This window comes from Melozone crissalis, unplaced genomic scaffold (genome assembly GCF_028551555.1).
Source record: "Melozone crissalis strain CALT ecotype California unplaced genomic scaffold, PUWL_Pcris_2 ptg000018l_1, whole genome shotgun sequence".
Lineage (NCBI taxonomy): Eukaryota > Metazoa > Chordata > Aves > Passeriformes > Passerellidae > Melozone > Melozone crissalis.
In genome coordinates this window covers 27,850,859-27,995,037 of record NW_026535796.1, presented here as the reverse complement: position 1 = coordinate 27,995,037, position 144,179 = coordinate 27,850,859, and the positions used below count along the sequence as shown (strand labels likewise).

At 37.7% G+C, this 144,179-nt stretch overlaps 1 protein-coding gene across 6 annotated transcripts; it reads left to right on the top strand.

Moving 5' to 3' along the window:
* The first annotated feature begins 34,368 nt into the window (after positions 1-34,368).
* Positions 34,369-131,953, top strand: STXBP6 (syntaxin binding protein 6). 6 transcript variants are annotated; one of them, XM_054275971.1, is made up of 8 exons: positions 34,369-34,497; positions 52,366-52,438; positions 66,461-66,559; positions 70,714-70,899; positions 106,721-106,851; positions 108,656-108,821; positions 127,433-127,590; positions 128,752-131,953. In XM_054275971.1, exons 4-8 carry the CDS (start codon positions 70,746-70,748, stop codon positions 128,773-128,775), a joined length of 633 nt encoding a protein of 210 aa, XP_054131946.1. In that variant the 5' UTR covers positions 34,369-34,497; positions 52,366-52,438; positions 66,461-66,559; positions 70,714-70,745; the 3' UTR covers positions 128,776-131,953. The 6 variants fall into 6 exon arrangements, with proteins under 6 accessions (XP_054131946.1, XP_054131947.1, XP_054131945.1 ...); XM_054275972.1 differs by lacking the exon at positions 52,366-52,438 and adding an exon at positions 40,934-41,010; XM_054275970.1 differs by lacking the exon at positions 52,366-52,438.
* The last annotated feature ends 12,226 nt before the right edge of the window (positions 131,954-144,179 follow it).

The following is a 144,179-nucleotide window of genomic DNA, read 5'->3' as shown; positions in this document are numbered from 1 at the left end:
CTCAATTATCCACTTGCAAAGACATATCTGCTGTTCGAAGTAGGGTTTTGGCAAGAAATTAATAGGCATTTATATATTTTAGCAACAAAAAAAGATGAGACAGCGTTAAAGCTACTCTCGCCGGCAAGAATCATGTTACAAGGTATTTCAGTGCAGTCTAAAAGACTGGAAAAGCAGCGAGAAGCTGCGGTACCCTCAGAGAAGGGGGCGGAGCAGCAGAGCTCCGGGAAAAAAATTACTCTGGCTTTGAAAGGCCAGGGGGAAAGGGCTCTCGAAAAAAGAGAGCGGGAAAAAATATTAAAACCCCCGATCAAAAAATGCAACAAACCCCAAGGGCGTCCTGAAACTCCAGAGAGTGTGGAGGAGTCAGGAGCAGAAGGGGGGGAGCAGGAAGATAAGGGATCAGGGGGGGGGCCTGTTCGCGGTGAAAGCGGCGACGCGGCGGCGGCGGCAGACGCGAGCAGCGCGGGTGAGGATGAGGAGACGCGCGCGGAGGGCGAAACTCGCAAAAACCGGGGTGTAGACTCACACGCGAATGCAGAAGGCGAGCTGAGAGAAAATTTGCAGCCTCAGAGGGCCGCCGTGGCGGGACGCAGGAGGCGCGCGGTTGTGACGTCAGAGCCGGTGCGACGGTCAGCTCGAATCGCGGGTAGAGCCGGGGTGCCGGCGGGAGAGGCGAACACAACGTCAGAGGAGGAGGGGTTAGATTCTGGGACAGACCGAGGGGCTGGGACCTCAGAGGTGAGACAGGGGAGAGACGATGATGACGTCACCTTGGGGGACACCGGAAGTAGCTCAGAGAGTACGCACGCGCAGAGAGTAAGACGCGGGCGAGCCCGAGCCCGGTCCCCTGTGACGTCGCGGGTGAGGAGGGGCCGTGCTAGGGATTCTACGTCCCAAGGCTCCACTCCGTCTCCAGATCTGGCGCCTTTGGTCCAGAGCCTCGGTGTCCCAGTTCCTTCCCTTCATGGGAGACGCCGAGCAGGAAGAGGAAGTGGGGCAGTCGAGATTGCACCGTCATCCGAGCCAGGGAGGCCGGTGACAGCGCCACCTAGTGGCAGGAGAGCAGAAGTGCACGACATGCCGGGTCGGCTCGGCGGAGCCACAGCGCCATCTCGTGGCGAGACTGCAACAATGCAGCAATTTTTTCCAACAATATATAAAAAGAAAAGCACCTCGAAGAAGACAATGTTAACACAACAAAAGGATTATCCATCTGATCCACCGATCGTGAGACATTTTCTAAACAACACACAGGCAAAGCTAAAGGGAGATCCTTTGGTTTTGGTCAGAAACCCAGAAACAGGTCAAATAGAGGGTCCTTTCAAACTAATCTCTTGGGGAAAGAGTTTCGCTTGTATCTCCACAGATCGAAGTCTGAAGTGAGTGTCAGTGCGGCATGTGAAGCCATTCCGAACGCGAGAACACGAGAATGCTGATCCGAGAAACAAAGAGACGAGTACTCAGACAGAAGTCGAGACTCGGGCTGCGAAAAACGACCCAGAAGAGAAATGAAAAGAAACTAAAGACTTTAGGGAGTTTTCACATAAAAGCAAAAAAAGGTCTTTTGGTGCAAACAGAAGGGGGAGATGTGGGATCTCAGTCTCTCAGAACTGGGGTGCAGGGTGAACAAGACCCCCCCTGGGGGGCTCGAGAGTCCTGGAATGCTGCCAGAAATGTCTGGTGGCTAGACTTTGATCCCACATGGGAGATGACATCAGTATGAGGATGGGAGGATTTCACTGGGGTGAATGGTGAAGGGACAAGTTAATTGGAGTCTGAGATACAGGGTTTAAGATCCCTGTACAGGGGGGTCTAGAGAGGCAAGATGGAGGGATTGGGGCGTGCCCTTCTCCTTCTTCTTCTTCCTCTAAGCCTCCATCTTCTGTGGTGATGTTGGCACTCCGGGATTAGACCTTACTAGGGGAACACTGGTTAATATGGGTAGAGGGTATTGGAGAAAAATGATAAATATTGTATACGTAACTCCAGGTATAAAGATAGGTGACCGCCCCAGGGGCTTTCAGTGTGTGCCCATAGCTGACTGCTGAGCAGAACTCTGTCAGGCCAAGAGAAAATCTTTTAGATAAGCAATTAATAAACACCGAGACCGAGAACAAATCTGAAGCTTCCTCTCGTCCTTTCGAACCCGGGGGCCCAAGGCCATCTTTGAGCTTTTTCCCAGACCATCTAAACAGCCCAGAAAACCTAGACATACCTATTGAAATCCATCCTTGAATAGATCTATTCTTTCCATCCTTGTTAAAATGCAAAAGCTGTTTGGACATAGTGCTGGGAAATCTGCCATAGGTGACAGTGCTTGAGCAAGGTGGGATTAGGACCAAATGACACCCAGACATCCCTTCCAACATCAGCCTTTCTGCAATTCTATGGAATTAGGCTCAAATGCATTTATTTGTTTACTCAGTAGCTCATCTAGTATCCCAAATCAATAATGTGGTCCATTTTCTGTGGAAGTGATATTTAATGTTTAATTTTAATTTTTGGAGGGAGAACATTTCCAACATTTATTTCAGACTGAAATTGATGAGGACAGATGAAATAAACAATTATTGTGATCATCCAGTTCTCCTCATTGATCATAAACAGTTCTGACAAGTATCTTAGTCTTCAAGGTATTTTCTAGATTACTAAAGCTAGATAATAGGAATTGTAACCTGATTTAATGCTCTTTGGGGCAGAAAGTCTCCCATGTTAAACAATCAGGTGAGTACTAGATATCCTTTGTCAAAGAACGTGGCAGGAGCAATGAGACAGTGTGAGAAATAGAGATGTTTATACTTACACTGCAAACTTCTACAGCTGGGTGAGATCCATATCACTCCTCTCTTTCTACACCTAAATCTTGCAGTCAAATTCCAAAAATGTCTGCCTACTTTCTGATACCTGGTTTCAGCAATGCTTAAGATATGACTCTGAATTTGCCACAGAATGAACTGGGATAATGACATAACAAAGTTTGGAATTCCCAGGAAACACGTGCTTTGGAACTGATGGGCGTCTGATGAACTCGATGGGTGTCACATGAACTCGTAGGAGAAAGGCTTCCCTGAAATGTTTTGGGTGTCTTAGGCACCTGGACCTCTGAGTACACGTGTGAGATTGTAGTCTACATCATGGAACTGCCTTTTTGACAAGGGCTTTCTCCTGCATGGGGTGTTCTCCTGCAAGGAATGTGTGCTAATGTACTTACATGCAATTCTACAGGTGAAGGTACAGGTGTTAACATGTTTGAAATGGGCCTTACTGTCTCTGCTAAGTTCAAGCAGCACGTTGGTTACAAAGCCGGGACAGCTTAGCTCCTGAAACTGTCAAGGCTCTGCACAAGATTGAGTTTCTGAACTTTGAGGTACAATGACAGGTTCAAGGGGGGAATAAGAGGGGAACATGTGGTAGGCAGTTCAGGAAGGCTGTAGCTTCCCAATCCCTCAGCAATGGGGAAAGGAAGAGGGCAACGTGTGGCCAGGAGTTTGGGATAAAAGGAGGCTGCGCCCTCTAAAACATCGAGAGAAAACCCCATGGGCCTGTGTTCCAGTGGACTTCTCCCTTTATTCAAATAAAGTTGTGGGACTCCTCTGTCTCCTAAATGGACATTAGCTTTTCATAACATGATTTTAGGGGAGGGTATCTGGTTTCCCTTTGTGAAGTCAGATTTTCAGCTGCAGCCTCTCAGCTCCAGGTGATATCACCAGTATCCCAACAGCCCTTTAGTTTACACATCCAAATCTCATCTAAAACACTTGACCAGAGTCAAACTTCTCCTCTATATTCCTTTAGGCAAAGGATGATCTAGTTCCATTAAGTATTAAAAGCATCTCAGCAGGATACTGCGAATTTCAACCTTTATGTTTCTAAGTTTTTTTAAGACAAGACAACAAAGTTTTAATATACTTTTCAGGTTTAACAAAACTTGCTTGGTTGTGAATTTGTATGGATTATTGTAGTTTGATTTAATTTTCAATAAAATGGACTGAAATAAATAACATAAAATCTTCTCAGAATTCCAGATAATAATTCAGAATATCACTTATGTCACATTCCATGCAAAAGAGTGTCTCAGAAAATGTCAGAAACATGCCATATGTTTTCTGTTCCAATTAACAGAAAATACCTCACAATCCTGCAGTCACCAAAGTGAGATTTGTTGCAATTCAAAGGCAGACATGATCGTTCATACCAGTTAATATTGTTGTGCTAGTGTTATAGGGTAGAATATGGCTCCATCTTTCTAAACATGAAAGTATGTGAAAACACTTTTAAGACCTGAGATGTAAATTGATGCTTATGTAGACCATTAATTCAATATGGCACTTAGGGACTTGGTTTAGTGGTGATCATGGTGGTGCCAGGCTTATGGCTGGACTCAATGATCTTATAGGTCTTCTTCAACTTATGTCATTCTATAACTTTGTTGCTATTTTTAAATGTGACTAAGAGAATATATGTCCTTAAATAATTCATACACAAATTTTCCTGGTCCTGGACAGGGCAGGTTAATTTTTGCAGTACTTGGGAGAGGGCATGGCCAGGAGATGGAGGTTATTTTATACCACCTCACATCATTGCCAGGGGTGGGAGGAAGAGAGCCCCTTCCAGGGAGAAGGAATTCCTTCCAGTCAAGAAAACATAGAGGAGGGAGTTGTTGGCGTTGTTTATTGTAGGGGGATTATTTCCTGAACCCTTCCTTTCTGCACCTTCTCTCATTAGTACTGCGGCTGTTAACCTTTGTTTTCTTGTCTCCCTGTGGTTTTCAGCAAATTGTCCTTATCTCAGCCTGTAATCTTTGTCCTTTTTGTGCCTCCAGTTCTCCTGTCCAGCCCAAGGGCTGGAGGAACAGGGGAGTGAGAGGTGCCTGTGTTTAGTGGAAGTGTTAAATTGGGCAATATCATTCCTAAACCACCACACAAGTCCTACTGAATATTATCAGGGCTTGGGCTGGTGCTGCAGCGTGCCTGTGAGTTGCAAACTTACTACATTTGACACTAAAAACCCTTGTGATTTCAAAAGAGTTTTAATAAATGGCAACACATTGTCAAGCACACAGGAACATGCCGAGAATCAAACATTATGAAACCTTTCATCCTGCAAATGTTCTTAAACGTCAGTTTCACTTTCAATTTTCAGACATATGGACTCAGCGCCTGTTTCTTCTCCACAATTAATGTTTCTGTAAGACAGGAATCTTACACTTTCTGAGACTTTCTGAATCTTATACTTTCATGTCCTGTGAGTACAACACGAAGGGAAGATAAAAAGAACAGAAGAGGGTAATATTTATCAACACCTGAGTTTTCTTCAAGTTAGTAGGCATATCATGTTTGTTCATACACTTATACGGTATCAGTACTATCTTAACATTAACATGCTTCAAGAGAAATCTTGCCTGTTTTCCATCTTCAAAAGTCCCACTCACTGAATATAAGCCAAGGTTGACTCAAAATCTGGTGATTCTTTGCTTCCAGAGTGTTCAGATGGTACAAATTCTATATTCTGTGTTTTATACTTTTGAGAAAGAATATTCTGTTCTAAAGGTAAATTAACAATTTGTGATTCAAAAAAAATTTGCAGTAGAAGGACCTGTATCTTCACATATTTTTGTTATTTAGAAGATCTGTGAAACATTTCTCCTTAAAGTCAACCTTGCATACTGAAAGTGTTTAATTATCAAATTTATCTTCCTCGATGTGCCATTTTCCCCAGTAAAATTCCATAGTTAAAACTTTGACCTCCTTAGACTTTTTGATAATTGCTAGATGCAATTTCAAATAATTGACAACGTCACTTTGTTAGTTTAACACAAAGATTCAATACCACTCTTCCCAAATATCCTGTCAAGTAAAAATTAAGGAAAAGTAAACCTACAGAGTGGGAGAGACAGTGGGGAAAATGTGAGGGAATTGTGATTTTGCTGGTGTCTGGAGTTATATTTTGGTATAAGAAGTGAAGAAATGTTCTGAGGGACAGATGGATATAATAGGCATTAAGTTTTTACCTTTCTGTGAGTCTTTGTCAGCTCTGAGGTGAGGTAATATTCTCTTTGACTCTGAAGTATTTTGCAGTAAAAAACTAAAAAATGGGAAATTTATCCTCAAGATCTGTAGACAAGAGCAAGCATGATGGCAGCCTGAGTGTTTAAACAGCTAAACATTTAAATGTCATTTTAGGCAACTTCTGAGCACTGGCTTTTTGCTGTTTTTCCTTAGAAACACCACAGAGAAGCCACAGTCCTGTTTTGCTGGCAGTGCATGAAAACCTACCCAAGTGCCAGGCCCCACAACAGAAATCTGCTGCGCTCAGAGTGGTCCCTGTGCTTCTCCAATCTGCAGTCACCCATGTTCAAGGACCAGACCCTTATCTGATCAAATCAACTTAATGCTTCCACAGTAAATGCTTTATGTTCATTGATATCAGAAGGAAAGACTTCTGTGGATAAAGAAAAATAGAAAGTAGTGCGAGAAAAGTACAGAATTTGAGGAATTGCAAATGTGGTTAAAGATTTCATTGCTGTGGAACTTCTTATGGATTTGCAAGGCATTCTTGAATATAACATATTGGAAAAATGAGAGAGGAAATCAGTTGGAGGCACAAAACATAACTTTGTATTATTCTTTGTCAGAAAAATACAGATCTGATCTCTTTCTGAAGATCTTACATTGAGAAGCTGCATTGCTAGCAAAGGCCCCACTCTCAGTAGCAGTAGTTTTAAAGCAGCAATTCAGACAATAGATTTTCTTTCCATTCCTTGTACATTACCTTAAGTAGAGATTTATCTAAAAGCCATTTTTGGACACTGTCCCAGAGCACAGACTTCCTTTTTCTTTATTGGTACTACTAAAAAAGTAGAACCAATAGCTTCACTACACAGCCCATATATTAAATACATTCAGCATTCCCCAAATTTTAATGGCGATAAGTGAAACTAATGACCACAAATGGATTAGCTTGACATGATTGCAAAAGTTAATTTTAGAGGTTGAAAACATTAATGTCTTATTTCAATGAGCTTTTAAAAGCATGGAACATAATGACTTTCCTCTGCATTACTTTTAGGGTGTTGCTGAATATTAAATATAATTTTATTGGATAATAATATGTCTCTGCTATCAAGAAAAGTGACTCAGACTGGAAATGTTTCTACTTAACATAATAAATTTTCTATAATAGTAGTTTCTTCAAAAGTCGTCACCAAAGAAGTGGTGTTTCTCACACTAGACTACTTCTAGTACATAACTGAACCAAACTTGCAGGAAATAAAGCATAATTTTCTTGTAAGTCAATAAACAGGATTAACTGGTGCAGATTAAATTATTTCTTTCAGAGATCCACTGTGCAGGAAAAAGAAATAAATTACTTTTTAAATTACTCCTATTTCCTCAAGCTGTTTCCTGCTGAGTTACCAGACCTACAGTCACACCTCACATCAGGGAACACCCAATTTGGCTGTAGCTGCTATATCTGCTTTTACAGACAAGAATGCACCAATATTTTAGATATTAAAATTAAACTGCTGCAGTTGGGCCACAAAGAAAGATGCTTGTTTACTAATGCAGTTCATATAGAATTCTGTATTCAGTCTCTCTTTTTCATAAGACCTATGAACCAATAGTATTAGTTAAATCAGGATAGTTAGTTAAATTAGTTAAATTACCATTGGAATAAATATTTTAGGAGAAATCAAAGAACTGTTTTGAACTTTGATGGAACCTTTATCATCCTAATGAGTTCTATTACTTGAAGCTGCTGCTGGCCAGCTGTGACACCAGATTCTCATGCAGCAGTTTCTTCTCATGTGTGAGAGCTTGTGATTAGAATTTGGGTGTAGTTATGTATGTAAAAATGTGATCAACAGCTCATATCATATCCATGTCTACTAATTCCTCCCCTGTCCATGCTCAGTGTGTACCTGTAAAGGTGACAGGGGAATGTGGCTGTCCCTAGATCCCACAGTCTGCCACTGCTAGACAATTCAGACAATTCAATGTCTCATTGCTAACTATGAGGCTTGGAGGAGGGTTGATCATGCAGCATACATCTAACATGCTGGAGAAAAGGTTTCCTTGATTGCTTTTGTCGGTATGTTCCTTGCCTTATTTAAATTATGCAAATAAACAGGAATTCTGTTAAGGAACAAGGTAGATCTTTCACTTTCTTCTTACAGGTTTGTAGTCTATCTTCAGTTCAATTTTCACACAAAAGCTTTTAATAACAGCTATTAATTCTTACATGTTCTTTTGGAAATAAATGTCAAAACATTTTTTATCCCATCATGTAGTGGAGCACAGAGTGACATGAAGTGATTTGGCCAGTGTCATACAACAGGTATGCCCAGCCCTAAGTTTTGCAACATGCTTTCGTATGCCTAGTACAGAAAAAAGAGAATTCTGCCTACTTTGATTCCTAGAAAAAATGCATTTTCTCTAGAAATATAAACATAATTTTTCTTCTCTTCTAGTTCTGAAAAGCAAATTGATTCTTCCCATATTGGTCATAGATACCTGCAGCAAATAAATTCTTTTTAAAAACTAAGTACCCAGATTTTAATAGTTAATTTCAAATATAATCTCATGCAAAGTTGTTTGCATGCAGCAATTACAGTTCCAAACTATCTGATCAAGCAACAAATAAACATTTTCCTCTTATAGCTCAGATCAGCTTTAGTATTCCATGCCCAGAAAAAAATTCTTTCTCAAGAATTGTCTATGCTCAGAAACCAAAACGGAATATAATTTTCTTTGACTCAGCTTCCCCTTCAAGCAGTTTCTGCACAGCACTGAACATACGTCTGTAAATTAAAACATTTTTTTGTGCATGGAGGACAACTGCATCAAAAATTATGTGCAATAATACCATGAAAAAATTATCACCATAATATACATATGCATAAATCCAAGTTTTCCATTGTACATGTCTACAAAAGAAATTCTGTGTAGAAATGTACCCTGATGCAAATTTTAGGATAAAAATATTTGAATCTTTATTTTTAGTTCTAACTGGAGTTTATTAATCAACATATTTAGCATGTCAATAAATACTCTAGGGAAAATTTTAATGTAGTTGTGCAGCAACCTGGAGACTTATTTCTAATGTTCTGATGCATTTTTTCAAAGGTTTTGTAAGTAGCTGTGATGAGTCAGATGGTGTCCACAAGCAGAACTGTTAGAAAAGTTGCAAACTATGTTCAACTGGTTTTCACATGGTGAGTTAACTTTGGCTAAAGGCCAGACTCCAACTTGGCTGCTCATTCCCTCCTCCTACTCAGCAGGATGAGGAGAAAATAGGATAAGAAAGATTGTAACGAGATAAAGACAGGGACATCAGTTACCAATAACTGACTTGAGGAAAATTAATTTAATTTACTGCCCATAGAATATTTCAAATAATGAGAAACAAAGAGAATTATTACAACATACTGCTTCTCCCCACTTGCCTACATTCAACTTCACACCTTCACTCTGCATATGAGCTCTGGAAAATTTATAGCAACTCAGTTAAAAGAAAGAATCCTTCTTCTATAATGCTAATAACTTACCTTGTTTCTTACACACCTTCTAGAAACTTAGTCTCTAACACATGACCTTGGTATAATCACAAATTCTTAGGATAAGTTTATGTGGAAGGGACGTACAAGGAACATCAAGTCCAGTTGCTGGCCCTGCACAGAAAAGCCTGAAAAATCACATCATGAGCCTGAAAACATTGTCCAAACACTTCTTGAACCTCATTTCTCTCTGTGATAGGTTATGCTAAAAGATAATCAGTATTCTCATCTAAGGAATGCATCCATTTTTTTCCCCCATTCCAGGGTGATGCTTTCCCAGATTTGATCAAACTTTAAAGAGTTTCTTAAATTAATGTGAACTTTGAAATTCAAGTGCATAACTGTTACTAGAGTAAATAGACACCATTTGTAGCACTGTAAATAGAGTTTCCAAGAAAGCAGAACTATTGAGCCACAGACAGATGGTATCTGAAATTCTGTATTCATTTTCCTGGTTCCCAGGAATTTTTTTTTTCTCCTGGCTATAATAACAGCTATATGTTAATAAAATGGCAGTTTTGTGATTTCCCTAGACACCAACATTACCGAGCAGATTTTGGATTTTTTTAAGTCTCTATCACTTAGCATCTGTGCTATCTTGGAGCCCCAGGTTTCATGGTATAACATGTAAGGATCTTGTCCTCATTAATTCAGGGAAAAACTTTGGAGTACAAACAATAAAAGGCAAGTTTAAAAAAAAATAAACAAAGATATAACCCCATGTGGGACCCAAATGGATTTGTAAGACAATTCAGCAGCTTTAGAAAGCTTTAGGGACTGGCAATGCTAGATGCAAGCTTCCACAGTACAGCTATTTTGTCTTTTTTTTAATTTTCATTTGTTTTTCATTGTTAATTATCATTGTGTGGAATTCATATATTATTTTTCATTGTCAAAATTTTCATTGTTTTTCATTTGTGGGAGAAACTATTATTTCATCTGATTTAAGACATATTACATAGAAAAGCACTTCTGAAACTTGAATAACTCTTCAAGACTCTAAAATAATAACTCTCTGAAATAATGATGCTGACCGAGCAGAAAGTGAGAAGGTTGAAGGCTTAAAAAGAGGAGTAAGAGATTTATATCTGGAACAGTTATACTTTGAGGGGTTTCAGCAGGTAATGTCAGACAGAAAAGAAATATTTTTTTTCCAAAAAAGACAGTAAAACCCCTAGAATTCCAAAAAATTGGTTGTTATCTCAAAATGGGGCAAATTTTCCATCATATATTTTCTCTGATGCAAACTATGCATCATATATTTTCATTGTTTATTAAAACACATGCTATATATGCAGTTTCAATATATCAATAATGTTTAGTCAGTTTGGGGACTTATAGAATTCATAAGTGTTTTTACCAAAATATTGCTGAAAATGTATATAAGAATAGAGTCAAAGCACTAATTAAATTTTACATCAGATTTACTGAAGGGTCAGCTAGGTTGTTCAATAAACATCTTCAGCACATGTAAGCTGGCACAGATACTGGGAAGAGCATTCCTTGCCACCACTAAAAACATGCTCCTGTTCTCATTCCTCCCATCCTTACACCAGCACAAATGTCTGGGTGTGCTCGTACAGTGTGCAGCAAGAGAGCTGCACAGATAAAAATGGAAAGAAGGAGAAGAGGCAAAGGAATCATTTTCTGTCAGATCAGATCCTGCATCCAGTTCACTACTTTGACGCATGAACAGATTTTGGACACATCTGAGCCTTGAGAGCAGGGAGCATACAGGTAAGGAGTGAGAAGGATTTCTCTGGTGGAAGTGGTGACCTGTAATTGCTGAAATGGCTGCTGAGAAATTTCCTTGTGAGAAGTGCCAGAATCAGATTGTGGTATAAGCTTATTGTGCTGGTTCAAATATTTTTTTAAATGACAGTTAGAGATTTTTTTAGCAGCATTTATTTGTTGCAGGATTATATTGGCAAGTAAATCAGACAAATATGCAGTAAAGATCAGAATGAATAACCTACAACAATCTTACTTTTCTCTTACAGTTAGATTTCTTTTCTGCTATATTACAGGATTCTTTCTTATACTTTAGCCTGGATTCCATGATTTTCATCTATTCAATGATACTCCCTTCTTAGGATCTACACCTGGTCATACAGAGAAAGGAGTGAGGTGTTATCTTAGGCCATTTACACTGAGATGTGGGTTAGTCTAGATTCATTATAATTCATTCTGCTATATGAGGAATGCTCTTTGCTGTGGGGCTTACTGGAGCTGAAGTACTTCTTGAAGTCTATTTTTTACTGCTGGTAGAATGCCTGAGACTTTTTAGGTGAATTTAAAACAGGATTCCAAATAAAAACTTGGCTTCAGTTTCCTATTCTTAAGAAGTCACAGAGGATACAATTCTGATTTTTATAGAGGCTGTGTTTTGAGATGTAAAGCCATTTTCCAAATACTTGAAAATACAAGATGCTTCTAAACTGTTGGAGCCTCACTTCAATATCTTTCAGGCTTAGGCTAAAAACAGAATTACCTTCTCTCTGAAGCACAAGGCCTCCTCATATAAAATACTGTCCATGCATATATTTAGAGGTAAAAATGCATTGTAGCCCTTTAAGAAGGGCGGTGAACTTCTCCCTGTACAGCTTGTTCTCTCATAATGTATGAAGTTGGGAAAAAGAATGGTATCTGCTCCTTTTGGCACTAAAGCACCATGTTTTTATACTGTCACATTTCAAGTCTACCATGGCTACAACTGAGTATGCTCAGTATGTAAGTCTGCAAGTGAGTGGGTGAGGAGTGGCTTTGTGTCCTGTGCTGTAACATCAACACAAGGACAGCTGCAGGAGTTCTGGAGATTAACTATCCACTGGTCTTAGAGACAGCTGTGTCAGCTGCAATATAAATTTTACTGGTTTGAAGCTTGAATATATAGAGAATAAAAGTACTGGGTAATAGATGTGCTAAAGCAGAGCAGGAGTAGTTTTCAAGGTACTAAACAGAAAATTTGGTGCTTGCAATTAAAACAAAAGCAAACAACAGACATAGTATATACAGTTTGCAAATGCAATTTCCAATCTATCATAGGAAGTTCATTTCATACTGTGGAAAATTAAAGACCTAATAATTTTCCATTAATCACACCTTAATATAAAGAAATAATGATAGCTTCATGAAATTTTACTGTGTTCATGTATATTTTTTTTGTGGTTCATGTATATTTTAGTTCTTCCAGGGTTGATAAATGCTTGTATTTTTTATGAGCAAAGGGTAACTGCTGGAATTGGTACTGACACTGATACCAGAACAACTAACCTGTTCATCCAGATGTTTGTTTCCAGTGTGGGAAGGAACCATTCACCTCATTCTTCTGACTACTGTCATTTGGCCATTTCTCACACCAAATCAGCCTTTAGTTGAAAGGCACCTCCCTCAGCATTTGTCCCAGCCCCCTCCTCAGAGCAGGTCTCATTTCACCAGGTTTCTCCAGGCTAGGTGCAGCCCTGAGCACCTTGCAGGCTGGGGAGCCTGCAGCATCTGGGGCCACCCTGATCCTCTTGGTAAAAAGGTTTCTTTCTACCTAAACGGAGTTTTTCCTGTCCCAGATGTTTCTGCTGCCCCCAGCAGAGCCCATTCCAGCCCACAGCCAGAGAGCAGGAGGCAGCCCTGGGAGCACCAGCCTGCCTGACAGCTGTGCCCATCCTGCCTGTGGTGACCAGGTAAAGAGGGGTTGAATGCACAGAGAGGAGACGAAATTGGATGTATGGCCCTTTGCTAGATCAGCTTTCTCTCCCAAAATAACAAAACCTGAGGGCCTTGAAATTTTATATCAAGGCTTGCATTTATTTTTGGTGAGAATAATGAAAACTTGTTCCCCTGGCATTCAGAGAACAGTAAGTGAAATTACAGCATTCCTTGAACAGACTAAACTTTTTTGTGCATAAAAAAAAAGATGGGGTCAAAATGGAAGAATTGTGCATATTTGCAGAATTCTAGCTGTCTATCAAAGGCTTTTGCTAAACACTGGTAACTTTGGACTGATCTACAGTGATAGATGAGCTGTAACTTGACAAAATAAGGCTTGACTTTTTTAATCAGTAAAAAATATGAGTTATAAGAAAAAAATCTCAAAATATGAGCTTTATATTACACTAGATGAAGGGCATTTCTGTGTATATGTGAGAGGTAGATTAGTTATAAAACTATTTTTAAAATTGTGCTGACTCCATTTAAATTTATAATGCCTCTTGGAATTAAACTATAAATATTTATGAATTATGTTATTAATTTCTGTAACAAGTCAGATTTTATTTGAATATTTTTGAAGCAAAACTATTTCCTTGGGTAATGGAATCCAAATGATTAAATAAAAATGTTCATTTATAATAAATATCTAACATGAGAATTTGCAAATAGTTGTTTCCTTTGGTTTTTATCTTCTCTTAATACCTATCATAATAAGCTGTGAGCTGAAAAAGGTCATTTGTACTATGACAAAGCTGTTCAAGTGGTGAATTAAGCCCTTAAATTATATGGAATACTAGAATAATTTTTTATCTGAACAAATCAAGTTTAATCCCCCCAAGAGGGCTGACTTTCTAGACATTAAATAAAACCAAAGGAAATATCTTTAGAACTTGAATGTCTTTTAATCTACTGTACCGAATCTAATGGCAAATAATTTCCTAAAATGTCCTTTTTATGAACTATTTTTGTCTGTTTAATAGGCTAAATGCTATGGAAGAAATCTGCAGAGAACTATTACCAAGCACCAGAAATTTACAATTGATTCATTTCTAAACTACAGCTTAACAGCTATTAGAAGTTACCTAATACTACATGAATCCTTGTTCAGAGAAGATATTGAATTACACATAATTGAAAGCTGTTTATATCCATGATAAAGGGAGTTTGATATGATATTAGAGGACAAAATGCCAATTGTTTCAGAGTCATTCTAGTTCACATACCTGTGATGCATACATTAGGTATTAGTGACAAAGTTAAAAATATAAAGCAGCAGGTTTAGGCAGTAGCCAAATTTTCCAAAATTTCTTTTTGAGGCCTCTTAGCTTCTGTATGCAAAGAAGATCAAGAAAATAGGCTTAAAAATGAAAATCTATGGAAAACATTTTGAGGGTGTGGGAGTGTTAAAAAAAAATAGCTGAATATACAAATGTACTTTTCCCCAGGAATAAAAGAGGGAAATTAACATAAATATATAATGAAATAATCTTCTTCTGCTGCTGGAAAAACAAAACATGTTGATGTTGTTTTTTTCTGTTTACCTGGTGGGTTTTTTTGTGTTTTATTTTTTTGGGGTTTTTTTGGTGTTTTGGGTTTTTTTTAATGTATCCATTTTCCTAGGAAAAAAAGCTTTTTTCCTATATGAAGTAATTTTAATAGTAATATTTCTCAACATGAAATGGCAAAAGCTTCCTTTTATAGACAAATATTGGTAAATCATGAGAAATGAAATGACATTCCTGACATTCCTTTCTTTCTTTTTTTTTTTTTTTTTTTTTTTTTTTAAACAAAACCACCCAATACGTGTGGCTCATCCCGTGTGGTTCAGAAGGTGGCACTGTTCTCCCTATTGAGTTTAAATGCTTGTGTGGCATATTGGAACAGGGAACAGCTGTCATTTAATGAAGTAATATGAATTCCTTCCCCGTCCATTAGCACATATGTCAAGCAAATGGAAAAATATAATGTATTTTAATACTCTTCTTATTATTCACTGATATAAGTCAAGTAATATCCTTTAACAATTCCAATTATGTTTCTTACCTGCCTCTCTGTGCATTTAGTATGTAAATAATTCTTGTTCCCACAATGGAACTACAGACTGCAGAATTTCATTCTGAATATCTTTTCTTAATTGTTTTTCTCATTGTCAAATATTTGTTATATGGTCTATTTTGTTCATTCTGCCCACAAGTATACGCCAAACACAGTAAAGAGAGCAGGCCCTGAATACCTCTTAACTCACCCAAGTGAATTGTTTTGTTTTCTCTTATAAAGAAAAGAATATTTACAGTTTTCAGAAAGGGAAAATAATCCACTTTCTAGCTGTATTACATTAACTGAAAAACTGTAAAGTAACAGATGTCAGTGCAGATTGGATTTATTTTTCCAATATGCTTTCAAATGAATGAATGTGAAACTGTTTAATACTTGTTGTATCTCAGAAAGTTGGTTATATTTACATGATTTGAATGTCTGTTTTTTTTAATGTTAGAACTGCAGTCACGTATGTGGGAGGTAACTGGCACTTTCCCAAAAAAGGCTAGCTGTATGAGCTTGTCATTTAGGATGACAGACATCCTTTCTTTCCTATTTATTTTGTGGTTTCATAAATCAGATCTTTTGTTGCTGTTGTTGTTGTTGTAGGAGTTTTTTCATAGTTAGGTACTGAATGTGTATTTCTACTCACAGGAGAACACAATAATCAGATTGAGTCTAACAGTGCTCTATGGGCAATGAAAAAGGCTATCCTTCTCCAGGGAGAAAGACATTATAGTCTCCTACAGTGGTGTTTCTTGTATTGTTGTTGAAGCTGCACAGAGATGTTTTCTTCTTGATGTAGATAAAGAAATAAATTCATTCATGGTTCATTACTTGTTGGCATCGTGAAAATGTGATAAAATGGGATACAACAATAAACCAATCTGCAGATCATATGGTCAGGAAAACAAATAATGTTATTGTCCTGTTACTCTAATCTACACCCTTGGATGCTGTGGAGTCACATGTACTTCCATTAATGACAGAGATTTTTTTCCACTTCTGTGCCATGGTATCAATACAGTTATGGAAGAATGAGCTGAGCTGGTCTCCAGCTTTCCTTCTACATCATCCACACTGTCAGCTTAGCTCTCTGTCTGCAGAGTCCTCATTAAAAGGGGAGTGGAAGGAATGAACAGATTGCTTTTTTCAGATTCCAGATGGAGTTTGTAAATCTGACAGGTGAAGAAGAGAAATAAGTTGGAAAGAAAAATTTTTGTGCTTGTGAAATTACAAAAATCTGTCTAGAAATTATTGAGAAAATGAATATTGGACAAATTTGGGTTGTGAATTATACTCTTCCTGAGTATAACAGTATCTGAGGGGTTAATCATTCAAAAATGCTTGAAATTGCAAATATGTCAGATGAATACCAGCTGAGATCCTTGTCCATGAACAGATTACTTTGTGTAAAAACTTGTGCTATTAGATGTTTCTAAAAATTTTACACAACTTAATATGCTGAATTCTTTTGTGACCTTGTAAGCACGAGGCTGTAATTTTCCAGATATGTGTATTAAACTACACTGCACAGGTGTCTCACCAGGTAGCTCTCTAGCTTCAGGTCACTCCTTATTTGCTTGCTTGCTTCATATCTGACTGTGCTGCTTATTTGAAATGAACCAGACTTAAATAAATACAGCAGTTAGTTTATATGGAATCATACTTGCTATACTTCCATACATCCATTTATATGGAATCATTTTGCACATTTGAAAATATTGCAGGCAATGGAAGTCAGCTTGAAAGCTTAAAAGCTAAGGTTTATACTACAAGCCAATAAATTTCTATGTTTTCCCAAGAGGTAAGGAAAGAGAAGGGGGAAAACCTATTAACATGTGATAATGAAATATATAACACTGCAATACAAATTTTCTTTATCAGTGTGAATAAGTATGTGGCTATATCTGACTGGTCTCTGCAAATCCAAGCTAAGCAGCTATGCAATACTACTGGCAGCAGCAGATTGAGATGAGATATAAACTATTAAATATAAATATAAACATATTATCCATATTCCAGATTACAGAGTGTCATGGTATAGCCTTTAGCTGGCTTGTAAGCCCCTCCAGAGTACAGAGAGGTGAAACAAATGCTAGGTCAAATAAATAACTACATGTCACTGGGTTGAGCACTCCAGTATTTTAGAGTATTTAAAGACTAACACTATAACTAACTCACAGAAAGTCTTTCATATTAATTATGATCCAGACATGGATCATAATTTTATAGAAAGAAAATTAAATATGTTCAGAATATGATGATAAGAATTAAGCTACTTAATTCTGCACAATAATATATGCTTTTATAGAATTACTTAAAGATATTAAGAAAGAAAACTTACTTTCTGCTAGCCTCTCACTTTGGTATTACACCATTAATTTTAAATTTAAAAAATAAATCTAATTTTATTTTTGAATTTTAAATTATTTTCCGAGGTTTTGTACACCATTATTCTTGAAATAATTTATTAGTTTTGCATTTTCTTATTGTGAGTGTTCTTATTTTATGTTTCTCTTGACTTTATTTCAATTTTCATGCAAGAGCTGAAAATTGAAATAAAAAATATTGCATAGGGTCAGTGCAAATGCTTTTCTAATCCTTGCAGTGGCTGAGAGTGCATGCAGAAGAGCACAAGAACCAGGGTATTTATATTATCCTTTCTCTTTTGGATTCTGGAAGATCAGTAAAATTGGAGTCTTAAAAGAAACATTTTATGTTTATCAGCTATAAGTGGAACTATCTTCCTAAAGTTATCTTTCTCTATTATCTGTTAATACAGGAAAAAAATTGTGTTTATTTTTCATTTACTGTGCTCTACCCTCCAGCCTTTATAGTAGAGACTGAATCAAGATGACTGTACTTTCTCCTGAAAGAGCAGCCCCAGAAGCTGTGAGTCCATCAAATGATGTCAAAGCACCTAGAAAAAACTGATATGTAAAAAGCTACTTCTATAGCCTGAAATGGGTTATTGGCAGGGCTTCAAAATCTGGATATAAATTTCTTCTGACCACAGAAGGCCTGCATATGGGTCAGAGCAGAGCAAGTGCTCTCAAGGAATATGAGATTCATGATTTTGCTCTCAGTGGATTGTAAACTGCTAAAGGCTGCATGCCTGCAGTCTGCATTCAGAGAACTCTGGCTCCTTTGTATTCACCGAGGGATATCAGACTCCTAGATGTCCTCTGGGGAAAATATAAAAATATATATATGCTGGGAAAATAAAGGTCTTGTCTCTGCCTCAGGAAAGTGTTACACTGATGCTTTTATAAACTGTGGAAGTATATTTGTGACCTGCTATGCTGTCTTGTGCACTAAAAATTCTGCAGGCTTTTCTTGCAAGATGTTATTTTTCCTTTAGTTTGATTTAGAAAGGAAAACTACCTTTTAGGCTAGTATTTCACACCTCTACTGTCAGCAAAGTATGCAGAACAAAAGGATTATTTAGTCATTGAGTCAGATAATTCTAATTTCTCTTCCCATTTTTTATCTTTTTGCCTTAATCTAAGCTATTTAGGAAACAGACATATTATCTATTCTCACAAAGGCTCTGGTAGAGATCTATTAGCAACATACTTCTGAATTCTTCAGATTAATATATGACTGAAATGCAAAGTGCCCTTACTGACTATAGAAAAAGCAGCTTGTATTGCCAGAATACAGCTTTTTTCATTGACTTAAGATAGAATTAAATTCTGCTGCATTTGTGTCCAGGGTGTGTATTAGTTAGGTAGTAAGAACTACCAGAGTCTCATTTATTTTGTTTCTGACCAAAAAGACATGCATTCTAAAAATATACTTGAAATATTACTTGGGCAGCCTCTAACAGTGCTTGGCTTTGAATTAGTCACCAAGTATTGAGAGATAATTATAGCACTTAGAGTGAGTGTGAGGAATTGTGGTTCTAGTTGCTGAAGCAGAGATAATTGCTGTGAACAGACTCTCCACCCATGCCATTCTATAAACACTCCTAGAGTGTTTGGGAGAGGGGTGAAGAGATTGCTGAATGTCCACGAGTCCGTAGCCTGGAGCATGAAGAGGAAATTTGTTTCAGTAAAATCAGTGGTAATTTTTTCTTCCATAGCTGTGTCTTACTCTACCAAACTATCTGAGGCTCAGATGTGTTTATCAGTCCATCTCTGCAGTGTTAGTAGCATCCATCTGACAACAATACCTGCTTTCTGCAGAAATATCCCCAAAGGATCATGACTTCCTCATGACCCTCTCTTCTCTTTCTACGTCAGTCCCAGATGTCCTTGCAAGCACCAGAAAAGCCACACAGGAACTGAATAAAACCAGTCCTCTCCTTGCTGATGCAAACCCCCTCGTTTCTGGTATCTAGCAACTCACTGGCATGCGCAGGTCTTTTTTTTTCCTCAGGACATGAATGCCCTCCATCGCATTTACATGGGAATATTCAGTATGTAATAAGTTTTTAGGTGGTACCCACAGATGCCTTGATTACCACCATACCTTTTTTCTCCAACTTTCACTAAAACTGGAACTGTACACAATAGCAATCTGCTCTATGTAGACTGCAGATAAAAATACATCCAAGGACTCTAAGGTTTGATGAAGATGTTGCCTAGGCTGGTGCCAGAACATGTTCTAGAAAACTTGCTGTTGTTTCTCTGTCCTCTTGTCAATCCCACAAGCCTTTTCATGTTTTTCTCAAGATCTCTCTTCTCTTTTTCCCACTTTCAGACTGGCCAAAACACAACTCTGAATTTGGCAGCAATTCCCTAAGGAAAGAATTCATCCAGATTTTTCTCCAAATGCAGTAGAGCATGTGAGGATATTCTGAAAGAATATGGAGAGGGATTTCACATGGAAGGAACTATGAAAAAACACATACCAACTGAAAAATTCCCAAGTAGTAAGTCATGCATGTGATGACTCAGCTGGCCTAGGGAGGTGAAGCACTCAAAGCATCTCTGTTTCAGGTACAGACACTTGAACACTTATGTCAGATGTCCTTTCCACAACGGCAAGAGAGCAAGGAGCTTGTGAAGAGCTCACTATCCATTCTCACTAGGACAAACACAACAAAATAGTAGATTTTCTGAGACCAAGAATAGAAAATGAAGGCCCTTCCTTTCCTCTTTTCCTATACTTACATTTCCACCTACCCAAAGGAATATCTAACATAACCATGCTCGCTCTTCCAGAAACCTGAATCTACAATGTGGAGTTCAGCTACCTGAAAGCCCAGCATCTAAACTTCCTTCTGGAAATAAAAATAAACCCCCATAGTCCCCTATCATCATCTAAGAACATATAAGAAACATTTTCAGAGTATGACCACATACTGAAATAACTTTTGTGTCAGACACAGTAGCCTATGAAGATGTTTTAAAAATACAGCTCTGATTCAAAGTGCTCTTCATTATCTGAGTATGGACTTTTAACTTTTTGTTTTATGATTTTATCACATCATGTAAAAGATTCTATTGTTAGACTTGTTTCACCATGAAAACCGAGTCTGAGTTTGTGTCCCATCCTCCATTTGATCAAGCATGTGCATGTTCTTTATTACAGACTCAATGTGTTTTTAAGGCAATTGCATCTTATTTGCAGATCTCTACATTTTGGAAAAAAAAAAGCCTAGTGCTCTTGTGTGTACATTAAATGAACCATATTTTAAATATCTGAGAAAGAGTTTTCATATATGATGTGATACCAGGAAGTTGGTTTTTTCAGCCCAGTCAGCAAAATTAGGTTCTAATGGAATTAATTATCCCCCACATGAGAAGCAAGTGCTTGCAATGTGGCATCTTAAGAAGCAAAAGCAAAAATTTATATATGATTTTTGCATGTTTTTAAATTAAAAATCACATTACATAATAATATTTATTGCCTATATACAATTTTTATCCTAGACAAGTTGTTGTAATGCAAAATGTCAATTCCTAGCTGTTAAAAACATGAATTCTTCTTTGTATTTTAAGTTGCTTCCCCTTGAAATGACATTGCAAAAAATATATTTTTGGGAGTAGTTTTCAGTGTTTTTCAATATTATGTGCTTCTTCTGTGGGATTTTTACCTAAAAATAACTACCTACCTTGATATCTGCACGCTCTTCACTCTGTCTATTTTAAACATTTTTTGCACACTACAAAGTGGCAGTATATTTTTAAGGAAATACACTTATGGTCCTTTGTTACTATATTCTGTTTCCAAAGATCTGTAAATCAAAATTACATAAAACTCAATAAGGTAGTTTGATTTTTTTTTTCTTATTTCTTCTAGCAATTATCCAAAAGTATTGACATCAGTATCTGTATATTTATGTAAAGTACTTCAATAATTTTGACTTTAGGGAACAAGCTCATTCTAATATTTAATAGCTAAATTCAAAACAGACTCTTTGTTCAGCTCGCTTTGAATTTTCAACAATTAGTTGATCAGTTGTGATTTTTGAAAAATCTAATTACAGTCTCAGAGCTGTAGGACATCTTGGATTTTTTAACAAATCCTTATGTATTGAAAATCTCTTTACTCATCATGAAGTCTGAATAAATATTAAATAAAAATTTTATTTTATTATAGAGTCATAGAAAAAATTACTGAGTCACCTTAACTAACATCTTGAAAATAGAAAGTGAAATAAATATTGACTGATTTTAATGTCACATTGCTTTGGACTGTCAGGATGACTAGCTCTTTAGAAGAATTCCTTCATGAGAGCTTGGGGCATCTATAAAAAAGACCAGAACACCTGGGTTAGACCATTTATAATCTGAGTAAATTGTTAGGTTTTGAGTTAGTGATTCTTTTTCTTCTTCTGGGTGCTGATTAGTGAAGAACTGAGAATTAAAAAGAACAGACATGACAGGTAGCATCATGTTCGTAACCCAGATACAACTGGGGTGAGAAAGCACAGAGATGATCCCTTCTGTACCTGTCACTCACCAAGATGATGGGCGAGAGCTTTTGAATTGGTAAATGCCACCTCCCGAATTACCTTGTCAGATGATAGTCAGCAGTAGCCTTTCTGATGGCCAGAAATGTCCCTGTCTACCTCCTCAGCTGCAGGGGGAGCTCAGCACAGATTTATGTGCATGGGCATCGACTCTCTCATCTGGAAGCTGCCCCTTCACTGATGGCCACACTACAGCGCTCAGTCGGTTTTGTGCCCAGGCTCCAGACACTGCTTGGTGCTGGTGTCTGGGTGTTTCTGAGAGACATCTGGCAGTCGGATGCATCAGCTGCACTGCCAGCTCTGTTCCCTGCCTACCACTCTGCACTTTTTGGAGAGCTGGGAGATGCTCTGTGGCTGCACAGCTCCATTCCCAAAGCCCAGCTGCTCTCAGGTTGCAGACCAGAACGGTTTCTAAAGGGTATGCTGGAAATCACGGGGCTGAAAGGCAATGCTGTCCTGACAGTGATGTTTCTTTATCAGGGGCTATTTTTGCAGGACAGAGCTAAGAAACAGGAGAGCCTAGGAACCAGCTGCCAAAAGCCTCCTCAGTGTGCCATGCAGATAAGCAGAGGAAAAACACCAGGCAGTCTGGAATGGCTCCCACATGCCCACAGAGCGTGCAGATGTAAATGCCATAGTATGAGCTTTTCTGCACTCCTACCTGCTCCTATTCAAATCTGCACTACCAAGTGAGCTGAGGCCATAGGGATCCCTCTTAAATCAACATGAATGTATGGCCCTAGGTACTCACAGAATCCTTTCTCTCCTAAAAGTTTTTCCCTAGTTTAATTTCATTTTTTTCTTACGTTAAACACTCCTTCTGGCTAAAGTTCCCTGATTCAGAGTTCTCAGTATTAACACCTGAGAAAAAAAATCACAGATCAGTATTTTGAAACCAAGTGTGTTCTGAAAACTGTCAAGGGATCCATGATGTTTTCAATTTATTTAGTTTAAACTTCATTAACCTCAAAAAGGACACAGAGCAGTTCTTTGTATATCATTCTCTGTATTGCTGCAGTGTACCCGGTTATCTCGGGGAGAAGGCTTTACCATTTTTAATACTTGTATCTGCACTGTTGCACAGAAGAATATTAAACACATGCAAACCAAAGATTGCAGCTGAAAAGAAAAAATGTCTTGTGAATTTGGTTTACTGACTGTAAGCAGTAGAGGAGTGTTGGGGGTTTTAAAATCCTATACATATATATATATATATGTATATATATTTGTATGAAAAACAACAGCTGAAAAAAAAGTGTTTTTCCAGTCATAGAAAGATGTTTTACTGGTACACGAGCAAAGTATTTGCTTTCATCAGAGCAAAATGGAGAAAATAAGTTTGAGAAGATTACAAGATCAAACAAGAAGTAACTCCATGGAAATTAGGGAGCTACAAGAACAGAGCAAAGTCAAAGTGCACATTTCAGAGTAGGGCCAGCACATCCTGATTATCAACATTGATATGCAATGGAAAAACACAAGTTAGCTGCAGTAACATTCGCATTCACAGAACACTAAAAAAAAGGATTTGGATATTAACAAGAGTGTATAATTTCACAGTTTTCTCTTCCTCAACTGCCCTTTTTATTTTAAGTATTTTTAGCCTGACTACTTTCTTCACTTCCCTTTAGAAGGAATCAAGCCTCAGGAGGCAGAAGTTGCACAACATGGATATTCCATTTATTTTTCTTTCACCTTAAAAAACCAAGTTTACTTTTAGATACAAAAGCAAAAGTATACAAGAGACATCCACACTTTTTTCACTTTTTTCACTTAGGATGGGTGCAATGAAAGCTCATTTTAGAGCAGCTTATTTAAACACTAAAATGCTCATAAAAGAAAGAATTTATCCTAATTGTTTGCCAGAGATATGCAAGTTAAAAATAGTATGGCAGTGAAGCAAAACACATGATGACACTGTGCCAGATGACAACTAAATGGCCTAACAATGGAAAGAACATTAATTCTATATACAGTAAGTTTTTTCTCAAATGCTCTTATTTTCTACACAGATTTTCTCTTCTCAGTTATCCTGTATGATAGCATGACTCAAAAGCAGAATAGGTAACAAAATGAAGTGTCAAATACAAATTAGAGATATGATACTAGACCTTGGTGTTCGGGGAGGTGGGAGGGATTATTTTGTAGGAACCAAATTCTAGATTTTATCCATTGCATATCTTCATCGTTATTTCTGTTAAGTAACAACAGAACTTGTTGACAAATTATCAAATGAAAGGCCATTCTAATATTTTGTATATAATTAGTTGAAATGCCTCACAGGAAATACTTCTGGTAACAGTACTCAATGTGCTTTGAGAACTGAATTTATTCAAGAGTTTGTTTGGTTTTCATATTATGTTATCTCTTTCTTTTATCGACAGAGGATGTTTTATTATTTTTTTTTCTTCTCTTAGTTTGCAGAAAGTTAAAGTTAGGGAAGAGATATAATTTAGAATCCATTAAAAAATAGGTCATTATTAGAAATGTTAAACACAAAGCCTAATCAAGACAAAGTTTAAAGTGCAAAGAGGTTCTTCCTACCTTATGCTAAGAAATGTTTACATCAATAATTAAATGAAAGGAAATTCGTCTATTGTTACTATTATACAGAGACTGAAAGCTTTTCAGAACAAACCACACTTTAAAATTACCTGAATATCTAGAAGAGCAAACTTCAATTACTTGGAGAGTTTATGATCCTTCTTGGGAAGTTACCATTACTGGCCATAAATGGGTGTGCAATTTAAATAATTTTCTAACACTAAGGCAAAGTATTCTTATTTAAATCCTCAAGACTATAAATTTTTAAAGTACCTATCCATTACATGTGCTCAAATCCCTCAAATGCAGTATTGTCAATACAGCAACCTCTCCCCAAATTGATTATGTCTGTATATTGGCTACAGATATTGAATCAACATTTTTAGTATTTAAAGAAACCTCATGGTGTTATCAGTTGTATTATTTGGTAAGTGATTTAGGGTCAAACCACAGCATTGATCAGACTCCATCTTTGAAAGAAATAAACAGACTGAACATCTATTGCCTTACCTTTCTGTGCGTGCATATGTGTGTGTCTGCACACATGCATAGCTGTTTATTTTGACAAACATGGTTTAATTTGTCCCCAGAGGAAATGGTGCCATTAATCAGCTAATTACGAGTGCAAAACTATCCATTGGGCATTTAATTATTTGTCAGAGTACACAAAGCCATTTCACCTGACTGATTATTTAATGGTTAAAGAGGTTGAGTACTATGTTATGTACGGGCTGAAAACTGATTATCTTAAACACAAAGTGAAACTCAAAAATTATTAAGTATTCACACTTCCTGCTTTCTTTTTTTTTCTACGCAGTGGAACCTTTTTATAGTTGGAGATAGAGCTGACTGAACTGCAAGGCTCCTGGCTCTGCAGCAAGGATTGTGCAATCCCTATTTCTCCTCCAGGGTTGGGGGGACACAGAGAGGATGCACTGGCCTTGCACTGCTTACGCCTCCCTGCGAGCGGCTTTTTCATCTCTGCTGCAGAAAGTCTCAGGGCACTTGTACTTAATCCTCAAGAACTGTGGTTATTTCAGAATGTGACAATCTTAAATAGCATCACCACAGAAATATATGCATACGTAGGATATAGATACATATTTAAATATTAAAAAAGTTTATTAAATAACTTCTTAAGACCTCTGATTTTACTCTTTCTGCCTCTGAATACAAGATTTAATTTACTGTTGATAATTGGGCAATGCATCTTACAGCTTTCAGATTGTAAGTGGGTTTCTACATAATAATCCTTACTATTCTAAAAATCATTCTCTGACATTCTCCTACTTTCATAAATCCTTATCCAAGCAGCATGTCCACACAAATTATTTCTAACCTAGTTTCAGTATGACCTCTGGAATTGGCAAATAGTGAACATCTTTTACTGTTAAATGCCTTAACAGGGCCTGTGGCTGATTTTACAGCAAGAATCAAATCTATCCCTGATTTTAACACTATTTCATACATTAAGTCTGTGACAATTTTGAAACTATTTTCAATTTAATATGTCCTCACAAGAGGCAGACATAAGGTCAGTTGTAGAAAAACAAAGATAAAACCCCATGAAATCTTGTTTAATGTTACAATCTGTATTGGAAAAAAAATTGTCAACACAATTCAAAGAGCAATGATGCAAAATTATTTTTGGAACTATTTTTTGTATCTGCCTTCTTGTGTTTTATTCAGGCTGGTTGCAGGAAGTAAACTCATTAGAACAACAAATCTGAGGTCTGGAGAATAAAGCCTGGCAAGATCTCAAAGCTTCTCAAAGATTTATGTTCTTCCACTTTTTGACTGATGCTGAATCTACTGCTCTGCAGATACTGATTTTCTGATTTTTTTTATGGTTTAATTTGGTGATTCTTAAAAAAAATAAAATAGAAGGAGAAATATTGGTGAGTAAAAATTTTTACAGTTCAGTGTGTAATCCAAAAGCATGCCTTCCCATTGTGTTCTGCTTATGATGAGCATTTATAAGCAAAGGTTTCACTTTTTTTTTTACAAGTAAGTGAGACCTTTCAATTTTTCTTATGACTTACTCCTGCTTTGAAGATTCAGAAATACACAGTTTGGAAATCCTTGAAGGATTTTACATGGGATGTTACAAGAATTATAAGAAACTTTCTCAGTCTCTGAGAAAGACATCTGCCCACCATGGTGACAGAGCACAGCTTTGCAGAATGTACTGCAGTCCACGTTCATCTCCTCATGTCCCACTCAGGGCTGTGTCAGGACAAAACCTTCTCAGGCAGGTTTTGAATGTCTGTGCTGGCCTCAAAATAATCCAGATCCAGAATGTCTGTGCTGGTTCCTACAAAATAATCAAGATCCTATTCCCAGTTCCTCAGGTGGACACTTGAATCTAACTCAGTCATGGAGTGACTGGAAAATATTATTGGGTTGAGACCTTCAGAGGTAATTTTGCCCAAATTCAAAGCAGGGCTCACTTGAAGGACAGATTTGCCCACTCTAGTGATGGCTATTCCACTGCTCCCCTGAGCAACCTCTCCCTTGGTTCTGAGAGGGTATCATCACTCTCATGCCCCAGAATTTAGTTACAGATGTATCTATGGACAATACTGTAGTTGAGGCAAAATTATTATAGTTACATCAGTAAATCTCATTACAGAAAACAAGCCCCCCTTAACTAGAAAGTTACAGAACAAAATGTACTGTTTCAAACCTAGCAGCAGCCTTGAAATCATGGCCACACTTTTAAAATGTACTTTTAACTTTACATTTCTTATTCTTGTGTATTATTTTATGCATTTAAAATGTTTATTCAAGTCTAAGATGCAGTGTTTTGCATATCTGCCCTTTACTTGGAAAGGTAAAATATACTTTATAAACTATTATGCATGCCATTTGTCAAAAATTGGAGTAACTCAGTTTATTGGTTTAGAATGGTGAATTTAACCTGTCATTACCTGTGGATTTTCACTAAAAACACTCTTTTCACCTTCTACATATCTACAACTGCTCTGGAGCATATGTAATCCACATCTTCATCCATGGCTCCACCTATATTAGAAAATCTGTTAATCTCACAACTAGAAAGTACAGGGTACTCTTCTTATTCTGAGTTGTAATCAGACATGAGATATGAGATGCTTGCTTTTTAGGTACAATGTATTATTAAATATGGATTCCTTTGTATTGACAATTTTCTGTAAATATTTGTGTTTATAGCTTTGACTGTCTCATAGAATTACACTTTAAATGGAATGCAAGACTCTGCCTAAATTATTTTCCTTTAATTAAAATTCAGAGAGTTTGTATATATCTATGTATGTATGTATTAGGTATGAGTCCAGGCAATTGCACACACAAGCAAAAGCATTCAGATAGCTTTCAAAGCCAACTGAAAGTCAAGGTGTTTCGACCTTAATTTTGTCACTTGCATATGCAAAAATAAAAGTCAGATTAAGGAGGCTTTGAAAACTGCATCTTCATAAACAATTGGGAAACCAACAATATGATATTGATAAAAAGATTACAGTTTCCAGAAATCTATTTTCAATGCCTTCTCTAGCATATAGTGGCACATATCTTCAGTTATCTACATATATGGTCATTAAAATTACCTCTCATTATCATCAAGCTATTTCAAATATACTATTTAAAAAAAAAACCTATCTGAAGGAAATATATTTCATGTCCATTTTATATTTCAAATATAAACCATATAATGGTTTACACATTAAACAAAATTAGGGTTCATAATCACTGAAATAACACAAAGTAATGGTTTTCTAGAAGAACAAAACTTTCCCAAAGCAATCACATTTTTCTCTTTTTTTTATTCACAGCTGCAAGCTGAATAGAAAAATAAACTTGTTTCTTTCATTTGCATTATCTAGTCTTGGACATAATTTAGCAAAGAATACTACGGAGCTGATAAAACATTACACAAGTGCTTTGTACAGGCATCACAGTAAATTATGCAGTGCTATTTGCTTTTTCTCCCCTTTACCATGAAGGGTATTTTTTCAAATAATTGCTGTTAACTTTCTATGAACTCTTGACTCCAAAGCAAATAGCAAAATGTAAAAATTTTTAAATTAACTGTCATGAAAGCATATTTCTAACCTTTCTAAGGTCCTTGGCTGTCATACTCAGACCCATGATATTTAACACCACTGTCCACATGGCTATGATACTAACCATTAAGTGATGATAAATAGTAAGGCATGCTGTGCAAATGATATATAATTTTATGTTGCATTCCCCATACCCTATTACAAATCACAGCAGAATTTCTGTGGTTAGGTCATATACTGTGCTAGGCCAGGCTGCACATGATGTCACTCCCCTGATAATCATAAACATTATGCACAGATTTTATCTACTGGTCAAAAGAAACCTGTAATTAGTGACTAAGCCAACCAGATCTAATAAAATGACAGGGTCTTTCCAGTCCTAGAAGCATGGAAAAATCAAATCTCTTAAAAGCTTCCACTGCTGCCTAACACATTGTATGTCTTTTCAGAAAGGTGCATGTTCTAAAAAAATTTAGGAAAATATCACAAACATTTCCAAGATGTCTGAGGCTCACTTGTGCCCCTTCACCCTGCTCTGCCCTGCTGTGCCTGCAAGTCTTCTGAGCCACCACTGGTCAATGAAGGCAATTACTCACCTCATTTTCACGTAGTTATTTTTAAACAGGTCCAAGCATGTTCTGACAACACAATCCAGTACCTTCATTGCAGGAACTGGGACAATTTTAATGTATCCCAGTAATTAGTGATTTGGATTGTCCACATATAGATACACACATATCTACCTATGTCTCTGCAAATCTCGATGTTATCTTAATTAATTTGAATTAAAGGTTATTTATTTTGGACAGTGCTCCTACTTAATGAAACATTTTCATTTTCAATTGGCAGGCTTAGACACCTGAGTTTGCAGTTAGAGATATTGCTTTTAGTGTAAACAGGAAATTAATAAACATCAGAAGATATCAGTGAATAAAGAGTGAACAGAAAAATGGTGAAATATTTATTTCTCTTGCCTCATTTTGTTTGTCTTAAAGAAAATAAAACCATCTTTTGACTGTGGAACAACATTCTCCATATGCTGTTCTTTTATTGACATATTGGAGTAGTGAAACTTCCTGCTCTTGTTTTATGGTGCCATAAGATGAGAGGCCCACAATGAACCTCCTTTGCTTTACATGTCCCACAGATCCTGCTGTGGAACATCCCATATCCTGACATGCTTTTTTGCTCAGCCTGTCTTGCTTCCTATGCTCAATCCTTGTGGCTGCTCTTTCAGCTGCACAGAAGGAATACTTTCAGGAAGGTGTTTGAGGGGAGATATGTTTTTATTGTATGGGAAAGGCACAGTCCTGAAGATAAGAGAGAAGGAATGCCTCCTTTGCTACCTGCCAATGCATTCTGCTGCTGAAAGAAGTGCAGAATTCCTGAATGCTCCTTCCATTGGTAAGAAAGGGCTAGAAGCAATTCGTCAAATGACCCTACTACCACCAAAAAGTCTCTATCTATTAATATAAACATCCATTTTGCATTGCATAGATACATAATGGTTTTTTTTTGCAAACAGAAGTAAATCATATTAATTCTCTGGATTGGCTTGTATCAAATTTCTTTTTGTTTAGCAAAACTTGCTCATACTGAGGACTTCTACAAGAAAATACGACTCAGCAAGGATTATGGGAAGTATCGCTTTATGTTAAATTTTATTTGTGTCTTTCACTAAAATACAGAAGCAAATCTGTCCACTTCCTTTTCTACATATGGAGGCATTCTTTCATCATTGGAAGAAACAACACAACCTATTTATTTTGAAGCAAAAACAAAAACAGTGGTGGTCCTTCAGATGGCACAGTGGGGATGTGCTGCAGTTCTGCATTGGTCACAGAGGAGTAGCTTCTGCTTTTATCCACGCTGCACGTTTACCCTCCTGCCACCAGCTCTTCAAAGGGCCCCTCTTGACTCAGAGCCTGGCTGCTCTCCCACTAGGCAACAGGAACACTGCCTGCCCTAAATACTGCCCCTGCCACCACCCAGCCCCCGACTGTCTCTACTTCTAGCCCCAGACTTGGTGGATTTGCCATGAGGGGTTTCATGATCTGAGGACTAGAACTAGCTGGGGGGGCAGTGTATGCAGGTGACTCAGAACCCAGTGCTGGCTCCTACCTGAGAATTCCAAAGTCCAGGACACAGCTCCCCTCTCTATATAGTTCATCAGGAAATTGTATCACACACTTTCCTATGATCCATTTTCTCTGTCTTGCCACTGTAAAGCACTTAAATTGCTTAATGACTTTGGCTATGCACTAAGCATGAGGCCCAGCACTTGTCATTAGCAGCCTTGTACATTCAGTTTATGCTACATATCTTTAAATAATGCATTTAAAATTTATTTCCTATATAAGACTTCAGGTGTCCTGCACTGTTAGTGCTGTGAGGAATTGTAGATATCCTACATGTTAGTCCTTTATCAAGCTGCTTGTCAGTGACATTCTGGTAGTTCAATTGCATAACTGAAACAGTCAGACTTCTGCTCTCTAGGCCCACAAATCACTTCTTTGGCCTTAATTCTGAGGTCATGTTTCTCAGAAACAGTTCATTATCTAAATGAAATTTTAAGTATCTTGCACACAAACCATTTCAATAGCCTTATGTGTTCCGGCAGCAAAGGCTAAGGTTTGCTTTTGAATACTCAGATGAGTCTTACACACAGATAACCACCAATATCTCTATTTCATCTCTATTGCAGTGGAACTTATGAAGAGGGAACATTTCTGAATCTGGATCTCTCTCCTGATCCCACAGGATTACAGGACATACAGGCAAGCTCTGACTTTGTTTCTCAGATCTCACTCCTACAAATAGTATTCTTCTTAGAGATGTGCTTTGGACAATAATTTAAAATTATTTAAAACACTATCACCACCTCAGTTTAAGCTCTGTCTCCTGGCCAGATTGCTGCAAGGAATGTTTATGTTAGAGGTGAGGTTTGTTTGTACTGAGATAACAGACTATGGATTGGGGTAGGAGAGACACAAACATGTCCTGTTCTACTATCAAGATGGTAAACTCTGTGAAGAACTCTGGATTACTGCAGTGGGATTAACCTTTCAAATTCATTCATCTAACTGGACCCCTTAGGCACTTAAATAATTTTACGTGGTTGACTGACACATTTTTTTTGTGTTGCTTACGGCTGCTTCCATGTGGAAACCCACTTGCTTTCCTTGCTTTCCATGTGGAAACTCACTTGCAACCCACCTGTTTGGCATGAAGGTTGAAAGCTGCTGGACAGTTTTTGTATGCTAAATCTGTCTAACTAATAAATTTATCCAGCCATAGGAGGAGAACAATGGCTGAGCCCAAGCATGCCACGCAGCCTGACAAGCCCAAGGACACTGAAGAAGACATTTTACAAGCATATATGTCACTGGAAATGACAGGCTATATGCTTAAATATAAACTCAAGGCCAGCAATACAATTTACATCAATACATTTCTAGCAACATCAATCCAGTAATCCAAATTAAATACTATCAGTTCAAAAGATAATGGAAGCAAAAATTAGACAAATTTGAAAAGTCTGAGTAGCTGCAAGAATAAAAGCTGGAACTTTAATTTCTACTCTTACCTAAAACACATTGCCTGCAAGAATCAACAAGAGGAAAAAAAAAATAACAGAAAACAAAAGAAGAGGAAAAAAATCAAAAACAAAACCAAAAAAACCCAACTAAACAAAAAAATTCCCAAACCCCGAAGCTTGCCAAAATACACTTAAAAGAGAAGAAAAAAGGGGTGAAAGGCTGAAGGGCTGAAAAGTGTCATTATTAGTGTTCATGAAGACATATTCAGCTTTTCTCTTGGTTTCTGTCATCAGGCAATACCCATTGTAACTTCAGCATTCCTAGTCTGTATGGCTGCACAAAAATTAGAAAATAACATTTTAAATGACCCAGTATTTGGATAGTAGACAAAGATGAATCACTTATCTGGACGTTCCCAAGTTTATCTTTCTAGAAAAGGTCATGCTGAACTCTTTGAAGGCCTCAATGCTCAGATTCATCAGAAAAAGAATACCAAACCCTGTTTCCAACTTTGCCTTTCCTAACTGTGACCTGTCCTCCCTGTTTTCCGTTCATGGCTATCCATCTGGCCTGAAATTCACAGATGCTGGAGACACTGAAATCTACTGGCAATCATACTCACGGAAAAAAAAGGGATCTATCTTTTGAAAAATTGGTTTTAATACAGAGGGGAACCTGAAGGCCACTGGAGGTTGAACTTCTAATAAATAAAATAGGAAGACATTTGCAGGAGGCTGTTGCCTACAAAAGTAGATTGACCTATTTCCATTATATCCATGCAAAATTTATTGGAATTAATATGAGTCACTGAATGGATTTCACGGCATTTCCAGGAGAGATCTAAAGGAACATCAACACAAGTGAGTGTAATGGTCTGAAAAACTGAGGCTGTAGGGAACTGCCACTATGTAGCACCAACAACCGTTAGATTAAATGACAGGATCAAAACACACACACCCCCTGAGGAAAGAGTCCGCTTATATTTCTATTCACTAACAGAAGTTGTACCAACTACAATTCACATTGACAATCATAGAAGAACTCAGCGTTAAACGCTCTAAAATAAAGTACAAAAAAAAAAATTTCAATGTTGTGAATGTTTATTTTCTAACTAACTGGCTCATTATTTCCAAGCATTACATTCCCAGCATTGCCACAGTGGACACACAGCAATGCGCGTGGCCCAGGATCTGGACACGTCACTGACACCCAATGTAGAAATACAATAGCAGAATTTGTTTCCAGCCTTATCCTCCGAGTGTGGAGGAACAGCCCGCTGCGATTCGTGTGACGCTTTAGCGGGAGACAATGCCTTCCAGGAACGTGGCTGGGGGCCTGGCAGCGATCGCACACCTGACCGCTCCCGGGATCCCCGCGGGCCGCTGGGAAGAGCCGAGCCCGACTCCCGCCCCGCGGGCTCTCAGTGCCAAGGTGAGAACGCGTGTCTGTTCCCAGCACGTTTAGCGCTGCGAAACTCGTCAGAGAGCTGAAAGGGCGCTTTACACGTTCATTTTGGAGGTTTGCCCGTCTAAACTCTCAATTCCGGCGCCAGGCTCCTCCGCCTGCCCCAGCGGCTCCTGCGGGACTCCGGCCGCGGCGGAACCCAGCCCGCGGGAGCCCTCCCTGCCGCGGCGGGCGCACGCCTGTCCTGCGGAGCGCTCTCGCGGAGCGGCGCTGCCGCCAGCCCGGCCCCACGGCGGCTCCACGGCGGCCCCGCGGGCGCGGAGGCGGCGCGCAGCCCCCGAGCAGCAGCGTTTGGGGTTCCCTCCCTTCAGCGCTCCCAAACTCCGCTCCAACACGCTTATTTCCTCCTGCCTCCCAAGCCAGCTTCCTGCCCGCGCAGCCACCGCTTCTCCCCGGCATCCCGCCCGCCCCGCCGCGCCACGCCGCCGGTTCGCGGGCGGCCCGGGACGGTGGCGGCGGGGGCGGTGGGCGGCCGGCGGGCGGCCCCGATTGGCGCAGCCGGCGCACGTGGGGCCGCCCTCACGCCTCGGCGCTGGCAGCGCGGCCGCCGCCGCGGGGCACGGCAGGGCAGGGCGGGGGAGCGCACCGGGCTCCGCTCCGCGCGGGTCTCCGCGCACCGCACACGGCGCTGCGGCGGGGAGGGGAGAGAAGAGAGAGGAGTCAAGCCGAGCCTGCGGAAAGGTGGGTGTGGAGGGGGGCAGGCGCCGCGCTGCGGGTCGCGGTGGCCGTGGGGTGGGCGATGTGCCCGTCGGCTCCCTCGGTGGCGCGCCGCGCTCACCCCGTTGGGGCTGCCGGCTGCGCGGCGCCCGCGGGCGGAGCTCTCGGAGGGAGCGGGCCGGCGAGTTAGTGATCAACTCCGCGGCGGCGTCCCCCGCCCCGGCACGGCGCCGGGACCGCCTGGGCGCGCCGGGGGTGCCGGGCCGAGGCAGCCGGGCGTGCACCCGGGGCGAGGCGGCCGTTCCGGGGGCGGCCGGGGCCGCGGGGCTCCGCCGAGCGCGGCTGGGGCGAGACGGGCGGCGTGTCCGGCGGCGCAGCCCTTCAGCCCTCACCGTCGGAGGCTGCGGGAGCGGGGGGGCCCGGCCCTGCAGCCCCGGTACGGGAGGCTGTGCTCCGACACCGGCCCCGAAGTCTGCCTGGAGCCGCTGCTGCATCCCGGCAGTGGTCGGTCCCTGTCGACCGTCCTCGGGAGGCTCTGCGGGTGATGGAAGAGAAGCACAGAACCGGCCGGTAAATGTTAAGCTGATGCACTGCTCCCCTTCCAACACGATGTTTCAAGAGCAGCCTTGTCAGTCCAGTGGACCGACCACCACCACCTTCCCCGCTTTCTGTTTGAGCCAGCTTTGCTAATGGAAAAAAGTAAAATTTACAGTAGCTGTAGTCATTACCCACTTGTGATGGATAATCCACAGCTGATGAAATCTGAAGTTCAAGGAAATATTTACCATTATTTAGAGAAATGTGTTATTCTTTTTTCATCATATTTTGCCCCCTGTCAAACAGAGGAGCTTATGTTTAAGGAATTGCATCACTTTGCAAATCCCTCTATCTTTCTCTAAATATAAGCTGTCTTAGGATGTCTTCAACTTGGCTGTTTTCCTTTTGTGAGTCAGAGCTAGTGTTACTGCTTTTCATTGCTTGAACGGGCTCCACAGACCCATGACACCTCTCTTCAGACTTTTAAGAGTTGTTGCTCATGTGATGGGGATCATCTGGCGACTCTGCTTAACGTTACTGAGGCAGACAGGACCTTTTCCAGCCTAAAATACTGGAAGATGATGATAAGGTATCTTGATTTTCTTTTGATTATGACATCTAATCAGTGCTGCAGTGACTAACCGTAGGGGAGGTCTGTAACGTGTCATCTCTTGTAAGGGAGGAGTAAGCAGAGGGCAGGGAAGTTGTATCTTGCTGGTGATGCATTGTGTTAGCAACCCAGAGGTTTCTTTTTTGCATCTGTAGTTTCCAAGCACACTTTACCTCTGATTTTTTCTGTAATTCTAGTAAGTTATTTTAATGAGGCCCTAAGAACTCAAAACATAATGAACACAGAATACTTGTGGTAGTTTGAGTGCAAGTAATCAAAATGGGGTGTTGGGCTTTGTTTTATTTTTTTCCCCATGCTCTGTGAATAGGAAATTACAGCTTCTTGCCCTTAGGAAGAATGTCCCCCATGGGGCTGATCTTGCTCTGCTTGGTAAATACTTGAAAAAGCCACTTTCAGTGAAATGTTTAAGGCCTTTCTGCTTGAGGAAATGCAGTTACATTGTAGTCATGCTGCCTTAATTTCCCATCTATTACTCTTGATTTTTGTCAGGACTATGCCTTAATAGTTGCATGGCACCTTTAAAAATACGCTGAGGTAAAACAGTGAAAATAAAATGTACTATAACATTTTGACTGTAGAGTGAAAGCACTATTTTGGAAGTTAGCCCAATCACCATTTTGTGATAGCTTCCTCAGGTGAAGAAATTTCCAGGTGGAAATAAAAGGCTGTGAAGAATTGTGCAATGGAAAGTAAGGGGTATCTTTCCCTTGAGTAAGAGGCTTTTCTTGGTGACTGAGATTTCTGTTAACTTGCACATGTTGATTTCTCATCTCTATTTCATTTATTCTCAGGTTTCTGAGTGTCTCCTAGACATGGTCTGGATAGGAACATGTAAAGTCAGGGAAGTGTGATGATACCATGGTGTTATGAGCTATAGAAAGGTCAAAGAGAAGTACTTTATGTTTTTTTTTCCTTTGAGATTTGTGTTCAGATCACCTCAGTCCTGTGTGGATGTGGGATGTTTGGACAGTGAAAATAATATAATCCATTTATAAAGTCCTCAGTCTGAAGGTGTTTTTTTTTTTTTTTGTCCTAGTTGAATGTTCTTTGTTTGTACTATTTGAGGCTTATTTTACTAGAAGTTCACTTCTTAAGTAAGATGAATTCATCAATAGGTACTTCTTGTGTTTGTAATGTTGTTACTAGATTAAAGCATACATTTTTGAAAATTTAAAAAAAAATTTTAAAAATGCAGCTTATAAGACTATATGGGATATCTTCTGTTTTATAATGAATAAAATTCTATGAAATGCCAGCTCTGCAAAATAGTAGCTCTTAGTTTCCTTTGGGGAGAAGCATGCTGTCTAAGTAATAGTGCATTTGTTCTTTCTTCTTTCATTGTAACTTAATGTCTATTTCCAGTGTCCAGCTGGTAAGCTAACATTGCCAAGGCTGTACAACAGTGTTTTAATCGCAGGTGTTCGGATATTATGGTGGTAAGACAAACCTGTCTTCTGGTTTTAACCAAGCAGGAATGCCATAGCTAACATGTGTGCAGAGAAAAATCAAGTCCTTCAGGGGAACACTTAATTTTCCTAGTCCTGGGTTGGTGATCTGGTGATGCTGGGGATTTGAAAAATGGATGAAATAAAAAGCTTTGACATTAATTTATATTGTATCCAGACATGCCAGTGAATTCATTGGTACACTTTTGCATATGACTGCAGCAGTTAGTGCTGCTTTAACTGTATAGAAGCATGTTTAAATTTAGGCTTTTGGTTTGCTTCTTTCTTGTTCTGAGTCAGGAAATGCAAACTAGGATGTATCTAGTATTTTCTCAGTTCTAATAAACATTGTGTGTTTGTTTACAGTTTCTTGTTGTGTAGCATTCTTTGGTTATACAGATCTTGAATCTTATCCCCAACAAATTTCTTAAGCTTGGAGAAAAGGAGAGGAAAATAGTAATAGTAATTCAAAACAAGAACTATGTTAACAAGAGAAGGGACTATTGGTTTTCCTGCCTAAATGATGTCATAGAACATTTAGGCTGTAGTGTGCAGGGAGAAAGTGGTTTTAGGGAAGTGGGAGGAAGGACATTGCCTCTTACTACTTTTTTTTCCTCCTCTGGGTAACCTGCTATCACAGAAAGGAATGATGATTTTTCAAAAGCAAATGCATTTCTGAAGCTGTATATAGCAGAAATAGACTCATGAAATATATTCACTGGGTAACTGTGGGCCAAAAAGATATCAGACCATTTAACAAAATCATTGAATTCAAACTCTTTCAAAATTGCCAGTATCCTCTTCCATCTTGAAAAATCTTTTCCCAGTAGTCCATTTTCTTTTGCAGTATACATTTGTTGGAGGCCCAGTTGGCTGTTGGCATGTTGTTCATTGTGGTGCTCTAGAGCTCATAGTTGAACGTTAAGCTGCCTTTTTTTCCATATTAAGCTTAGGCAGACATCCTCTTCACCTGAGGTTTTTGACACAGACAGTACTGTGGGGCTTCTTTGTCATAAGTATAAAAGATTCCTTTGTAAATGGGATTGCATGACTGTGAGTTAGCTTGATACATTACATATTCCTACTTTCCCTTTCATCATTTTTCTTTGCAGATAGTTTTGGGAAAGGATTCCTGCTGTGCTGAAGCGCTGCAGGTCTGGGAGCAGTTTGGACTGTAATGTTCCTGTGTTCTTTACAAGACAGCACTTGTATTGGATTTCTGATGCTTGGAGGACCCAGGTTTCTCTATGTGTGTGTTGTCAGTTTCAGACTTTTATATGTAGATAACAGTGCTAATCTACTGTCAACAGCCCCAAGGGAAAAAAAGCAGACACTTCTGTAGCATTTTGATTTCCTCAGTGAAACAGGAGCATTGTGGGAGTTCAAGGTTGCTCAGTGGTGCACAATTCTTACCAGTGGCTGTGAATCCAAGTTACTGAAGGTTTTTATGATCATGAACTGTGGATTAAAGTCCAGCACTAAAAGCTGAACTTGGGGGTTTTTTGCCCTTTTAACTTGGTTCTAGTCTTGCTGTAGACATGAGAATGGTGCCAGCTTCAAGAATCTTTTTTTTTTTTTTTGTTTTTCTGCCTTTACTGTCTTGTGTGGTTTTAAACTTCAGACACTTTCACTTCATTATCTCTTCCTAGAGATTGCACGTGTTTTTTATATATGTGAAGTTTCTAAGTAGTATGAGACACTCTGTGTAATTACAGACAGATCTGTTAATAATAGGGCAAGCCCCCAGATTATGTGTATCTGTATGAAACACTTAGGATGGAGAGACTTTGGAAAACAGGTTTCTGGGTAGGTTGAGTTTTTCTTGTCTGTGCATAAAACAGTGCAATTAAATGTATAACAGTAATAAGTAAACTTGTTTTGGAGTAGATTTCAATATAAGAAATTAACATACTCCTACTTAAGCCATGGTTAAATTATTAAGATTCTGCTGCTGTGGAAACAATTCCTTTTTCTTGATGCATCACCATGAGATAAAACTGGAACTGTAACTTCTGTAGAATTCGGTGCTTGCCTGCAATTCATCTGCAAAAAAGAAATACTTATAATTTCTTCTTGCCAACTGTGCTGGCCAACAAGTTTTTTATTTACACATTTTGGTTTTGGGTCTCCTTTTCACAGGCCATTCTATGCTATGTTTGCAGGCTGTTTTAGAAAACACTCTTTGTATCTTGTGAATACTTGCTTGGAGAGCCAAAACAGTAATTCCTTAACTTTACTTATAGGTTTTCTTCAGGGTTGTTGAGGTTCAAAATTGAGATGTAATCTAATATTTTTCCTACCTTTCCACTTGCTAGCGTATTTAGGAGGAGGGGAAGAGCAAACAACTGGCCATATGCAGTATACACTTGGAAAACTCCCTCTTGGTAATTAATAGAAATTCTAGGATGTTCATGAGCTTCCTCTTGAATTGTTTGCCTTTAATGGGCCATTATATGAGCATATCAACTTTCTGTATTCATTTAAAGCTACACAATGCTCAGTTAAACATTGTTAATCATATATGGAAAGAATATGATCAGTTATTGACAGATTTGAATTACACAGAGTGAGTTCCTGTTAGTTATTTACATGAGCTTATATGGCAGGTTCTTGACAGTATAAAAAGTGTCCAAGAGCTTTGATATACCCAGAGGTTAGTGACTAGTCTGTAAGCACCTCTGTGACTTAAATATAAACATGGCAAATAGTTTTTGAAGTGGCAGTTTGTTCAGTATAGGTTAACAATCAACTCTACCCTCTAACAGCAAACACTTGTAAGTCTGAAGGATGCCATGCTGGGGCCTTAGGCTTTCAGGCAGCATGGGAAAGGATGGGTGATCAGAGACGTGCTCTGCTCATGTGTGACAATGCAAAGGGGCTTCTTTCTGGCTTCCTGCTAGCCACCAGCTCCTTGCTGGTAGGTATCCTCTGCAGATGGGCTGTGCACCTGGGCCTTTGCCACGTTTTTCATTGCATGAAAGTTACAAGATTCAGAGAGACAAAAAAGTGTCTGGTGTCTTTCCACAGGAAAGGGCCAACAAAATACTTGTATTCAGGTGCCCTTAGTGTCTTAAGGACAGATTTAAAGGTGGGTACTTAAACTACAAATTTACAATTTTAATTTACAAACTAAAATCTAGATCTATGCTGAAGGGGTTGCCTTAAAGAAGCAGTTGCCTTAAAGAAGCAGTCTGACTTTAAAAAACAAAAACCCCCCAGAAGAACCGTAGAACAGCTGATTTTGGATGGGACCTCTGGAAGTTCCTTTTTACAGTTTTATTATACCACTCTCTTTGGGAGAAGAGCTGTGTTAAGCTTAGCTTTTTTTAGGCAGTGCTCTCAGGCTCATGGTGTGATTCTTGGGCTTGTCTGTGCAAGGCCAGGGGTTTGACTTCATGGTATTTGAGGGTCCAACTCAGGATGCTCCATGATTTGTTTCGTGAGATATAGAAAGGAAGTTGCAGCTTGTAAATATAGAGGTTCACTAGTATGAGGGGATATCAAACAAAGAAGACTTTGTTTTGTAAGCAGACAGCTGAGTGAAGTCAGAGGCACATTCACAGATGGAATGGAGTTCTTGGTTACTGGAACTGAAATTTTCCTAACTTACATTTTTTTGAACCTTAAATGAGGACCTTTTAAGAATCATCTTACATTGTGCCCAAGCTATTAATTTTTGTCTCGATCAGTACAGAATTTCAGTTTCAGTATGAACACACTTTCAATATGTTCTTTGAAAAAAACATTATTCTTGACTGATTTTAGTAAAACTCACAACTTAAGAAAATTAATGTGTCAATTATTTATTTAAAACATTGGTTTTACTGTAGCCTGTGTGCATTTTCAGCTGTTCAGAAGTGACTGTCAGAGGAGCAAAGAATGATTCAACAGCATATGAGGTGCTGGATGCTTCCCACATTATTGGTAATGTATGATCTGTATTTGAAAAATGTAACCAAGACTGAATCTTTACATGTTTTCATGTTTCTTTTTCTGGGCAATTGACTAGTTTGGCTATAACATCAGACTGCGTTTTCTATAAGTTGGGGTATTTGGATCACTTTCAGTTAACTAGGGCCTGAAATATACATACTGAAATTCACAATGGAAGTGTTTGTTTTGAAAATTCTGATTTAATTTGACTCCTGTGGAAGCTAAAGGTTGTAGCTGACTTCACTGGGCCTAGAACAGAGCAGGTAGTCAAGCTTTGTCCACAGAGTTTCTTTGATGTTTCTGTTTCCTGTGTATTTAGTAAGGCTTCAGATGTTCCTTTAGTATGTAACTATAGGGCTAGGTAATGTGTTTCGTAGATGCTGAGATGCAGTTACAGTATATAACCTATTGTTTAAATATCCAAATACAAGATTAAGGATTTGCCATAGGTGATCAGTTGTACCTTGCAGAGTTGTTAATTAGACACAGATTGTGTTTTTGACTGAATCTGGGTTTAAAATGAGTCTCTTTTATGTCAGTTCTGCATTGATTTGTGAGTTAATGCTGTCTACTTAGGCACCTGATGGTCTTCTGACCTGAGGTGTCCACATTTCCTGTCAAGTCAGTGGAAGGAGTTGAAAGCCTTGGGGGCATGAATCACAGCATTGTAGTGTTTCACAAAATAGTAATGACATTACTTCAGTAAGCAGTGTTAAAAAGCATGAACAGAAGAAATGGCTTTTATGTGTGTTGGGAGTAAGGCAGTACGATTTTGTCACTGCTGCGTTAGCTGAAGGTAGCTGTGTCTGTTGGGTTCCACCTCATTTACACATCTTGACACGCCACTGTCCCTGCTCGCCCCAGTTTGCCAAGGTCATACTGAATTGTGGAGGGTTCTTGTTCCCAGCCCAGGAAATCAGATGCTTGGGGTGTCTCTTGAGAAAGCTTTGGGAAAGTAAGCTAATTGATTATCTGTGAAATTTTTCAGGAGGAAGCTAGGACTTAGGACCTCTAACTTACTTTAATGATTTGATGGGATCTGAAATATGGCATTTAGTGTCTTAAAAGTAAATTCCTTGTGTCCAATATGATATTTTAACACAGAGCCCTTATCTGACCAAGGGCTAATGTGACAGCCTTTAAAGGATTAAGAAACCAGTGTGCCTATACCTCGATAAAGGAATTTAGTAGATAGGAGCCATGTATAGGGCACCTTCAGGTCCTTGTGAGATTACATAAAAGACTAGTTTCAGGTTCTGTTTGGTTGCTAAACAGTGTTTCATTTTAGGGGACAAGAAGTATGCAATTAAAAAATATTAGACTTCAGTAACTTAACTTTTTTAGGGGGCAAACATTGTGCATTTCATCCTCCCAAAAAGAAAACTTTAGGATAAGTTCTGTAAGCTAAGAGATATACTGGAGTTAGTCATGTCATGTAAAAGAACAGTGCATTAAACTGCCCTTCTTTTTCTTTCAGTGGTGGTTATTGTGAAAGATAAAACTCTGTTTTGGAGTGGGAGTATAAGGGCTTATGATGGTTCCAGATGCCTGTGGGTCCAGTTCTACTCCTAGTATGATGTTCTACTCCTAGAATGATGAGAAGATTTTTCGGTATAAATCTTCTCATCATTCCTGTAGAAATGATTGTTTATTTGTGAGAGTGGGCAGGTCTGGGCTGAGGCAAGGCTTGATCCTGTTGTCCTTGGAGTGCAATAACAGTCCTTCTGCATTCCTCTTAAGGGGGTGATAAGACCATGTTTGTAACTCTGCTTTCTGTTCCTCTCCACTAGTTTATTAGGGAGCTGGTTTAGTTTTCTGGATGTTTGGGTGAAGAAAACTGAGAATTCTCCAGAAGTATCAGTCACTTATTTCATGTTGGTTCCATGTGGAAACTTGTGAAGCAGGATATAGTCAAGATGCTGACGTAGCTTGTGATTAGTTGCTTGTTTCGGACAGTAATAGCTGATGTCTTCAAATCTTAACTTGGTAATACTGACTGGTTTTGTGTGTGAAAGTAGGCTTGGTGTTAATTCAAAAGTTAAACGTGCAGTTTTGTTTTTGCTTTTTCTCTTCTATTTGGTTACAGTGGAAAGTGCAGGAATGGATTGTCTTTGACAGTAACCCACGTACCACTTTGGGTGCTAAGTGAGGCTTCCTTCCAGCTCTCTCTGAGCAGTGATTAAGCTGAAGAATGCATTTGTGCAGCCCTGTAACACTGACCTGATGGTCCCCTAAGTGCTTAGCAGATGCCAAACTCTCCCATACATTCATGAGCTGGGTGTGGTGACTCCTCATTTTCTGCAGAAGGAAATGATCGTAAATGAGTTGTTCAAGGTGATATCTATAGTAAAACTGTGATAAGACATCTTTCTAGTTCTGTTTGTATAGATTATCAGTGTATCAGACTTTATCTTTTAAGCAATTCAGTAAGAAATTTGTAATCAACTCTGTGTGCATTTGAAGGCCTCTTAAAAATTTGTGAATTCATCTCATGGAGAATCTTGCTCAATATATAACACAAACATCTTCCCTTTCCTGCTTATAACAAACCTGTTACTTAGGTTTTTAGAGTAAAACAGGCAGTGATGTGTATGGACTGCTTTTCTGTCTCTTTCATGGTGCATCTGTTGTGTCTTCCTCTGTGTCTGACATAGTTTGTGCATGTACCCCACACATAGTCTGTGCATGTCTCTGCACAGAAGGAAGTGAATTTTCACAGGTGGAGCAATAAAAGCCACCCTTGTGAAGGTGTAGTGTCTGGATGTTTCGTAGGGAGCTGGTTTGGTGGCTGTGAGCATTTTCTCACTTCCTGCTGGTGACGAAGCAGTAAATCCCAGGTTGTTTTTCCCTATGTTCCCCCCACTATGTGGATTTATTTTATGTTCGTACAGCACAGGCTTATCTGAACTTCAGGATGTTCCCAGCTTTGACATGAGCACTCATACTTACTTTTGCCTTTTCATTTAAACATTTCTCCTCCCTCCATTTTCAAAAGGGTGGCATGAGGTGAGGTTGACAATTGATGTCTGTTATGACTAAAAGGGAACCTTGCTTTTCTGATAGAGGAGTAAATACATAATTTAGCTTGCAGTAAGAGGAAAGTGCTTTTCATTTCACTCAGTGAGCTATGCTGAGGAGGGGATAGTAGGGGTTCAGAAAAGTGGAATCCAGACTGTGATATACTGTATTGTAGTATGTTATGCTGAATAAAATTTCCTGAAAATAGAAAAGAGATATTAGAGGACTCCCAGGAAATGCAGCAATTCCCCTAGAAACATGTCTGAGATGGGAGGAAATGAGAATTCAGTACCACTGAAACACAGAGAGGTGCAATGAGTTGTCTTCTGAGGTGTGGGAGCTATGGGAGGTATTTATCTGATTAATGAACCAGTAGCACTGGTTCAGCTGTCTTCCATGGACGAGGATTATTCCTGTAACATGGTCTCAGCTGTGTCTGATCTCTTTCTAATGTCACTCTTTGTTTTCTGCCTTTATAATTTTGTCTGTTTCTTCTTCATTTCTCTCTATTTTTTATCTTAGCATCCTTTGTACATTATTTTAATCATGGGACTGTTCTCTTTCAAACCTCAGTTAGCAGTCCCTAGGGATTTCTTAAGGGCCTTAATAGGTGTGTATTTCCCTGTCATGTGTCAGTTTAAACATTAACTTTGGCATCTTTAGTCAAAGAATGTTGACTAGAGATTGATTTCCTCTATTTATAGGTGAGTTCTCACCTTCATGTTTTTGCTTCCTCGTTTAAATAATTACCCTTTTTCTAGTTTATCTTAGCAACAAGGTAACTTTGGGAAGAGTAAGATGTGACCCAGATGACTGGAAAAGGGGAAGAATTTTGCCCATCTTGAAAAGGGATAGAAAGGAGGATCCTGAAAGCTACTAACTTGCCAGCCTCACCTCTGTGCCTGAGAAGGTCATGGAACAGATGCTCCTAGAAGCCATGCTAGGGCATATTGAGGACAGGCAGGTGACTTGAGATAGCCAGCATGACTTCACCCAGGGCAGTCCTGCCTGATCAAGTGGCCTTCTATGTTGGAGTGACTCCCTCAGTGGACAAGGGAAGCTATAGATGCCATTTATCTGGACCTTTGACATGCTCCTCCCCAATATCCTTCTCTTTAAACTGGAGAGAGAAGGATTTGCTGGATGGACTGTTAAATGGGTAAGAAATTGGTTGGATGGTCACATCCAGAGGGCAGTAGTCAACTGCTCAGGGACAACGGACATCAGTGACAAGTGATGTTCCCTAGGGATCTGTAAAGTGTGTTATTTAGTATCTTCTTCATTGATATAGACAGAGGGGTTGAGCGCACCCTCAGCAAGTTTGCAGGTGACACCAGGCTGAGTGGTGTGGTTGACACACCTGAAGGATGGGATGCCATGCAGAGGGACCTGAACAACCTCAGGAACTGTGCCCATGGGAATCTCCTGAGGTTTAACAAGACCAGGTGCTGGTGCTGCTCCTGGGTTGGGGCAAGCCCCAGTCTCAGCACAGGCTGGGCATGAACAGCCCCAGGGCAGCCCTGCCCAGAGGGACTTGGGGGCGCTGCTGCCTGAGAGGCTGCACATGACCCAGCCTTGTGTGCTGGAACTGGATAACCTTTAAGTCCCTTCCCACCCAAGCCATTCCATAGTTCTGCAGTTGTGACTTACTTTGTAGTTTCCATTTCCCTCTACTAGCAATTCTACTCCCCTTTGACAATGTTTCTTCTGAGTTGCATACTTTAAATGAAACAACAAAGTTATTGATGATAAGGGAGGAAAGGTAAGTGTTCTACGAATGCCACTGTGGTATGTTCTGGATCTTTCCAGATATGTTACTGCACTCTGTGACAGCATGTGAAATATTCCACACACATTGAGTAAATAATAGCTGTTAGGAATAAATGCTTTTGAATTAGCAGAGCTGGATGGCTTGTTTCTGAACATCTTAAAATGAAAAGTCTGAAGAAATGTAGATAGAATAAAGAAAGACCTAGAATTATGTTAGATATGTAATTAAATGGTTGCTTCTTATTCTGTTGGGGAACAAAAGAAGCCAATGCTTTGCCAGTGCTGAAGGGTCACTGAAAAGAAAAAGACAAATTTGAAATTGTGGGTGGTTGTTTGCCTCGGTATGGTGCTGGCAAGTCTAATATACTTTATTATGTGCAGAGTATTCTGTATTTAATTAAGCTTAAAATGTGAGTAATGTACATTCAAACACAAGAGAAATGCATCTGTTATCTTTTAATCTTTCATTGAATGGAGCAATTGATTTCAGTGTAGGATTATCTGTATTACAGGGTGCAGGACACTGAAGGGTTGCTTCCACTTTTGGTTGGCATTTTTCATTGTTCTAAAATGTCTGAGCACTTTAAGTATGGGCAATATATATATAATACTTTGAATTTTCTATTGCATTTCTTTAAAATTACTGGTTAAAGGTTATCTTTAGTACATAATTTACATTATTTCTAAATTAATTACATATGTATGTGTACCTGAGATCTTTGCTTTTTAAGAGGTGAATTTGCATCTCTGCATAACCACAATATTTTGGTTTTTTTGTTTTGGTCTTTGGCCCACATGGACATCTGAGGCAAAAACATTTTTGGAAGGTTTATTAGCAGTAGATCCTTGCTTGATTCCAGATGGAAATCTCTCAGTTCTCTTGGGGCTCCTATGAAATTGTTCTTTCCTACAGTAATAAAATAGTCTCTCAAGTATAAATGGTGCTAGAATTGTCAAGCTGAGCGAGCAACTAAAACTAATGAGTTGCAAAGAATTCCAAGTATGCATCTGGCTTTAAGGCTATACCCACAGTTTTGCGATATCTTTATTTGGGAAACATCTCTTGCTTTCTTTACTTGCTGTGCAGATGGCCATACAAAAGATTGCTCTTTGAAGAAAGACTAAAACATCAGTAGGCATAGTAGATAAAAGCACAGAATGCACTTAACACTCTCTTTCTTAATTTCAGAATCTTTCTCATGAGGATTTAGAAGCAGCTCTTATAATGATGTAGCTTTTGAGAAATTAGTATCCTTGTAAAAGCTAGATGAAAGCCTTTTAAGAAGTTGTAAGAACAATATTTGTACCATGTGCTGTGTGCCTACATTCATGGCTCCTTTATTATAGATCTTGATTTTTACAGAGCTGCCTGTCCTCGCAAACCTTTCTTTATGAAATTTTCTTGGAGAGACAGAAGGTTCTAAAATACGAATAGATCGTGTAGTCTATAACACAAGTGTACTTTGCAAATGAAATGCTTCTTTCTTTTTTCAGCAAATGGAGTAATGTGAATACTTTTTTGAAGAAAAAACCAAAACCCTAAGCTTCCCCTTCCCTCCTTTTCTCCCTGACCAAAGTATTTTGGGATATTAGCTTTAAAAATGTAGTTGACTCTTCTTTTCATTTTAAAAAATATTCTAACATGTAGACAAGAATAGTAAAATTTTTTAATCACTGCAATCCTGATAATATCCCACTTTTTAAAAAGTTATTAGATCTGTTGGACTCTTGGAAGTATATGAACTTATGGAAGACTAAGTTCAACTACCTTAGTGATGAATGACCAGAAGAAAGCACATCTAAATTCCATTTAGGGTGCACTAAGACCCTAATAAGGATATTGCTTTGTGGGTCTCTTTTTTGAAACTTCTCTTCCTATCTGTATACAGTGTGTTTCATTGGTGACCTTGCTGTACTTGTCAGGCTGAATAAAGGCTGTTAGTTCATATTGTGACTCAGCATCACCCCTGAAATGTATACTGTACATCTGCATTGTATGTAAACTCATTATTAAAAAACCCCAAGCAACTTCTTAGTATTTCTTATATCTACCAAGGCTTAGATTCAGACCTTTGAGTTTCTGGGTGGGTTATTTTGCTTGAAGACTGAAACTTACATAGGCAACCCTGAGAAACTGTTGTGATGGTAACATGATAGCTGATACTAACTGGGTCAGGATGAAAATGTTATTTGCAAAGTGAATGTGTGCAGAATCAAACGGATCTACCTTATCTCTGTGGGGCGTGGGGAATTTTTGGTTCATTCGAGGTTTATGTGCCTTTGTCTTTTGTTTATACTGTGTTTTATTTTATTAGTGATAACATCTATGATAAAATGCATGGCTGAATCCTTGCATAATGGGAAAGCTACTAAAAGAGCTCTTAAATATAAGTAATTACCTGTGAGGCTTTACCTGCCTGTCCTGAAGATCTCTCCCAGGGATTTCTCCAGTTGTTGAACGTAATGAGCACAGACCATCATTAGCTTTAAAGATACTTGTGTGCCTCACAGGATTCTGGGTCCCTGTTGAATGGATGACACTGATTGTCTTGGAGGAAAACATTTCTCCTTTCTTTTAAGTCTGTCCTGTCATTGTTGCACATTTGTCTTTATATAAAAGTCAGTAGGGATTCCCTTCCTTTTTTTGTTTTCTTCTTTCTTAAGTTTCTTTCTCATTGTTCTGGTGTTACATAGTCGGATTGCCTTTCTTTTATCTTCTGTTTCATTCCTTCACCAAATTTCACATAGGTATGGGTGGTTAAAAAGACTCTAGTTGCATCAGGTTGCCTACTCAGGTTACAGCATGATTAGTGTGAAAGCTTGATATTGAAAGGAGAAGATTTCAAAGATAAGTGTTAAACTACCAGCAAAAATGTACAAAACCTTGATATTGAACAAGGTGTAGAATGCCATGCACACTTCAGTAAAGAATATTGATCACAGTTCTCACAGAAGTGTATTAATAATCTGGATAAGATTTTAGCAATCTAGAACAGTCAATCCTAGTTGATGCTAATTTGCTTAAAAATATTTTCCTTCTGACTTCAGTGTACATTCTCACACTTCTCTGGCCTTGCCACTGTATTGTAACAGGGCTTACACCCCCTGAGTAAAGCTATTTTTAATTCCTTTTAGGAATTAATAGAGGAGGGAATTGTGTTTCTGGTGAAGCCAGAGCTGTGTACAAGGAAGTACTAGGTCTGAATTGTTCTTATTACAGTTGTGAAAAGGCATCAGAGCGGTAAATAGTTCTGTTGTATAGCAGGAAAGACAAAAGACAGTAAACATTTGCATTTGATCTTGAATCTGATTTACATAGTTTATTTAACAAGGCTATCTGCTTTGACTGTAGAAGAGCAGGAACTTTTGGTGATAAGGTGAGTAGCAATTTGAGTCTCCATTTATGCCTTTCCTCTGGTGTTTGTACCTTGGGCTTACTGGGTGTCACATACCTTGAAGCAGTTAATAGATCTGCAAAAGCTAGAAGGAGTACTGCTCACATTTGAATGCTCAGCAAACATATGTACGTTATTTTAGGAAACCTGACAGGTCTTAGAGTAAGCTTAAAAGTCACCAAATGTACTGGTACACTGAGAACACATCTCCTCAGTGTGAATACAGCTGCACTACCCTCCTGACTGCTGGGAGACAAGATCCTGGGAGGGGTGAGTTCTCGTAACAGAAGTCAGAGAAAACCTGCTGATGTTTGAAGGACCTAGTTCTTTCTGTGTGTGAAGCGCAGTTAGCATCATCTTTGCAGCACAAGGGAAGAGAGAATGAGGTAACCTTCTTGTGAGAACTTCAGAGTCCGCACTGACTGGGTTTGAAAGCACTGTGTGAAAACATTCTGCAGTTTTCTTTCCCAGCAATAGTGTACCCTGGGAATAGGGCTGAAGACTATGGTTAATATCTTTGGGGTATTGACAAGTTGCAAATGAAAAAAGATTACCTGGGCTTGAAGGGAAGATTGTATTCGTCTTCTTTCATTGTCAATTACAGCAGAGATAGCCAGAATAACATGTTAATTTCAAGTGGACTGTCTAGTGTAGATTTAAAAGCTCTGAAATATGTAGACTCACATTTGTTCATGAAACTTGGGTAACTTGAAGCAAGTTGGGAATGTTGTTCTGCCTTTCACCTGCACCCCTCTACTCACATTTTGAAATTATATTGGGATTGTACCACCGATTTCTGTCATGTGTGGTTGCAGTGTTGTAGGTTTCTGCCTCTCCTTAAATGAAGGTAAGAAAAATGACATCATTCTTATTGTCATGGAAAGCATGTTGTTGATTAATAACAATGAGGGCATTTTATTAGAGCTGTAAAACTGTCCTAGATCTCTCTCTCTCATCAAAACCTTGTTCTTCAAACAAGGCTGAAATACTCCAAAATGTAGTCTGCCAATATATGTGAACTAGAGGACACAGGCTCAAAGATCAGACACAGCGTAGTATAAGCACTTACTGAAACTAAGTTTATGTAAAAAGTGGTAGTAGGTAATTTCTTTTTCTATTTTCTTTGGGCTACAGCTAATAAAAGCAGACTTTTGTGGATCAGAATTGGTAATATTCCACAGGTATGGCATTCAGATTCCACACTTTGCTCCTAATTTCTTTTCTTCTGTATCACCTGCATAGTACTGCTGTCTCCTTCCCCCCCCAAATAATGTACTCTGGAGATCCATAAATTGGGAAATTATTTCATCTCCTGTAACCAGCTAAGTTCATTATCACTTCTGTGTATTCAGGTTGTGGTATGAAATTGGCAGATTTGAATTGCTCAAGACATTCCTCAAAACTATATTGAAACAGTAAGCACAGGAGTTACAGCTTGATGGAGTTGAAGTAGAGGTGTTGAACAGAAAGTAGTACTGTGGTGAATAAATAATCATGTGCCTGGATTATCATAATAATTTTAAAGGATATTGGGACTGATTTAGCATAGAGACAAACGTTTTTTTCTTGAACTACATAATGAGAGGAAACATTACAGTAAGAGACAGACTGTTCCTGCCAGACACTAGAATTATGACTACATTGATAAAGTTAGTTGGAATGATTTTTTTTCCTTTCTAAGGTGGAGGTGGCAATTCCTTTTTAGAATATGATTTCTGAGATCTTCTGTTAATATGTGCAACAGTGAGACTGCCAGAAAATGGCTTTCTAAAAATGCAATCTCTTAAGTCAACCAAATGCTTCATTGCAAGCAGTTTCTTTTAATCCACAAGTCAGTAGGCATCAATCCTGTTTAGTGGTTTGAGTTTTAAAAGGAGAACATTGATGTCACACTGAAGCCTGCATAATGCCAGTGGTGGCTGCCTAATACACACTATTTCTATGAGCTGTTCCGAATTCTAGACTTCACTGGTAGTGCAGGTACTGTACATAATTTTATGGAAATAGAAATGGATGCTCTTCTGGATATTCTTTTCTGCATTGTTTTCAATGTTCAAGATTCAGAATGACCAAAGATGATCCTTTTGCCTACCATTTTCCACCAGTGGGCACAGCAATGTTTGTAAATATTTCCAATTTAGCAAAACAAGTTTATGAAGGTAATCAAAGAAAGGTCAGTTTGAAATAGAGCAGGAAGAGAAAGGGAACCTTCCCCTGTGATACTGTCCTTCTACTCAGGTGAGAATGGCTTGGAAATCTGACCTTTGCATATGGGTTTACTTCTTTTTTTCCCTTTTTTTCCCCTGTTGGTTATTAATAGAGTGGGTATACTGGAGTATGTTAAGCCCTATGTTAACCTATATTAAGCCCTCCATTATAATATGTGGAGTGCTGTCTCTGAACTAAAAGGGGAAGAGGGAATCTTATATGGGCCAGAAGGATACAATTTATAAATGTGAGTTTTCAAATCTAGTGTTTCATTTCAGTATACTTTCAGTTTGCATCTGTTTATGTACTTGACAGAGTATTACCACTCATAACTTTAGGATTGACCATTCAATTGTTGGGGTTTTTTTCAGTTTTGTATTTTGGAGCATTTCCTATTATTAGACCAACTAAAATGTAACAGTTTGTCGGTGAAGTTGATAATATCTTTTGCTGCTCTGGCTTGAAGGAAGAGGTGTGCTCTCTGCTCATTGAGTTACCTCTTTGTTTTGTATGATTGTGTTAGAAGGTGGTAACTGGCACCTTGCTTTTTCGTACTATTTAAGGATGCCTTCTAGTTAATATAATTTGCTGTTCTTCAAGGTAACTAATTCACATGTGCAGCAATTGAAAGGAAACCAAAAGGAGGTTACACAGAATTTCACTTTTGGCAGTGCTTGGTAAGCATGTTTCATCATCCCAGAAATTCTGTTCAGTCAAAGCCTAATTTTGGAAAAGAAGAAAAACTGTCTGTTTCTGTCTGGAACTTGCTTGATACAAAGCAAGCAATTAAGCTTTCTGCCTAAAGACTTGTAATTTGTATTTGAAAAAATTAATAACTGTAAGGGAAAACTCAATAGGAGTTGGAATCTTTCATTTGATTCAACTGTCACTAAAGACTTGACTGGTTTCATTTCTTCACCTAACCTCTTTTTATGAATATGCTCTATGTTTCTAGTTTCCTTCTCCTTTGGGAATGCTTGATGGCTGTCATTGTGGATTTTTATTTGAGTGAAAATGACAACTTGAGTGTAAGTGACAGTTTTCAAATCCACTTTTAAATAGATACAAATTTTCCAAATTCTTTGTAGATTAGATCAAACCCCTTGCCTTTAATGAGTCTGTAGGATCTCTTCAGCAGATGCCAAGGAGTCCATCTTAAAACACTGTCAGGATCACCATTTATCCTTTGCCCATTGGACTATCTGTGGTTTGCTGCAAAAGTGCTGAGCAATCCCAGCATGGATACCCATGATTCATGAGTCTGTTGCATACCTTTATTTTGTGCATAAGCCCTGCAGTTACCTCATGCTTATGTGTCACAAGCACAGGCATGAGCCTGGTGTGTAACAGGGAATGCTCAGGTAAGAGAGGAATGCTTGGCAGAGCACTGCAATTAAGCATGGCGCAAACAGGACGTGTTCGGCTGTCAGATATGAGCTGTGCATTCTGCAACCAAAATGTCCAAGTAAGTGCTCATCCTTTGCATGGACAGGTATGTGGTGTTTTTGATCTGTCAAATGCTAAATGACAGAATCATCATGTGCTAAATGGAAAGCTCTTACTTTTTTCCATTTTAAATTTCGATTTCAAAGATTTAAATCTGTATTTCTTCTAATGCTGTTCAAACTAATTTTATTCTATTCTAATGCTGTTCAAACTAATTTTATCAAGACAGGGACTTCTGATTTTGAAATGTTAGATTACTAGTTTCATTACTACTTTTTAATGCATTTATGCACCCTGGCAGTGTTTGTGAGTTTGAAGTATTATGCAGATGCAGCTGAGGTATAAATAAATGACATTAGTAGTAAGTTAGACTAAAGGATATTAAAACAGGCCAAGCTATTACTTGTTCCATTTATTTATATCTTGTATGCTTAAGGGGCGTTTCCTTTGGTTTAGACAGATGTAGCAATGACATTTCCTGATTTCATGTCCTGGGGCAAAAAGATACCTTTATACTACTGTATACCTAATACTAGCTGCAGCTGCAGTTAATTCTCTGTTCTTTCTGTTTCTAAAGCCTGCTTTCCCAGCTTTCTGAAATCTTCTTACCTTTACTGTTTCCCACAGGAGGTTACCTTGAGTTGGTGTTAACTGCTTAGAGAAATATCAGTTCTAAATAATGTATGTTTGAGTTACCCCCAGTAGGGAATGGATCTTTTGAAATACTTTTGAAATCTATTTCCTGAGTTTCCGTAGAGTTTAAACTTCTTTCTGAACAAAAACTTCCTCATTCTCCTGTCCCCAGAAATAAGTTGATCCATTGTTTTTGGTGTTCTACTATAAGTAAGTCTTAACTGAAATTATGCCTGTCATTGGTACCTGTTTATTTAGGCTTTATTGATATTTTCTGCTTTGAATTTCAAAACGTCGTCTCCTTATGCAACAGAGAATGCTGTAAAGACTCTTTTTTATCTGTAAGTGGATATAAGAGTGCTTGTTTACAATGGGCAGTTGTGCTTGTCATTTTATATATTCACTGACCAAGCAGGGAGCAATCCTGTGGAAAATCCTGTGGAAAATAAGCCTTTGAAATTCAGCAAGGTTTATTTTGAAATATTACCTCAAAATTTCTCATAACTGTTCAGGGAGAAGTTTCAGTCTTATTTTTTATATACCCAGCATTTTGAAAAATAGAATTAAACTATTGAGGCTTGTAGCCTCGTCTCTTACTGATAGTTACATCGTCTAGTATCTGTGAAACTGCTTTTACTTTTTTTGAACCACTGCACAAATTGCTCAAAAATCTGATTTTAAGTGTTAATTCCTCTGTTATGTGTGTGCGACAGCAATACTAACTATTTGAACTTTTTTTTCTTTCTGTTCAGATATGGTTATAGGTTCAAGGTTTTATTTTCTGTTTTAATTTCAAGTTTACAGACTTTCTTAAATTCAGATGACTGCCTACTGGTGGCCCATATGGAACAGGAACCATTCTTAACTGTGAGCAAGACCATTTTGTGCATAATTCTCCTTTTTGGCCTGCTCTATTTATCATCTTACTAGAATGGGATTATGCTCCCAGGATGTTGATAAATGTTGATGAGTTGTAGTTTGAGCGCTATTATGCATATTGTGTTTGAATAACCAGGAATTTTTATTGACACATAAAGGATGTATATGTCTCTCTAATTATCATAGTGTTGTTGAAGTGCTTATCTTTTAATCTTGACTTAGAGTGGAAGAGCTGGCAAGGCTTGGCAGCTCCTTTGCCTCCTGTCTAATTTGGGTTTCTTGCCAGTGTCACTGAAGCAATTTTTAATGTGCTCTTATTAGACTAGAATTGCTTGTATCATTTTTCTTTTCTACTAAGTCTCAGCTCAGAGCTTGTCAGCAGGATTATGTATGTCCTTGTGATGCTGGTGTTTCAAAGAACGTTATCAGTTACTTTGGCCCTGTGCATTGAGGCTTGCCTACAGGAGTTGTGGTGACTGAGGGAGATGCTACAGCCTTTTTACGTCATCCTTAAATCAGGCTGCTGCTGTCATTCTGCAGAAGTTTTGCAGCCCTCCCTCTGAAGATCTCCATCTGCAGTTTTGAAGTCCTTGCTGCCCTTGCTATACCCATATAAGCAGAAAGTTTTTGATTCAGTGGTATAGCTTTTCAGATGCATGTTGTCTTCTTTCCCACTGCTGAGCTGGGCAGTCTCTTGCATAATTACCTTTTATTTGAAGAAGAAATAACTCCAGCTGGCTACTGCTGCTTCATTACTGTGTGCAGGCAATGATTAGGTGTTCTGACTTTCCTTCCTTGTGCTTCTCTACTCCCATTGTTTTGCCTGTCCTTTGCTGGTACCTTCTGCAGTAGTCATTATCTGCCATCCATGACTTAAAACCTTCTAAAAGCAAGTAAAATTAAGTTTTGTTTGCTTGATTCCTTTGTTTTCCCTTCCCCTGTCCTTATGAAGTTGGAATAATTGCAAAAGGCTTGAGTAAGCACAGGCTTTGGATCCTGTTTGCTGCTTAGTGCGTTTACTCAAGCTGTTGCTGGTGTTCCTTGTGCAAACAGCTGCTGGTGGTTTAAGTTGATCTTTTGTTTCTCAGGTTGGTTAAACCTGCCCAGGTGCCCTGTGAGCTGGAGATTCCCTGTGGTTGTGGCACCAGGAGTGGTGAGGGCTCCCTGGGGCCTGGGCTGTTGGGTGGCCTCAGCCTGGGGCTGGGACACCTCCCTGGGGATGAGGGCAAGCCCAGGCTGGGGTATCAGCCCAGCAGCAGCTGGGGGGGCTGGATCAGAAGAAGTTCTGCTGAGAGGAGCTTGGGTCTCCCAGGGCTGTAGGGATGGCCTGAGGCCCGGCGGGGGTGTGGGCCCACAGGTGGGACTGGCTTGGTGGGGCTCATGGCTACCTGGGGGGAGCTGGAGAGGAGCCCTTTAGAAACGAGTTATGCAGCAATAGGACTGTCCTGCTTTATCTTTTGCATACAAAGTAAAGCCTGATTATTTTTTATTATGAGCAGGACGTACTGAAGGAATTAATTCATAAACAAAACATCTGTCTCTCCAGCAGTTTTTTTTTGCTGGGATTGGAATGAGTCATGGGTTTGGGAACTGTGCTGGTCTCAGCGCAATGAGATCACCAGAAGACTTAAGGATTTTCACTGTGTTTTCCAGGAAGATAAAAATATTTTGTGAAGTTAGTAAAACTTACCCTCCTTTTACATTTGCACATGGCCACCTACTTTTATGCCTTTATGATATTGGGAACTGTCTTCCAGGAGAGCAGTTTCCTTTCATTCTTCAATAAAGCATTACAGAGACTTGGACAAGGCTTTCTATACTAGTAAAAGTTAACAATCTGAATGTGATGAGAGGAAATGAAAAATGTCAGGAGTGGTAAGGAGCAGTATGTTGTTGCCAGTTCAGTTTTGGCCTAAACTTGTATATGGGTAAATACCATTTTTGAGGGAAAAAAATTGAGTTGACTGACTAAAAGTAGTCCAGAAATGTTTAAAAGAAAATAAGATTTTAACTGCAACTTACTTGAAAAGCAGTGCTATGGTGCTAGTAGGTGAAAAATAGTCATTGAAAATGAAATTGTGTTCTTCTGCACTTGCTTTTTCTGAGGTTTTGTTTATGAAATGTTAGTTTATTTATCTAGCTAAGTTATGATTTACTTACAAGAAGAAATTGAAGTGATCAGTGCTTTGCTCTCAGTCAAATTGAATTGACTCAGTTAATTCCTTCTAACTTTTATAGGAGCTGTAGCAGGTTTTTTAATACTGTCTAGCAAGGCTATTGTATCTGTATTCTCTGGATTTGGTGCTGTAGTTCTTAAGGTGAGAACAGTCAGTAATTTTGTTGGCAGAAATGCACGCAGTCGTGTTAGCGCAATCACTTTGCACTTTATCTTTCCTTCCTAACACTTTATACAATTCTATAAATTTGATTTGTATAGAAACTGATCCAGTCTCAGGCCCTTAAAAGAATCTAGTATTTGTACCTTAGCTGCTGGATCCCACGTTTGAGGTGTTTGTTTTGTTACCGTGGTGGTCAGTGGCACTGTCTCCATGTCTCTTGCATATATTCTCACTCTGAGATTCTCTGTTTGTCAATCTCATTAAGCAGTGGGCCTTTGTGCTCCATTTATTAGTAATAGGCCCTTGCATAGTTTTATTTCCTCTTCAGAGTTGGATTTTCTGTGGGGGTTTTAATTTTCAAAGTTTATTTTGTATATGTTAATATGTCCTAGATGCATAGAAGTTGAGGAGGAGTACTTTTGGAGCATGAACCGTTACTTTTATCCTTGGCAAGGCTATTAGGGCACAGGAGTGAACTGCTTCTTGACAGTGTTTGACATTTTCTTGTCTAGCCAGCCCCTGGCATAGCTGTAGTCCAGCATGGTAAAGCCCAGTCCTGGATTTCACCATGCACACTCACACTCTATGGTATGGCCTGTGAGGACCACCTTCAGTGCTTCTGAGGGGAGAGGCTCGGCTTCCACTAGCACAGGAGTTTCTGTAGTAAAAGAAACATCTTCCTCAGTGCATGAGAGGAGACTTGTGAAGGCTGAACAAAATGACAAGATACATACTCCCAGTGCAATGTGCTTCTCTTCTGATGTCATCGTAGCATTTTGAGAAGTGGAGCTTTGTCCCTCCCCTTTTTATCATAACCTATGTTATTTCTGTTATTTAAAAAATTATTATAAGTAACTTATTTATGTTATTAGTTTGTTTCCTGTGGTAGAGTTTGGGTTCTCTCTGCTCAGAGATGATTAGTGGTAGAGTTTGGGTTCTCTCTGCTCAGAGATGATTATGTTATGTGGGTAAAAGAAGTTTTACCCTTTTGTCTGGAACGCAGAGACATCTTTGTTAATCTCTTGTGGTAAAGTAGTTTGTTACTGTGTCACTTGCCAAATGCTTTTTAATCAAGGGCCTCTTGTGCTTGGAGTTATACTTGATTTTTACTGGTATTTCAACAGATATTCTCTGTGTCCCATCTGCTCTTCACCAGAAGCTGGGATTGCTCTGAAGTTTCTTGACTGTAACTGTACCCATACTGTTTGAAAAAAAATGTATTTGTTTCACCTACATCCTACCTTCCTTGTACCTGGGCTCATGGTGCCTGTCTGAATTACTAGTGCTTTAAGAGCTCTAGCCTTACTTTGCTAGAGCCTTTTGTTTATTATGTACTTAATCTTGGCAAAGTGCTGTTTTCAGTGGATCAACAAGCCACAGAAATAAGCCTTAATGTCAGTTTCTCAAAGTACATTGTTTGTCTTAATAAGTTCCTATATACCTTAAACATGCAAGCATATTTTAGGTGTTGGAAGTTGTAAATGTGTCTTGTGAATTTAAAGCCACCTGTGTAAGTTCTTAAGCTTCTTTGCCTGTTGTGTTAGCCATTATGAAAGTAATATGTTTGAAGTAAATTCTTAGAGTGATTAAGTCTAATGAATGGCCAAGTATCAGGTTATAAAGTAATGTTTATTTACCTACTGACTATGTGAAATGAAAAGTAAAGGGTAAAGTGAAGCTTGATTGAATCATTCATGTTATTAGATTAACCATTCTCTTTTAATGTAGCTGATTTCTAGATGGGTGATTTTGAGGAGTTACAAGGCTGGAGATAATGCTACTGATACCATTTATGAATTTTATGGGTTTTGTTGTTACTATGTCTGCAAAATATATGAAAGGAAAAACCTATAGCAAAAACACCACTTGATTTAACATAAGATGTACTTAAAAATTTTTCTGAGTGCTGTATGAAAGCAGTTAATTACTGAATTATGGAACTGCTTTTAACTACTTACATTGATTGTTGGATTACAAAGACAAAGTAGTTAAATAGCTTTTAATGAAGTGTGGTGTTAGGATTAGTAGGGGTTGTGGGTCCCGTTGAGTAAAGAAAGAAAAAGATAAAAACTGCAGATGAGTCTGTAAGTTCATTGTAACAGGACATATTATTGTCTCTGAAATGGATTCAGGATTCAAAAATAATAAATTCTAAGAATGTAATTTTAGGGCTTGGTTCTAAAAGAATGTGCAGAGATGAGGGTAAGGTTTGAAGAATGAATTAACCCAGTGAACTGTAGATTACTGCCAAGAGTAGTGCATATTCCTTCCACTGTCTCACTGTTTTGATACTAATGTGCAGCTGCAAATTTTAGTATTGGTTGAGTGTTCTAATGAATCAGGAAAATACTAGGAGATGAAGGATGTTGACCCCTTTATTTGGTAACATCCCACAGTTTATCTGGCATAAGCCGCTACTGAAAAACTTCTTTTGGTTGAGGACAGGACTAGATTTTTTTCTCTGTGAAACAGTATTCTTATCTGTAACTGGAAATTTCTGTCCTTGAGCAATTGTAGGAGTTGCTACTACTGTGTAGTGGTGGTTAGGTTTTGCATAGGAGGAGGATTTTCATAAGGCTGTTTATTGTAGAAAAAGAGTGATTTGAGATAAACACATCTGTATCTACATGAATTTGTTTTGTAGGCTGCACACCACAGCCAGGGCTATGTGGCTGTCAGTTGTTTTCCCTTACCTTGTATTCAGATGTCTTAGTTAAAGATGGAATATATTTCTTCCTGTTGTTGGTGCAGAATGTATTTATGGAGTAAAAATCATAATTCTGTATGGAATTTTCACTTATTCTTTTGGTTGGATGCTATTTTATCTAGGGGTTTGGCCATGTAAAATATGATGTGGGTTGTATGAAGTTGATTTTGGCACAGAATTGTTGCAGAGAATTTGTTGCTGTGAACCTTGTGAGTTACTATACATACTAATCTGATAGGGGAAAATTGAAAATGCCACTCAATTTTAAAATGTGTATTTATCAATCAAGTGTGCATTTGGTGCTAAAATTACCTTTTCATAAGCCTGTGGAGATATACTGAGAGATTATATTATTTCAGGGTCCATAGCTGTGCCTGCTCTTTAGAGACAGCGTAAATTATTCATTGCAAAGTGGTGGTTGACATTTAAGTTGGAAGGGTGTCTGATATATTGATTGAGCTGGTGTCTTCTGGGATTTGTCTGAAGGAAGACATACATTGTATATTTTGTCATGATTTTTGTTTGGTTTTTTTTTTTTAAACAGCCCTCTTACTTTGACATGTGAGATTGGTAGATGTCTGGTGCCTGTAGGTCTAAGATCTGTGTGCAAAAAGCATGGAACCACTCCTAAATGTATGAAGTGAATGATACAGGGAGTTTGTGTTGAATTGTCTTGCTGCATCCCCACTCCCTGGACAGGATGCTTCTTAGCAAATGTAGGTGTTACTCCTTCATCCACCTTCTCACACCCTCATGTTGTATTGTCTTAGTTTCAGGCATGCAGAACAGACATGATTCTCCTAATGTTTTCACTTCAAATAAAGGCATTCCAGTCTCTTCCTTGGCAAACTATAAAAAGACATAATAGAAATAGACAAGGATGTTTTTCGTTTGCTTGGGCTGTCTAGGTTACCATAATTCTTTCATCCTTCACTGTGCTGTTATGCTGTTGTTCTCAGAATTTAGTGTAGAACTGGAAAATTTTGCTATGTGTTTTACAGGTATCCCATACATTGATTAATACCACACTGATCTGTAAGAGATGCTAATCTAAAACTTAATGGTATGTCCACATCCATAAACCTGATGAAACCTTCCCCTACCTCAAGAAGTTCCTACCTGTTCTCTGCAAGGAGTGCAGAGGAGACAGTGGTATTTTATTTATATTTTTATTTTGAAAGAAGGCTGTCTTCTTCCCAAGAGGCTATCACTTGACAAAATTTCTGCATTACTATGTTTGATGGAAACTTTCTATTTATTAAAATAAAACAATTCTGCCACTGATCACTGATTGGAAATTACTATGAAAGTAATTAAGGAGAACTTACTTGAGAGGAGAGGAGAAAAGCCAGTAGTTTCCTTTCTAGATTTTTCTCAGCTTTCTCTAAGATTGAGCAGGTCAGTCCTCAAACCTAACCAACCAAAAATAAGAACCCCCACAAAACCCCATAAATTTCAATGTACAAGGTCTGTTTGCAGTCATGGTTTTCTTAAATAGATTCTGCCAGGAGAGCAGAGCTAAGTATCAAACATAGTGGGGGCTAGAAGCTGTGGATGACACTTTAATCATTTCTGAGCTGGTAACATCCCTTGAGCAAAACACTGGATCAGACCATTTTATTTTTGTTCGTAATTTCTTAAGTTTGCAGAACACTCTGCAATTTTGCAAGCCTTGTTGAACTCACCCATTTTGAAGTGAGTGATCCTTGTAACTGCTGGAAGATTCTTGGAAAGAAGTATGCAGCATGTCAGAAATGTGTTCAGGTTGTGTTATTTGCCAGAAAGAAAAACTATTTATTTAACTGCTGCAAAGTATCAGCACACAGCCAACAGATGGTTTACTACTTTTACAGTGTTTGTTTTCCCTCAAGAAAAACATTCATGTAGTAGTTCATAGAGGTGTGTCTGCTCTTACAGAGATCTTAATATCCCCAGAACTGCATATATTTCATTCTTAAAAGCATTATGCATTTTGCTAGTAAGTTATTCTTCTTAGGCATTTGGAATGATTGAAAAAACACCACTATTTATATTTAGCAAGGAATGTTCATTCACCTAAGATAGATGAAATAAAATGCTTTAATACCTCGATGTTATCTTTTATTGTCTTGTCCCAATGCATTACTATGCTTTTGTACTTTTCCTCAGCATTAAAGTAAAAAAAGGAACTTTTTCTTTTTTTTTTTCTGGTGTGGGTGTTGCAGGTTGCAGTTTAGAAAATTGAAAATATATAGCCTGAAAGACCTGACTTTGTTCCCTCCTTCTCTTTTAGTATATTTAATTTAATGGATGACTGCAACTTGTACCAATATCAGTTATGTGAGGAGGAATGGAAATGGAACTGGGAGGATTTGTAAAACCTGATTTCAGAGTGTACTGAATTATACTAGTTGGAGAAAGCAAGTGGTAAGAGTACTATATGCCAGCTGTCAGTTCAAACAGTTTTGTGGGTTTTTATATTTTCTTTCATTAAAACACCTTCAGCTGATGCTGTAGGAATAACCTGTCTCTCTGGCAACCTGTACACTAAATTATTAATCCATTTAATGTGTTTTTTTCAATTATGAGTACTTAAGTCAGAATCCGGTTCCTGTGAGATATCTTGACAGAGTAGGGGATGTGAGTTAGTGTGTTGTAGTTATGGGTGCTATACTGGAGTAATAGCTTTGCATCATTTATTTTGTATATTCCTATAGGCAACAGTTCTGATAGCTGTGTAACAGAGACAGACTTCTAACCTGACTTTTGCTACCTCTCTGTTTAAGCCAACAAATAATGGAGTCAGCATACCAAGAAGTTGTATACTATCTTGAGCCCCATTTTTTTCTTTTCAAGAAGACCCATATGAGCTCCTGTTTTAGCACTTTTTAGTAAGTTTGGTTCTTTGTAGCAAGTTTTGATTTTGACAAATTTTGTCTAGATTGGCTCCATGCCATGTCTTCTGTCAGTGATTTCAATATTTGATGAAAGTACATGACATTTTGGGTTCTTCTCTCTTTAAAACACAGTTTCATGATTCTTGTAAACTAACACTGCTGGGGGCCCATGGGAGCCCCAATCTTACCACCTGCACTTCATTCCTATGTGCTGACACACAGCTGTGGAGTGCACTGTATCAGGGAGCTTGATCTGAGTAAAATCAAAAGAAATCACTATTTTTTAAAGATAGCTAAAACTGGATTAATTCTCGTCTAGTTCACTGCACTACCACAGAAGCATTTATGCTGTCATAAAGAAGAGAAGTACAAAAGGAAATCAGTAATTTCTGCCAGTACAAGCGCTTGTAGTGGTCATAAGTTCAATGAGAAACAACACAAACTACTAAAAGAAACTGTGCATGTTCTAAACTACAGCCCTTTCAACTAGTTCCCCTTTCCTTGAGGAACATGGCCGCTCCTTCTCACCAGTATCCTTTAATTTCATTTTTTAGTGATTTTTCTTTGCCAAAATACAGACAAACAATTGAACAAGCAATAATAGCTCAAATGCAACTTCAGATCAGTTGATTTGGGTTTGTGATAAAAGTATTAGGCCATGTGAATAAGTTGGAGCTGCTTTAATGTTGCCTCTGATGCTGTCTCATGTGATATTAGTCACATTGGATTAACCAAGGAAATTGAGTTCACATGAAAGTAGCATAAGATGTAGAAACAAATGATTTAGACGTGTATTCTAAGGAGTTGGTATATTTCTAGTTCTTACTGGAGGAACGAAAGAAAGCTGTGTTATGTCTCAAACCCTTTTAACTGTGCCAAGTGATGGCACACGGAATGTACCTCCTGACTTTTGGTGGGTGTCAATCTAGAGAACTGCAAGTGTTAAAAGACAGAATTGGACTGTAAAACTGTTGTGCAGTAGGAGAAATAGCCTTAAAGCAGTAAATACAAAAATCCCCTTTTAAGTTGGAATAATTAGTTATTCAGGTGTCAAATGTCTTTTTTTTTTCCTTTCCCACAAACAGATTGAAGAGCATGGTAGATGTTGAAGTGAAGCTCTTGTGTTTTGCTATTTATGGCAGTAGCTGTGTAAGGCAGTAGCTCACTCCTTATAGGAGTCTGTAAATCTCGAGTTGGTAGGGGCCCATAAGGGCCACTGAGTTCAACTCCCTTCTCCTCACAGGGCTATCTAAAACTAAACCATGTGATAAGGGCATTGTCCAGATGCTCCCTGAACTCTGATAGGCTTGGTAAGGTGGCCATTTACCTGGGGAGCCTGTTCCAAAGACACAACAAATAGTTCTTTCACTTGACTCTGGTACCATCAATGAAGCTGTGAGTCCAGACTTGAGGATTGCATTTCAGAAAAGATCTAGGGTAAAGGGAAAAGGCCTGGAGAGGTGAGGTGTTTGGAGGAAGAAATCTGTGAGGAATGGCAGAAGAAACTGTGGCAGTTCCTCCTGCAAATGAAAGTCTAGGGTTGGATGTAATAACTGGTCTTAAGATGTAAACACTTCTGAAAGGTCATAAGAATGAAGCTAACCTCTTAAGACTACGATGTACAATGTTGTTATGCAAAAGTAGTAGTTCTTACTGTTGTGAATGTCCCAGTGTCCTGAGGGCAAGTTTCTAGAAATGCAAATCTGGTCTCTCTGTGGCTTTGTTATAACATCTGGTAGTTCCTAAATTTCTTGGTGAATCTGTGTGATTAAAAATGTTCCTGTTACAAAAGGATGACTCCAGCACAGTCTTCCAATAAGTTCTTGACTGACTTTTGGTAAATAGTTTTGTAGATGGTGGGGTGCTGTTTAATGTGGTGTTGTCCATCTTTATTTTCAAGTTCTTACATTCTTGAAATAATAATGACTTTCAGATTGTGGGATTCTTGCAAGGAGAATCTGAGTGGGTCTCCCTCTAACTGTTGCTCTTTACTCAGAAAGACCTGGAGAGGGCTGTACCACCTCTACAGAGATGCCTTTGCCCCCCTGGGGCAACTCGCAGAAACACCTCCTGCTTTTCATGCCAGTTCCAGGGGAAGGCACATTTAGGGAACACAGCTGCTTTTGGCAGTTAAGAAAGTGCTGAAAGGATCAGTGTCCACTGATTCTTGCATTATTATTTTGTTAATTTCTTATGAATGTAGTCTTGATCCAGAATGCTGTGAAAACATCAGCAGAAATTAATTTTGATTTGCTGCAGTTCTTCAATATATATTTGTTTTCTGCACACCTGTTTAAAATAATCTACTAACAGCCTGCAGCTATTCACACACAGAATCACAGTACAGAAATTTTATGTCTTACATTTGAGTTGGATTTTTCCCAGATTGCAGTATTTTACATTCTTTTCAGTATTACATCCTTTTTGTGAGCTGGAATCTATGATACTGTTTACTAGGACCTTAGCTTCTAGATCTGGAATTGCTGTTTTCTTTTCAGAATGTGATATATGACCTGGAATATACAGTAACCCATCCCTCAATAAGTTTCTAGTGCCTTATGTGACCTCCTACTTAATTTTCTGTACTATTTAGAAGCAGTTTAGGGGTGCAGTCTCAAAAGAATGAAGTGATACTGCATCTTCTGCTTTTCCTGCATCTGCCTTGAGGAAGGTATTACTTACCATGATGCTCTGAGTATGTATTTCACTCAGCAGAGCAGAGTGCAGAAATGAAAGCAGCTGCTCTGCCTTCCACATGCAAGTGGGACTGGTTCTCATTTGCCCATTTATGGGATTTCTGTGATGTCCCTGATAATCTGTCTTTGTAAGGAGATGTTTGGGTTTTTTGTGAGGTGATGGAGGAGGGTGTACCAAACTTTTAGGTGTTTGGTTTTTTTTTTAAGATTGTGTTACAGATTAAATAAACTCAAAAGTACCTTCCTTTTTTTTACTGTCTCTTTATAAATATGTATTCCATTCAGAGCTCTTTATCTCTTCAAATCTGTAGGTCCATACTACTTGCACAGAATCCAAATGAACTTCCTTTGTAATGAAAGGTTATAGGAAATGCCCAGGGCCTCAGGCTGCCTGCTTCAGGTGAAGAAATGTGTAGAGCATTGAGGCATTTACTGCTTCTGTCTGACTGTAAGGTCCTATTAATGTGCACTTCTCCTCTCCAATTTTTTTTTTCCTTCACCAAAAACATCACGTTTCTCAGGCCACACAGCATGGTAGCCAGTATAGTCTTTCATGTTTCTTTTGCTTATTCTAGGAGCTTTTGAGAAATTCAGTGATTCAAGCAAGTCTTCTGGAAGGTTTCAGTAAACAATGCTGCAAAATTCCCATAATCAAACAATGTCTTGATTAAAAACAAAGTTAAGGCTTGTATTTCAAATTTACAGTAAATTCTGCCATGTGTTGGTCTTGGATTAGGTGGGCTACGATATAAACCTTCACTTAAAAGACAGAAAGAAGCTACTGCTTTAGCATGTAAGATTCAAGTTTTGCGTTTAGGAGCTGCTGCTCTCTGAAGTCTGCCTATGTCCTATTCAGCTTGATTGGGCAGTTTATTTTGTAATTACATATGTAAGTGAAAACACATTTCTTGTTTCTAGTTTGAACTGCTACAAATACAGTTCTAATTTAATGATTTTCAGATTTTAGAATTAATACATTATTCAAATGAACCAGTCTTAGCTGAGAAGTTATTTGGAAAAATAAGTTGGAAATGTGACAGCCTACAAATAACTCTGGAGAATGATTGAGGCTTTCTCAGTAAATACTTCTAAAAGTCGTGAACCCGTGTTAATAGGAAGTAATGGTATTTTTCTGGCTGCTGCAGTGGCTGCTGCTATTGTCCTAATTTAAATAAATATTTTCAAGCAAAGTTAGATTTGAAAATAGGATGACAGAAGATGATCTGATTTATTTTTTATGTTCAAGCATTTTAAGGACTTTACCTTGACTGTTTCAGAATAAGGTTGATCAACTGATTTGATCCCTGTATGCAGAGCTAATTAAACTTGGTGTTATTCCTCTAGGATAAAATTACACTTAATAAATGTATTGCAAACCAACTTTCAAAACTTGTGTGTTTTAATATTTGTTCTTTAAAGATTTATAAATTAATTGCCTTGGGTTTTAAAATTTTTTTTTTTTGCTTTTTTTCAGAATTGTACTAGCTCTTTGTTTGAGATGACAGCAAATACAGGATTTTGATGACCTGTAATATTCAAAGTAGTTTAAACACTTCCAGCAAGTAAATACCAGGCAAGTATCACAATAGCAAAAGCTGTTCTTTTGGCAACAGTGTCTTGCAATTATTTCCTTAAGTAGATGTCATCTTTCAGGATAGTTGCTTTATTAAAAGCAGATTTGAGTGCTTGCTAGAGTTACTATTCCAAGAATAGTTGGTTGCTCAGATGATTTCACACTGCAGGCAGCATTTCAGTGGTTAGCCTGTCCTGTGAGCCCTTCCCTGTTTGTGATTAAACTGAAGATCCTTAAAAGCAGCCTGGTTTAGCATATTGAACATTTTTTTTCCTTTTTTTTGGAAACCTTTATGTCCTTTTCCAGCTCTTGCTTTGTATTGTAATTTACTCCTATTTGAATTCTGAATCCTGAGGATTAATTTCCTTTCTGCATACCTATACCCTCAACAAAGATACTGTAAATCCCCTTTTTTCCACTTATTTGCATAGAGTTCTATGAAACATGTGGGTGTAAAGATAAATTAGCCATTTGCTGGCTGTGTGCCTGAAAACATTCTGAGATTCTGGCTGACCAGAAAACTGTCCAGTGTTTTTTGGGGTTTTTTTTTGTTACTGAACATGTGGGATGCATTAAGGATTCAGCTTAATTATCTTGGTTTTATTTAATCTTCTTTTTAAGAAATTGCCTTTAATTGTTGCCCCCTCACATACTTCTAGAGGAATAGTCAGCTGTTCACAGAGGGAGCTTTTAGTGATAGAAATATGGTGGAGAAGAACTGTAGTAGAGAAAGATGTGAGGAGATGCAAATGGGCAGCGCATTGCAGGCACTTTTTCAAATCCACACAGGAATCTTTCCTCTCTGTGTTTCTTCTTTGTGCTGGGGCCACAGTGTAAATGCTGACATGCTGTTCCATAATGCTATAGTAGATGGAGTGAAAAATTGCAGAAGAAAAAGGGGGTCTTTGTTTAGCCTAAAGCATCAGTATAATAATTTGAACATAGAATAATGTGGAACAAAGCATGTGAGGCAGGAAATGTGGTCTCTCTTTCTGAACTCTTAGGTTTACTGGATCATTTAAATCCCCCTTACCTCAGAGGAGTTAATGCTGCAAGCAGTAATGCACTTAGAGTGCTCAGAGATCCTCCAACAAAGTTTCTTTAAGGATTTTATTTTGTATTTGAGTACAAATGAGAGGAAAAAGTTTGTGTTCCAGTGCATGAGTTCATAGGGGCCTTGAGTGGAAACTGCTGATGGTTTGAATTTGTCCTGGAATGTGCACCAAGAGAAAACATAATTGTGCAAAGAAATATGCATATACAACATAAGGTTGTGCATGTACAGGCAGGGGTTTGGTTTTGATTTTTTTTTTAAGGAAAAGAGGGATTTTGTTGGAGAATGGGAAAAAATGAGACTTAATAGTGTTCCTTGAGGAAGTGTATTTTTTTTTTAAGTAAAACTGCCAGATTTTTTAAGTAAAACTTCCAGAGATTATTATCTCCACTTGTGAAAACAGGGAGCATTGGAAGGCTTTACTAATTTAAACAGAGGTCTTCTGCATACCTCTACTAGTGCATAGGTGAAGGCTGCTTATTTGAATTCAGCTGCTGATTTTTTGACCTATGAAAAACAACTTCATCTAAACTATATTGACATCTCAATCTCAGAAGTCTGTTTGTACACAGGCACAGTTAGTTATTTTCTTCTTTAAATAAATGGGCCTTTGTGGTTTGTGTTAGTGTCAGCTTTCCCATCAGATTTGGCAGCTGTGTCAAGTACACTCTGTGTTCGATTAATTGTTTGAATATGGCTTCTGAAGCTGTTGTGAGCCCAAGTTCTGGGAACTGAAGGATCAAGATCACAGTCTCTGAAGTCAGGAGTCCACGCTTTAGTTGGAGGTTCCAGTTACAGTCCAGGTATCTGCTGTGTCTGTGTACAGCTGCTGGTAAATGTATACAAACCAGCTTAATGTCAAAGCCAGTGGCAGCCTGCAGCAATAAACCACTAACATTTTGTGATACTGTAGGTAAGAAAAACTTGCATCTTCTCTTAATCCAGGAAGCCTTTACATTCTTGAGTAATCTTTGAAGTCATATTTTATTTTACGGTCCGTGACCATTAAGAAAATGTCTGAAAACATCTATTCAGCAACTCAGTTGCAGAATTAACAGCATCAAATCATTGCAATCTGGAAAGCACTTTTTCAGTTGAATGTCACTTGAGTGTCTTTTAACCTGACAGCACTTCTGTGTGTTTTCCCAAAAAGCTAATCATTGAAAATTCTTTAGGCACATGAAGGTCTGGGTTTTGCAAAGATTATCAGTCTCTAGTTCAGTCAGGAGGAGGTCTGTGTGTTTAAATCCATTGTTTTTAACAGTGGCCTTGAATTAAAAAAAAGAAAAAAAAGTTAACCCAAAAGCTAGTTGCAGTGTTCCAACAGTTTAAATGCTGGTATGATGTACTCTGCAAATATTTCTATAACACAGAAGAAGAGAGAAGTATGTGATGAATGTGAAAACAGCACATTTTCTTTCAGAACTTTTTTCGAAGTAACTGCCATGTAAGTTTATTCTTTTGATTCTGTTGTCATGTGAATATATTCATTTTAAAGGATAGGTAACTAAGATGTTGGCGTTTACAAGATCACAGCTTGTCAGGACCTGTGCATTCTTTGATCCCTTGAAATTGGTCTAGAATTTTCTTTTGATGGAGACAATTTTTAAATCCAATTCACTTTTTTAAAGTTCCATGTAAAATGGCACAGGATTCTGTTTGCATCCCAAAATTAGCAGGTGATGAATTAAGTTTGGACTAAGTTGTGCTGTCTCATATGTAGTTTTTTTTTAATTTTCTCATTTTTTTAAGATAAGGGAATGTCATAAGTAGTGACAACAAAATGTTGAGACTGAAAGTGTTAAGGCAATTACCTTGCTGGTAGTATGTGCACAAAAAATAATGGATCTGTGGCTCTATTGGGTTCATAATCTAATTTGACTGTAGTTTATTTACATTTATTTTAAATTATGGCAAATATCAAATGATCCCACAGGCAGAGTTATCAGGTAGTTCAGGCCTGAGTATAATCATCTTCGTACTAAGAAAGTTAAGGATGTCAAAAAGATCTGTCAGCTTGAAAGTCTTAGTAATACAGAAATGTGTAAATTAATATATGTGCATTGGAGTGTGTTTACATTGAGACAATTAAAGGTGTCATTTAGCAGTTTCCGTGAATGGGGGCCTGTGTGTGTGTTACAAGAGTCAGTGCAGAACTAATGGGAGTTACAGCTTGCACAAAGAACCTGTTAATGTCCCCTCTCAGTTCTCCCTCCTTTAGTTAGGCCCCTCTGCAGGCTGTGGTGAGGTTTGTTTTTTGGGATGTACATGACTAAGCAGCTTCCCTCCTCCCCCCCTGTTCTCTACAATAATTTTTTCCTATATGAATGTGTATGTCTCTCCTGAGACGAATGTCTCTCCTAAGTCAACTGTGCTGTTTTGTTACGAAACACATCGAGGAACTGACCTGGGTCAAAGTGACACAGCCCAGAAGTAGAGGTGTGGTTGTGTCTGTGTTGATGCCGATGGTGTCTCTGACCCTGTTTCCTGTGCAGTTGCCCAGTCAGTAATTCCAGAGCTGAGGGGATGAGGTGCTAAAGCTGCAAGAGCTGTGCAATCAGGTGCTGTCACCAGGAGCAGTGCTCCTGAAGGAACAGTCTCACCAAGTCTGAAGCTGTCTCTGTCCTCTGTGAACGTGACTTCTTGTGTGCCAGCACAACCACGGTGCTCCTTCCCTAAGCCCTTGCAGAGCTTTCCCTGTGTATGTGGGACACAGATCTGAGTTTCCCTCCGTTATCAGAGGGGGAATTAATGAAGCTTTTATGCTGCATGAAGTTAAACAGGGTGTTTCTCTGAGAAGATTTTGCAACATACTGAAGTGCTAGTGCTTCTGCCCAAAATAAGCTAAGCTTGTATGAGCAAATTTAAGAAGTGTGGAGAACTTCAGTGAAGACACTTAAATACTTTGAAAATTCTGCCTTTACAAATACAAAATTATTTTCTAAATTCTTTGAGGCATTAGAAACTTTCTTTAGAGGTCAGAGTTTTTAATGCCTGAGTAAATAGATTTTGATATAACTTAATAGTTTCTAATATTGTGGACTTTGATACAACTTGAGAGTTTCTAATATTGTTTTATATTTATGATTTTTATTTTTAGAGAGCACCAGTCTGCTATTCCTGTGATCTACGATGAATGCTAAATCTGCAATCAGCAAAGAGATTTTTGCCCCACATGATGAAAGGATGCTGGGAGCTGTTCAAGTGAAAAGAAGAACAAAAAAAAAGATTCCTTTTCTAGCTACTGGGGGTCAGGGTGAATATTTAACATACATATGCCTGTCAGGTAAGTTTAATGACTTTTGACATCCAGTTATTTCTTTAGGTTTATCTTTGATTAACTGAGCAACTGTTGTCTGTAGCCATAAGGAGCTGGATTGTTTGAATCTTCATAGTGTAATGAGAGAATTGTAGCACTTGTACCTTTTGTCTTGAGGAACCACATGCTCTAGGGTGTTCATATTTATATACTATAATAAATTGAACAGGTGGTTTCATTGCTTAAGAACCCCTAGGTGTTCTCACAGCAGAGCTACAGAGTATGAACAAATAGAATATTTGGTAATGGTCTTTCCTTACTCAGATTAAGATATTTCTTAGAAAGATGAACTTTTCAGGACATTGAAGTGATGTACAATGTAATTTTTTATGCTATGTTTCAATGACTGCCAGCTGAGTGTGTGTCAGTACCTTTGGTATTTACGATGATTTAGTCACTGACGTTTTTAGGCATATCAGTTGCTCCCTTTGAGTGTGTGCATCTTACTGGAAGTACAGCTAGTGGCCAAAAGCAATGTGCTATGACTCTCAGAAAAGTACAATTATTTTTGGACTAATGAGAGTTTCATGACTCTTTCAAAATTGTGGTGTTACTTTTTTAAATAATGTTAAAACTTTCAAAGCACAGGAGCTAAAACTCAGTGACTACTACTGTTCTATCACATCGCACATCTGCCCAAAAAGTGTACATTTACTGAATGTTGTTGAGATGTATTCAGATACATATGTACAAATACTTCTGTTAAAATACAAGCTGCAGAGAGATTGCACACATGTACAGAGGTCGGCAAGACAAAACAGAGGACCTTTTATTTACAGCTGAGTGTTTTGCTTGTCATTGTCGGATCATAGAATATCCCAAGTTGGAAGTGACCCACAAGGGTCATCAAGGCCAACTCCTGGCCCTGCATTTTGGTAAACCCAAAAATGGCACCATGTGTCTGAAAGCATTTCCAAATGCTTTGTGAACTGTGCCAGGCTTGGTGCTGTGACCAGTTCCCTGGGGGCCTTGTTCAAGGGCTTGAACCCCCTCTGAATAAAGAACCCTTTTCTGATACCCAGCCAAAGCCTTCCCTTATAGCGTTTCATGCTATTTCCTCAGGTCCTATCAGTGCCCATGAGAGTGAAGAGATCAATGTGTGACCCTCTGTTTCCCCTTCTGAGGAAGCTGTAGACCACAGTGAGGTTTTCCCTCAGTCTCTTATTTTCTAGGCTGAGCAAGCCAAGTGACCTCAGCCATTCTCCCCACATAGAGAGCTTCAAGGAAAGATTTAAAAATTTATTCCCCTAGGCTGTTCCATAGACTTGTGGTTGGAATACTCTGTGTTAATGTAAGAACTGCATGCTTCAGTCTTCTAAAGGTGTAGAGGAAACTAATCTAGGCCTCTCAACTCTTAAAGAAATGTTCAAATCATTAATGTTTTTAAGCAAAGCTAAACTCTTCTTTTGGCAGTCACATTTTTCAAATGTCAGTCCAGTTTTTTTTTCTTAAGTCTTCTTGTAAAGAGCAGTCACATTCTAGGTCTGTGCAGTAAGTTTTGGGATACACAGATGTTTGATACCCATGTTCATGATTAAAGGTCAGAGATGTTCTCTATGCTTACAATTTTCTGTAGGCTAAATATTCTATGGGTGGATTTTTTTTGTCTTTTGTTTTTTATTATTTGATATTTTGTAAAACTTAGCCCTCCTTCTGCTTCCCCACCCCATATTCATTTATGTCAGTCAACATGGATTTTAAGACAGTGAATGGTCTTAAATGCATTTATTGTTTTACTGCCACAACATATTATGAGTAAAGAAGAAATAATGGATGTCCTGACTTAAGCAGAGTTTGCCACTCATGATAAGGAGAAGCATTCAGGATCTAAAATTACTTTGTGGCAGACACTGAAAAGCTGTATATTGGTAGTGCAAGAGCCCTCACATATGGCTCACTATTCATGGTGTTTTGCACTGATCTGAGACCAGGTTTTCTCATATACATTTATAGTATATACTATGAGAGTACAGTGTGATTGGTAATATCAGTAGGCAACAAAGTGAGCAGGGAGAGGACTGCCTGACTGTGTTTGATGTCACATTCCAAACAGCCTGCTCAGCAAGATTATGCAATTCAGTAGGGTCAAGTGTAGTTAGGTATGTAGTCTGGAATCATCAAAGGTGCAAAACCACACATTGGGGAGCAAGTGATTCTGCCACTGTGTAAAAGAAATTGTGATGAGGATAAACTGTGATTTTTTGCGTATTCCTAATGGCTGTGAAGTAATAATGCTTTTAGTTGTAGCACATTGTAACAGAAAAAGTTTCTGTTTAGTAGGGCTAAGTTAATGTAGTCATGGCAATTTAGCTGGGCCCCAAAGATGGATTGTATCTTGGGACAGCAGAATATACTTGATTACCTTCCTTTTTTGATGTAATGTGAGGCAGTGTACAGTGTACACTGTGAAGCAGTCACAATGGTGGCTACCTCTGAATTTGTATTTACATTTCAGGCAACATTTCATGTGCTTTAGTGCTGAGTGTTGCAACCTCTTGCCTGGAAATGCCTTTATCAGCCTTTGACTCTTGTCCCAGGTTTGCTATGTATTAGGTAAACAAAGTGACTGGAATATCTCTGTGTTCATAGTTTTCTTGGACTTATTCAGTTTGGCCTTTGCTGAAAGGAATTTGATAATTTACTCTTTAGAACAGAAATTGACAGTTGAAAGAATAGAAACTGACTCCTTATATCCTTAGGGGATATAAATATAAAACATCGTGTCTAGTTGTAGTTTCATCCAAAATATGCTACAGAAAATGAAACATTGGCCACTGTGACAGCTACTTCTATTTGCTGCTCACTTTGAAACTGAGAAATTACACAAATTGTTATAACCAGAGTTAAATGTTTTCCTTTCAGTGTTAAACTGAATTTTGGTGTTGAAAAGACATTTTATCATAGTTGTTTATTTGAATTTCTGGAAGCGTGGATAGAGATGCTGAGCAGGGAGAATGCTTTTAGCCTCAGAGATGGGCCAGTGAACCATTAAAAGAATCAAATATTGAGCAGCACGAGATGGAGAGTAAGGAAGATTCTTCTTTAGTATTGGTATTTGAAGTATGTACTGGGTTTTTTGATTGTACAATATTGAATACTGAGATGTTAGAAGTAAACATTAATGCTTGAAAGAGGCATAGATAAAGCCTGTAATCTGAAACTGGACACAGATTAAGCTAAGAAAGCTGTAGCAAGACTGCTTGATAGCCTGGTGGTAACCAAGCAGCTGGGTTACCTGCAGCTTTCTAGCCTAGTGTTGGAGCTAGCCAAGTTAAACTGGCAAATGGAGCCAAGACAGATCTTTAAGGAGTTATTTAGCTGAAGAAGAACAAGAAAGGAGTAGACAGATGGGAAACACAGAGGTGGGGTGGCTGTAGGCAGAACAGAGAAAATGAACACTGGGATTTTTGTAATGTAAAAGAGGATTTAACACAGAGAAAAGACAAGAAATTCAAAGCTGAAAGTGGATATTTATCACCTCCTCCACACTAGCAGACCTAGTGAGAGTTATTGGATCAGGTCTAAGTTTTAATTTTGTCGTCATTGTCTTATGTAATTGAAACATAATTGTTTAAAATAGTTCTTAGCCTTATTTAGAATTCTTAATTAAGGATAAAATGCTTAAACGGTCACTTAGGAATATAGGTCATTGGCCTACTTGCCAATGGCTGGTATTTTCCCTTCTGTTTAAATGTTGTGAGAATGTTACTTCAGTGTTCATCATATTCACTTTCAATCTGACCCACTTAGATGTCAGATTCCATTGTGTATTTGAATATTTATACAAAAAAGGTCATGACTGACATAAGAGAATTGGTCAGCCCAGAAGAGCACACCAGCCAAATGATGGTCTGGTCTTCTGCAAGCTCTGACCTGGACAGCTGTTTGCAGACAGCTGCAGGCCAGTTGTGGTGCTTTGCCCAGCCCCATGGACCCAGACTGGATCATGCTGGACATCAGGGCACAGACTGGGATGTTCAACAAGGACTGAACAGAGTCCAATACAAGTTTCATATTGTGTTTTGTTGTGAAAATTCAAATTTGTTTTTTCAGAATAGAGAAAAAAAAACAAGCTTCTTTCTTCACTGTCTTATCTTGGTAATGGCTTCTTTAAGGTGGAGGTTTAATAGTTCAGGTATTTGTAGGGCAAATAATGTCTAGCTCCTCTTGCTGTGTGCTCAGTGACCTAAATTTACTGCTTTAAACTGGCCGTAAGTTGGATAATGGAAAGCATTGATGTTTCTCTAATTGTTGCACAGTGTCATTACATTCATGTACTGTATTATGTGTGTCTAAATAAATATATATTAAATGTACACATACAGCATATAGCTTCTAGTGCTAATATTAACAGAACATAATTGCCTTCATATACTTATAATAAATTATTATGATACTGACTATAGTTCTTAACCAAGACTCTTTTCCTTTCTTTGTCAGAACATACTTTGTCTTTGTTAGGTACTTCTGGTATTTTAACTCCAAGGTTCCCATGAGGAGTTTTATAAGGTCAAACATCAGTTGGTCATAATTTTAAAGAGATTTTAAAATCCTTTCTTAAGGGTCTTTGAAAAACAAGACTGGTGCATTTTGAGTGGAAGCCAGATTAACCTTCTCTTCTTCATTATTGATTTTTCTGTATATATTGAAATAGAAGAGAAAATGATGAACTACTTTGGAGGGTGGGATGCATTTATTGATTGTATCCTTAATATGTCTTGATGTTCTGATTCCTCCTGATTCTGAGTTGTCCAACGTAATATAACCAGTCCTTTTCCACAAGAATTTTGCGTAGGAGGGCATCTTTTTACAGCAACACTAGAGAATTATGTATTTCAAAGCATTTAGTCTTAAGAGTGGTGTGTTTTGGTTTGCTTTTTTTTTTCTCTTTTTAAGGTGGGGGAGGAATGTATGTGTGTTCCTGTGCATCCTCCCAATACCCTACTTGAGCTTATTCACATGTAGGAAATATTTTCTAGATGGCAAGCTGAAGATGTGGTTATGTGTCTGCTGTTCAGCACTTTTTTTTTCCCCCCAAATTCCTTCAGAATGATAAAGCTTAGCAGTTTACTGTGCATCAGTATTGTTCCCCAGAGCTCAGTATTGCACCCAGTCCTGATTAATGTCTTCATTTATCATCTGGATGAGGTGATCAGGTGCGTCCTCAGACAGATTACAGACTACACCAAGCTGGGCAGGAGTGTTGATCATCTGGAGGGCAGGAAGGCTCTGCAGAGGGATCTGGGCTGGCTGGATCAATGGGCCAAGGCCAGTGGTATGAGATTCAACAAAGTTCCAGATCCTGTATTGGAGCACAAGAACCCCAGGCAGCCCTACAGGCTGGAGACAGAGCAGCTGGGAAGATGTCAGGTGGAAAAGGATCTAGGAGGGCTGGTCAACAGCTGGAGGAACATGTTCCAGTGTGTGCCCAGGTGGCCAAGAATGCCAGTGGCATCCAGATCTGTATCAGCAACCGTGGGGGCAGCAGGACCAGGGCTGTCCCTCTGTACTCGACATTTCTGAGGCTGCACCTGAAGTCCTGTGTTCAGTTCTGGGCTGTCGCTACAAGGAAGACTTTGAGGTGCTGGAGCATGTCCAGAGAGGGGGGTAATGAAGCTGGTGAAGATTCTAGAGGGTAATTCCTTTGTGAGGCAGCTGAGGGAATTGGCGTTGTTTAACCTGGAGAAAAGGATGCTCAGGGAAGATGTTACTGTGGCTGCCTGAAAGGAGGTTGTGACAAGGCGGGGGTCAGCCTCTTCTCCCAGGTTACCAGTGATAAGACAAGAAAATGGCCTCAAGTTATGCCAGAGAGGTTCAGGCTGGACATCAGGAGGAACTTCTTCACAGTGGGGCTTCTTAAACTGGAATGGACTGCTCAGGGTGGTGGTGGAGTTAGCATCCCTGGAGGTGTTCAAGAGAAACGACTGGATGTGGCACTTAGTGCCATGGCATATCTGACATGGTGATGTTCAGTCAAAAGTTGGACTTAATGATCTGAGGTGTTCTCCAAGCTAAATGATTCTGTGGCTCTCTGAGCCGTTTTTAAAAAATGTGTCAATACACAGAATTTCTGTTACTAATGTTGCTTTCAATTCTATTCAGAGTTGATATCTTGAAATTGTTTTTCCTTCCACCTCAATCAGACATAAATTCCTTGAAAAGATTTCAAAAATCTCAAATGAGAAATCTTGGAAAAATGAGAAAGGAAAAAATGTGAGCAAAACAAAGACATTGAAAAATGTGAGGCATCAGATCTGTTTATTCAGTTGTATGTAAATTCACAGTAATTAAAAGGAATAAATTCATTATTCATAAATACAAAGCCAGTTTTAATGCAACAAGATTTGTACATAAAACAAATTGGTTGTAAAACTGTAGACTGGAAGCTGTACAGTGGGAGCTGCTTGTTGCCTCATTCATCATAAAAGAAGCTTGATGATATTATCAGTGGGACTTTGTGGGCTTTTTCATGGAGGTATGCAAAAATTACTACATGAAGTAGTAATTTTTGAAGTAGTAGAATGAAGTAGTTATGTTGCAGACCTCCTCACTCATCTCTATGTTCCAAAGAGAAAGGGGGCTGTGTAGAGCTTTATCCATTTATTGTAATTACTTGTGCTGGGTAGGTTTGTACTCCTCAAGAGCTGGCAGCACCTTACTTCAGTGGTGATGATGTATTTCAGTGCCATGTTTTGCCCAGAATGTGGCAGATGCTTGCATCAAGTTTAATGCCAGGTTGAAATGTTTGAATGTCATGATGTCTTTGGAAACAGTTTGTTCACTCTTGGTCCAAGTGAGGCTTTTGGCAGGGTTTGGTGCTATCTTGTATGTGATAAAAATGCAGAGCTGGAAAGTAAGGCTGTACTTAACAAATTTTCATGGTAGCTGTCCCTTCAAGTTGGAGTACAGCAACCATGCACATAAGACCTGTGTGAGTATTCCCTAATTGCTAGCTTTGGCAGAAGCTGTTCTTGTGGTACCATAACAGTTAAAACGGCTGTGTTTTGCTTTGCAATAGGATTCATTCTGAGCAGTCTTAGTTTTTGTAGTGCTGGAGTGTAGTATGTATAATACCCTGACTCACTGCATTATGGATTGTTGAACTTGAATCATACTGGAGCGAAAACATCTGGAATGTTCCCTTGATGTTTCATTTTAGAAAGCATTTGTGTTGATTGCTGTATAGTTCTGCTCTTAGAAGTAATATCATCTTGTGAACAAAACCAGAAGTTCTGTTTCTGGCTGACCAATGCTTACTGTATTAGACTCTTTTAGTAGATAAACATCAGATTAAAATCTTATCCTTTTATAGTACTCCAAGCTGTATGAGTCAAAGCCTGTAAGTTTGCACCATACATCTGGCCTTTAAATACTGTACTATGGAACGTGGAACAGCACGTAAGAAATACTTAACAAAGGAGCTGCTAAGCTGATTAGAATACTGCATCAAGCTTCTCTATCATTAGGTAGATTTTATTGTTGCCTTGACAAAGAGAAAGATGAATAATGCAGTTCTGATGTCTAAATATTTTCTGTTTGGGACTTTAATCTGTAAATAATCCTTTTAAAGCAAGTAAAATTGAAAAAAGATCAGAACTGATGATTGATTTTCTGGTTTGTTTAGCCTGTGTCCCCAGGTTATGCAAACTGCTGCCACAGGAGCTCATATACCAATCAAGTAGCAAGACAGACCTGAAAAACACAGTAGGGTGGAATTAGTTAATGGACTTAGTCTGTCCTATCCTCCCTTGCTGTTACAATATCTGAATGTTTCAGACTGTTGCATTAAAAACAACAGCTCACATTCTCATGTATGCGTGTGTATGTGCTACTGTGAACAAGTGCTCTGCATTTACAGCAGGCATTGTTTTTCCTCCAGCCTACTTACATTTAGATTTTTAGTAACTTGGTTTTGTACTCTGATTATGCATATCCTAACAAGAAGGAAAAAACAACATATGAAGGGTGGGGAGGCTGAGAGAATATAAACTATGCAAAGTTTTGTTGGCCTTGTATCAGGGAGGAGCCTACCCATTAGTCCAAGTTAAAACAATCTCTAGTAACTGTTTAGTTGGAACAACTTCATAGAGAAAGTCTGGCACACCCAGTCAGCTGCTTTTCTGTTCATTAGAGCTCATCAGCGCACAGTAACTCTCAGATAGCCTCAGGGAGTGACAAAGTTAAAACCCTACAAATTCTCTAATTTTACTGTTTTAAACAAAATTTCATTTGGGTGAAATTTTCAGGGGCTGAGTCTGAGAAAACTTTATAACATTGCAGAGCATACTTGTCAGGCAGTAAAGTTCCTTGGGCATTTTTAGCCCCTAATTCTAAATAGTTATTGGAAAATTACTTTAAGCATTTCATTCTCTTTTCATATTGTCTACTTAGACCTGTCTTGGGAGGACAGGCTCAGCTGGAAGGGAAGCTGCAACATAAATGTCTTGCTGGATGAAATAACTGGTAAATGCTTTTCCTGGATAATATGATATCAGCCCCTGCTGTGTTAGTTTTCTTAAACCTGTGCCTCATGTCACTATGTGGAACTCAGTGTGGAACACACATAATAATGGCAAGAGCAATTTTCTGTGACTAGATCAATGGCTTGGAAGGGAATAGAATGTTAAAAGAACATTCTCTTACTTCTAGCAAGAGAAGGGTTTACAACATGTATTTAAAGCAGTTATGCAAAGTATGCTTTTTCTGAGTGAGGCAAAAAAAGTGGAAGCTGAAGTAAACAAAAGCTTTAGACCTTCAGATACTATATTTATTCACTTGCATTAATGTCGATTGCTAAAGAAAATTTAAGTGTCTGGGAATATCTAAAGTTGTCTAGAATACTATCTGAGAAGATTTTAGGCAGCTGAAATTTGTTGAATTTGCTTAAAAAGAAAACAACATCTAGGTAAAGAATGTTTAAAAGTTCTGGAATAATTTCTGTTCGCCTTTATTTTTGTACTCATATATCATGATTTCTTTTAAGACTACTTTTCTTAGGTTTAGCACACATAGGTTTGCCATACAAATATGCAAACAATCCTTCAGCTGCACCATTTCAGGGAATGCTGCATTTTTTCCCAGTGTCCAATCTGTAATGAAAGGTAGTTGGGAAACAAAACAAAAATTGTCTTTAAGTATGGGGAACAGAAAATGAGTTGAGGAGATGCTTTGAAATTTTCTAGGAACTGGGAGAAGGAAGAGTTTTTACAGTGACATTAGGAAGAGTCTAAACTCATAAACCACTGTGTGTATTGACTGATAAAGCAATTCATATTTTATTCATTTGGACTCCTAAATTATTTTTTTTAATTTGAAAATAGGTATTCCTTTTGTCTCCTGTTTTCCCCTGACCACCTAGAGATAAAAAAGAGTAAGCAAGTTTGCTTACAAGTTTGCCTTTGGATTTTGTGTTGTGCTTTGGAAGTATTGTGAATCACATAATTCCATAAATTCCATTTAGGTTGGAAAAGATCTCTAAGGTCATTGAGGCCACTTTGAACAGTCATCACCTTGTCGGCTAAATTGTAGCACTAAAGTAACATGTTCAGTCATTTTTTCACATCTCCAGGGATATGTTCTGTGATCTGTGTTCATATCATTTTTAACTAAAATGGTGAAGTTTGTTTGTGTTCCAGCTAGAACCTGATGTATCCTAATAAAATATTTTTGCGCCTAGGTCAAATAGCTTTTGTTCTGGCCAGGGAGAAGGGTGAGGAGGGGAAGAGCAGAACAGAAAGAATCAACGTGTGCAACTACACCAGCTGGTTGAACTGCATACTTCTCTTGCCTCTAATGATGTGTTGGAGCATGAGGTTGCCATTGTGCAAGTTAGGATTTTCAGTCTGTACTGAGATACTGTGAGGACTAAAGTGTGTCATGGTTGTGAGACTTTGTGATCCGTGTGATGAGAAGCAGCTTTTCTTTAAAGGGTCTAATTGCCTTTTAAATATGATAAAAATGTTTCCTTGTTTAATCATTTTTCAGTCCTTATGTTACACTAATCAGAAAATAGCAGAATAGCCCAGGTTGAAAGGAGCCTTAAAATAATCATCTGGTCCAGTCTTTATTTGTTAAATAATATACTAAATAAATAGTGTATAGTGAGGCACTGGTGTTGCTCAGATTGTCTGCTGGAATTATCCAGAGCAGCAGCCTAAACAAGTAGAAGTGGTGTCAAGAATAGTTGTAACTATTCATTTAGGTAGGTAGCACAGTCTCAAAGACTTCAGTGACCAAAGGTGTACTACTGCTTTAGACTGGAAATTTAATGATGTGTAGAAAATCTTGTAAAAATTACATGTATCTGTGACTATCTGCTGTTCTGCTTTTTCTATTGTGTTTATCCATAACCCATGGTTTCTCACTGATTCAGCTCAGTCACTTCTTTAAAGACTTCCATACGGTTCTCAGGTCTGTTTGATGTGGACCTGTTCAAACAGTATTTCTTTCTTTCCATTTGCTTTTTTCTCTCTTTAAAAAATACATGCATTATTTAGGGCAATCAACTTGGTTTCATGATGTCTTTCCCCTTTTTGCATATCTTTAATGCCTTTAGAAGATGGGAAAAATATTTGAAATTCCCTCTTTCTGTGGGTAGCTACTATTCTAAAACAAATCAGTTGTGAACAACTTCTTTTAGTCCTCTGATTTGTGGAAGTTTTACTTTGGCAAGGTTTCTGTTTTGTTACTTCCACTTCTAAAATATGCCTTTTTCTTTATGATAAATTAATTGCATTATTTAGCCATGGCTGTTGCTTCTTGGAGAAGTTTCAGTCACTAACCATAGTTGTTTCACTTCAAGTTAATTCTTGTTTTAATTTTGCGCACTTCCTTCCTGAATGTGAATATTCACTAGTAGCAAGCCATTGTCCCCTTGGCTCTATTTCTGCTTAACTCAATATCCAGCTGTCCAACTCTGTGCAAAAATCTCTCCTTTCTTGAAACAAAACATAGCACTAATTCTCTCTGCTTATGCCAACTTCTTCTGTTCCTAACTCTAGTAATGTTGCTGATGGTTAACCTGATGAGATTATTCCACCCTCTTTTATCTTCCTGCTCTTTTTAAAGAATCCACTTTCTGGCTTTTCCATCTTGCAGTCAAGCTCCTAATTTTCAAAACCTCATCTGCTCTTTTGGACCATATTTTTGTTTTTCTTTGTTTTTCCCTTTGTTTCTAGAATCCTGCTGCAGCTGTAAACCCAGGCTTCCGCTATGCCATTTCCGTGAAAATTTGATATGCTATCACTTGGCTTCATTCCAAGTTCAGGAGGAAGGAATCACTTGGAGTACATAATTCCTATTTCTTATTTTCCCTCACCACTTTGTCTGCATTTCAGTTGGATGCTTGATGTTTCTGGCAGGTTTTGTGAACTCCATGCTTTGTTAGTGATTGGCTAATAGGAGATCAGAAGGTATTCAGTTGATTTGTGTAATATTTGATTAAAGCAGTCCTAGGAATTGCTTGTCAGCTCTGTGCAGAAAGCTTCTGCACATAACAGAAGGGCAGAGAAACTGTTCCTACAAAATGGTTGGAATTATTTTGGCCATAGAGCTAGGTTTTAAAACTATTTGAAGAAAGTAAGTTCATAGAATAGTGAAGAAATAATGATTACTAGAGCAGCCTTGTAGGGCTGTATTTTTGTCAGTTAATGAATGCCCATTAGGACACATTTGTAGGGATGGAGTACTAGAAAAAACTGTGTTGCATTCTTTTAGATGTTTGACATTCATCTGTAAACTCCTGTGGTTGTGCTCTGGCTTCCTTTCCACCTGTTCAAGTGTATTACTCCTTCCCTCTAGGAAAGCTTTTTGGCTTTATCATTCATGCTTCATTCTCTTTTGCCTGTTAATCTCAATGAAAAGAGAATTTACAGCCTCTTCAGCTTTTTTGTCCTCCACAAATACTGTCACATATAACAAATAGTCTATTACATTGTCCATGTGTTAAAGCTTTAGTAAATATGGAAGAAAGGGGTACAAATTGAATTCAACACATACACCTTCTTATGTTTTGAAATTAGCTTTAGACACAGTTCCTCTATTTGTTGTAAATTTTCTTACAGCATTTCTTGCAAAAGAATACAGATAAAAAAATCAGTAATATGGTGACTTCATTTTTTCTCATAAAATACTTTATCTCTAATAGTGTGACATGTTAATAACACATTTTGTCAAACATCTGCATGTATATAGAAAATAGAATAGAAGAAATGAAAATTCTTTCAGCTTTAAAGTGCTGCCTAAGCAGACAATTTAATCATAACAGGAATGCATCCCTTTGAGAGCTGATATTAAAATTGTTTTCCTAACTATAGAAATGGTTTTTAAAGCATGGGGTTTGTTTCATTTTGAACATTTAAAAATATCTCAATAACTAGATGGAATTCATATTCAGAAAAATCTGGAAATTTAATATAGGCAAATGCAGCTTTGTCAAGCTATTTTGTGACTATGTGCTTTATCTGTCAAAGCAATCTGACTCAGAGTACACATAGAATTTCCTAGAATAGGAGTAACTTGACTGACATGTCCTTTATTTTAAGATGTTATTTTTACTGAATCAGTAGTTTCATAATCTAGTTATCAATATTCTTGAGACAAAGGCAGTTGCCACCAAGTTGCTAAGTGACTATAAGCTTTCATGAGGGGTAATTAGTACTGTAAAGAAAAGGGGTAGACTGCTCACTTTTGATATTTTCAGTATAAATCTAAAAATTCTTGTCTGACTTTCCAGGTTAATTCTTTGACACTGGTGTGGCTGCAATCTGTACAGAATTTAGTTTTATCGTATTGGATAGTGAGTACCAAACGGTATCTTACAAGAACCCTCAAATCATAATGTAGTTGATTGTAGGATTGTGTTTCCACAAGGTGTTATTACCTAAGTGTTGGCTAGTGCTTAGTTTCATTTTTAAAGCAAGTGGAAGCAGGATCTTTGAGAGTTGCAGGATCTTTGAGAGGTACAGGTGTCTGGAAGTGTCAGGACTAGCTGATGCCGTACTGTGCAAAGTGTGCTCAGTACCATGTGCAGCCTGCATCTTAAGGTGCAGCTGTGTAACTCCTCTGCTCATACCTGCTCTCTGGCCACATCTTTTTATATAGAATCATCAGCCACAGGTGAATGAGGCTCAGAACCTCTGAGGGGTCTGAGCACATGTTCATAGGGCACATGTTCATAGATTCGTTATTTTAGCTTTTGGTAGTCATTGTATTGAAATGCAATCTGGATTAAGGGATTAACCAGCGTAAATTAGAAAGAATATTATTCACTGAATAATATACCACAAAGAGTATTATTCACTGGAAATTATGATGGCTGTAGAATATCCAAAATGGGATTTAACAAGGCCTCAAGATACTATTTCTGGATATTTCAAATGCCATGAGGATCTGCAGGAGTTTCTTCACCAGTATAATACAGTATGAAAAGAGTCAACAGTAATAGTAGTAGCAGTAATAAATGAGATTGCATTCCTTTCAGTGTTGACAGTAATGAATTGAAAAAGCAAACTGAGGCCTATAAAAGTAGTTTGATGTACTAAACTGATGTTTATCAATAGATGGAAACCATGAGTTGGTAAGGCTTAGAATCTGGAAGGGGTCAATATAATATATGAGCGGGAAACAGTGTTTCTTATGGACATCTCTAAAGAACTGGATGTACTTTCAAAGGAAATGCAGAGTGATGTCATGTGTTAGCCCTTTTCACATGTGCACCTTTGGGATTGTTTTGTTGCTCTGAAGTGCAGAAAATGTTTCAAAATTACTTTGTTGTCTTCCCCATCTTTTGGGTTGTACCGGTAAATGAGTGATGTACAATTGATTACACTTGTGTAATCTGTAAAACCTCAGTCTATGGGTTAGCATTGTCATAATGCAGTAATAAAATTTAATGGTTTTCTGCTTATGCATTGCTGGGAGTTTTTTAACTCTGCAGGGTCATTCATATGATAATCAGTCTTGACTGTATCTTGTTTGTATTACATATTCTATAGGATCTCTGTGGGTAGCATTTGTGTAACCTTTCAAGATGCAGCTGCTGCTGATGTTACTGAATCCTTTTCATTATGTATTCATTACAGAAAGATAAATAAACATAGGTTTAATAACAATGGCAAGAGAAATCTATTGCAGTCTGGGATATACAGATGCAATTCGTATAGCCTTTTTCTTCATTTTGTGTTCAGTTCTAAAGTTCGTAATCATTAATACAGCAAGAATCCACTATGAATTTGCTGTGTAGTCTCTTAAATTAAGTTTAAGGCTGGTCATCATAGGATCAAATAATGAGTTACTAAAGTCTGGGATTGCTATTAAAGCTAACTGATTAGTATAGTGTATTGGTAAAGGAAATCCCTGAAAGAGATATTAATCTGAGAGCAATGGTAGTATGTACTGTGTAAGATTCTGATTTGAAAATAATCTGTTAAAAAAATCTCATTCTCTTTAGTACGTAGGGTATCAGAATTTCTTGCTTGCTCATGGAAAATCTTAAAAATAGAAGTTACCCCTCCTGCAAAACACTACTAGTAATACTGTACATTTTTTAACTTCTCAAGATACAACCCCTCCTGAGACTTGTTCAACAGAGGAGTTGGTCTGAACTGTGTGTGTGGAAGGGTAAGGAATTATAGGAACTTGAAGTAGATGTTGAGATGACTGATTTTTCTCAAAATAGCAGGGATGGAGAATAACTCAGCCAAGTATCAGTATGTTTCTACTCCAGGGACTTGAACTAGCTAATGTTATTCCTAATGTTATTCCAGACCATGGGCTTTTGAATCCATGTTTACTTGCTTCATTGAGAGAAGTACATGCAACTCTGATAGCTCTTTATCTTTCTCAGTGAAGTATTACTTGAGTGAGATTTTTGTGGTATTGAGGAGGACTCCAGGCATTCTTAAACAGAATTTATGTGTTTATACATGAAATTTTTAGACTAATAGGTATGAAAGAGCACACACTGGTGTGTTTCTCAGGATCCTGGTATGTAGCTCAAACCCCTAGTCTCACCCCTAGTGCAGCAAATTGTGTGGGGAAACCTACAAATGTTAAAAGTCTTGATCTTATGTGTAGGGAAGACTTCAAGGTAGAAAAAAGGAAGGATGTATCTGAAACTGAACGCAGTACAGGTCTGTCGCTTAGATTTGTTTTATTTTCCGCTTTCTGACTTGGTTTATGAAGAAAATCCTGAAAAAACCTTGTTTGATAAAATTAAAATAATTGATCTGCAATAGATCACAGATACTTAAGTAGAATTTTTGAAAAATGCACTCATATATTGTGTGTTAGGATTTGGTTATCCCAAGAAGTTGTGGATGCCCCATCCCTGGAAGTCTTCAAGACCAGGCTGGATGAGACTTTAGGCAACCTGATCTAGCCTGCCCATAGCAGAGGGAGATGGAACTAGGTGATCTTTATGGTCTCTTACAATCCAAACCCTTCTTAAATTCTGTGAACAAAGTGTGAATGTATTTGTGTTTTAATTTGATTTTCCAGATTAGAGTGATTTATCTTCTTAACCTCATCTGTAATTAAATGCAACTGGTGGATGCCCTTCAGGCATATGTGAAACACAGTATCTAAAGCAGCTTCATAAAGCCATGTGTTTGCATTCCTGTCTGAACAGCAGCATCTCTAGCAATAATCCAGAGAATTTGCCTCAGCATTAATATAGGTACTTTGGGTGAATTTAGTGATATATCCAGTGGTGCCTATTGTGCTGGTAGTTGTAAGGTTTTAATTATCTACTTCATGCTGTCTTTCTTTTGTAACTCTTACAACCAAGTCTAATTGGCAGTGCTGCCATGGGAGACTGTACTTAGTGTTCTGTTGTCAGTGGTTTTGTTAAGGAGAGAAATGTCTGGCTAATCTGGCAGTAAAAGATAGGTAAGATGTAAAACATGAACAAAATTCACATGCTATTTTAGTAATGGTATCACATTGTGCTACATTGTTTGGTGAATTGGAAAGTGGATAGGGTCCTAAGGCATTTATAAAACTGAAGGAATTGAGTTGCTTGATGACAGCTTCATATTTAATTGTTTGCTGAAAGATATAGACCCTTTCTTTTAATCTCGTATGTTAAGCTGTCATAATTTCAGATAAAGTTATTAGGTAAATATTTAAATTAATTAAATGTCAGAAGATAGAGTTCAAGTCCTATGTAGTATCTTGCAAAGTATTATAGGAAACACAGGTCACAAAACTGTTTTAAATTAGTATGGTCTGTTTTCTTTATGAAAGTGAATTAATGTGGTATAACTTTTGACAATTTCATAGCTTCTCACTCAAACTGCTAAGTATTGGTTGTTTTTACTTTTTGACGTTTGAAATAGTTTTAAGCAAGTGTTAAATCAACAGGTGGATGACAACTTGAACCAGAACTTACAAAATATTAGATTAGAAAAGTGTCTGTCTACCAAATTGATGTTTAACTGACATTTAGTCAGCTTTTATCCAATCTATTGGGGACTGATATAGTCCAAGTCATGAAAGAAAAGGAATTAGCTCAATAATGTACCAGGGGATGTTTCAAAATGAAAAAAAATGACCAAAAAAAAAAAAGGAAAAAAAAGCCAGAGCAAAAAATACAAGTCTGAAAAAAATCTGTAAAACAAGTTCTTCAGCATAACTCTTTACTTTTATTTCTTTGGTGGCTCTTTAGGGATTTGCCATTCTCTCCCTCTCCAAATGGCACTGCAGTTTGTGCAGTCATATTACTGATCCAGGTCAGGAACTGATTCAACTGAAAAATATTTTTCTTTTCCTGTGTTCTTTTTCATCCTGCTCACTCTGCAGTCTGGTTCCACCTGTGACTGAAAGCCATGGCATGGGACAGAGTGAAAGCCAAGGCAATGGGAGGAGGCACCTGACAGCAGTACCTGATTTATGGCATAGAGGCACCGAACTTGTGACCGTGACCTCTGCTGCCTCTGCACTGTCGCTCTTGTTTGGTGCTGGTGCAAATCCTGAACAAATTGATTCCATGCATTTGGCCAAAGCTGTATTTGAATTTATTGACACCAAATGGTGTCTTCATAAACAAGTTATGCATTTATTAAAAGTAAAAAATAAAAATATTATATGTTAATAAGCAAACCAGGAAGAAAGTGAAATTCACAAGGCTTATTTACTATGCAAGGGCTTTCCTAAGCAGCAACAAGTGGTGTTATCCCGCTGCTTCAAATGTGCTTCCCCCCTTATAACTAAAATAGTAATTTCCATAGGCTCCCCTTGATGAATCAGTTATATATACTAGGATATACATTTAGAGGAACTTAGTGACATAACAGCCCATTATATGGATGAATATATTCACAAGCAGCAGAGCATTCTCAGCAAAAGTATTAACAGCTCACAACCCAAATAAGTGTTTTGGTTCAGTCACATAAGCCTCACAGATGGCTAGCTCATTGTAAAGAGGATATCTGTCTTAAAGCATTTATTTCTACCAGATTTATGTGAAATGTATGATTTATTTCCTCAAACCTATTGTAGTTTATTTGTCACTGAATGAAGACTTACTAAGTATCAACATTGTTGATAGTCTCAAATATTCATTTTTATGTGCATGGCAATTGATTAACATGTCATGTGTTGCAAAAATAGATGTATATTATATCCTTATCTTTCTAAGGGAAAATGTTGATTCTGATTGGTAGCATCAGGTGAGTTGAGAAGAATTATTTTTCTTGTCACATTCTAATCCTTGTATCTTATGGTGGGATATCAGTAAAGGACTGCTTCTCTCTAAAACAGAACTATTGCATCAGATAGCACCCTTTGTCATAGGAGTACAATACTAATGAGTGTGTTCCTATGGGTGGGCACATGCATGGATGACCTTTCTCCAAGGTCTTTTTAAAATTAAATGAGTAACTTACGTCTGGATAATTTGACCAACACAGAAGTGTGGAAATGTTTCTACCTCTTTTTTAGATTCCTTTTTCTAAATGCCTGGTATGTAGGGGTGTTGTAGCTGTGAAACAACACTTGGCTGATTATGCACTTCAGCTCTCCTTAAGATACATTGGTGTGATTTAATTATTTGCTTTAAAGTAATCTGATCCTGGTTGTATTCTTATACTTTTTCCAGTCATATTCAATACCTGTTAATTAGGGAATGTTCCAGCATAACTTGGCACACAAAATACAACTGAAGCAGACATCCCTTTAAAATATAATTAAAACCTAGAGACCTTCCTATTTCCATGTAATTGTCCAGTAATCCTTGAGTATTTGTAATCTGTTGAGATGCTTCTTTTAAAAGTCTGCTCATCCTTACTGTATTTCTTGTGCATCATGCTGCTGAGTTTTACTAGGGAGAGCAAGATGCTAAGATGGAAACCTTCAAATGAGATAAGGCTGCTCTGCTCCCTTCCCCTGTAATTTTAGTCCTCGTATCCTTTTAGTCTAAATGCCTTTGCTTTCTTTCCATGATGTAGTTTCTATGGCTATATTCTGGATCACATTCAACTTCTTGTGTTGGCAGTCTTTGCAATTATACCGCATTCAGTAAATCTCTGAAAAGGCTAAATTGACTTCTAAAGAGCCTTCTGAAGGCCTCATTACCATCATTTTTTGTCCTGACATGCTAATAGGAACACACCCCTGCACTTTTAGCAGTGCCAAATTATTAAGTAGTTGAATACCTGTCCCTGTAGCATCTAAATTTTCTAAGGTAGTGCTCTTTTCTTTTAGTATCAAATAGCATATTCTGTATAGCTGTGATAGAGTCAGTCTGTGGGAAACCAAGAACTGGGATGCAGATGTGTTCCCTTAAGAACTGTTGAACCAGCTGATGCTGCAATGTACTGCTTGTACATAGCTGTCTCCAACAGACAAAACCTTTTTAGATTCATAGGTAATCTTGTGGATTTAAGACCTTAGTTCATGTAAGAGAAAACCATTTCAGTTTTCTCAATCCTGGGAGCACCGAAGGGTTCAGTGAGCATCTGCTGCTGATGCCACGGGAGATTTTGCAGCAAGCGTTATGAACAAACAGCTTTTGCAGTAGTTAGGCCAATCAAATGACAGGTACTAATTGCTGTGTCCCAGTGGTTCTCAGGTATTCTCATGTCCCATTTACTGTTTCATGAACAGAGACTTAAGTTTTGAAAGACAAGCTATTGCTTCTTGAAAAGCCAGTGACAGAAAAAATGCCAAGTAAGGAAGAACTCAAATAGAAATGGTGTGATGATTTCAATATGTAATTTTAATTAAATTTTTTGAGTTCTCAAATGATCATGTGAAAAGATGGAATGGGGAATTAAACCCCTTATAGTAAGGGGTCCTATTCTGGATCTTTTATTTATGTATTTTGGGGTAAAGCACAACAACTTTGGTTTTAGTAGAACATCTTATCTAGTAGCAGAATGCTGTTCTGAGGGAGTGTAAGCTGAAATGGCTGTATTTGCAATGGGTCATTAACTGGGAATAACTACCAGATGGAAAAGTAGTGGAAGTTAATATTTGTGAAACAAGGTAAGGTTTCTCAGTAGGAGAATTAGCCTGTAGGGTGGGCTGTGGTGTTTTTCCTCCCTTCCCCCACCCCCCTTTTTAAGGTGCTGTGTCTAACTGCCACTATTAATGTATACTTAGGCAAGTCAGCTGTTGAATACTGATAATTTTTTAAAACTTGTGTTTCTAGGAAATTTCTCTTAAATTTCACTCAGAGCAACTTGCATGATATGATAGTTTTATTGCTACAGTCTTGGGATTTGGAAATATCCACATGATTTTCCGACCTTCACTGGGAGACAGGGTCAGACCTGCAGAAATTTTGATAGCTGTTGACAATGTGCTTGTATTGTAAATTCTTCAAAGCTGTGAAAGCAAGCCTTTAGAGTGTGAAGCAAACCCTCTGTGGTTTTTTTTAAGTACAAAGATTTTTGCATTTTTGTTTCAAGCCTTTTTAAAATTTCAATTCTGTTTCCAGCTTATAACTCTAATCTGAAATTTATCTATTCAGTAAGGTTCTAGTATGCAAAAGAAAGGAAAATAAAGGTTTGTTGAATAGTCTTTGCAGGGACTAATTTTTGATTTTTATTGCTCCTATGGAAAAATAGTAAATGCTTTCCCCCTCTCTAACAGAAATTCTTTGGCAGCCATTCTGTTTAATTTTTTTAGTTTCTAAGGAATTTAACAAATACTCTGAGTTTCCTAGAAGGAAAAGGTCTGGAAGTGCACTGTATTTTCTTGGTGGGTAGAGGACAGAGAAACCAGCTATAAAGGCACCACATTTGGCTTGATTTGAATTACCTTGGTCTCCTTAAGGTGTGTGCTTATCTGAAAGAAACAAAACATTAAAATTATTCACTGTTTAGAGCTTATTTGTACCAAAAAATGGATTCCTAGCATTGAGAGAGCCAACCACAAAGCATAGATCTTAATAATAAAACAGGTCTTGATGCAATGTAGTGAGTTCTTCCAGGCTGAACAAATCAAAGCAGTTATTTATTGCTGAAGCAGGACACAGTTTGGCACTGCATGGATGAAATTGTCCTCAATGTGTACAAACAAAAAAATGCTAGCCTTAGGCCATGTGTATATGACAGTGGTCAGGAGCTGTTTTCTCCTGAAACATTGGGCAGGGACATGAAGCTCTGATCCAGTTCTCTTTTGATGTCTGGGCCTGGCTGGCTGGGAGATGGTGCAGAAGAAAACCATTAGGGGAAGATAGGTTGTGGCAAAGCTCCTTGTCTGTTCTCCTTTTATCTTGACTTAGGAAGATTGTCATACCGTTGTTGCAGTGCTCTGATAGGAGAGGGAAGTGTTAGGAGTCTGAACTGTGCAGACAGCAGTGGTGTGTAATACAAATGTGGGGCCCTAAGCATTGAGAAATTGATAGATGGGCTGCAGTCCTGCATCTGCCATTCCCACTTCCTGAAACTGCAGAGAACTGAGCCCAGTAAAGTAAATAACCTTTGATTTGAAATGAGACTTTCACTAGCTCATACCAGCATGCTTTAGACTTTTTCAGTGTTGTTTTTACTGCTCAGCATTTTCCTTTAGCCACCTTGAGTCTGTCTTTGTCAGATAATGATTATTTAATCTTCTCTCTATTTTATATTACTTTCCTTTTTAGTATTGGATAATATATTTTGTTGAAATTATCAGTGATTCCTTTTTGAATTGATGGTAGCACAGTCTTTACAAACGTTTTCATTCATCTGTTGGGTTTAGTACTTCTGGTTTTGCTTCTAAGCTTGAACTTTTTAAGTGGAATTATATGGATTTGTTGCTGTGGTACCAATTATACCTTGTTCAGCAGTATAGCTGGCTTCCAGGCTAGAATAGTCATCCTTGAATATGTAAAATTGTCTCTGCATGAGAAAAAGGTATTCCACAGGAATATTGGTTAAAGGTGTTTTTTGTCTTATGTAGATGGGAGTGGTCTTAATAGAGATGCACTGAGAAAAGAAGCCTCTGATCATGGCTATGCAGTCCTAATAAGTTTCTTAAACCATGGCAAGGGGAGGAGAGGAGCACAGGGCAAAAGGAAGCACAGATAATTCAGTGGTAAATTCTCTATATTCAAAAAGAATGTGAAAGGGTGTTAGAGTATAGAAGATGATGTGTTTCAAGATAAGATATGCATTTTTCTTAATTTTTGGCATAACATCAAAAATATGTATTCTTGCCAAAAATACAAAAAATAATCCCATCTAAATCAAGATGGTTGGGAGAAGGGGCAGAGGAGAGCAGTCTAAAACCTGTTTACTAGAAATAGCCATTCTTTGGCTTTTATGTAAGTCACTATTCTCTGAAGTAAGTCCTGGTTCAACTTTTTAAGTGCCATTTAGGCATTAAAAACTAGAAATAGATTGCTTGTAATGTTTACATTTATTTACTAACTGTCCTGTTACACTGTTCTCCAGGACTTATTTTTTGTAAATTTGAGGGTTCTTAATAAGTCTTAAACAACATAAGTCTTAAAAAACATTCACTGGCAGCTGCTTATGATGCTGAAGTTACTTCTCTTCTTGCTTTGGCTGAACTTTGTTGTTCTTTTGCTTCTTTAATCCATAAAACATCCAATCTTAAGTCCTCAGTATAGACAGTCATGAAAGGATTGGTATTGATTGCATCAGTTGATGAGTGACTATAAAGGCCATGTGTGTAAATCAGGATTGGACTGGGACTTACACCTCTTGACAGCCTGTCAACCAGCTGGACAGATTGCATAATATGTTGTAGTCTGTGGAGAGGGACTTCATGTCTTCTGTCTTCAGTAAATGCTAAAGTTCTCAGTAAAATAGGGATCTTAAGTCAGTTTTGCTTTTAATATATTGACAGCGATACGCCAGAAACTTACAATTTCACAGTATTTAAATTTTTTAAATCTGAGTCAACACTGTCATATTTTTTCTGTGGAATTATAAAAGTGTTATTCACTGAGTGTTTTTGAGGGATCAATTTTGTAATTTACATCTCTGGACAAAGTTGTTGAAGCTTAACCTAATTGACAAAACCTGCAACTTAAAAGGAAAATTAGTTTCTTCAGGAAGTTTTGACCCTTTTTTGTTGGTCAGCTCTCATCATATGGTTTTTGAATTTTAAGTGTAAAAAGTAACTATGTGTGCCATTGATCTATAAGTATACTTTTCTCTTTCTTAATGCTTTTAAGCTCAGAAGTCAATACATGTAAATTACGTTCTGAATGTTGTGGCTTCGGTTCTTAGTTGATTGTTTGATCACATCGCAAATGTAATTTCAAAGGACATTAGCTTTTTTTCTTACATTGACTTAACATCTGTATCATTAATTGATTTACCAGGGAATTACTAATCTGCATTGAAAATACAAAGCATTACTAATACTCTAGTATAGAGATTGACAGCAAGGAGGTGTAGAATGAAGTAAAATTTTGAAGTATCTTCTAAAATATGCCCTTAATTCATGTAGAATATGCAGAAATAGTTCATGGAGTATCTCAGGGGAAGTGCTTTGATTTACCTACTGATCAGTGTTCAGAATTTACTTTCTAAATTGCCATAGCTGAGTATGAATGCATGTGTTGCAGTGATACTGATTTGCTTTGTGAAGATATTACTCAGGATGCAGTCACATGTTTTGTCTGCAGCTATTAATAATTTCAGTAATGCAAATGTATTTTCATTTCAATTTTTATAATAAAATTTCATATTGGACTTTTTTATTTTGGAAATGCCAGTTATTGTCTTGAGGAGAACATGGCTAGATGCTGGTCTCAGTAGCTTTACTATAAAGGTTTTATATGTTCAAGACTTTTGGCAAGCTTAGAAAGACTTTTATTTCACAAAGAGTAATGGCTTAAGGAAACTGAAAAACCTATAGAGGTATTATTGCTACTACTGTAGTTCAAGTTAAAGCCATTCTGCTCATGTCTTAAACAGCAAATTTTAGTGTAGTTCCAAGCCCTTGAAAAACACATCGATACATTTAAACTAAGCAATTTACAGTCAAGATGACAGACTTTCTTCTTTGCTGCACCATTTGTCTTGTTTTATCAAAGAGTATTTATGGATGATTCTAACAGGTTAATTACAGGACAGCCTTCATGGACTAGGCAGCAAACAAGCCAACAGTCATGGTGATTCTTGGCTGTAACTGTGCAGTGGGAAGAAGATATTAGCAGCAACTTTACAAGCTATGAGGCTTAGAATAATAGGTGATATTAATACTGTGTATTAGAGGACAGAAAATCAAGCAAATGCTCTACTATACATAAAACTTCAGAAGAAACAGGACCTTTTCTTTCAGGATGGGAATTTTCTGTATTAGAGGTATATGAAGCAGAGAATAAAAAAAACTCCCAAGAAGTCATAAACTAACTGACAAAAAAACCCCTTTTTACAAAGACAACTGCAAATACAAAAATGTATGTAAGTTGCATAGTAATAAATTTCATGCAAGAAAAATGGGAATTATTTTGCAAATATTGACAATCCATTGTTAATCCTGGTGTTTGGAGATTCTTCTCTTTCTTTATATGTTTAATTTTGAATGGCAGGAAGTGAAAAAAATTATAGTCTGGTAGAAATACTGTGCATTTTTTCTTTTACTTTATTTCCCTACCTTAAAGTGCTTGCAGTTTTTACAGAGTGGTCGGCGCAGTAAAAATGACTGACATAAATGTTAAGAATATAGAACTTGATCAGAAGTAAATGCTGACAGCAAGAGGGCAGTTAAGTTGAATAACAGAGTTATTTCTGGGTAGTGTGTCATTTCTGTGTATTTTTAGAGTTCATTCAAGCTCTCACTATAAGCTTAAGGAAAAATTACTTAAATTGAAAATTGCAGATCAAATTTAATTTGTAAATCTGCTCAGCACTAGACCCTTAAACACTATGTTTCATCTGATTTTAAGTGTTAGACCCTGAGCTTTCAATGATTAAGTAATGCTAAAGTAAAGTATTGGTGCAGGTAAAAATTATGTGTTACATAAACTGACACTAAAAGACAAAATATCTATAGCTCATTACATTAATGTTCTACATTACAGCAGTAAATTGATGCTTGTAAAGGAATTTATGAATACCTGAGTAGATCTAATATCACTCACTTAGATGGGAATAGAGTCGTGTAGCACAGCTTTCCCTGTCCTTGTAGGCAGCTGGGGTAATTTGTATAGCAGAGCTGGAGCTATGAGGTGAGAGGAGGAGCTGAGAGGAGCACACGGGGCTCAGAGCTGTGATTCTGTGTCTATGAAGGGGCTCAGTGTCACAACGGGATGGCTGCTGGTGGCATGGTGGCTGTGGAAGCTGCTCTGCAGCCAGTCCTGGTTCATTTCCTTTTCCATTACTAAGATAACAGGATGTGCTGTGTCCCTCAGGTTTGCAGGTGATACCAAATTGGAGGGGAGGGAGGTAGGACTTTCAATAACGTGGCTCTAGATGTGGGAATGGGGAAACAGAAAGGGACTTCCTGATGTTTGGCCAAAACAAGTGTGAAATCCTGCACCTGGGCTGGAATAATCCACTGCCTGGGGTAGAGGGCTGCCTGTCAAGTCAGGAGAGGAAAAACAATCCCCATAGGAAAGTGAAGTTCTTCATTTGATTTACTGTCTTTGGCAATTAAGTAACCTCTCTGAATGATAATGTTTGCCCCAGTTTGAGCAGGGGTTTGACTAGGTGACCTTGAGAGAAGTCAGATTCACTTTTTTGTGATCCTAAATTGTATAAATGAGCAGGCAGCTGTGAAGGAACTCTGGCATGTTTTGGCAAAGTAATTCCAGTCTGTCTGAAATCAAGAATGTTTTGGTAATCTGAGTGCTGTGTACAGGCTTCTTAGAGTTTCATGATGAAATTGGTACAAGCAGCATAAACTTTTGTGCAGAAAGAGCAGAGTATTAGATTCAGATTAAATCTCTGTCAACAACCTGGATGCTTTCGAAGACTCACGTACCAGTGGACTTTTTTTTTCCCTGAAGATTGAGTTTGGATATCTCTGTTAGTCCTGAATTGGACTTTTCTTTGAATGACAAGTACAATAAATAAGAACCAGGATGCTGTTAAATGCAACACATCTAGTGAGAGATGAAAGGTTCTATCAAAAAAAAAAACCAACTTGATTTTATACTTGCTCCCTAAAAGTATTGCCAAAAGTATCTCTGCTCAATCATAAATTAGTTGGTTATCTTTTCCAGAATTTAGCAGTGTCATGTGTCAAGATTGGAACAATATTATGCTGTGAAAGAAATTGTGTTTGATTTTAATTTTCCAGAGTAATATCCCTTGTGAGGAAGTCTGACAGTCAAGTCTTACTTATTAAAGTTGGTATTTGAATCTTACTTTGCTTTTCAGTGGTGGATGTTACATGTTAATTCTGAAACTATTGGATGGACATGGTTTTATTGGTGTGTTTCTGTATCCTGCTGTAGAATGGGTGGACCTGATATGTTCTGCTTTAGGTTAAGTGTGGCAAAAGATGTATGAAAGTGAACACAAATTACCCATTTTCTCAAGATTTAGGCAACAAGTATGGTGAGCCTTCTCAACAGATTATGGTAGATACAAGAAGTGGCCTCATTTAGGGTCTTCCATTTAAAACAAATCAGAATAATTATTTTCATCTGGTCTAGTTTGAACCTTCTAGTGTCTGGCTGGAAGAAATCAAATGCATTTTCTATTTCAAGTGTGTTTCCAGAGTTTCTTGTGAAACATGTAGCGTGGTACATATGATCCACTCTTGTTACCTCCAATGCGCTGCAAGGGACTGAAAAAAGTTGGTCAAAAGATGATAAAATGTCACGAGACAAAAAAGCTGCAATGTCGCATTTCATTTTTCAGGTTGTGCTCGTCTTTCAATCTGCTTGTGTTTAGAGTTCATAAATTCAAATATATACTTCTAGAAAGATTGCCAAAACCTGCCAATACTTTTTGTAGGTTTTTTCACATTTTCACAGTCTTGCCAGGTACCAAATTTGCCTTATCATATGCTGGTCTGCACCTCAATTTCTACTTTAGGAAAGCTGAAAATCAATTAGAAGGGTTAAGTACAGGGAGATGTAATGAGCAGTTCATCCACTGTAAAATACACCCCTCCTGTTGCATTTTGGATGAATGCATAGTGACAAAAGTAGGAACAAACCTTCAAGACATTATAGTGTTGCTTGTAGTATCAGTTCTCTTGATGTTCAGAGTGTTGGCAATTTTTCAGCATTTCTTCATATCCAGACTGTGTTCTTATGGCCTTTTTTTGTTTTTTTTTTTTTTTTTACCCCTCCCCTTTTCAAAGTCATTTTACTGTACTTCTCCTAGTTTGGAGAAGTGCCTGTCCTCTAAATGCTAATATGGTTTAGGGCTTTTTTGCACTATTGTAACATTGTAATTTTTCTCTCCTGATATATGGAGGAGCTTTTTTTAAATTTGACTGCAGTCCTAGTAATGTTCTCTGTAGAACCACCCACCAAGACAGCAGGCAGCTCCATCCATTGTAGACCTTGTACCACCATTCACGGCATGGCTGGAAGCTAAGGGGGCATGTCTGGTGTCTCAAGTTCAAACTGCTGAGTCCTAGATAGTGAAACTACTTTAAATATTTGAGATTATAGCTCTCTCTGATCCAGACTTTTATGTGTTTCATGCCTGTTCTTTTGGGCATTTTTTTTCTTCTTTCACAGACAGTCTTTCAAACTGTTGCATTTATCTGCTTCAGAATATTTTAGTTTTAACCTTTTGAATGTAGGAGAAACCCGGATCTGAGGAACAACTCTTCTTTTTTCCTTCCACCCACTTTTAATTTGGCTTTAAATATAAATGTATTTCTAATACACAAAATCTGCAAAAGAGAATAATTGGATTTTCCCCTCTCAAGGGCTGTTATTAATGTACTGTGTCTAGGAACACTATGGGTATTGCTTTAAAAAAAGTATACTTCCCTCAGTGTAAGTTTCCTTTACCTTATCCTTTGTGTACTGTCAACTAATTTATACTTTCACTGACTCTTTTCTGGTAGGAAATTGGTCCAATTCAGTCAGGCAAAACTGCTTTCAGATAATTCATACTTATCTACTTGGGCAGATAAAATCCTATTGTTCAGGTACTTCAAAACAAAATTAACCAAGCAGTAGTGCTTTTAACAGACATGAGTTTATTTGTGGCTTCATGGCAGTTTTGTTTCAGATTGGATTTTTTTGATAGTTGTTACTTTGTAGAGCAAAATTAGAATGTACCTCTGTAGTAGTAGCTTCTATTGTTGGTATTTACAGACTGAACAAAATTAGTTCAGTCCACATAGACTTGTTGAATAATACTTCAGTATTGACCTGGAGCCCATAATAAAACTTTAAATGATTCCAAGATTAAATTTATTTTCTTATTTGGCTTTATATCACATTTCAGCTGTACCTTTAGGTACCTCCCCACTGATATATTTCTGGGGTGTTTATTGGTTTGGGGATGTGTGTATGCGTGTGTTTCAATTTCTTCATAGCTTTAAGTGGTTGAAGTCTGACAGACTTTTTTAGTTGCTTATATTGAGATTTAGATGTTTTCATAGCACCTGTATGTAGAGGGTTCTCTAGAATTCTCTCGGACAGACTGAGTTACAAGTGCATGAAATAATTTGCCCACTGCTGTTCTGACTGAGGCCATTGTATTGCAAAAGCTGGGGATTTTGTCTTGGATGACTGTAATAGCCCTTTCTTACATCTGCTAATGGAAAGTATTTTTTTTTTTAGTAGCAGTCTCATCTGTTGTATTTTAGGTTACTGATTCAGTGCAAAATCAAGAAAAACACAGTTTTCTAAGTAACTTTAAAAGCTCCAGTAAGCCCTCTACCCTCTTATAACAGGATTCTTTTAGAATGTAGGATCTTAAAAGTTGTTGGCCAGTTTGTTTCATAACCTGAAGCCTCTCAAGTTATTTGAGCAAGCTTAGAAATTGAGCACCATTTGTTAAATACCATTCTCCTTGTCTGAGTTACTGAGTAGCAAATTCAGGCTTTAATTTTCCAGAGCCTCTTCCTGCCTCTCAGGACACTTGCTGTGAAGTTCAAACATTGTTTTCAGGCTGGTGAGGTAATTCCTAGTGTACTCTCTGCTAAGGATGCACATCTGTTAACTTGCACGGGAATTATGCCAAATTCCACTTAGGTTGACAAGTACTTTTGTGCTATTGATTTTAATTGGTTCCTCACAGTTTTAGGTGCTGAAGTGACCAGAATGTGATAAAAGGATGACCCACACATGTATTCACTATGGTTTGTGTCTTGGGCCTTGATTTCTAAGCTAAATTGAAATGAGATTTTATGCAGTGTGCATACATGCTTACAAAGTGATTTTAAAGTATGCTTGCTGTTCAGCAAAGTCTTTGTAGAATGCTGCCTTCCTTTTAAGGAAAGGAGAGCAAAGAAGATTGAGGGTATAAGTGATCCAGAAAAATAGAGTGAACTGAAATTCTCAATCACCAAATATTCTCCAATTAAGAGACAAGACTCTATCATGCCAGGAAAAGGTGAACTACTAAAATAAAATGCTCTAGGTCAGGATCAGCTGGAGCTCTATTCTAATTGAGAGGTCCCCTGATGAAGATTTTGGTGTGTGTGTTGTGAGAAATTCATCATTCTTCCCTGGGACATGGCTTGACTATTTGTTATCTTCCCTAGAGTGACCCTGCTTTGGTAGATCTGCCTGATCACCATGCTGTCCTCTCAGCTAGGTTTTAACTAAAAGCACACACAATAAATCTGCTGGTTTTGACTAGAAGTATCTTGAGTCCTCAGATGCAGCTGACTGATGTGCGCAGGAAAAAGGAGGTGAGAAAAGTCTGAAAGTTGGCTGCTTTGCAGTACAAAGTAGTAAAAGGCAATTCAAACAAAACCTGGAAGTTCAGTCATCATTCTGGAAGTGAAAATGTGTTTAATAAGATTCCTTTGCAGATATTTGCAGTTAAGCAGAAGCTTTCTCTCTGGTGACAAAATGAAGTCTGCCATTCTTGCCACTGTTACCTACATTTGTCTATATAACTGCCACTATGAAAAGCAGGTGCCTTGATATCAGTAACTTAAACTATATTGCTGTAGTATTTTAAGAATTATTTAAGCAAGTTATTAATTTAAAACTGAAAAATTTCTATACTTATAGCTTTAAAATTTTGATAGAAATAAAAGATGAGTGTTCTGCAATGGATATGGATGATGAGGGGTACAGGTGTTTGAATAGTCATAAAGTTTGTTTTTAAGGACAATTATTTACATAGTTCTGTGAAAAATAAATGGGGGAGAGGGAACCAAAGGCAAGGCATTCTGCCTCTAAGCAGCAGTTTTTTATTAATACAGTCATGTTCAAAGACTCTCACTTCAGGCTTATAACACTTCATGGTGTCATATGCATGAACAAAAAAAAAAAGTATTTTTTCATTGCAACTCAAAGCAATTTTTTTTTTCATTTAAAGTCACCAGAACACTTTTTTTATCTAGTCCTTTATCTTAAGAAGATGCAGCACGTATCGTAACCTGAATTTCCAGGTTAACTAATTTTTTTAGTACTTGATTTTTCTTTTACCAGTCAACAAATAAAGATAACTTGCATGTAGAAAGAAAATGTATTACTTACAAAGGACTTCATTTCAAACAATGTATGAATATACATTAACTAAGAGAAAGGCATTTCATACATTTTTATCCTGAAGCACAAGGCTGGCAACTTATGGGCAGTGATGCAGTAGAGCTGATTTAAGCAGACAGATGATGCATATTGTTATCTGAACTACTGGGAAGGGCTGTGGGAAAACCAGTATGTGTTTAGACTTAAGAGTAGTTTGCCTCTTTTGTATCTGAAAGCTTCTCTTTCTTCCAATTTGATGTCAAAACATTATGCTGTGCCTAAAGAAACAGAAGGAATTAATGTTTGGTTACACTGCTGTGTATTTAGGGCCATTTACATCCTCATGTCCTATTTGGCAAGTGGAGAAGGTGGGACTGTGCTGCTTGTCCCTGCTTTCAACTCCTTAGATCCCAGATGGTGAGAAAGCAGCACTGTCAAATGAAGGAAAGAGGAAATATGGGCAAAAAAAAAAAAAGGAGATGCCATTCTGAGAAGTCAGGCCTCAACTTATGAACATTTTGACCAGCAAGCGGGAATTTAAACCTGCCCCAGTTTTAGCTGGTTTTGTTTATTTTCAGTGAGGCTAGCCGTCTTTTGCTTAAAACATATCCTTTCTTTTCTCTCTACCTAAAAACAAAAATTAATCCTGGAAGTGGCAACATAAGTCTGAATTCTTTTTGCCACAGTCTTCTCAGAGCATCCTTTTGTATTATATATAGATCATTGAGGTCTAAGAAGTGTGGCAGGTGTGCAAGAGGTAATAGTTGGACAATCACAGTGGGAAGGCTCAAAGTTCTAGAATTAATTCAGACTGCACATTAAATCAGTATTAGTTGAAACTGTTCTGAGAAAACATGAAACACTACAAGTTTTGGTGCTCAGACTCAGAGCTGGAATTGATAGGTAGCAAAGCAGATTGGAAACAGTTTTCCTAAAATTCACATGGTATACTAAGACAGTTTCATGTATATCTGGCTCTTACTCCTCATGACCTAAATAAGTCAGAATGCACCTGTTTGCTCCATCTTGATCTCAGCTTTATTTTTCTGATTGTTGGAAAGGTATTGTAGGAAAATCTGGGAGTTGCCTGCCAAGACCATACTTTGGGGACCATGTGGCCTGAACAGTAGTAGCTTGAACGACCTTGTAGCCTTGCAGAACAGAGTAATACAAACTTCTACCATCATAAGGGTTAAGGGAATGTGTGTGTGTCCTTTCCCCTGCCTAGTCTTCATTTCCTTGCTTTGGGAAGAGTGTAAGATTTTGAAATGAGGGGGAAACGATTGTAAGGTTGTCTTAGTGACAGAAAGACTTTCTTATACTGAAGGAATAGAGATAGATCATATTTTCTTTCCTTTTGCTTTGGAGTTATATAGGTAAGAATAGCAAATGGGGGCCAGGCCTCATAGGTATCTTAATGCCTTTTCTTCGAGCCTTTGTATTTTGACATTTGAAAGAAAACCCAAGAAATACTTCTTTCTCAAACTTCTGGGGCATTTCTACAAGTTACTTGTGCTTTGTCCTCTGAGACAACATTGCAGAATTGAGTAGCAACTGGACAAAGATACAAAAAAGTCACCAACCTCACAAAGTCTTCCATCATAAGTTACTGTAGCTGATTTCTCACATTTTCTTACTTCACTGATAACTCTATGTTGCTTAAAAAGAAGAAATCTTATTTTCGTCTATGACATGCAGAAATGCTATATGAACCTACCATTTATTGATGGGTTCCAAATAAATGTATTTTGTCCACACTGCTACAGCTTGTTATTTTGAAGGCACAGTGTTACAGTTTTAGAAAAAAAGGCAAAGCAAACAAAAAAAACCACTTAAAATTGAAGCATAACTTAAATATTGGCTTTTATTAAGATAGATGATGATGATGTAAGATCTTAGCAAAAATGCCTAAATGATTTGTTGGAGAGGGAATACGCCTAGGTATATGTAATTACTTTCACATTTTTTCTTTTTTTTTTTAGAAAATACTTTTTATGTGTTTGCAAGATAACTCCCACTCAGTGGCTGGTGAAGTGCTCTAGTTTTTTAAGCAATATAATGAGCAGCTAGTGAGGATGGTTTTCCTGGCTGCCAAAGGGTTTCTCAGTAGTTACAGTGACTGCCATATTACTGTCAAGCTGTCATGGACTAAGTGATGGTTTTAAAGCATGTTTGGTGGGTTCATGAGTAGCTGATTTTTTGAATGCTATAGAAATGCTAATGTTTCCTAAAATAATACCACACAAAAGGTGAAATGCAACTAGATCTGTTTGGCTGTGCACAGTAATCATGAGTGTGAGATGTAAAGGAGGAGCTGCTGTTTTCCCAAGAGGATTGCACCATTTATTTTAAGACTGAATTTCTCCTTAAGGTGATGACATACCCAAGGTCCTTGTAGATTCCTTCGTAGAGGAGTAGCCCTCTTGGCCTCTCCCAGAGGTATGTGGTGGATGATACAGAAACAGTCATCTAATCAAGATGCTTTTATAATTCATCAATAATAGGCATTTTTGGGAGGTGATGAAGTTTGGAAATGTAATGTAAATCTTTCACTGCAGTACAGAGCACTAATGGCTCCTAATGAAGACAAAGCTGCTGTTTATTGATTATTAAAAGTGCTATATAAAGAAGTTTGGAAAAGTAGATTTTGGATGTGTCAAGTGAACCAGTTTCTGGAGATGCTGAGATTAGACATTTAGTGTTTAAATATCATCTGTAAAATTTTATATTCTCACCTTGAAAGATTAATGCCCCCTGTTTCCAAGAGCATTTAAATGTATGTCATGTATAAGCCTTCAGAACAATAGGCAGTTTGCTATATTAAAGTTTAAGGCTACACATTTTGTGATTGTTTATCTATGAGACTCTGAGAGGGAAAAACATCTAGTGTTTCCTGGTGTCAAACCCTTTGTTTTGCAGAGCTGATAGTATTAATTATATGTGTGGTTTACATATATTAGGCACAATTTTTTTCTTTTTAATACATAGCTCATTTAGCAGTAGATCATTGCCCATTTTGCATGGAAAGAGAATAATCCACAGGCCATAAAAGTTGAGCCACTGTTAAATAACCTTCAGTTAGTACTGATTTGTAGAAGATATGTGAAACTTGGTCTAGTAGTATGCTGTAAAGTGTTTGAATACAAACAAAGAGTAAATTTAGGGAAGATAGGCACATCAACTTGTACAGTTTTTGAGTTTGTTTCGCACTCGCTGTTGTGTAGGTTTGAAGTAGAAACAGAACCTGTATATACCCTGTAGGTATAGATAGGTTTCGTGACTTATTTGGATTGTTACATTTGGATGCATGGGCCATGGAGGCAGCAATGAATCTTTAATACTAATCTCACTTCTTAGTAATAGCAGTCTTTGCATTTCAGTAGTCATTGTGGTCTAATTTTGCTGCTACCTTTCTACAGGTAACTACATTGATCTTCTGTGTTCTGTACCATTTGATGTAAGATTCTAATCACCTACTTTACCATGCACCAGTTTGGCTCTCAGTGCTTCCACTGTCAATGAGATTTCTGGCAACTTGTTTGCTACATTGTTGTCAATAGGCTGATCAATATACTGAGTCCAGCTGTGCTTTCCATTCCAAGGTAGCTTCTTAAAAGCAATTATCTCCCTTGTGGAATGCTAGTATCTCTTTTTTCTTTTTTCCTGCTACAATTTCCTTGGAATGAATTTTCTGTTTATCAAGTTGGTGTTAGGACTTTCACAGACACACTCAGAACTGAAAACATCTAAATCTGAGATACTGAAAAGAGCTTTTCATATTCATCTGCTTTTGCTAATGTATTTCAAAGTACATTTAACAACAAGACACTGATCTGTGTGTTTTAAAATTTTCATCCTAAGAACCAATATTAACTTTTTAACTTCATGGAATGATAAGGTATTACATCAGTATTTACTTAGTGTTTAACTATCTTCTGAGTGCAGAAGTGCATGCAGCACGCTTTTTCAGAGTGGGAAGCCTGTTACTTTTCCTGAATATTTGGGCAAATGGGGTGCACAAAAATAAGCAATCTTGCTGTTTAAGTCTTGATTATTTTAGAAGCTCTCTTTGACTGCCAGCATCTAAAAGCAGAGAAAAGCAACTTTTCCAATAATACTCTTATTTGGTGGACCATATGGGCAAAATTATTTTTGGAAAGAGTTTAGGTAGGAAAAAAATAGATGACACACCAGCTTTAGTAGATTATGCAATACAATGATTATACAAATTATTTCTTCACTGAAGTTGGAAATGTGTTTGGGAGTGACAATATACAGCAACAGAAAACTGGCATGTAAATAAAATACACATTTGACTACAGAAAGTGTCTAAAGCTACTTATATAACTTCCATGGGGTTACACTGATTAAAAGAATATTTGTTTAGAGAAAACATCTACTGCAGGAAGTCAATTTTCCTGCTGTTGAAAAGCTAGCCTTATTAAGTGCTCTCTGAAAACACGATTCTGACTTAATGATACATTTATTTGAGAATTGTATTGCTTTTTTTTATTCTTTTCCAAAATCAGCGCAGTCTTCTTTTTTGTGGTTTTTAACATACCTTTTCTTTATAATAAGTAATATAATTCTTATTCATGGTTGTTGTTTGTGGTACCTAATATTTGGAAGGGAAGGTGTCAAAAAACTTTAGTTCCTTAATTCTTATGCCTGTGTTTTTCACAGACTATTGTCTAATTTGATGGATTTACTATGTAGTAAGCACATATACCTATGTTTCTTGGCTGGCAATCAAATGTCACAAATGTTGGTGGTGTTATACAAGGATGTCCTTCATGTACCATGTTGTGAAAAGACTGGAAAAGCACTTTATATTTTTCAATCAGCAATATGAAATTTAGTCTAAAGTGATAGGTTTTTTCAATAAGGTGTATATACTTACATGGTCATATGGTTGGTTTTTTTTTCCTTCTCTGTTTTCCTAAATTGAGAGAAAGAAAGTATTAATACTCAGTGCTGAATATGAGACACCTAAGCAAATTAGTATGGGGGAAAGAGAACAGTAAGGTAATTGATGGTGCATTTTTCCTATAAGGAAAATCTGAGAGAATTGGGTTTTTTCATCCTGAAGAAGAGAATGCTTTGAAATGACCTAATTGCAGCCTTCCAGCACCTGAGAGCCTACATGAAATCTGGAGAGGGACTTTCTACAAGAGCATGTCGTGATAGGACAAAGGGAAATGGCTTCACACTGCAAGAGAGTAGATTTAGGTTAGTTATTAGGGAAAACAAGTCTTTACTGGGAGGGTGGTGAGGCACTGGGACAGGGTGCCCAGAAAGTTGGTCAGTGACCTGTCACTGGAGATGTCTAGGACAGACTGGACGGAGCTATGAGCAACCTGACCATGGCAGGGAGATAGAAACTGGGTGATCTTTAAGGACCCTTCAAACCCAGACCATTCTGTGATTGTAAGAATGAAATGGAAAGACCTTTGTTGTCATGCTGGGGTTTTTTACAGGATGTTGGTAACTTAAGTTGATAATGGCTAAAATATATCCAATTCTGAGTACTAAACAGCTTGTTTGGCATCATACCACCATTCTGAGAATAAGGAATATGCTTTTCAGTATGTTATCCTGGAAAGATAATGCATTCTGCTGTCAGAATTGGTGACATGTATTTGCTTCATGAGACACTGTAGAAAATACACCAGCAAAACAGCTACTGGTAAGTGAAGTAAACAGCATGCTCCTGAATCACAAAGCCCATTTCAGTTATATGTTTTTCTCTATGTTCAGTGACAAACAAGAAACCAGCCCAAGCATCTATTACAAAGGTGAAGCAATTTGAAGGCTCCACGTCGTTTGTGAGGAGAACACAGTGGATGCTCGAGCAGCTCCGCCAGGTCAATGGTATAGACCCTAATCGGGTGAGTTCGAACTCTTTTCTAGAGAACGAAAATTGAGCTGATATGTAACTGATTTGGGAACCAGGCATTCTTTCTATTCAAAGGGTATCTGGAAATATCAGATACAGGTTTAAGTGCAAATTCTCAAAAAAAGAAATAGCTAAGTGGGATATGTGAAGTAAATTTTAATGGGAAACATAGGAGGAGACTAAAACTCAGTCCTATAGATTTTTTCTTCTTATCTTTCCATACTTTCCTTACTACTTTCTCTTTTCTTTGTAAAGAGCAGAGTAAGAGCCTTGTTTGCTTCAGCTTTAAGCCCCTTGGGGTCTACTTTGGCATGCAGCTGTGCTATGAGATAGAGCAATAGGTAGAAGTAAGTACAGAGGAGTTGCTGAGATTCAAATTTGTGAAATCTTGTGAATCCTGCATTTTTTCTAGGACAGTCCTTTCCTCAGATATTTTGGCATTCCTTATCTTATGCTAGAAAATGTGGTAGTGTCCTTTAGCTGCAAATGGCAAGTGAACACCGATTTAAACAAAAAACTACCAAAAATAAAATAAAACAAATCAACCCTATATTAAATAGCTGTGGAATTATTCCTTTAATTTGGGCTATGCAGCTCACCTTGAGCTATCTCAAGATGAGCTTGTACGAATATGTCTTAGGCTTATGAATGCAATTCTCCAGTACTAAAACAACATAATTAAAAGTTAAAAATGTGTCTCATATTATGTACTCCCAAAGCGATTTTGTGGTTTTTTTTATCGCAAAATATTTTTGTGACTAGCTCCCTTGTTTCTTCAAAGCTGTGCTCTGATCAGCCACCTAAGCATCTTAACTATGGTGCACCAAATTCTATCACTACCCAAGTCTTGGTTAGTACCTAAGTCCCTAGTACCAAGTCTAGTTACTACCTAAAGACTTGGTACAAAAAAGAAGCCCTTGGCCACTGCCTTATGAAATGCAAGGAGTGGAATTATGTTTTCTATGGGTAAAGGGACTATGAAAGCAAGTGAAATGACAAAGAGGTAATGGATAAGAGTTTTAGGTCCTTTTACAGCATCTGCTATGCAGCTAGGTACATAACAGATTGAAAGTCCTACCAAGCTCTTAAGCTTAGAAATGTTTCCTTCAAGCTCATCTCTTTGTGAATTCCCAGGGTTATCAGCTGGAAATCAACAATTACTAGATCAGCTTGCAAAGCAGTGTTTCCCAAATATTAAATGTATAGCATGATTCTTGCATCAATTCCTTTTATTTTGGCAGTAGAATCTGGTATAGAACTGCACTGTGATTTGTTCTAGGAGTGGCCTTTCGCTCATGTTATCCCGAGTCCTTTGCAACACTTTATGAAAATGAATTAAATACAATAACTAGGACTTGTTAATTGCTTAGGACTTAGCTTATTTGTTTGGTTGAGCATGGAGAGCAGATCCACATCTTCTACAACATAGTGTGACCATAGATTTTGTGTTGAGAGACATAAATGCTTGCATAATATAGATGACACAAATAACTGTATATCTGAAGACAGCAATGGCTTCCTATGAGAATTTGGCTTTTAATTTTTTTTATCTAAAATATAATTTTTTTTTCAGATCTTTTTGTCATAGCTGACTATTCCTCATTAAAAATAACAGTAAAAAAAAGCCTTCCCGCCTGTTTGGTCTTTTTCATTCAAAAATATGCAGTAATACCAGGATGGTTATTACTTGCATAACCTTTCTGCTTTTTGCAATACAGTACGTTTCATAAAATATCTTTCTCTAAATCATTTTTAAAACAGGTATAGTAGTAGTCTTCTTTTTTTTTTTCTTCTAGGATTCCCCAGAATTCGATTTACTATTTGAAAATGCGTTTGATCAATGGGTAGCAAACACAGCTTCAGAAAAATGCACATTCTTTCAGGTTCTACATCACACTTGTCAGCGATACCTTACAGACAAGAAGCCAGAATTTATCAACTGCCAATCTAAAATTATGGGAGGTAAGTGAATCAAAGCTTAATACTTTGCAGCTGGACATGAAAGTATTTGCATGTGATTTATTCTGTGTTCAGATAACCTTGCAGCCTAATGACATCTTGAAATCATGGGTCTGAACATGCTAACTTAGCAGTAAACTTCTAGGCTTCAGCATTTCTCCACCAAGCACCACTTCACACTCTTCTGTTACCTTTTCATTCCTCTTCTTTTAGCTACTGAAACTGATAACAGATACAGATAACTTTGTCAATCAGTAGTTTTCTTTTAGTGCCTTCTCAAACTAAGAAAAAATGTGCAACATTTCTTGTGTGGTCTCTCATTCTTCCCTTTTCCACGTGAATAGAATTTCTTTGTTTTCTTCTTGGTGTGGTGGTGAGGAGAGAGCTGCATTAGTGGGTGAAGATATACTTTGTAATTTTTCTATTTCATATGTGAAGTCTCATGTTGGTTATCTGTTTGCTAATTTTCCTTCCTTCCTTCCTTCCTGCAAATAAGTTGTTATTAATAAAGCAAAACTCATTTTGCCTTTGAACTTGTATTATTCTTTTAAGCTTGACCTGTCCAAAATCGATTTCCTGATTCAACTGACCCAGTATTAAATTTATCCTGAACAAGTGTCATCAGAGTGGAAAAAACTGCCACTGAGGTTCATAAATAGATGTTTAACTTCTACTTTTTCAACACACACTAGACTCTACCATGTCCCATGAAGCACACCCAAATTCTACCTTTGGCAGCTTCCTAGATAAAATGGGAGTGTTCAGTAATCCTCTGATAGCAGGTGATGACAATTTCCATATTCCTTGCATGCCATTCTGACTGGACACAAGTCTGGTCTGTGTATGTACACACACAGTGCTGCATATAGACATTGTGTAGGAACTAATGAATCTGCTCATGGATACAGTGCTTCTGCTGTTCTTCACACTATTGACTTTTTCCTCACACTTGGTGATACACTGTGGGTAGGTTTAAATTTGAAAGAACCTGTACAAACTGTAAATAGTTGACTAAATTTAAGTGACTTGCTGTGTCAGCCTCACTGAGCCAGCTGTTTGTATCAAAACCCATTTAGTCCAAAACCTGAAATACCAAGAGGATTTTCTGGAATGTATGTTGAAATGTGTTGTCAAGCTCAAATTCATCCCGACTAGAGAAATTAATGTCCAAATGTAGCCAAGCAAACCAAAGAACATAGACCTGAGGATATAGTTTGAACTATATTATATCCAGTTGAGAATTTACAACATGGGGTTTTTTGTTGTTGCTGTTATGTTGGTGTTTTTTTGCTAACTAGTCAAAGCATACTTAAATCTTAGTGCAGTCAGATTTCAAGGCTTGTCACTTCATTCCCTCAGCCAAGGCAACATAACATTTAAAGTGATAGTTTTGTGAACTTTCTGGGGATGTGAAATTAATACTTTTTGATGGTTTGACAGTTTAACTTCTAATACTCTACAAATTTTTTTTTAAAAATAAATTATTAGAATATATATATGCATGCATTCACATGGTTTTTTAAGTCATTATATAGATATGCCCAAGGCATGTGTGTAATGTGTATCTTGTAGCTAATGCATATTTTCAAAAATAAAAAAATTGCCACCAAAGAACAGTTCTTCCTAAGTGGAACTGAAGATGAAAGAACTTGAAGGGCTTGTTTACAAGCCTACTTATCTTATTGAACCTTGTTCCTTCCTAAAGCATAAGTGTGAAGAAAGTGAAACTCATGCTACTCCTGTTTCTGCAGGAAGTGCTTAGGAGCTTAGCTTTAAGTAAATAAGGGTGTTCTGGTGGAACTCCAGACCCTCTTCATGGCCTTCCTCCTTTTACCTCCTTTCTCTCTCTCACACAGATACCCATGCATTTCCCCCTATAGACCAGAGCCCTGCTACTGACTCTCCTTCTGCAGAATAATTTTTTGCCTTATTTTCATTTGTGTGTCATGTAATTATGGTTTGCAGAGTTAAATAGGCTAGACTATTTTCTGTAACTTGATTAATGACATCAGTACTTGCAGCAATAATGAGAACTGACTGATGGTGTGGGTGCTAATTCTGAGAACAAAGAAAAAATTCAAGTTTAGGCAGACTGTAACAAGATTCCTCCTACTAGTGTCTTAAACTAAATATTTCAGGTTTGTCTTATGTTTAGAATTTAGGTGAGCCGTGTCCGTAGCTTACATGCATTCTGGATGTTATGGTGGAGAAGAAAGGCAGGCTTTGGGGCTAGAGGCCTTTTTTGACTGATTTTTCCCTTGTGTAAATTTATACCATACAGGTTATGATACTGGAATGTGTGTAATTTGGAGTATCTTTGTGTTATGTTATTTGGTGGCCATAGTTAGTCAGGTTGTATTGCTTTTGCAAAGCAAAGTTGGAGATGGCTGGTGTGCAGAAACCCTTAGAGGTTGTGTTCATTGGAACAGCTTGATTCTTGACATAGCATTAAACTGACACTGAGGATGCATTTGGTTCTCATTTCTGGATAGGACCTTGAGATACAGCGATTGAAACTCTTCAGAGATTAACTCAGGCCCTATAATAAAGAACAAACATTTGCTGCCACCTTTAGATGCTTATTAGAAATGCATTCAGTTTTAAGCTTTGTCCTACCCCTCTACACATTGATATTTAACAATTGTTCTGCTGAATTAATCAAAATATTCTTGGAAACCCAAAATGATGGCATCTTTACCTTTGTGACCTTTTCTGTAGGACACCCTGCAGGAGTTATTAATGAATCACTATTTTTCCTCCAAGAATAAAATACCAGTGTGGGAATGATAATGAGTGCTTTTGCCATACAGTATTACTCATATTGGCTTACCACATTTGAGACCTGCTAAGCATATAGTGGTGTTTACCATACACAGCAAGATTAATGACTGACCAAAGGAGACAAACAAAAACTTGTGTTAGAAATTGCCCTGAGCATCCTGATCTAGTGGGTGGCATCCCTGTCCATGGTGGGGGTTTGGAAATAGATCCATCTTTAAGGTCCCTTCCCACCCAGGCCGTTATATGACTCTGTGAATTAGGATGGGAAAAAAGACAATTGTTGCCCTCCCTTTTGTCAGATACCTGGTTGTTTGTTTCAGTTCTCACCTGAAAGACATTGAAAACAATGTATATTTGAACATACTACTCTTGCAGACATTCACATGTAAATTAATTCTGATAGAAATGAATTTGACCCTCAAAAAATTAAAAAACAATAACAACAAAGGTGACTTATCTGCAATATCTGTTATTTTGGTGGTTTGCTGTTTTGAAATGACCAATCAAATTTAGCCATGTTCCCATACAGAAACAATTTTTTTTTCAGTTTATTTAGGTATTTTTTTGCCAACATATACCAAATACTCAGTTATTATCATTCTAAAGATTAAAATATTAGAAGTGTTTTCTGCTGCCTAAGACTATTTCAGATGCTTGCTCTTATGTCCTGCATATTCATGTCAAGATTAATTCTGCTTTGCAGTTTTACTTAACTGTATGTATTTTACTGATCTTAAACACATAAGCCATGTATTGAGATTCAAATTAATAAGAATAGTTGAGATCTTTTTTGAGATAGAAATTTGGCATATAATCTGAGCTCTAAATTAACTTCTAAAAGAGGAAACTTGTAAGGAAAACAAAAGTACATTATGTTTTTGCAAAATCTGTAGGGATACATAAATTGAGAAGGGACATTTAACATTATAAAGGTTGACTCTGAGACAAGGTAATGTGGAAAGCATTAAGCAACATCTTTGCTTGACTTTCTGAAGACTGAAGGTTTAAGTAAGATGTTCTCTCCAAGATGCAGAATATTGCTGTTTGCCATAGAATTTTTTTGGGGTTTTTTTGGGTTTTTTTTGGTTTTTTTTTTAATCTAGTTGTTAGATTTTGATGTTTACAGAGCTGGACTGGGGCTCTGTGCTTTGTTATAGTTACTGATTCTGAAAGTGTCTGATTGGTTAGACTGTCATTTAGTATAAATCTTAATTATTATTGAAAATATTGCTTACTTAGAATTAATTATAAATGTATTAGATTAGCATTTAAAGTTTTACAAGTTTAAATATATTTTTCCATTTGGAAAGTGGGTATAGATTGTGTTAATATTAAATTGATCCTAGTTAGGTATTTCCTTAATGTATAACTAATACACATTATACAGTAACAACCTGTCCTGGCATCAATGCCAGTAATTAAGAACATTAATGGGAGAAGATAAGATTTTCTGTAAGGAATTTGTGACCTGTCCATTCATCTCTTAATCCTTGTTCTGTATATTCTCCAGAACTGCTAGAAATGTAAAACATAATTGCTTTTCTGTTTCTTTTAAAGAAGGAAAAAAAAACAGTCCTGGGCGACAGACAAACGAAATATGTAAAAGGGAAAATTAATTTCTAATTTCAGTAATTTGATTAAACTTTAATACTGTATTGATGTAGAAAGGCAGAGACATCAAATGCTATGATGGTGTTGAACCCTAGAAGAATCCCAAAGTGTGTGAATGTATTTGGCTTGGAAAACTACAAATAACGGCCTTTTTTTTTTTAATTTGACCATTTATTAGCACTCAGACCAGATCATGACCAAAAAAAAATAAAGTATAAAGAAAATAAGAAAATCCTTACCTATGAAAATCCTACCTGTGAGAAGGGAAACTAGCCTGGCCCCATGGTGTGTTACAGGGAATGAACACTAGAGATCACATCCTCCAGCTGTACAGTTAAGATGAAATACAACTGCCTGGACTCATAAACTAATGATGATATTGATTAAAAGGTTGCAACATGTTTCAAAAGCTCTCTGCAGATAGATGTTATTTGCTGTGCTTTCCTATAGAAAGTTGATGATAAGTAAGCTGAAGGTTGGTGTTTTTCTTCTTTTCTCATGGATTGGTCTTAGCACACCTGAGTTATGACACGCTCAGTTTGTCAGTCCTTTCAGCCCCCCTCAAGGACTTCTTGAGGCACTTCTTACCCAGAGGTGGAATTTATCTTCAATGTAATTTATGATCATAGTGGCAGAGCTATTCACTGCCAGTTTTACCCTGATTTCTTTTGCTAAGGTATCTTTCACTGTTTTACCTCACCTACCTTCATTAGTTTAGTGTTTTTGATAGATTTTGAAGGTGCAAGTCTGATTTACACATACTCAGTATATTTATACTTACATAGATACATTTTTATATGGATAAAACATAGGCTTAGGTTTGAATATAGGTTTTGGAATTCATCAGTTTTTGCCTAAAATGAGATGGATGTCAGTTCTGCTTTGTGCTGCTGAGCATTACTTGATTGGTGAAAGCTATTTTCTGGTCACCTTTGTGTGTAACCAAGCAAGAGCAGACAGAGTTTTTTGTCCTATATAAAACTTCCTTTAATCTAGCTGACCTCTGATGTGGAAAGGTGATTGTCCATGTTCATAATGACTTCAGAACTGTTAGAATTGTAAAATAGCATTGCTTTTCTATTTCTCATAAAGAAGGAAAAAAACCAACCTTGGTGGATGGACACATTGGTAAAAGGGAAAAACCCGCCACCTGAATGCCCAGGTTTCAAATGTTTCAAAACCTAAAATCTTCCTTTTCTGTTCCTGCAACCTGGTATTTCCTATGTTTCAATGTTAGTTCACTGTTACATCGTTTAATGCAGCATTTTTTGCAGTCTGGAATGCATCTGGTGCATCAATAGTAATAACTATTCAAAATAGCTCTATGGAACACACTTCGTTGAATGAACCCAGAAACGTTTCTCAATATTTCTGAAATTCTTAGATTCTTGAGAATAATTTTTGCATAAATTCTCAGGTTACTTGAGTCCAGAAAACTCAAATGAAGCATTAAATAACAGTTTTTTCTTAATGACATTGCTCTCAATATTTGACCTGGTCTTGTTTGTAAATCACGCAGCCACTCGCTCAAATATGTTGCTGAAATAAGCAGACATATATTGTGCTTAATGAATTGCTGCAGAGTTATCATTTTCTTACCTTTTTGAATTTTAATTCTTTCCAGTTTGTCAGAAAGGATCTGTTTAAAGAATCACTTCATGATCTTCTTATGAAAATCCTGTATACTATGTTTTTCATTATCAGACCCTATAAAAATTATAAGGCACTGGCATTACTATGTATCAGAACAAAGTCAGCAGGAAGTGTGAATTAACTTGTACTTGTTGTCCAGCATTGTCTCCATTCCAAAAATCATTCTAAACTTAGTACGTTGTAGTTCCTCATGACTAGCAAGAATTCATTAGTGTTGACATTTTCAGTCTTCTGAACTTCATCTGCTGACACAAGTAGGATCAATTCAGTATGTATAATGGCTCTCTTTCTACTTCGATAGCATAGGTCATTTCTCTTCTGAAGCATTTTAGAATTTTCTTTATCTTTCACAGTTCCCATATTGACATAAGAAAGTGGATGACTGTCACCGACATCTTTTCATAAAAATCCTTTCTTTAGGATTTTTCTCCCTTCTGAGAAGCTGTGGCCTCAGCAACAAAATGTAAACAATGGTTATCTGCTGCTGTGGAATGCAACAGGTGGATCTGTGATTGGTCTCAGGTGGATGTTTGGATTTACTGACCACTCACGGCAGAGCTGCTCTCGCTTTCTGCCAGGACACAGAACTTTGTTATTCATTCTTTTCTATTCTTAGCTTAGCTAGCCTTCTGAGAACTTTCCTTCTTTTTCTTTTTAGTATAGTCATAATGTAATATATATCATAAAATAATAAATCAAGCCTTCTGAACATGAGGTCAACATTCTCATCTCCCTCTTCATCCTGCAACCCTTGTGACCCCTGTGACAGATGACCTTGTTTGGATAGTCTTATTTACTAACATAAGAAACACTGTTAATTTTTTTTACCGCTGAACAATAAAATGCTCCATATTTTCATCTCTTTCCTCCATTTCAATTCTGTGTACGTAATTTATTTTTTTTAAGTCTGTTGGCAATGCTGATGCTTAAAATAGCCCATTTTAATTCTAACTCTCTTTTCTATCCCTCAATATTGTCATTCTAGCCTAGCTTATTTATATATATTCAGCATCCACATTGGAATAGGATGTTAGTCTCTACTCTTCTTTGAATTGAAACAAAAAAACTAGTTTTTAAGTGTCTGGGATCTTTCATTTGGTCTTCAAATGTACATGTATATGAAACCCAGCTCCTAACCCAGCTTTCTAAGCTCTTTAGATTTCTGACATTGAAGAGGTAAGTATAAAATATAGAACTGTAGACCATTTGTCTAGGTAGCAGAGAAAAATGTCTTCCAGGCTACTTAAACCATTTGGAAAATAACTCACAGTTTCAGTGACTTGATATTTTGATATTCATGGATTAGCATTATTGTTTAATATAAAATATTAATAAATAGAACACAGTGTGTAGTCTTGGTGATGTCTTAAGGTCAAAGTGTTGGATTTTTCAGAATTACTTACAAAAGGATTGTTTCAGAAGGCCCACTGTGTTATGATAGTAATTTCCTAAGTAGGTTATTTATTGATTTTTTCTGTCTCTCTCTTCACAGTATCTAAACTCACTCATAAAATGCAAAACAGATTGGGTGTACATCACCTTCACTCACTGTGGACTTCATTGCATTACATATTTTTCTTCATTAAATAATATATAGTTGATGGATCTGTATAACATTTTCTGTTCTCTCCACTGCCAGGCCACTAACATCAAATGGGTTTTTTCAATGTTTGCTTTTATTTATGTTTGGCAAAGATACAAAATTACTACCTTGGCCAGGTGCTGGTTTTGGAAATCAGTAGATACCCTCAGTTTGCACACCTGTATTAACACTATTCTTTCTGTTTCCTTCTCCCCTCCTTCCTTCTCCTTTAAGGCTGGTGCTAAGGTGGTGCTTTAAAACTGGTTATTGATTTGGTCAGGAAGGTATAGAGTGTGAAGTTCTCTGAAGTGTTGACTTAAAGGCTGTCAGTTTGGAGAGTCATTGCTGGCCTGGACAGGTTTTTAGTAGCATATGCTTATATAGCATAGCAAATTAAGGTCTTTCAGATTCCCTTATCCCCCTTCTGGGGCCATAGCAGACTTCTCTTTGTTCCCTGTGAGCTTCAGCTCACGGTTAGTTGGCTGTTAAGCACCTGGATACTGTGATTGCTCTACAATTTTTTTTCCCCATCTTAAAATGCACCTTGCACATCTAAGGAGCTGACATGGCTAATGAGAGCAGAGGAAGAAATTTATCTCTGTTGTCAATAAGGCTTATCTTGTTTTGGTGCTTGCTAATGAAGATGCTGAACAGTCAGGATGATCATTTTGCCTCATATATCCTCTGTAATTGGTAGGACCTTTTTAAAAGTATAATGTTGTGATGCACAAAGTGTTCTTTGTTATTGTTAGAAATAACTTGCAAGCATCTAACTCCCAAGGTTATAGGTATTATTTAACTACTAGCAGGAATAAAATACATGTTTTCTTCATATAAGAGTTGAGATAAATTTGCTCTCTTTTTATACTAAAAGTACAAGATTTCAGATACACAAAAACAAATTGTGGGCAATGTAAATAATGTTCAGAAGCAATGAAGTGACAAACTAGGGTTGTATTAGAACATGCTACAGTATAAAATATTATATGTTACTATGACTGATATTATAGGCTTTGTTTCATTGCAAATCAGGAAGACTGAAAAGTATGGGTCAAATATGAATAGTTTTACTGAGGTTTAAAATGCATTCATAATATACTGGGTTTGGTTTTCTTTTCCTTTTTCTGTCTTACATGCTTTGAACAAAATACCAGATTAGATGAATTTTTAAGTCTCTTTGCATCAGCATAATACACAATATTTGCCCGCCTTTTTATATTTAAATTTGTTCCTGGCCAGTTTTTGTATTGATGGATATTAAAAGATCCAGATGTGTCAGAAGAAATTGCCTAGCCCACATGGGAACAGGGGAAAGTACTGTAACCAGTTTAAATTTGGGATCACTTCTTACTCTGAAACCTATATTTCTTTTCAGGGTAGAATAAGATTTTTACAAAGGTAAAATCAAAGGACACATTGATTGTGTCCCTTGAGAGTACAATAATTCTTAATGTTGCATGATTTGTAAAGGCTAAATTCAGTACAGAATATGTACCACTTATATCAAAATAGTTGCCAGGCTTTTTGAAGGCTATAAACTTTCCAGATTCAGGTGCAAAGACTTACAGAAGTGTTTTGTTTACTTTCAAAGAAAGTGAAAGTCCATGGCAATCCTGCTGTCCAGGCTGTGAGACTTCTAGATTTTATGGTCAAATATAATTTGGGAAGTAAGCTATGCTTGAAAGATAAATTGAGAAGTTGATGTTCATATTTAAGTTCAGATTCAAGTTTTCAAAGCTAGAAATCCAGTGGAGATTGTACTTACTATAAATGTTCTGTCTTTCAGATCACTTAGGCATCCTTTCTGGATGATAATTTAAATATTGAAATTATCTAGAGAACATTCAATTTGTGTGGAATTCATTAAGTGGTAAGAGTGTATCATCTTACAGCATTACAATCACAGAAGTACTGTTTCTATAATTTTCTACTTATTATCTCAAGCTGTTTAACAAGGCTTTCACATGGCTGTTTAAGAGAGGTCAGTGAGAGATGTTGTTTTCTGTTTGGGTCTTTTTAGTAGCTCTTCCCTCTTTTATTCAAGAGAGCTCTTAACCAAGACTGTCAGCACAGCACTAATATGCATGAAAGGAAGTGTAACAGTAAAGAAGGAGGGGAAGAACATGTTTGTCCTGTGGACCTTCATAATCAGCTGTTGTGTTACAGATGTGATAGAAAGCCTTGGGTTAATGTTAGTCTAGGAAATGTAACTCTGTGGTAATGATGATTTCAACAAAACGAATGTGCTCAGCAAGGAGAGGCAGCTAATGGATGTGTGAGGTAGACCATCAGTTGAAATTCATCAGTTGATGTTGATGTTGAAATAATGTAGCATCCTGAGTTAGATGCTTAGACTTCACTTAATCCTTTATAATTATTGTGGTGTTTCTTGGTTATCATTCCAGACTAAGTTATTCCTTATTGTGAGCAGATTCATGACAGTCTTAGCAGTCTTAGACTTCATGTCTTCAGTGCTGTGTGGTAGTAATGAGCAGCTCTTAACTTTTTTTTTTTGGCATAATTCTTTCTTCCAACAAAATGTATGATTTTGATTGGTGAAAATAGCTAATGTGTGGGAGTCACCTGAACCTTGACAGACTTAGGAGAAACTTTCAGATCAGCAAAACCTGTAATTGCCTCTTGAGCTTTCTGTGGTCACTTGTTTCAGTCTAAAGTGTTGTTTTCAGTGATTCAGTACAGTTTGGAGGTGGAGGAAGAGATTGGGTTTTTGTAAAGTGCTGTCTATAAGAGCAGTGTTCAAACTGGTTTTTATTGACAGTGGTTGATTGAAACAGATGAGAGTAATGTGCATAATTAGCAGAAAAAGCTATTCAGACATAAACATACATCAGTCATACCAGTCTTAGGTGATTGGGATGGTGCTAAAATACTGTCCATATAGCTCCTGCATTTCCCTGAGGAAGGGCTGGCACATCTAGTTGCTCTCAGGTCTGATGCTGCATTTTTCATTTGATGGTTTGCAGCCGTTGCTCTTGACTGATTTTATCCTGACCTTGAACAGTTCTTACTCAGTTTTCATTCTTACTCATGAGCCATAACTTTATTTTCAGTTTATGTGGTAATAGATGTTGGTGATTTTGAATATGCTGCTTAAGTGGCAAACACAGAATTTTCAAACTCACCTGATTAAGAAATAGGAATGTGTTGACAAATACACTGTGTTCCATACCTCCATTGTTGCAGGTTACTGCATTATGTTTCTCAATAATAATTAACACTACTTAAGCAGAAGCTCAATCAATAGTATTGACACAATGTCTGCAAGAACTACCTTTGTTTAACAGAATGCTGTGGTTCATTTTCAGGGCATGTTGCTGTCTAACTCTCCTACCCATTCTAAAAGAAATGTCAATACTTTGGTGAATTCAATTTGAAACAATACAACAAAATTGCATCAGGAGATGTGTTAACACTTTGGACTGCCTTGTCAGGGAAAAGTGTGTTCGGCTTTCTGTTGGTTTTGGCTGTGATGGAGCTTGTTTTTCTTAATAACAGCCAGTACAGTGTTGTATTTTAGATTTGTGACCAAAACTGTGTTGGTAACACACCGGTGTTTTAGGTGAGGTGTGCTTACACAGTGTCAAGACCTTCATGGTCTCTTCCTTCTGCCTTGTCCCCCATAAAATGGCCTGGGAGGGGACACAAACAGGGAATCTTACCAAAACTGACCAAGGAGATGCTCCATGCCATGTAACAGCATGCTCAGCAATAAAACTGGAGGGGAAACTACCTTTTCCCAAGGTAGACATTGCTCAGGGACTAACTGAGCATTAGGCCAGTGCTGAGTGTTGGCTGGTGACTGATTCTTTTTGCATCATTTATACCATAGGCTTTCATTAAAAATAGATTTTTTTTCTTTTAAATATTAAATATAACTTTTCGTAGTAGTCATTGGTTGGGGGATTTTCTTATTCTATATGAAATCTGTTCCATCATTCTGAATATTCCCTATGGAAAAATATTCCACTTTTGAATCAAACGTGTTTGTTTGAATATTTCAGTGTGTGGTCATGAAGAAATGTAGTAAGTACAGCATTTCATTAATGGCAGAAATGGCTGGAAGGATTTAACCAAAAAAGCCCTCACATATTTTCTTTATAGAATGACATCAATATCAGTAAAAATTGACATGGGAGTTAGCCCATTTCCAGTTATTTTACCTGTCAGCTGATCAAAATCAGCAAAGCTTGCAAGTTTTTTCGGTGTTCACGATGCTCACAGCTCTCACTTGTGACCCCAGGGGAGCAGCATCTAAGATTAAATTTGCCAGTTCATTCTCAGAAGAAGCTTGCCATGGTGTGTAGCTGCTGTTCTTTGTTTTAATTACACATTCTGCTTCTTGTCAGGTTGGCTGTAATATGAGATCCTGCTGAATTCCAGAACTTTTCCAGAGTAAGCCTCTTTAACACAAAATTGTCATAATGGGTAAATGTCACTGCACAGTAAGATTTTTGGGCATTATTGATTTTATACTCCCCAAGAAAATTACCCTTTCTAGAGAACAAATCAGACTTTCTTCCTGCAGGGTTTTCAGAGTTATTACATACAAAGTTTTTTCACATTTGGATCTTCAGAGATGAAGTTTTTCCCGTTTTCTTCCCTCTGGAGATCAGAAGTCCCTTATTGGGCTAGAAGCCCAATCCCCCCATTTAAAATTAATCATCATGATGGAATGTAATTTAATACTGATTTTAATTTGTTGGGATATATCTATAAGAAGATATTTGCTTAAAAAGAATAAATTTGCTGAAAATGCAGTAAAAGTAACAGCATAATCCACATACCTTGCCCTCACCCCAAGATTAACAAGATTTTGACCAGAGTAATGATCAGAGACAAATTCCTATAATAGCATGATGCAAAGATAATGCTAAAGTAATTTTTCTGATTCTACTGCTTGGAATTTGACTCTGTAATTAGTTACGCTGTTCAAAAGTATGAATAATTTACTTTATATTGTTGCTGTGGAGTACTGAATAAAAGAAAATCTCAAGAGAGCAGGAGGTATTTTAATTATCAAGATACCTCATCAATGAAAATCTTTTTTGTTTTACTCTAATGGCCCCTATATCACTGTTTAAAATAAAAAGGCACTAGCATCAGAGATAAAACTTCCTTTTACTGATGACTGTAGCAGGAAAACTTGTGCTACTTAACTGCCCAGAGAAGAGATTTTTCTAGTGCCTTGCAGAACCACAATAAGGGTTGGTTTTTTTGTAATACAGTTTTGTCTTGATCTAAGATTTTGCAAGCCACACTGAGAAATGAGAATACACTGTGTTTGCTAAGCAATAAAAATGTTGAACCCTTAAGGTTATTCAGGTAATTTATTTTGTCATGCTTTGGGGGGTTTTTTTGTTTGTTTTTTAAGACCTCATCTTCACAACATAATTAAATTTTATTTCCAATGGTCTGCAGAAGTCATTCTGTTCATGTGCTGCTTTCAACTTTTTGTCAGCTAATAGTCTGCTGTGTTTCAGGCTATGTTGATTTTCTTTCATTTTTGTGTTTCTGGTTTGCATATATTTAAATATGGGAGTTAAAACACCAGAAATCATCCAGATATATTTGATATGTTCGAGATGATACTTTTTGAGCTAAAAGTAGGGGTGGTTCTTTTTTTGGAGAAATTTATGGAAATAATTTAGTCAAGATACATATAAAGATACTCTTTGACTCAAGAAAACCCCAAAGCCACAAATAGTACTGTTGACTTGGAAAATATATTAGTTAAGTATCACTATATATATTTATTTTGCTCTAAAAATTGTATTGAAAATGTCTGCTGATTCTTGCATTTTTGTAATTTTCATAATTGTCCACTGATTTTTGCTAACATCTTCAGAATTTTTCTTGAAACATAGAGAACATTCAAATCAGATCAATGCAAAATGTATTTTAGTCTTGTATTTTGTTTTTTATAGCAGCATTGTGGTTTAGGAATGGTATCCTCTCTCTAGTGCTCCAACCAAAACTGTGAAAGCATTCACTTCCCCTCCCCCTCCAGCAGAAAGCACAAAAGGCAAAGATTAGTGCTTGAGATAAGAAAAATTTACTGAAAACAATAATGAGAAAATGAACAGTAATAGCAAGAATACTAATTACAAATAATCAAAGCTAACTGCATTTATTTCCTTCTCAGAAGTAGGTAAATGCTTTATTAATGCACGTACAATTAAAATTGAATACTCGTGTTTGCAAATCAGTTACTGTAGAGTCTGATCACTAATCTAGAGATAAATCTCTGCATTGAGCTGAAATATATTTGATATGGCTAATAAAGAATGTGATGAACCTTTTATGAATGTGTGATAAAACAAATGATGCAATCTAAATAATGGTATCTCTAGAGACCAATTAGTTTCTTTGCATACTTGATTATGACAGCATTCCTGTATCTTTCAGGTATTGGGCATGGTGGCTAAAGGATGTATTTTTCATTGTGCATGATAGAAGTCCTAAAGCTGACTTCTTGGGGTGTAAGAGCCTCTTGATACGGACCTACAAGGGTTATCAAAGTTCAGCACCTGGCTCTGCACAGGACACCCCAGGAGTCACACCATGTGTCTGAGAGCATTGTCCAAGTGCTGCTTGAGCTCTGTCAGGCTGGTGCTGTGACCACTGCCCAGGGGAGCCTGTCCACTGCCCAAACATCCTTTGGGTAAAAAACCTTTTTCTAATATCCAAAATAAACTGAAGAGGTCAGTCCGTGCCTGCCCCTCCTCTTCCCCTCAGGAGAAGTTGTAGACTGCTGTGAGTTCTGCCCTCAGTCTCCTTCAGGCTGAACAAGCCAGGTGACCTCAACCACTCCTCGTATGGCTTCTCCTCTAGATCCTTCACCACCTTTGCAGTCCTTCTTTGGTCACCCTCCAATAGCTTTACATCCTTTGCGTGTTGTGTTGCTGAAAACTGCACACAGGACTCGAGGTGAGCAGAGCAGGACAGTCCCCTCCCTTGCCTGGCTGTGATGCTGTGCCTGATGCCCCCCAGGACAGGGTTGGCCCTCCTGGCTGCCAGGGCACTGCTGACTCAGATTCAACTTGACATTGACCATGGCACTTCTCTCCAGCATCTTGTTCTTCAGTCTATACATAAATCCAGGGTTGCTTCATCCCAAGTGCAGAATCCAGCACTTTCCTTTGTTGAACTTCATGTAGCTGGTGATTGCATGGCCTTCTAATTTGTCAAGGTCTTTTTGCAGGGCCTCTCTGCCACGATGGCAGTCAACAACTCCCATCATGGCAATTTAGTATTATCTGAAAACTTAGTATACATATGATTCCTGCATCCAAGTCCTTTTTGAAGATGTTGAAAACTGGGCCCTGCAGAGCCCTACTTGTGACAGGTCAGCAGCCTGGTGTCACCCTATTCACTGTAACCCTTTGCACCTGAGCCATGAGCCAGTTGCTCACCCATCGTATGCTCTGTTTATCCAGTTGCGTGCTGGACGTTTTGTCTAGAAGCATACTGTGAAAGACAGTATGAGAAGCTTTACTAATGAAATCCTAAAGGAATCCATCAACATGGAAAACATCTCTCAGGATATTTTGAATCAGAGTAGTTACCTCCTGAAGAACAGCTTAAAAGTTTTGCAGGTTGTAGATTATTTATTCATATGAATGATTTTCCAATATGTCCAGTGCAAGGTTTGCTATTCCTGCAGTGATACTAATACAGGGATGAGGCATAGTCAGTCACACTAGCAACCACCTACACATGCTCTAGAAATACACTGATGAAATTCCATAGACTATTGACATGTGGGTTTCTGAGTGGCTCATAGATGAGAGCAGATTTTTTTATTGTTTTACTGACATTCCATTGGTAAGGATACTCCAGAAGTAGTTTTTAGGAACAGTCTCCGAATAGCAGCTTCTCTGCAAGTCACTGCCTGTGAGAAAATACAGCAGATCTTACCTGGAGAGAACACAATATTGTGTTAGCTAGAGGGAAAAACAGTTACTGTCATTGTGCTAAACTTTCAAGTTCATTCTTCTATGCTGAAAATAATGTGGAGTAATAGATACCAATCTTTGGCCACAAATCTACAAAGAGTTTTAGGAGTATGGAAAATAAGGAATATTTTTAAGAGTATAGAAAATGAAAAACATTTTTGTTCTGTAGTTTTCTATTGGCATGACAGAAAGTCAGCAATATGTTAGTCTGCTCCCCAACACATTTTAAGAGTTCAGAAGATGCTTAGTTTTATAAGTTTGTCCATGTAGCCTGCTTTCCTTGAATTCAGCAGAGGCTTTTTGATCTTGTAAAAAACTGATTTAATTCAGTGTTGGGAGCTTTTAAAACTCTTGTCCTGGAGAACTAACACGATACAAGAGGCCAAAGCCATTAGATCACACCACCAAAAAAGGAAAACTATTTCCAGTGCAGTGTTGCTCAGAACATGTGTTTATTTGAAAAGCTGCCTGAACAGAAGCCAAAATAATAATCTCCTTTAAAAAATTATTAACAAAATAGCAATTGAATGAAAAGATTCAAAGAAAGTGTGCAGGATGTGAAGTTGTTTGGTTTTACAATCAAACTCCTCAGCATCTGAAGGGAGATCACTTGATAAGGTTAATTTCTGTATCTGCAAAGTTCCAGCTCACAGTATTGTTAGATATTAATCTCTTCAACAAGAATGCCAGCTATTATATTCCTTTTCTAAATGCAACAATAGAAAAAAAAATCCAAACCTGTAGCAGTTCCTACTTTTTTTTTTCTTTTTTTTAACTCCTGATGTGCAAAATGTAACAATATTGGTATTTAGGAGGCCAGGATGTTATTTCATGGCTGTTTCTCATATTGACTCATCATCTGTGAGTCACTTTGTGTAGGTTCTTAAGTCTCTCCCTCACCTCCATAGTTCAATACTAGTTGAGTTTTAGCTCAAAATTGCAAGGCAGTTTTCTTTATCTCAGGAATTCCTGCATATGCAGCTTGTACAGTGCTTCACAGACTACTCAGGGCAGCCTTTAGCTTCACTATTCACTGTTTGTTTGGCCTTTCTAAGGAAAGGATTATTATTTGAAAACTGAGCCTGAAAGGATTGTTTGTTCTTTTTTCTAATGAAAGTGTGTGCTAGTTTCAGCTGTGTTGATTTTTTTCTCAGTGGCTGGTACAGGGCAATGTGATAGATTTGTGCTGAACATGGGGTTGATAATATGGAGATGTTTTTTGTTATTGCTGAGCTGGGCTTGCACAGAACCAAGGCCTTTTCTACTTTTCATTCTGGCCATGCTGGCAAGGAAGTTCGGCCTGCGTGGGAGGTTGGTAGGAGAAGGCACAGCTTGAACAGCTGACCAAAGGGATATTCCAGACCATATGACATCATGCTCAGTGCATGAAGTGAGAGGAAGAAGGAGGAAGATGAGGAAGTTTGGGGTAATCATGTTTGTTTTCACGAGGAACTGTTTCTGTGTGCCTGCTCTCCTGGAGATGGCTGGACCCCTGCCTGCCCATGGGAAGGAGTGAATTAATTCCTTGTTTTACTTTATTTTAGTGCTTAGCTTTTGCTTTCTCTATTAAACTGTCTGTATCTCACCCCATCAGTTTTCTGATTTTTACCTTTCTAATTCTGTCCCCAGTCCTGCTGGTGGGAGTGTGAGCAAGGGGCTGTGTGGTGCTTGGTTGCTGGCTGGGGCTAAACTACAACAAACTAGTAGCAAAGTAGCCCTTTAAATTGATGTTTGGATTTGATTTTTTAACCTGAGAATATTTTTGAAGTAGGTACACTTCCTCAGATTAATGATAAAAGCAGTCACTGTGTTTGTGTCTATTTTCACTTGTCCTTGTATGCTGGTAAGAACAACAGAGTTTAACAGCTGATTTGCTGTAGTGCTCGCTTTGACTGTGTTGAATTTGTTTCGTACCTTTACCATAATAAATCATTTAAGAGCATTATATATTTGGTTTTAACGCTGTTGAAAAAATGAGGACAGCCAGGACTACCAGGATATCAAGCCCAGCCAACATGGATTATGAGAGGAAGGTGCTGCTTGACTCTGCTGATGTCCGTCTGTGACAAAGTGACCTGTTCAGTAGATGAGAGGAAAGCTGTGGATGTTGTTTATCTAGACTCAGTAAAGTGCTTGACACCATCTACCACAGCATCCTTCTCGATCAGCTGGCTGCGTGCAGCTTAGATGGGTGGACTCTTTGATGGATAAAAATGTGGGTGGATGTCCAGGCCCACAGAGTTGTGGTGAATGGAACTAAATCCAGTTGGCGCCCCATCACTAGCAGTGTTCTCCAGGGCTCCGTTTTGGTGCCAGTTCTGTTTAACATCTTTATTGATGATCTGGATGTGGGGATTGAGGGCACCCTCGGTAGATTTACAGAGATACCAAGATGGGTGGTAGTGTTGATCTCTGGAGGGAAGGAAGGCTCTGCAGAGGGATCTGGACAGACTCAGCCAGTGGGCTAAGGACGGCAGCATGGGGTTCACTAAGGCCAGGTGCCAGGTCCTGCTCTTGGGCTGCAGCAATCCCAGGTAGTGCTGCAGGCTGGGCAGAGTGGCTGTCCCGCAGAAAGGGGCCTGGGGTGCAGGTCAGCAGCAGGCTCAGTGTGAGCCAGGGCTGGGCCCAGGTGGCCAAGAAGGCCTGGGGCATCCTGGCCTGTATCAGCAATTGTGTGGCCAGCAGGAGCAGGGCAGTGACCATCGCTCAGCACTCAGCACTGGTGAGGCCACACCTCGAGTGCCACGTTCAGTTTTGGGCCCCTCACTTTAAAAATGGCATTGAAGTACTGGAGTGTGTCCAGTGAAGGGCAACAAGGCCCTGAGAGGTCCTGGGAACTGCGCTTGTTTAGTCTCAAGGAGGGTCAGGGGTGATTTCATTGTTCTCTACAAACACCTCAAGAGATTATAGTGAAGTGAGGCCAGTCCAAATGGCAAACCAGCTCTAGAACGTTATAAATTCAATTAATTGTATTTATTACTGAGTATTCTAATGGCTTCTTGGTGTTGCAGGAAACAGCATACTCCATTCAGCAGCAGACAGTGTGACGAGTGCAGTACAGAAGGCAAGTCAGGCCTTGAATGAGCGTGGTGAAAGGCTAGGTCGTGCAGAAGAAAAGACAGAGGAGCTGAAAAACAGTGCTCAGCAGTTTGCAGAAACTGCACATAAGGTAAGATTTCAGCAGGATAAAGTCAGACATTTGGCTGTCATAGTTTGTTGAATGAAAGCATATATCTATACTTTGTTGTATAAAGGCTTGAACTTAGCTCAGGGTAGGTATCGAATCCTCTTCGTGACACCTTCTTCACCTTCTTTGCGTCTAAAAAATCTCTTTCATTTGTTGGTGACTGCTCAGGATCTCAAAGTTATAAATTCTGTAAAATAAAAACTTCTCAGAGTTGCCTGCCAAAGACACATTTAAAAAACAATTGTGTTTGAGGAAAGAAAGGAGAGTGTTGGTTTAAGTTCTTTAGTGCTTAAATGCAATTCTAGTATATCACTACAAACATTAATTTCTTTTAAAAGCGTATTTGTAACCATATCCTTGAGTATCAAAGGTTTATGACAGTTTAGTTTGAGTCATTTATTGGTCATCATTTGACCGTTAGCAAATGAGTGAATTTTAACTGCTGCTACTAGTTCTGATTTCTAGGTGATTTCCCAGACAGCTCACTCGTCTCAGTTTTGTTAGCATGCTATTATCTACAGATAGCAATTTTTTATTATATGGAACCTAACCCTAAGCTCTCTGCCTGGTTTGCAAAGCGTGTTTGTCTACGCATTTTTTACAGGTTTTAACTCGCTTCATCTCTTTCTTCTCCCTCTCGTTCCCAGTTAAGTGCATTTTTGAATTATTTGAAATGGAAATAATTGGTAATCACAGAGGTGGAAAGGCAATCAGTCCTTTATTTTTCATCATTTTGTAGTGGTAGAGCTCCTGAATACGTGTTTTAAATTACTTGTCTGGAATTCCTGATTGTAGTTAATAATCAAAATCATTAGGTCAAAATTACTATACTTCTAAGCATGCCTTTGTTTCTGGTGTCTTGCTCTAGCCTTCCTCTCAGACAGCAAAATAATGCAGCATAGGGAAACAGAACTGGGAAAGCAGATAAATCCTGCCTCCTCAGCATGGCAGAGAGAGGCTTTGCCTCTGTGTCCCAGGAAGGGGTATGACTGTATAGCTCTATGCAAAGAAGTTAATGGATTTCAGGCATCTTTTGAAGAATTTGTGTTACAAACTCCTCTTATCCACACTAGCCACATTAGGTTGATACAGCTCTCGTTCTCGGCGATATCTCTTTAATTAATTTTTTTATTCCTTTTTCAGCTTGCCATGAAGCACAAATGCTGAGATACTGCCCAAAGCTGAAATCTTCTCAAGAGAAGCTGAAAAGGCTACAATCAGCAACTTTTACAGGAGATTCAGTCTTCTGTGTGCTTTTTCCTTCCCGTTCAGTGGAGATGCATTCTTTCAGTTTCTGTGCAGGAAAAAGTGTTGCGTTTCTACTTTTCTGACTTCCTTCTGTTCCTCTTTTTTAATATTGCTACACAGTCCTGCGGTACTTTCTACCTGTGTTTCAGTTGTTACAGGAGTGAAAGCAGACATTGGAAAAGGACCAAATGACAAGCTGATCAGGATTAAAATAGTAATATTCTTCCATGGTTGTATAAAAAGAAAGATTGAACTGATTGTGGACGTGTGGAAATAAAATCCAAAGAAGGGGTATAATTTTCTTCATTTAATGTAGCATCAGCAGAATGTGAATGAACGTTAGAATTAAACATCTGGGGTTGTAGCTATAATGGAGGACAAACTGCTTTGTCCTGGGAAACAGAAAAAATTGTTTCTTCTAATGTAGGATGTGCATGTGCACCAGCATTCAGAAGTGCATATCTGAATTTCATTCATATCAGCATTTTACATGTTCCTATTTTCACTTTCAGACTGATTATTTGAATAGTATGCTGAAACCTAGAGAATGTATGCTTGAGGTTTCAAATTAGAGGAAAAAAGTAATTTGTACATCTATACGCACATAGCTATGCCTCAAACACAATCTACAATTCAGCAATCTTTATATAAAATAGCATTTCCTTTTACCTGTGATTGTGTGGCTAAAGGCCCATGAAAATGAGAATGCAAAGGCCTGGAAAGATGAGAGTGCACTATTTTCAAGACATCTGTTTTTCATAAATTCTCCAGTTTTTGGAACACTTCAGAAATGTGTCTGATTTTAATGCCTTCTCTGTTAGCAAGTTGTCTGATATTTTAATATAGAGGCTTTCAAAAAAGCATGTCTTGGTACACTAGAATCAACTTCTAGTTTGAGTCTCAGCTTTCAATATGTTATCACTGGAAGGATGACTCTATTTCATCTGCATTCATTATATGCAATAAATGCACTGTGTTTCTCTTACAAAAATAAGTAGGTTACCTTTTTCCTTCACAGCTGTTTCCTTAACATTTTTAAGATGGTCTAATCTGCTACAAGAATGAAAAGAGAAATAAAAGAGAAAAATATGTTGATTTTTTCTTTTCTTAAACCAGTAAGCTAGAAAATAAATCCTTGCAGGAGGTACCTTCATCTTCTGAAAATGCCTGCTCTTCATTTTCACCCTCATCTTACCAGAGAAAAGCTGGCATTATATGAATGTACTGTATTCATTGTAGAATATGATTTTTGCATTATTAATGACACAACAGTCTAAAATCCTCAGAGCAGTGCTTGTAAGAGAGATAAAAGCTACTGTAGTAATTGAGAATATTTTACTTACTGCAAGCTGAAGTAACTGAAAATTTCATGGAAATGCCCATTTCATAAAAAGATGCTTGCCTTTAGGAAAGTATTCTCATTTGAACTAAGGACACTGTCTAGTTAGCTGACTGCATTCAAACTTAACATCTGTTTTGGTTTTGGGGTTTTTTTCCCTGTAATTTGAACAGTTTTGTATGAAGCTTTTTATTTAATTTCACATGGGGAGTTGAGAGAATGGGTCATTTGTGTAGTACCATAGGATCATTTAGCTCTATTTAGCACCAGGCTCAACAGTTACCAAATCTAGCACTTACTGAAAGGGAATTTGGCCACTTCTGTTATAAATCAGAACAGGTTCATTAACAACACAAGTTCTGAACACTCTGTTGAGCTGTGTGTAAGTGATGCTTGCCCTGGAAATGTCTGAATGCTATTGTAATGACTGGGTATTTCTGCAATTAACCAGGGAAAAAGTCTGTTTTTTAAACCGAAATTAAACTTCTGCTAGATACAAAATGTTAGGCTAATTTTTTTTAAGATGGATTATAGTCCCGTCAGGGAGAACATTTTTGACCACATAGCTATCTTCTTGTCATATTTTCCATTCTTTTAAAACTATATTCTGCTGCTAACCTCACAAGTCTCGAGAGAGAGAAGGAAGTAGATTCTGAGCTGATGCCATCAAGCCAGTCCTCTATGCTTGCAAATAATTAGAAGAAATGTCTAAAACCCAGGTCAGATAAACCTGAAAATAATTAACTGTCTAAATTTAGATTAAAAGGCATATATTTTTGAGTGTTTACATAAATATCAGCTGGACAGTACAAGATCATAATTGCACTGCTAAGTTCCAGACCTCTTGTGAGCTGAACTGCACTAAAACATTGCTTTAGTCTCATGTGAGTGTTTCAGCATTATGGGTTGTTTCGTATCTTCCAGTTAAGTGTATAGTTTTTATCATAACTCAGGACTTTAATCCAACCATCAAAAGCCATTTACTATGGGAACTTTAGGTAACCTAAGTCTTCTGAATGAAGGAAAAGGGGGTTTGTCTGTTTACTTTGTTCTTTCTGTTCATTAAACTACAAGGTTTGGTAGTTTTTAGGAAAAAAATCAAGATGTATAAATGTTTATCCAAAGGTAAATCTTAGAGCATTGCAGTTTCCTTCTGGAACTTAGCTTGTAGTGTATAGAACCTAGTGTTATTAGTCATGTACATAACATATAATATGATTCAGGTTAATGTTTCATATGAAAGAATGTATTTGTAAATTGTAACAATATTAGTTTCTTTATCTTTTTAAAGTTCTAAACAGAATAAAAATGATGTATTGTTAGACTTGACTGCTGTACTGCAAACTCTGTCTTAAAAGGTTACTTTTGTGTCTAGCAAAAGTTGTGTATTATGTGAAATATTAACAAAAATGTGTGCTCTTAAAACTGATCTTAAAGGTAGGTAGGTTTTGTCATGATTTGCCAGAATTGTAATACTTGCTGATATCTATTGTAACCAATTCCTTGGAAGTTCTCAAAGATGTAGAAATTATTTTGTGCCATTCTGGGGAGAGAAAAAAAAAAGTGGGACCTGCTCTCGACTCACTACTGGAAACCCTGATTTTTGTCATTAAATACTGTACTGTGATGAAAACTGTGTTTGGATTATTTGAGTTCACTATTCAAAATATGAATTGTTCTTGAGTTAGGTTTTTGTATTTCACTCTAGCAAAATTATATTGAATCTTAGCAAAACTGAATAAAAATTATTTTCTGCTATAGTGATAAAAATTTTCTCTAGAGTACTGTAATTAAAAGAGAAGTAGTGGAAACTAGGTTAAAGCATTTCCTGTCTAAGCAGATTCCAAAAAAATAGTTGCTAGAGGTTGAAGTTAGCACCCTACCTAGAGGCTGTGTAGGTTAAAAAGAATCCTGGTAATTTACTTTGCATTCCTATGAAATGCTTCTTCTCAAGTTGTTAATACCTTCTTTTGGCTATCTAATTTTATTGATAATTTTTTTTATCAAAGCACAAGTAGTTTTAATTACCCTATAAGAATGAAACTATAAGGGTAGAATTCATCTGCACACAGAGAAGCAATCCCTTGGATTCAAATGAGGTCTACTTGCACAAGAACCATATCCAATACAAACTGCTTTTGCTGCCATCTCTCTTTTCAGGCTTAAATGTGATCCCTGTGATCGTAATCTCAAAAATTTCTTGTTGACAAGTACTGGCAACTGTTCAATTACTCTAGTTACTAGGTAAGTTTTGCTTGAATTCTTGTTATCCATAGATGTTGAATACCATACATCCCCAATGCCCAACCTGTATGAACCTCGTGGTAAAGAAATAGATCTCTTGTGGATCAAAAGCTAATTTGATCTGGACAACATTTTGGTGTAGATTGAACAAAACATTCAGTTCATTTTTGAACATTCTTGTAGATCAATTTCACCATGTCATTTTGTACATTTATGTTACAACTTCCATAACTTATCAGACTTATTTGTTGCTGTGTGTAGGGCTTTGTTTGTCATCTTTGATTCATGGAAGAAGCTCAAGCATGCAAGTTTGCTGATTCAGTATGTTAGGTTTCCTGAGTAAAATATATGTTAGTATGTTCCTGAAGGGATAATATTTGACTGAGAAAACTGTTCTTCAGCTACAAGTCGTGGCATCTGTGAAGATACAGATGCACACTACCTCAGGCAGAGCAGGAGTGCTGTCCACTACTCAGAAAGGATTGCAATGTCTCAGATTAAAAATGGCTTTCTCTTGTTTCATAGTTCCCCATGGAAGTGGTCAACTACTACTGGGGTAAGACATTAATTTATATAAACAGTAACTTCCCTAATAATTTCAAAGCATCAACTTCTACTTTGTGGCACATCATTACAGCCTGTTTTATGCATCATCTGGAAGCACTGAATGCTATTTAACGTCTCTTTCATTTATACTACTTCTATTTGAGCTGTTACTGTCTTTTTTCTGCTGTCACCTCATGCAGTCTAAATTGTGGCAACATTTTTTAATGATGGTGGCTAGCTTTGGCAGGGGTTGACATGGGATTACAGGCCCAAAAAGTATTTCACTATTTATTTTTACAATAACTGAACAAAAGTAAACTGAGGGTAAAGGTCTGTTACGTGGAGGCAGAGTATTATGTTAGATCTTGAGTATTCAGGCCCAGTATCCAGAGTAGAAAAGTAACCTTGTTAACTAAGCAAGTCAGGTGGCTTTAGAAGTGTAGAAAATACATATCTAGCAAAATACCAATTGATATTTTAAACTGTTTCAGAGGTTTCTGGTAGCTAAAAGCGTGATAACTCACGCAGAGGACTTGAAGCCTGTCTTGTGTTGAAATTCTGTTGGCACTAAAGAGGAAGAAACAGTTTTTATTTGTGTCAAGTATTTTTTCCTTTATTTGTGTCAAGTATCGTCTCTCCTGAGAAGAGAAAGAAAATGTGGTAAAAAATAAATGAGAAAACAGTGATAGTGTTTCATACTGTAGTGAAAACAAAGTCTTCAACATGTGCAACTAACAATAATCATGGTGATTTGCAGCCAAACCAGTTGGGGTGGGGTTTTTTTCCTGTTTCAGAAAGAATAGACATATGAAAGCTTTCTTTGCTTTGGCATGATGCTGGAACTAGGACTTCTGCAGAAAACACCTTTACTTGTCAGAAGTATTAAGATTTTAATGAGAATCCTTTCCAAAATTTTTACTGGTTTTATGAAAAATAGCATTTGGAAACACTTCTTTGTTTCTGTGAGAAAACCTAGAATAAGGAAACATAAAAGAGAAGGCTATTAGATTTATTTGCATTTATTTGAGGATTGTAAGAGACTAGTCAAAAGCATGACACTATTGCTTTTTAGGAATAAGGAAGCGTAAGCACTGTTCATGCTGCCAACATGCCTGAACCTGAGGAGAGGTTGTGCAAGATGAGGGACAGATTGGAGACTCCTGCATCACCAGGTAGGCAAGTCAGAGGAGATGATGAGGTAACTTCTGAGAGTGTCCCAGGGAAGAGGAGAAACATACCCCTCACTTGGGAAGGCACTGCCATCACTCCCAGTGTGTCTTCCCCCACTTCCTTCTTTGCCCCAGCTTTATATGCTGAGCACAAAACTGCACGGTGTAGGATTATCCCTCTGGTCAGCTGGGGTCATTGTCCTGCTTGTGTCCCCTCCCCGTTCATTGTTTACCCTCAACTTCTTTGAGGTTGAAGAAGTAGAAAATGCCTTGACAATGTGCAAGGCCTGCTCAGCAATAACTAAAACATCGTTCAATTGTCAGCACTCTCTCCAGCACAGATTTAAAACACAGCCCCTTACTTGTTACTGTGAAGAAAATTATACCAGCCAAAAGCAGCAGACTGTTCAGTGTTTTCTCACAAATGAGAAAAGAACCATTTGCAATTTTAGCAGCAATTTTCTTCAGGACAGTTCTGAGGTGTTTTAAACCTACATAGAGAGAAATGTGAGTGCCCTTGGTCTTTTATCTTACCTGTTCTTTTCGGGTGCTTCCTCATGTGCACTTGTTCAGTATTTGAGACAAGCTGAAAACAGGTCTGTTAAAAGTCAGAGCAATGAAACTGCATGACAGGTATTATTCTTCACTGAGGCCATGAACAATTGCCGAGCTTCCAGTGTCCGAGTGAAATAATAGCTGTATATATGGGATCATTTGTAAGACAGATGGCTGAGAAAGGTACCATTTATCTACCAGGCAAGGTTTCACAACTTTTGGCCTCCATTCTTGTCAAAACCATCATTAATGGGTCAGCTATTTGTTAATCACCTAAACTTAGGAGATGTTAGATTAAAATTTTTTTTTTGTTCTCCAAGTCTATTCTAGGTGGCAATCTCTGCAATAGCACTGAAAAAGGCAAGGGAGGTGGGGAGAAGGAGGTTATGTGTGTTTATATTCATTGACTGAGTAGGCTTCATAGAATCTGTTCCTCTGTCTAGCACAGTCCTTTTGCAAAGTTATTTATGGCTTCCTTTAATACCCCAAGTGTCCTTCCTAGTTTCCACTTTTGAATAGTCTTCAATATTCAGTGTTGTGTTTTTGCCATATTGCTCACTTGAATGTATCTCATCCTAAGGGGTGGCTTCACAGCTGAACTATCAGGATTTCTAAGGCCAACATGAAGTACAATCTTTAGTGTTTGCTCTTTGGTGTTTGAATAGTTCCTCTTGCATTATTTATTAACTACAGATTGTTGCTGTTTGTAGATGAAGATGTAGGCATGTACTGCACATGAAATGAGGATACTTCACATCACAAGGGCAAATTTGTAGTGAAGGTGTTTCAGCATGCCTGAAAAATTTAGGATAAAATTTCACAGTCAGAAATTCAGAGTGCTGGATCACCAGCTGAAGCATTTCTTCCTTATTCTTGTGAAAGGCTTTTTTTCCAGAGTCTGTGATGAAGCTGTAATAAATGATAGAAGGTATTTATCTTAAACATAGCAGATTTCACCCTACAAGATTTCAAAAAGAAATATCAAATTTGTTTCATATAAAATAGCCTTGGAAGTAAGTAATATACAGTAAATTCATGGACCAAAGTAGAATTGAGATCTGAGAATATAAACTCCAGTTTCTCCAGCCCTAATCGAAAATTTCAGGATTATGGTGGAAATACTTCTAATTTCTGGATTTGTTAAAAAAAATCAGATACAAAAGCATGCTTCTCTCTGTCTTGGTTTAACCCCTCTTACCAACCAAGCACTATGCAGCCACTTAATCTTCCTCCAGTGAGACTGGGAGAGAACCCGAAGAATAAAAGTTAGAAAACTGTGGGTTGAGATAGAGGCAGCTTAATAGATGAAGTAAAAACCACACACACAAGAAAGCAAGACAAGGAATTAATACAGCATCACTTGTTGTCATTTATATTGCAAGAGTTCATATTGTTGTCTCCTTAGTGTAAGAGTTTCATACCTCCTTGATGTTTGTCATAGGCAGCTCCTCCAGGCACTGACTCTTCTTCTCACAGCAGCCCACTAACTCCAGCTCCCCCTCAACCAGCCACTCCACTCTTTTATAACACTCTTCTTATTGGCTACAGCTGTGGCCTGTTAAAGTCAGGCCTGCTCCTAATCTTTAATAATTAGCCCAGCTGCAACTCTTTAGGGGTAAGTTTACTTCATACCCTACCTTGTTGCTTATTTTCTTATATTCTAACCTCCTACAATCACTCCAAATGTCTTTGCCTGCTCCTATGCTGAGTGTGACACCATATGGTCTGGAATGTCCCTGTGGTCAGTGGGGGTCCCCAGTGTGTCTCCTCCCACCCCCAGCCCCCCCACCAGCCTGGCAGTATGAGAAGCCATACTCAAGGAAAGGCCTTGGCTCTAAGCCCTGCTTAGCAATAAAAAAAAACACCTCTAAATTATCAACCCTGTGTTTAGCACAAATCCAAAACGCAGCCGTACACTAGCCATTGTCAAGGAAAACAACTCTACCCCAGCCAAAACCAACACACTCACAGACATTTGTTCTTCCTGCTCTAGCAATACAGTACCTTTCATGGCATGCGCTATGTGCTGTTTGCAAGGATCAATCTGTTGTTGCAAAACATATCTGGAGAAAGAGAGGCACCAAAGGAAAGCTGAGAAAAAGCAGCAATAAAATCCCATTGCTGCTCTACTTGGATTTTACACTGCAAGAGCAAACAGTCAGCTTTGAGGCTGAATGCCTTTGTATTAATGAAAGAACCCATTTTAAGGTATTTTGGGGAATGCTGTGTCTGTATGCCTCTTCTCCCAGGCTTCAGCAACTGTGAGGAAAAAATGTCTGTTGCCTTGTACTCAAACAGTTCTCTGACATTCTCTGGTTTAGTCTAAGGACAAAAGGATCTCTGTGTCAGAGACACACAGTGCTTAGTCAGTGTCAGCTTCCATTAAACTGCCATTTTGAAACACATAAACCTTCCCTCCTAAAAGCATGGGAAAAGTAATTCAAGGAAAAGGAAATACATCATAATAAAGTATCAGAAGCACTTATATTCTACAATGATATTTGCTATAAGAATTCATACTGCAAAAAGTATTTCAGGTAGCAGTTTTCTCATCTCAGCAGAATGCAATTAAAACATGCTTCACAGTATTTTCTGTCCCTTCACTTGGAATTTAGAAATCAAGCATTGTGATTCTCAGTGAAAAGGTACTTTACAAAAGAACAATATGGTACAAATAGGATGAGAATACTCATAAAATCAAGACTTACCACTATATCCATGGATGTGAGGCGTAGGGGAGTCATTTGGTTAACACTGGAGGCTATAGAAGCACCAGTCATGCTAAAGAAATGAGGAGAGACTGGGCCACCTTGAACCTAAATGAGCAACAAAAGTCAGCATTTCCGAAGGTGAAAAATATGTCATTTGTGGCTGCCATGAAGGAAATGATCAATGCATTCATGCAGAATGCATGATTTTTATAGATATTAAGAGAAGTTATGAATAGAAAATTAGGGAGACTTAGTTTTCTAACACCAGTTTAGCTGTCTCTAATTACCAGCATAGGTAACTTCATTTTCAGATATGCTCATAATGGCTTTAACGCAGCCATTTTCAAGGGTAATGCTCAAAGCAGTAAGCAACTTTTCCGTTCCTAATTAAATGCTAATGTAATAGAGCTTAGTTTAACCCAAATGAAAAGCAAACGATGTCCTAATTTTCCTTCCAAATAGTCAGAAAATACAAGAAGCTGGTACTTGGTCATCCCTTCCATATGAAAGATCTTTGCCGTGTTGACAGTTTAATATTTCACCAGCTCTGCTAAGATTCCTTGTCCTGTAGTGGGGTAAAATGAAAGCTTCTAGTATCTGCTGTCTTCACATCTGGACTTTTTCAGTTCTGAGATTTTTTTTTTAATATTACTACTGAAATAACACAAAGTCTGTGTCTCAATTTGGTTATCATATAGCATAGTTTCTATCTGAAATACACCATCACGGATTTAGTGACTGACAGCTTATGCTGTGAACTGCAATGACTTGTCAAACCGATGTAATGTTATCAAGTTTTAATCAAACCCTTTATATTGGTAAATATAAATTCCTCTTTTAACTAGAACTTGTATTTACATCTGTCATACCTTTGACATTCCAAGGGTTGTAAATCAAGAAGTAGCATTTTGCCAGACAGACAGTGATTCCTCAAGTCAGACTGCAAAGGCAGCTGCTTGTGCCAGGGGAACCTAGGAATCTATCCAAATAAAATAGCTTCAGGAGTTTTGTTGCTAAATCAATGTAAAACAATGATAGAAATGCTTAGGGAATGGTAGTAATGAGGTCTTTTATTTTTTTAAATTGAAGAGAAGGGTTGGCTGGAATCCCTAGAGAGCTCAGGGCAGGGGCTTTCTAGGAGGTGATGATAGGTAAGGGTTGTTAGTGTCATCATAAACTCCCTAGGCAATTTCTGTGCCCCAGCTTCGGCTCTGAGGTTTTTGTGAGATGCAGCACAATACATTAAGGCACTTCTGAATAGGATGTACAGAAAACAGCATGCTGTCCAGAAAAACTTTCAGAGATTTCATATGCTATGTCTAAAACAAAGAAGACATGCATATACAGTGTTTTTTATGCAGTAGCACTCTTTTAGAGAGAAATTCTCAGAAATTGTTTTATTTATTGCAATGTGTGCTTAATTGGTTGGTTTTGCTGCCGCTCTTCTCTGTGTATGAAGCATATTTTGTCAATCTTCCCTGTATGTCTTAGTAATTAAGACATAAATGTGGTGCATTTAACACTACTTGAAGGACAATTTTGCTGAAGTACATGGAATTTTGTGATGGTCTTTTTTGTAGTGTTGCAAGTTCATTCAATGATATAGAAAATAACTTTCAATTTATTAATTTGGCCTCTTAATTGTTGCAAACTACAAATACAGTACAGATTCTATAAAAAAATTATTATTGCTCTAGGTGTTCTTAGCATGATAGTTAAAATTGACCTGTGATCAAGGATACATTTGGACATCTCTGGATTTGAGATTTCAGTTTTTGGAGTGGAACTTTAGGCTGGATACAGGCCTTGAGTTAGGTAACAAATGGTCCTTCTCCTCTTTTGCCTTCCCTTTGTTTCCCTTGGAAAGAATGGAAGCTGGCACACAGGATGGCACTGAGCCTTTTGAGATGCCCAAGGAAAAGAGCAAAGGGGATAAGTGGCAGAGCACATTCTTCTTCAGTGTTGACAAAGCAGAGAGATTGAGACTACCCTGCCCAATATGATAAATTGTGTTATTTAGAACTTCTTTAAAAACAAAAAACATTTGTTTATGTCTCAAAAATGTGAGTTATAGGAAATAGAACCCAAGAAAGAGATTACTTCTGAGATCACCATAGAATGGTTTATGAAGCATAGGCAAGGAATGCAAGAAAGAATAAAGAAAAAAAGAAAAAAAGCAGATCTTTCTGTTCTAGGATTAAGATCTGAAAAGTAAGGGGTTGCCAAATTGTAATTGTTATAAGAAATAAAAAGGGGTTTGCCAGACTTTCTATAGCATCTGAGGAAGAGATATGAAGAAATCTATTTTCTTAACTGCAGTGGTTTTTTAAGTTAGAATTCCAATGTCCATTTGAAATCAGAGGAATTAAAGCTCAAATGTTTTGGCCAACATAGCTTTGGGTCACAATAGAGTTACACATGGCAATGCATGCACTGGATCAACTTATCACAATCATTAGCCTCTGCAGGCACAGCAGTTAGTTTCAATTTCTAATAAATTACATTAAAAATGTAATTTATTAGAAATTGAAACTAACTGCTGGTTTGCAAACAGAACAATGCTGCAACAACACTGGCATGAGGGAGCCTCTCTTTGGATGTTTAGAGGGTTTTTTTGTTTAGATAGGTTTTTTTCCCCCATCTCCCTGGTTTTGTATTCACTTTTTTCAATCAAAATTACATCAGTTTTTTAATGCAAACATTTATCTCTCAAGGACTGTCCCTGGAGTTTGGAATTGACTGCAAACTTGCACAAGTCTCATTCCCACCCAGCTAGTACTTCTTCATGGCTTTTTATGGAAAGGAAAACAATTCACAAATGCACAGAATGAGTTCATAGATTTTCCATTACATATGCACATGCAACATCAAAACCATATTCCAATACATTATATCTCTAATTTGTAATATGACCCCAATGTGACTCATTTTGCACATAAAAATCTTCTGAATTCCTGCGGAGTTTTTAACCTGTATCCCAGTTTTTCATTTGTATCTCAGTAAGATAAATGATGAGGTCACTTGAACCAGGAAACTCAAAAATTTAAAGATTGCCTAAGAAAATTATTTCTGAAACAGTAGGTATTTGTCAATGTGACAAGAAGTCTTAAGCAGTCAGCTGTGTTATTGATGCACTCATCTATTAAGTCATTTTTGTTTGCATATTATAGCAATATTAATTTTAATTGAAAAGAGATCTAAAATCTTTAACTCTTTAGGATAAATTGCCTTAGTCTTTACAAAGAATATAGGAAGTATTAGTATAGAGTTAATGCATTACCAATAAAAAAATAAAGCAGAAAAAAAAAAGGAATTTTCCCATCAGAATTTTATTTCAGATGTGTTTCTGAACTGCAATGTTTTATTAAATGATCTTTAACCTGGGATAGCTGGTTGTTGGAGAGAATTCATTCTTTTTCCTTAAACATCCTTCACAAATAATAAGGTGCCTTCTCACCTTGCTACAGTACATAACTGCTATTGATTACCTGCTCTTTGTTAAATTCAGCTTCTGTTCAGCACTGAAGGGCACATGCAAGAGCTCTGACAGATTGATCAGGACATGCAGAAGGAAGTTTAAGGAGATGATAGCTCTGACCTTCAAGTAGGAAGCCAACCCAAGCTGCCGTGTGAAGCGTGTCCTTTAATTATACAAGTCTTTGCACTGATATTTTCTCTGACTTTAGAAATATATATTTACAGTATTTGTGAATGTTTCTATAGAAACACACTAAAAAAAGGTACACAAAAGGGTGTTAATTATGCCTGGACAAAAAGAAAAGCTGAAAAACCCCCCAAACACCAACACAAACAACAACAACAACAAAGAAAAACAAAAGCAAAACAAATCAAAAATCCCAAACAAACAAACAAAAACAACCATAAACAAGCCCCCTTCCCTCCCAAAAAACTAACCTTAATTTTGACTCTTTGAATTTTAGATTCTTTTTAATAATTCAGTTCCTAGAAATAATATAGTAATACCATGCTGTTATGGTTTAACCCCAGCTGGCTGCTGACTATCATACAGCCACTTGCTCACTTCCCCTTCCCTGACACACTTGGTGGGATGGGATGGAGAATGCAAGGCTGAGCAGCAAGAAACCTCTGTGATTTGGTCTGTTATTAGATGCCAATTACTGGCTGGTGCTGTATTGTTGGGAAAGATTATTCCAGGATATTGGAAGCACGGCAGCTTGGTAAATGTAGAAGAGGAGGCAGGAATAACTCCTCTTGCTGCAATAACTGTTGTCTTTATCCAAAGAAGCCTTCATGTGCACTCAGGTTGTCTGGTTAGCCCAAAAAACAAAATGCTGGTGAAGTTGTTCAGCCTTTGCAGTTTTATTGTAGTCAAATGGAAGGCCCTGGGACTCTCTACAGGGAATTTTGCTCAAAATCTGATAAGCACATCAATTCTTTAAAATAACATCTTTCTAACTCTCATCCAAACAGCCATGTTGTCTGCATCAAATACATTTTTAAGGAGCTTGCCATGAAAGTGTGTTTTTTAACAAAGCAGAGGTAAGATTTTTGTATTAAAAAGCTGTCTCATGTATTTGACCAGCAAAATAACATATGGCTAGAAAATACCATAGCTAATGCCTCACCATGACAAGAAATATGAAATAAAAACCATCTGGGGTATTAATTTAATGTGAACTTTTTTTTTCCCCCTGCAGAAAGTAACAAATTTTTTCAAATAGATGCAATTTTCTCTCAAAGTAATTCTGTTGGCAATTTTTTAACCTCTTTTGCTTGTTATTTTTTCTGATATCTTACCTGAGCAATAATTCAGTTTTTGTGGGACAGTTCCTTTCACCCAAGTGTATGCAACACTCAAACTATCAGTGCTGGAATATGCTACTATTATCCTTATTACCATCTCTTTTGCTTATTACAGTTTTGCTATCCTTTAATCCCCAGCATGCTCCTCTTCATCATTTCTCTTTCCCTACAAAGAGACTGTAAAGCTCCTATGATTTGGAGTTTGGTTTTTTTTTTCCCAATTCTTTAGTTTTCCAGGTAAGAAATTCCAAACATCTTATTGTTCACAAAGTCACTAAACCTGTCTGTTACTTTTGGTATGTAAAAGTAAAAATTTTCAATATTTCTTTTGCACTCATTCTCTCTTCCACAAAAAGAGGTCTGACATGAGCAAAAAGTAGCCTGGAACTGCAGGATAAGAAAAATTATCTGTAAAATTTAAGCAATGGGGAAATTCTGAATGTATTCAAGTCATTTATTTTAGCAAAGAAAATCAGAGAATACTTGATGACTTTCAAAAATATGAAAAGACAACATGAAGAACAAAAGCAATAAAGTGTTTCATAATAGATGGCTTTAGAAGCCATGGTATTATAATTCAGGAAAGCAGATTTAAGCTAGAAAATAGAAAATATTTCTTAATGCTGCAAAAGCAGTTGAATGGGCATTACTACATTACATTTCTGAAAACTAGAAATGATGGCACTATGATTTATTTTCTCTCGGGGCAGATAACCTCAATATCCCTTCATCCATATCATTAATGGTTCCATGACTTCTGATCTCTTTTCTATTAACTGTTCACTTAAATAGACTCAATCAAACTGGATTTCACATCATCATTATCCTTGTACTGGCTCCCCAAATGTACTCATTACATCATGAATTAAATTAGATTGTAAGTGACCTTTCCTTGAGGACTGCTATAGAGTGTCAGTTCAGTACATGTCACTGTAAAAAAAGCTATTGAAGTTATTCTGAACTACATGTCTCTCTCCAAGGCTTCTTGGAAATTGGGAGGAATGAAAAGTATGAAGATCAAGGATGAGGAAAAAAAATAAAATTGATTGGCTTGTCACACTTCTGAATAGTCTTGGGCTGTGTCACTGAACACTGTAAGCAGGGTCTGAAGTCCACAAATTGCCTTTAATCAAAACTGACTTAAGATATTTGTGAGTGCAACTGAACAGCTAAGTTGTAACAGTACAAAACATGGATGTGACTCCATGCCTAGCAGAATTAGTATGTTACTTTTCTCTACTTTCCTTATCTAATTCACACACAATAGTGAGCATGAGTGTAAAAACTTCTATAAAGTTTTTTCTGAATGTAAAAAAAGGTCAAAATTCTCAGTATGGAATTGCTAGGCTGCTTTTTTGTTAACTACCTATAGAGCACTTAGTGTTTTGGGTTGTATCTCCAAACGTCAAGAGCAGAAGAAAGATAAAAGAGTGAAGTGTATACGTTTCTATTAAATACCTCTACCTTACCCTGTGTGCAACTGAATACATTACACAGCCTTAGAACTCATGTTTGAATTAGATGTTTCACATGCAATTTGTGCATGCCAGTGTCTGATGCTGCCTAGTGGCAGTAGTGACCTGGAGATTTTGATCAACAGGATTTTCTGATGTTAATTTTTTCAGAAGCCAGTGATGGTAAGGAACATCTCAGTATGTCCCACTCCCAGCCATGTTCTATCCCTTAAATATGAGATAGTATCTCAGCTAACAGATAAGGTGAAGATCCTGGTAACATTGTCAGGCCTTCAGGAGCTAAGGTACATGGCAGGTAGGAAAAATTTCCATTGCTGTTGCTTCTGATGTATCTGCTCCTTAGCCAAAGCAACTGGCTTCCTTCTGAACCTCTGGTACTGCAAAATGAGCCTTAATCACTTTTTAAAGTAAATTGACAAAAATTTAAATGTTGTTCATTAAAAATTGAAGAAAATAGGCAAAATTCCAAACAATACTAATATTATTTCTTTCTTTTTGA

Coding starts and splice junctions, on each gene's coding strand:
- STXBP6 (XM_054275975.1), top strand. CDS start 70,746: ATGAATGCTAAATCTGCAATCAGCAAAGAGATTTTTGCCCCACATGAT. Junction 106,852..108,655: donor ATGGTATAGACCCTAATCGG/GTGAGTTCGAAC, acceptor TTTTTCTTCTAG/GATTCCCCAGAATTCGATTT. Junction 127,591..128,751: donor TTGCAGAAACTGCACATAAG/GTAAGATTTCAG, acceptor TTCCTTTTTCAG/CTTGCCATGAAGCACAAATG.